Below are 135,426 nucleotides of genomic sequence, written 5' to 3'. Positions count from 1 at the left end.
AATATTTGAATAATTGGAGGTAAATAAAACAGTGAAATTGAAAATGTTTGGCGGGTAATGGAAGGAGCCAAAAGTATTTAGCCTTAACATATTGATTTACTTTTTCATATTTTAATGCTTTCAAAAAACAACTTACAGAAATATCATAAACTAGTATGGATACCCGTGCCAAGCACGGGCTAGAATTCCCTTGTAATTAAAATATTGGATGAAGATGTAGTATTATTCTCATTTATATAGTTGTTTTATGTCCAATAGATTGATCCACACTAATGTTGGCTCCCTCTATAAGGTCCAACGATGGTATAATAATCTAATTCAATTTTACGGAGGAAGCATGTGTGGTTCCGGGTGTTACAGATGTAGAGAGTCTCAAACATGAGTGAGAGACATTAGTGTTTTAAGAGTCAACTAAAGTTCTACATTGGATGCAAGAGTAAATATTGAGAAACATATGAGTGGTATGAGTCATATACCTAATTCATTAATATTTAGGTTAAGGTGTGGTGTCAAACTCACTCGTGTGGAATCTCTTTATCTAATGAGATAATCAAACTCAATGTAGTATTCTTTGAAAGTCTAAACATTGTTATGAACCGTTCTTTTTTTAATTTTTGGATGTCATTCTCTTTCATATGAAATTTTTCATTCAAAGTCTATTATTTCAAATTTATTCACTTTTGGACTTTGGTGGCAAATGAAAATGGTAAAATGCTGATGCATTATGCTAAGTAGACAAAAATATATGCTTATTAGACAATTTAAAATTATTTAACTAATCTAATTTGTTGGTAAACTAATTACCCAAAGGAAAAAACTTAGGTACAATTCCTTAGATTTAACTGAATTTACCATGATTTCCTTAAATCCATAATTTATGAAAGTTTGTTATATAAAAAAAAAAGGTGCATTTTTAGTTAAGAACCATACCAAAAGCACCTAAAGAATTGTACCTAAGTTTTGTCCATACCGAAAAATCTCCAACTCCTTCAACAAACCCATAAAATAACCGACAACTCACGTTATTCCCTATACACCCACAATAAAACGCATAATATTTTTATTTTTTTAAGAAAACAAAACACATAATATTTATTGTCTTTCTCCTATCTTCTCATGTTTAAATTCCTTTTTCAATTCCATATTTTTTTTCCTTTTAATTTTATTTCTTTCTTCTTATGGAAGAAAAGAACTTAAAACTCACTCCATGAAACCACCACCAACCAAACTGTTTAATCGTGCCTTAATTTGACCTGATTTAAATATGTCTTGTAATTACGGATGTGGATAGTTGCGCACTTGATTAAGAGATGTTAATCTGTCGAGTGTGGGTTAAAAAGTTCTATATATATTGAATGGAAGAGTAGACATTGAACAACATATAAGTGTGATGACTCAAATACCTGATACCTAAAGATTTTAGACGAAGATATGATATCAATCTCACTTGTGTGGTTTCTCTTAATATAATGTTTGATCAAACTCAGTGTAGAATTCCATAGAAGAATGCATATGTATTATTCTGAGTTGATAAAAATATATACTTATTAGAAATTTTAAAACGATGTGACTTTTTTTTTAATTGAGTCTAATTTTTTGGTAAAATAATTAATATGATGATTCAACCCAGTGTAGGCTCACCCAAAAGTCCTAACATTATCCCAACATTATGGTAAATTGTTTTATTAGTTTTTTAATGTCATTTGTTTAATTTTTTATTTTAAATTTTGGTTATTGGATATCATTCACTTTCATATTAATTCTTTTATTCAGCCTTTATCATTTAAAATTCTTTCACTTTTGGTCTTTGGTGAGATTTGACAATGGAAAACTCTATATGAGTTTTGCTAATTTGACAAAATAAATGGTTATTAGAATTTTTTAAATAATGTGGCGCTTTATTTATTTAGTTTATTTTTTTGGTAAAATATTTACTCAAAAATCTCTAACTCCTTCGACAATCCCGTAAATTACCATATATTCAGTTTATTTTATATACTTTTACAGACAAAGCACAAACACTCCTTTTTTCCTTATCAGTTCTCTCATGTTCAAATTCTTTTTTTGTCTTTTTTTCTAATTTATTTTCTCTCTTCGCATGAAAGAAATGAACAAAAACCTCCCTCTATTAATTCATCACCAACCCATCTTTTTACCCTGTTATACATTCCTTAATCTCATTTGACTATGTTACCAGATTACATATGTACAGTCTCACATGTAAGCGAGAAATGTCAATAAGTCATATGTGAGTTAAAATTTCACATTAGATGCAAGAGTAGATGGTGAGAAACATATAAGTTAAATGACCCATATGTCTAATGCGTCAACAATTTGGATGAAGATGTCGTGTCAATTCCACTTTTGTTGTTACTCCTAGGATAATGCGATTATCCAACCTAGTTTAAACGCCCCCCCCCCCCCCCCCCCCCCCCCCCATGATAAAAAATTTATTTATTTTGGTACAAAAATTTATTTTTTTTATGTCATTCGTTTTTATGCTATTTTTTATCCCACCTCCATTATTTTAAATTCCTTCATTTTTGGTCTTTGATGAGATCTAACAATGTCAAAATATAGATGTATTATGATGAGTTAACAAAATACATGTTTCTTAGACATTTTAAGTGAAGACATGGTATCAATATCACTTGTGTGATTACTTTTACCCTAATATAATGGTCCAACCCAATGTACACTCCTTCCCGAAGTGTCAATATTATGATGGATTATTTTGTTAGTGTTTGGATGTCATTTGTTTAATTTTTTAATCTAAAATTTATTTTTTGACTGTCATTCACTTTGATGCTATGTTTTCTATTCAATCTCTATCATTTCAAATTCTTGCATATTTTGTTCTCCTTCAAACCATAGATTTGATAAAATCTTATATTTCTCTTCAATTTGAGTTACATGGCATCCTTGAAGTTGTGAAAAATATATCTCATCCTTCTTGTAAACGAAGCTAGTAACACAATTCAACAATGTAATATCAATCTTCACCAAAAGGAAACAATAGTGGATTTAAATGAAACATATGTGTCATAAATTCGTTCGAACTCCTTACACAAATTCTTAAGAATAATGGTTTTCAATAAGCCAAAACTTAATGTAAATTTTGAAACCATTTTTTTTCCTAGCTATAATTATTAAAATATTGAAATAAATTATTGGGTTAAATATGTTTTTGGTCCCTATAAAATTGGGACCTTTTAAGTTTACTCCTTACTTAATTTTAATTGTTATCTTAGTCCCTAATTTTTTTTCCTGCACTCAGTATTAGTCTCTCCTCAATTCAAATTTGTTTAATTTATGGTTAAACTCTTGAGTTTTTGAACAATTTTTTTGCAGACGTGTTAAGAAAATTAGTAAAAGTTCCTCTGCAAAAAATTGTTGCAAAATTTGATTTTTACGTCCAGATTTTATTAATTTTATCTTTAACTTTTGTCGTTTTAAAAAAATTCATATTTAATTCGTTTCATGTTAAAAAATTCTAAATTTTAGTCAATGAATCTTTCATAGTGTTCTAAACTTGTCTCAAACAAATCGTTCAAGAATTTAAGAGTTTAAGGATAATTAAACAAACTTTGTTGTAACAGTGACTAAAATTAGAAGTAATTTTTTTTGTAGGGACTAAAAAACCTATTAAAATTAGGTAAAGACTAAACTTAAAAGTTTACAATTTTATAGGGACCAGAAACATATTTAACCCTAAATTATTTTAATAACAAAGCAAAAACTAATGATGAAAAGACATAATAAAGGTAACGAATTAATCTACATACATTGCCTTGCCAAATGAATCACAAGTGAAAACTCTTTTTATGAGATGGAGTAGTATTTAATGCTCATTAGAAAGAAGAGGTGTCATGTGTACTTTAGAAATTTTAAACCGGTTAGAATTTCCCTAATTTTAAACCGATTATTGTAAGACAATAAACATATTACATCCAATCGTAAATAAGAGAACTTAATGTTATAAAGGAGATTCAAAATCACATTTTTAGCAAGGAAACCCCATTTAAAATTGATATACTAATATAAATAGATATTAAAATGGTGAAGATATTTTCAATTTTCTTAAATATATTTTGGACATATTTTAATATATATTTAAATATAGATGACAAAATTATTTAGTGAACCGCATTTTTAATCATTTTTCTTTCAACCGCTATTTATCGTGAAACTTTTCTCGGGAATGCATCACAAAGTGTCTTACCATTTGAATATCTATTTAATTTATTTTCAATCTTAATATCACATTTTTGATATTAATTTATATTAATATTAATATTAATATATCATTTTAACAAAACATGATATGAAAATGGTGAAGATATTTATCGTAGTATAAATAGATATTAAAATTGATATATTAATATAAATTGATATTTTCAAATTAAAAATGAGTATCCCTACCCATAAAAAAAAATGAGTATCCATTATTAGCAAAATAAAGATCACGGTTAGTTTTTTTTTTATAAGCCAAGAGCAAAGTGACATAGAAAAGAATAGTGTCCAACTTAGTTGGTACCCTACTCTAATCTATTGCCAATTACTCATATATATTATTAAAAAAAGGAAAAATTACAAAATAAAACTGGGGGGACATAAGACCTGACCCAGTCGACAACCTTAATGGGCAAAATAAAACAAAAAAAAAATCCACAAAGTGGATTCAACCCTAAACAGTTGTAACAATTAAGCACGGGTCTAAAGTTTGACAAGTGAATCGATCGTCAACACAAAATCGAATCACTTGCCATCAACTCCCTGCAACAACGACAGAGAGTTTGACGACTCTTTCGAGTCCAAACAGTCCCATGTGAAAAATGCTTGAAAGTGGGGGGTGAGTTCGACCGCCAACACGGTAATTAACGAATCCACGCGCACCAACTAAATTGCAGATTAAAAGCAAACAAACTATCGCGCACCAGTGCACAAATTTGTGATGTTTGCAAGCACGGAACATAGACTTTGAGGGTGGTGAGGTAACCTGACCGCCAACACGGATAACAAGTTTACTCACCGGCAATCCACTGCAACAAAAACAACGAGCATTCATGGCTATTTCGAGCCTAACAGTGCATTGTCAAATTAATATTGACTCGGATAAGACGGCGACAGTGTTGTGAATCCGTTGAGAAACAGAACCACCAACTAAACACAATCCATGACTACACCTTCGAAGGGTCTGAGAGAACAACGTGGAGGCAGAGATATGAGATCTGATGTATCCTACCCGAAAGGGCCTGAGAGAACGGCCGTGAACAAAAAGAACACCGTTGCAGCCATCGACGGCGACGGCAACCATAGAACAGCAGAACGACGAGATCTGCTTCGGAACAGCAAGCATGTCGTGACAGAGGACGCCAACGACTGCTTGTGACGATGGTGGCGTCACGGCAAAAGAGGAGCCGATCGCACCACCGTGAGAGTTAGGCTACATCTCGACGGAAAGTATGGGTACTGAAGGAGAAGTGGAAAGAAACGGTGGTGGTTTGTGGAAGGTCGGCGAGGATTGGGAGAGGAAGAGAAAACGGCAAAAGAACAATTTAGAGAAAACGGAAAGTATCACGGTTAGTTAAAGAAATCAATAAAAATAGAGAAATAGTACAATGAATTCATAATGTTGCCAAATTAATATGATGGCGATTTCATAGTCAAGATTGTACAATAAGTTTAAATTAAGTTTTAACTAATATAATTGCCAAATTAATATATAAGTTTCGACAAATATTACACTAATTTTTTTTGGTAAGCGTGGAAATCTTAACGTAAAAAAAAGGAAACGTTCTATTAAACCTAAAAAGCACAACACCAGTCTAAATAGGTGATGATGGATAAAGAGAGATGCTTGAAAAATCACATTCTGATCAAAATAAAATAAAAATGTCAAAAAATTTAAAACAATATGCAAGGTCGTTCTTCTCGTTGAAAGTTTGACCATATATTCACAATGCATTTGTGATGCATTCGCGAGAAAAGGTGTCACGATAAATAGCGCGGCTGAAAGACAAATGATTAAAAACGTGGTTCACTAAATAATTTTGCCCTCTATATTTTTTACAGGTGCATATCAATGTTTTACTACTCTCTTCTACAAAAAAAAAACAAGAAGAAGCAATAATCGCTTAATTTATTTTTTACATATTACTGATTCATTTTATGGTGTAGGTTTTTCCATAAAAAGCGATCGGACTAAGCAGCCATATAGTTAAAGAACATGTAAAAATACAGACTCTATATTTGCTAAACTATGTTCCTGGTTATCTACTCATAGAACTTCTTGTCAAAGAGCTACAATGAAAACCATTAAAACAAATTCAACAACCTCGTAATCTTTTCTTAATCTCTTATTTAATATCAACATTCAAATAGAAAATTACATAGAATTGTTATTTTGATTTCATTCCATATATCAGGATACAAAAACACACATGGAAAAATCATTATAATTTGTAACTTAGCATTAAGAATTAACCTATATATAGATCAAAATGTAGGAGTAAAAACATATGACCATCTTTGTAATAAAAAAAAAAAAACTTGTAAAATTGTGAATCCTAGCAAAACTTTTGATGATCGTCTTCACACAACGTATTGTGCTCCTTTTGTGGCCGTGTCTCTAAAAAAATTAGAGTGGTTGTTATCGTGACATGAACAACTCCTTAAGTCCATCAGTCTTTATTCCAGGTTTACAAAATGAAGTGGGTATCTCTTCTCCGGCTTTTTAAACTTCTTTTCCACACCTGAAGATTAAAAATTAAATTGAACATTTCAAACTCACTACATAGCTAAAGAGAAACATACATCTGGATCCAAATAGAAATGCACAACAATTATATAACCTTAAACTCCCAATAAAATAGCATTAACATACACCGTTGAGATACCAAAATGCTCGACAATTTTTTTTCTTTCAAAGGTGATAATAATACAGAAAAAGATGCATCCACGAATAAAAAATTGCTGTTGTGTGTGCATCTGCTAATGCTGAGAGATGAATGATGAATTATTGTGCAAGATGAGTATATAGTGGTATGTATATATAGCACCCTAAACACTAAAAATGAAGAACATGATTCATGTGTGATTCATGGAATCTGTGATATGCAATTTCAGCCCTCTTAATTTCTTTTGTTTAGTGCACCAAAGAATCAGGCGTCACCCCTCTTTTATTATGAAAAATGAAGAAAAAAAATGAGTGAATGGATATGCCTTTTCAAACACCTGTGATCTTTTTATTCAATGACATTCCAAATTAGAATCGTATTTGTGTTTTGCATATTGATTACTCTATAAATACACGAAATAATTTTCCTTTCACTCCAAACACCTGTAAAATCAACTTTGATAATAATACACGGTTTTATTTTATAATCCAAGCAGTCCATATTGATAAGCAAATAAACATGCCACCCGTAGCAAATGTTTACTATGAAGATGAAGATAAATAAGAGATACAAAATAAAAGGATTTTTAATTTGTACCCAAAAAAAAAAGATTTTTAATTAATGATATATAAGTCAAACATTATTGTACCGTTTCTGTATCCCTTACATACACACCTTTTTAAGAATTCAAAAATTAAAATCATTTCTTAATAAAAACAAAGATCCGGTACCTTTTTAAGAATTCACTAATTAAAACCCTTTCTTAATAAAATCAATGATAACGCAGTGATACTACCATAACATATGCCAAGATCAAAACAATTAATGACAATTAGCATAGAGAGAATGACACGTGTACTATTGAAAAAAATAGCGCAAATATATATAACTAGTTTGGACACCCGTGCCAAGCACGGGCTAGAATTTCGTTATACTCAAGATGGAAAATATTGTGATTTATCAAGTGTTTATTAAAAGCTCAACATTTGGATAAAATAGTGGAAGTGGAACCAAAATTAAGTGAAAAAACTCATATACTTATGCCTTAAAATTTTGGAAGATGATGTATTATCCTCATTTGTGTGGTTGCTATTTCTTTAACATGTTGATCCACAACAGTGTTGACCAACCCCCCCCCCCCCCCCCCCCCCCCCCCAGAAGGCCCAACGGTTGTATCATATCTCGGTTCAACATTGTAGGAGAGCGGGAGTGCTTCTTGGCAGTGGCGAAGCCACGTTTATCACTTGTGGGCTTGTGCCCCCACAAAGTTTTCCATAGCACCATGGTTTCATGCATATTACAATTTACATTACATATGTATACACTATTACAAATATTGTTTACTTAGTTATTTATTATATTTACTAAAAAAACCTTTATCAACCTTCCTACAGATGTTATGAAACATAGTAAACAAAATTGTCTGGCTCTTTATCTCTCAACATCTTCTTTTTATGTTTTCTTTAAAGATTAATATATGATAATAATGTAATTATATATTATGGAAAAACTATGGAAAAACTTAAGAGGTTTCGAATCAAAATAGATTATCAATATTTAAATTACAAAAACAAACTTTGTTTTTTGTTAGTCATTTTAATTTTTAAATGTGTCTTTAGATAGTTAACTTAATCTTTAAATATATTTTTTACTAATTAATTTGGTCTATACAATGAATAACAAAACAACCATTTTAAGATGTGTTCATAGTTTTGATAAATTTCAAATATTTAAGTGAAAATACAACACATTTAGAGACCAAAATGGCTACTCCAAATCAGTATCGACCTCTAAATTACTATTGTACATCGCGTCTAAATTGTTTAAAATGACCCTGCTACAAAATAGAATATTTTTTGTTAGTCATTTTAATTTTTAAATGTGCCTTTAGATAGTTGATTTAATCTTTAAATATATTTTTTACTAATTAATTTGGTCTATACAATGAATAACAAAACAACCATTTTAAGATGTGTTCATAGTTTTGATAAATTTCAAATATTTAAGTGAAAACACAACACATTTAGAGACCAAAATGGCTACTCCAAATCAGTATCGACCTCTAAATTAGTATTGTACATCGCGTCTAAATTGTTTAAAATGACCCTGCTACAAAGTAGAATCGAGTTTCCAAATTATTTAAAATGACCTTGCTACAAATTTATATGTGTACTGCCCCCACTATTCAAAATTTATGGCTCCGCCACTGCTTCTTGGTGGTCGATCATGAACAGGGAGAGTCCAACACTTAATGGAGAGATGCTAATGTGACAAGTGTGAGTTAAAATTTTAAATTGGATGCAAGAGTGGATGTTGAGCAAGATATAAGTGAGATGACTCATATACCTAATGTTTTAAGACTTTGAATAATGATGTGATGTCAATCTCATTTGTGTGGTTACTCTTAGCCTAATATGGCGATATAATCAAATGCACACTCCCACAGAAGTTCCAATATCATTATTTTCATTTGTTATCTTAAATTTTAGTTTTTAGATATCATTCATTTTCATGCAATATTATTTTATTCAACCTCTATTATTTCGAATTCTTTCATTGTTGATCTTTGATGGGATCAAAAAATGAAAAAATATAGATGTGTTCTACTAATTTGACGAAATATATGTTTATTATCCTTAAAAAAAATACATTATTGAGCAACATATAAGTGAGATTACCAATGCACTTAATGTATTAATGTTTTGGGTGAAGATGTGGTGTCAATCTTACTTGTGAGGTTTCTCTTAGCCAAGTGTGATGATCCATTTACTTAATTTTTGGATGTCAAAGTTAATGTGTCAAATATGAGTCGAAGTTCTACAATAAAAAGAAGAGTGATAACATATAAGTGATAAAAGTTATAAGTTGATGGAAGATTGGGTGTTATGTTGAGTTAATAAAATATATGTTTATTATTTTAAATTGATGTGACATTTTTTTAATGAGCCTAATATTTTGGTAGCTGACTACCTAGTAATCACCAATAAATCCATAAAATTATGAGCAACTCACGTTTATTTTTGTCATGTTCAAAATCCTTTCTCATCTTGTTTCTTTTCCTAATTTACTTTTCTCTCTTCTCGTGAGAGAAAGAAACAAAAACATCCATCTATGAAACCTAATAATATTAACATCATCGGCGACCAATTGTAAAAAATAAAAATTGAATAGGCTCTTGAAAAAGAAGAGGATTGTAAGTACAACTTTATAATTAATTGATTTGTATGATTTCATAGGATTCAGATTGTGCGACTTTAGCGAGGGAAATATATGGGGTGACTTTAGTATTTTTTATTGTGTTTTGTGAGAGAGAAAGATAAAAAGACATAATAGTAGTAAAGATGTGTGTGTGTGTGTGTGTGTGAGAGAGAGAGAGAGAGAGAGAGAGAGAGAGAGAGAGAGAGAGAGTCATGGTGACTATCCGTCCACAAAGTCACTCAATCTCAACCCAATTTAATAACTCATGGTGACTTATGGTAACTTATCTCTGTATCATTCAAAAATTTGGATCAATTACATATATTATTTTTATAAGGAATTTAAACAATTGGATTTGAGATCCACAATTTAGCCATTTTCGAGATTTTCTTGGCTAAAAGTTTGTTCTTCAACTTTGATATATCATACCTAATTCATCAATGATATATTATAATGATTTTAAAAAAAGGAAGTCAGAGAAGTAGAGGAATAAATGCGAGAAAAAGCATATTTCTAATATGTTCATTGGATTTAGATCGACAAACTTTCTTTGTTTGGTGTCCATTAAAAATAATATAATATTAATATACCAAACTAAAAAAATATTAATTATATATAATTATAGATTTTTTTACAATGTTCATTTTTATGTAAAAAAAAATGTAATTGTGAATATCCGTACAAATACTCGACTGACGGATAGTCGTGCACATATGGAGATAAAACATATATCATTACTATCCAATGGAGGCCCTAATGACGTTTAGGGATCGCACATGAGCCCATTTATTTAGAGGCAACAACTTTTTTCTTTGTAATTAATTTTTATATATATATATATATATATATATATATATATATATATATATATATAAGAAATTTTAGGGAACCATCTTCTCTTACCCTTGAGCTTAAGGTCGTGCTTAATTTTCATTTTTAAATAAGTTTGTCTCACTTTCTTCTAATGCTCTAATATGATTTCTTTAAAATATTGAACCCTCTCTTATGTTTTTGTAATATGATATTTAATTATTTTCTTAATGCATATCTCACTTATAGAATATATAGTATTAAGTATTTATGCTACTTTGCATCTACTTATATAAACTTTTCTTAATTGAAATTGTTAGAGTAAGAGACCCAAAATATGATGGGTAGCCCTATTTGTCTCCATGGATAAAATATGAGTATTTGTGCTCATGGATATTTGTTGACATTCCCTAACTTTTTGATAGATGTGTGATTTAAAACTAATACAATGTACCCCAGATCTTCATGAGAAAACAAAAGTACCACAAAGTAGTTTAATGATAAGAGTGTGTCTAATATGAATCTCTCAAAGATGGTCAAAAGGTGGACCTTTACCATTTTTTGTAAAAAACTAAATTTTAAATAATAAAAAATGAACAACAAAAATGATATTTGTATTGAAATTTACCAAACATATGATGGTCCACTTTTGAATCGAGTTCATATTAGGCACCCCGTAATGATAATATTTTTTTTTAAAAAGGATAATTTTATTAATATAATATTATTGGCATATGTTTTTACAATTCTTTAGATTGAAAATAATTAAATCGTAGAAAAGTTTATGTTCTTTTGATGAACAACTCTTTTTTGATGAACCTCTAAAAAAAGTTTTTTTTCTGTTTATAATAGTGACTGGAGAGTGTATTTATTAGTTCTGATTTTATTTGATTTGCTTTGTTGACATTGATTTTTAAATTTTATTTGAATGGTAATTCAGCAGATAATTGATTATATTAATCTTGATTACAGGTAAATTAAAGAGATGATCCGGGTTATTAAAATGTTTTAAAAGAGTTGAATATCTTAAAAATGGCCTATTAATACCTTAATATAAGTTACGTGTTTATAAAATAACGTAATGAATTTCTTCTTTTTCTTCTAAATTGACTTGTGTAAGTTGTGTTGACGTGAGAAAGAAATTGAATGAGTAAACATTAAATGATAATTAGACCATAACAATGTCGCAGTTACTTTAGAATATAAACTTTTTTTGAGAAAATTTAGAATAGAAACTTATAGTAGAAGATGATTGATTTGTTTATATTTTTTTGGCGGTGTTGGGGATACGAACCCCCAAACCTTACATATATTATACATTGTTCTTATCAATTGCGCTAAACTCACGGAACATTGATTTGTTTATATTGTAGATCTGATAAAATAACTTGTATTAAACACTAATAACAAAAGTGCTATTTATGGAAACCTGTTAAATTAAACATCAGAATCAAGAACAATGAATCTCTTGTCCCAGAAAATAGAAGATATGAGAACAATTTGCTATATGTATTAATTTCAAAGAAACAACCAAATAAAGAACAATGTTACGTTATAAAAAAAAAATTGATCAATCAATGAAAATAAGAACAATGCTTTATTTGAAGCACAAAAGTACCCAGAAGGAGCAAACAAAAGTAGAACACAGGTAGTGGACGAAGGGAAGCACTGAAAACTCCTTCATATATAGTAACATTCCTCTTTTACTTGATTTTGGCCTTCAGTTGAAAAATCAAAATTATAATAGTATTAAATGTCATTTATGACTAAATCAATAATACAAAAATTGAAAAATTAAAATTTAAAATTAATATTAAATTTCATTTAAAAATTCCCCTTATGCTTAAGTTATAATTTTTTTTTTATATAAGAGAGATGAACATTTTAAGGAGAAATCAGTTTTACATAATTTTGGTATTGAAAATATGATGTAATGGTAATTTTATTATAATTGATTATTGATTATAATTGATACGTTACTTCACAAAATTGATTGCAAAGATGTTTTTTCTTTTTTTGGTTACAGCAAAAATGTTCTTCCAATATTTCTTTTTACAAATTTTTCAAAGATAGAGGAAATATTCAAATCATTAAAAATGTAAAAAAAAATGAGGTAATCAAGCTGCTTGAAGAAAATTATGAAAGAAGGTTTCATTTAGGAGGATTGATAAAATATTCAATTTATAAAATATTCAAATTAAAGAAGCATTAACTGCATATTAGACTACACCATCGGGTCACTAATATAAGCAAAAATTCATTTTTTAGATACATTTAATTAATGATGTATGTGGTCTTTATTATATGTCACATACATCATTAATTGAATGTATTTAAAAAGTGGATTTTTGCTTATATCAGTGACCGGAGGGTGTATATCAGTATCACATATACTTTTAAAAAGTGGATTTTTGCTTATATCAGTGACCGGAGGTTTCATTTATTTATATTGCTAGAATTAAAGATTGATGGATACGAAAAGCAATATTTAAGGAAGAGTTTTGAATTGCACCAATGAATATCGAAAATGGTGTAGACCCAAAATTTATGAAGACCCGGTGTAATTACATTAATCAGAAAAAAAAGTCAATTATCAATTTTTTAGAATTGAAATAAAATAAAATAATAATATGGTCCTAATAATTAACATATTCATCATCATAAAGGAAAACCCTTTTTTAACATGCTAACTTGTGACCTTAAAGCACATGTTAAGGAACTCGGAAGTAGAATTATTATCTCAAAGCCATACATTCACTTTGAGACATATCATTTATATCCATGGTTCATGTTTAGTTTTGATTGTCTCGAGTCATACCATTTTGCAGTTATTATGAATTCAAATTCAAATCTGAATAATAATGTATAGAATTATAAAATATTCAATTTATTCACTTTAATTTGACAGATTTCTGGTTTGTATAAATTATGAGTGTTCTTAATATACGACGTGTTTAGTAAAACGGGTTCTAGTTAATAAGTCGTTCAAGCGAGGTCACCGGTATATACCTTTATACTTTCTCCATCCTTTTTTATAAGCATCTCTAATTTTTTTTTCACATATATTATGTAATGAATCTTGCATTACTTATTAAAAAATACGCGGAATGTTTTATAAAAATAAAAACGCACATAGTTTATTGCAAATGAATAATTATATTTATGGTCAAAAAAGATTATTCAAGTAGGACTTATAATTAAAGAGGGATGAAGTATCACCCAGACATTGAATCATATGATATCTAAACTAAAATTCATTTAATATGTTTAAATACATATGAATATAAATGGATTATATGTTAAAATAAGATGCTTATCATTTAAATTAGTTTGTCATATATTATACATATCATTAAATGTCTTAACGAAAAAAAATGAAAAATGAAAATTAATATTATTAAAATGATTGCAAAATACTTGTCAATCACCTTATAATTACGACTGATCCAGGTTGAAATTAATAAGAAAAAAAACTTGTGAGACTTATAGGATTGAGTTCGTATTTGAGCTGTTACATACAACCCGAGATTTGCATCACCACCAACGTTTCTCACAGAATACATTTTTCCCTAAATGAGATTTGCATCATATTATACTCTTAATACACAATATGTTTAGATCAAATTCAGTTTGTGTTGCCTTAAACATCAAAATCAACTTATATTTGTTTGACAGTTCTCAAACATGGTAGCGCTGTTAATGCTGGATTCGACCTTGTAAATCAAAGTTTGGCAAAATTGTTAATCAAAGTTAAGCAAACAATAGCAAGAATTATACAACCCTAATACAACAATTAAAAAATGATTAAAAGAAGTCTACAAATTCATTGATTAGAATTAAAACGAAATCAATAATTTTTAAAAATGATTAATATGAAGTAAGAATGACAGATTGTGTTGTACCAACAAAAAAAAAATAAATAAGAATGAGAGATTGTCACTTTGAACATCACAAATAAATCAAAACCTAACAATAGGAATGATCAATCACCTTGATTCTCTCACATGATTAATTTTAGAAATTAAACCTTTTTATGAAATGGGAGCAAGAAAAACAATAAAAGAATAAGAAAACAAAAAAACAATTTAAAAAACCAAGAAAATATTGGTTTAGTGTTGTCTCTCAAATATTTGTGTTATATTTCGAAAGTGGTGTGAAAAGTATGAGTCTCAAGAGGATTATTTATAGCCAAAGAAATCAAATAATCATACATAATAAACTCTGATTGGTAGAAAATTAAAACAAATGAATAATGATATGATTTGATTGGTTGAAATAAAAAACAATGATGTTAATATAAAATGACCGAGCAAACTAATGGGGATGATTATAGGCTAGTTAACAATATTGATTATCATTTAAATCTAAGAATGATATATAACTATTTCTGTCCAAAAAAAAAAACTATTTATAGGAATTTACAAATTAGGTGACCGAAATAAATGGAATTTTGAATCATTTTGTTTTGTTCAGGCAAAAGTTTATGGACCAATTTTTTAAATGATTGTTTAATTTTTTTTTAAAGATATTTTTCTTTTTATTAAACCTCAGATCCGGTTCTTAGGATAATAAAAGGACCAATTTTTCTTTTTAAGTAAAACCTAACAAAAAAAAACTATTTTAGAAAGACATACTTGCATTGAATATTGATCAATATATGGTGTATTCAATCAAAAAATTAGAATTTTAGCATATTACATTTTGGTGTGTATATGAAATAAAAAATTAAATGCACAATTCAACATTTGCTTACCACGTGTACTATCAAAATAAAATAAGGGAAATGTTTATAATAGAGATAGTGTACATAATCATTATAAACTATTCCATTTTTTTTTTGAAGGAATAAACTATTCCATTTATTCACTTTAATTTAATGAAACGAACAATATAAAAATGCCACTTGTACTTTTTCTTACATTGAAAAATTTGTTGGTAAATCAACTCCCCATAGGTTTTTTCATGATCACATTCAAAAGGTGAACGAAGAAAGTTACAAATACAAAGATATTCTCGTTATGAAATTATATAATTCATTTTAATCTCATTTTATTCTCTTATATCATTTGATAGTTTGAAGGGATAGAATTTCCTCTGCTAATTTTGACAGTACACAATACACTGCAATTGTTAATAAACATGTAACTTTGTCGACAAAGAAAAAATAGCATGTAAATTGTGTTTCGGAAGAAAAGTGCATAATTTTTTAAATGTTAAACCACCGGAGTCAAAATTATGACATATGATGCTGATTTTGTTTATAGAATATTAAGGGATATTGTTGCAATTTCTTCTTGTTACCTTTTTTTTTTTTTGAGCAACTTCTTCTTCTTGTTACCTAACACCACCAACATTGTTAAGAATTTTAGCCACAGAAAAGATGGCACCAGAATACAAAAGAAAAAAATAACAACAACAAACGTGAAAAAAAAAGAACATAGAAAGAAGAAAATGAAACTTATGACTAAATGACTAAATAAAAACAAATAAAAGAGACATGGAATTGGGATAAAAGAGTGAAGAAAGTATAACTTTCAATTGCAATGGTGTGAGGAATTGCTTGCAAATGACCGCATTTTATAATGAGAGCATGAAGATTGAAATTTACATAATTAAATAGTATTTAATCTAATTGAGAAATTAAAGGAGAAAATACTACTGGATGTACATCGTGATTTGTTTTTGCCACAATTAGGTGATATGTAATTTGTAATAGTGTAATAATAGTAAAGGGGACATCATTCTAAATCAATTCCAAAAAGTTAGCAATTTTTTTTTTTTTGCCAAACAAAAAGTTAGCAATTTAAAAATCAATAGAAAAAAGTGTGATTTTTTTCCTAGTCAAACCATGCATGTGATTCAAATCATAGTTTTAGTAAAAAAAAACATTTTTTTTTTGAAGGAAGTAAAAAAAAAACATAAATAAGATGCAGTAAACATTTAATTTGACACAAATAAATAAAACGATACAATCTGATTAACTTATTATATAAAGATGACACATGTTACACCATAATTGGTTTACATATTAAAATGTGACGATGCCATGCTTCAAAAACTCGATATAGATATCACAAAAAAAAAAGACTCGATATGGAAACCTTTTTTAATTGTTTTTTTTTGTTACAAAACCTTTTTTAATTGTGTGACTATTAATTATGAACGTTTCATCACAATAAATGACATTTTGTTTTTGAAATAGCAATAAAATACATTTTCCTTTCATAAACTTAACATAGTTGACATTTCCTTTCATAGAATCACATATTTTTTATCTCAAAAAATAAACATCTCAAAAAAAAGTATCACATCTTTTTTATATCATTTTTAAACACGGTCTCCCGATTTTTTTTCTTTTTTTTCCACTAAAAAATAAGGTAATAACTTTTTAAACATGGTCTCCCGAATTTTTTTTTCCCACTAAAAAAATAAGCTAATGACTCTAAATAAGTCTTATATAATATGAGCATTTCATATTATATATCTTTATTAGTTTTTTTTTTCCTGTAACGAAAAAATAATTTTTTATTTTAAGTTGATTTTCGGTCCATAGAATTTTTACTTGATTATTCACAATAAGAACACAATATTTATTAAAACAAAATAATGACGGAGTACATTACCATTTGGTTGGCAAATTTCTAGTTTCAATCACGGTTTCAAAATAAGTATCTTCCTATCAACCAATTTTCAGTTACCAAAATTCATGTCATTTTGTTGTGTAAATAAAAAAAAAAATTAAATGCACCTTAGAATTCTAGCATATTACATCTTGTTGTGTAAATCAAATAAAACATTAAATGCACCTTAGAATATAAGCATGCCATGTGTACTATCGAAAAAAAATAAGGTAAATATATATAATAGAGATAGAGATGATTTGACCAAGTTTTTTTTTTGTTTGAAAATTGAATTGGCCAAGTTGATGGCCGATAAACAATTTACATATGGTTCCTTCAAAAAAGAAAATTACAAACGGTCCATCTTTAAATCAAATCCCTAAAAAGGGGTTATTCAGTGCGCGAAGTGTATCAACTACTCACTTCTCATGTTACTCTTATTGTTGACATTACCCAGGATCTCATCTGACATAAGCATGTACCTCTGAAGGTATCCATTTTAGCTTGACGTTTGTTGCGAGACAGGTTGCCGACAAAGGAAAATTTATTGAACTGTGGCATCTTATCGGCTGAGGCGAACATGTGTGTGGCGGGTTGTGGCATTGCCGAGTCTGCAACATATCTATTTCTTCATTGTGACATTTTCGGATCTTTGTGGCAGCAGGCCAGGTTCTGGATTGGTGTCTCAGGCGCAGAACCACTCAATATCCGGGATCATTTCTTTTAGTTTACTCATTGTCTAGGTGGTTCGAAGGCGAGACGCTCTTTTCTTCAACTTTTATGGCTTCTTACCGTTTGACTAGTTTGGAACGAACGTAATAACAGGTTCTTCAATAATGTCCCAACTCCCATTATAGCTCTTGTGGAAAAAAGTGAAGCATAATTCTTACCGGTGGTTGAAGGCGAATAACGCCTCTTTTGTTTATGGTTCTTAGAGATGGTGGTCGGACCCTTTGTTATGCTTGGGTTTCGGCTGACCGTGTTTTTGTACATATTTTGACTGACTGGTTGTATTTGGAGTGGCCTTTTTAATACACCTTGTGCTAAAGAGGTTCCATTGTCGTAGTAATATATTCCATTTTTTATTCTTAAAAAAAAACCCTAAACAATATATAAAAGAAAAAGAAGCACACTACAAAGAGAGAGGGGAACAAAAACTAAAACCGTCAATAGTTAACAAAACGGAAACGAGGAAGCTCTTGTCTATTGCACACATATAATCTTATTGTAGCATTTTCAATTGCAATCATGGTGCCCAAGAGTTTTGCCAATGGAGCAGTAGAAATATCAAGGTTAACTACAAAGCAACTCCATCAATATTGCACTTAATTCCAAATGTTTAAATCCAAAAGGACAAGTGTAGAATATATATATATATATATATATATATATATATATATATATATATATATATATATATATATATATATATATATATATATATGCGCTAGTTTGAGCTTCCTTTAGACACAAGTTACATATAGATGTTTAAATCCAAAAGGACAAGTGTAGAATATATATATATATATATATATATATATATATATATATATATATATATATATATATATATATATATATATATATATATATGTGCTAGTTTGAGCTTCCTTTAGACACAAGTTACATATAGATGGTAGATAACAACCTGTTTCACTAAGGTGTTCATCGGTAGACAATTTGTCATGCATTGATTTCAAAGCAAGAATAGATTTTGAAGGTGAGATATCCTTGTGCCAAATGAGTTTTGTCCTGTTAAGATTTTAATACAAAGGGGGAGTAACATTTTGCTTTAATAAACCAATACTTACAAACAATATATGTACTCCCTTTCATTCCTTAAAAAAAAAAGTACTCCAATTCAAAAAATAAAATAAAATTACATGTACTAGAGCCTATTTTAACAGGAATGATAAATTAACATCCAAGCTTACAACCACACCGTCTATTCATACAGTCAACATATACCAATTCATTTTTTAATAATTTTTTATTGCCTTTGGGATTTGTGCCATCCTGGTCTGCCTTCCCAACAGCTCTACGGTGTAAGTAAAGTTGTCACTCTTTGATCGTCAAAATATCAATGCTCCTATTTTAATGATTTAAAACTCTTCTTTTCTCTTTGTTGACCAAAAAAAGAAACTAGACCCAAGTCACAACTCTGGTACTAGCAGCTTACACCGAAAGGGTCTTAACTATTTAAGACCCGGTATCTATTAGGTACTTCATAGGTATCCCCAATGGGGTTCAATGGGGAGAATCTTTTTCAAGGTCTTATAAGATCCGGAGTCTTACGTAAGACCCCCACTCTCTTAATATTAAAAAATTAAAATATAATGATATAAAATTATTGATAGTTGATTAGTGGATCCTATTTAAGAATTTTATGTGAGATCTGGGTTGGAGTGATTGAGTGCCTATTAACTACTACTATTAAAAAATTATAAATAAATGATGTGTACACGTGGGACCCATATTAAAACCCAAAAATGGATATCCCCATTATTAACTACTACTATTAAAAAATTATAAATAAATGATATGTACACGTGGGACCCATTTTAAAACCCAAAAATGGATATCTCCATGCTCTAGTTAGCTATAGCATATGTTACTGATGGAAAAAAAATTGAGATGACGATAAGACTTGATGTAACTTTTCTTCAAAGAACGATTTGATTTGATGTGATGTGATGCTATGTAACACAGCGGTGTATTTACTGCGCTGTAGCTGTGTGTCCACATCAACACATTAATTCTAAGAAAAAAAGTATTCCCTCTGTTAATAGAATGACATTACTCCCTCAGTCCCATATTAATAGACTTAGTTGACCATGTCACGTATGCTAATGTACAATTTTTAATTTAAATATTTTTAATAATTTATTAGAAAAAATTATGAAAATTTGATATTTTAAAAATATTCATCGTGACGAATCCAACAAGATCTTAGATACTATATTTTGTATTTATGTATTACAGTAATAGAAAAATGAGGTCAAAGCATATTATATAAATAGTATAATTTTTAAAATTAGGTCATTTAAAATGGGACGGAGGGAGTAATGTTTAACATGTGTCTTAGGGGTACAAGTTAGCATGACCCTATATTTTTATATGTTGGGATATCGAGAGAAGTGTATTGAAAGAACTCAAGACAAATTTTATCTAATGTTAATTAACTGAATCACCTCTCTCGTTACCTTCATCCATAAGAAATATAATTTTAAGTGGTTCATTGAGAAACAATGTTATTGATGCATCTCTACTTAGTTTTTACAACATTGTCTCACTTTTTTACCCTTCATCTTTTTCTAGGATACGTATATGTGAAGTATCTCAGAAGTATCATTGTGTATCCGTGGAGTATCATATAAGTATCCGATAAAATATTTTTTTTTAAAATTAAAATAATTAATTGCGATACTTTGTTGGTACGTATCCGCGAGTATATATGGAGTATCGGTATCTGATACGTATTTGATATGTAAACGTCGCCGTTTTGAAGTATTCGGACTTCATTGCTTGTGACCTATGTAAAGTTACTAAAATTATGTTATCTATAAATTAATTTAGATTCTACAAAATGATTTTCGAGAAGAGATCAATGATTTAATAAACTTAGTTTAAATGCGTAGAATTAAACGTGCAATTTTTGCTCATAATGTTTCATAAAAAAAATTAGTAAATCGTAAGATAGAAAGAAAATATTATTATTTTATTGATACTTTAAAATAACTTATAATTTGAGATTTTTCCCCCAAAGTGACATATACTTTTAAACGCATATAGTAGTATGTCCACGTGAGTTTAACTCAGTTGGTAGGAACAATACATAATATATGTAAGGTCGGGGTTCGAACCCCAGACTGAAAAAAAAAACGCATATAGTATGAGATAAAATCATATAGGAAGTCGATGCTAATTTGTTTAGAGAAATAAACTCCATTTTCTTGGCAAGTCTCTTCTCTTTTTCTTTCATCATAATGAATACTAGTTTTGAGTCATTTTTTTAACTTAGAATCATTCATGTGTATTTTTTATATTTTTTAATCTAAATAAGTGGTTTCTACGTAGAGTAAGTTTTTGTTTTTACATATATCAACTTTTTCTTTTGTATTGTTTTTTTTTCGTGATTTCGTTGATTTGGCATGACGTTGTTTATTTCATATCTTAATGCGGTGTTCATTTGATTTCTTGCATGACTGCGGTGTTTGTCTGTATCAGATTCTCATATCAATGTTGATTAATTACCGATTTAACTAATGACCATGGTTATTACAATTAGCTTGAATTTGTCACATGGTTATTACGATCAGTTTGAATTTGTCACATTACTGATAAACTTTTTATTGTTTTACGTTATTAAGTTAGATGTGGTGTGCTTGTTCACCAGTTCATCCTTGTCATTTTTAATGACATTGAATTTATGTTGTATTTGATGTACTCTACCATTTTAAATGAATGAATATTGTTATTGTAGTAAAAAAAAAAACCATAAAAACAAGAAATTTGGCATATACCTATTAGAGTTTCTAGTGAATAAGGATGGTCAGAAAAATGATATGTATAGATAATATATACGCACATACATATGATAAATTGTTGGTATAAGTATCATATACCTTTGAATATCCATTGATCGACAAAAAACTTACGACCTAACCTACGTCAAGTCAAGACTGGTCAAACTATTTTTTAAATATAAAAGGATAAGACTTTTTAAGAAGTCTACAACAACAACAACAACCACCAAGTCTTATCTCACTAAGTAGGGTCGGCTACATGGATCAAATTACGTCATAGTGTTCTATTATAAATCAAATTTGGATCGAACTGATTGACCTCTAAATCCTTTTTAATGATTTCTCTAATAGTTTTCCTAGGTCTTCATCTACCTCTTTTAACTTAACTCTCCTCTATTTGATCTACTCTTCCTCTACCTCTTTATAAGAAGTCTATTTTACTAAAATGGTTGGACCATATTAGGAAAAAAAAAAAAAACTTTCAGACTAGAGTTTAAATTATGAATAATACTTTTTTATTAAGAAGATTAGCATTGTTATATTAAATTTATTTAAATGTGTTATTATAAACTAGAGTTTAAATATGATATCATATATAGTATTTTTTTTACAAAATATCACATAAAGTCAAATTATTTAAAATGTCATGTTAAATATCAAAATGAAGTTCAATCTCATTAGTTTATTTAAACCTATATCACATTATAAATATATTCTTATAAAATAGACTAACAGTCATATCAAACTTTCGATGATCTACTCTTCCTCTAACTTTTTATAAGAAGTCTATTTTACTAAAATGGTTGGACCACATTAGGAAAAAAAAACCTTTCAGACTAGAGTTTAAATTATGAATAATACATTTTTATTAAGATTAGCATTGTTATATTAAATTTATTTAAATGTGTTATTATAAACTAGAGTTTAAATACGATATCATATATAGTATTTTTTTACAAAATATCACATATAGTCAAATTATTTAAAATGTCATGTTAAATATCAAAATGAAGTTCAATCTCATTAGTTTATTACTTTGTTAGTTTATTTAAACCTATATCACATTATAAATATATTCTTATAAAATAGACTAACAAGTCATATCAAACTTTCGAATGTGACTCAAACAAAAAAAAAGAAGCCTGATTACATGCCAGACTTACCTCGAAGCCTATTCCCTATAAACATTATTTGAAAATAAAAACTAGGTAATCAAATTTCAATCAGATTTGGGGAAGCTTCTTGAAGGAACAAAAAAAAAGAAGCCTGATTACATGCCAGACTTACCTCGAAGCCTATTCCCTATAAACATTATTTGAAAATAAAAACTAGGTAATCAAATTTCAATCAGATTTGGGGAAGCTTCTTGAAGGATATATCAAGAGAGTTTTAACACTATCATCAGGTTCATTTTCTGTTGGGTGTGCTTATTTTTTCTTAAAGCAGCAGTAAATTCCTTAGGGTACATAGTATCATAGTAATTTTCAATTAGATGTTTAACATAGAATAAGAAACAGAGAGTCACGTTAAAGACAATTACGCTACCTCAACAATAGTAGTGTATAAGTTAGCAGGTTTACATTACCCCATTTCTTACATTAGCTTATTTCAGCCCAAAAACTAAAAACCTTTATGTGCTTTTAGCTCAAGAATGCGATAGTCGATCTCCTTATGAAGCAGACCCGCAGATTCTAGGCTGTTGTCCGAAATGCATTGTAGAACAGTCCCCAGACTAGCAATTTCTTGATCTCTGGCCTGATCCTGAGTTCAAGTACACAGTAACAACTTATTTATAACTAAGATGCAAGGGTATGTGTGAAAATGGAATGGAACGTTTGATAAAATAGAATTTCAATAATAAAAACAGAAGAACCTTGATTTCAACGGAGTTGGTTTTCTTGCAACTGCTCTCACAAATCAGTTTGGCATTCTGGACGTGTTCTCGCAACATATCAACTAATTGATCCTTGTCAGTCAAGTTATATGCACAACTGAATTGAACAGCTTCAACAATTTGCTTCCTCATGATAAGACGCTTAACAAAATCTGCAAGATGCAAGAAATTTCACTTCATTAAAACTTACTACAGCAGACATGAAAATTAAAAAACTAAGCAGAATGAACTGAATATTTCCGAGATGTCAATTTTCTCTTAACAAATGTGAAATCTGTTGCGAAACAAAATGAAGCCAATTACGTATCAGTTCAATTTCACACCAACAACTAGTACCTTGATCTTTGTATCTTTGCACATATCTTTGAGAGTTTTTAAGAGTTGTCCGATTTCTTAAAAGGATTTATTTCACCCATTACCGTTAAATGATTCCTTTTTTGCCCCTTCAATGATAAAATGGAGGCATTTCGGCAACAAAAAAACATACTTTGAAATGTAAACTGTCTTTCTCTAAGTTGTTAGTCTTTATTTCTGACATGTTAAAAAAATATATATACGTGATTGGTTTCTACTAATTATTTTGATATGTATAAATGTGGTGAATTGTGATACATAAAACCAGAGAACAAAAAACGGCAAAAATATAGATTTTACACTTCACACGACAATCTTAATAATTACCTTTACTATATCATTTTCAAAATAATTTGAATTTAAAACATAAATTTCTCCAAACATCACCCACCGTAAGTAATAAACTGGGTAAATCACCTCATCCTGAGTGCAAATAGGAATGGTAGGGAAAGTAACAACAGACGCGAACTCATTTGATTTGATAGTCATGATAAAATATCTAAAGCTTATCTAAATTAACATACCAGAAACTCTGTTTGCAAAACCCAGGCATCCAAACAGCTCCACGGCAATTTTGTGCAGAGCAACAGGTGCAAAAAGATCCAGAACTTCATCTTCATCGAAAGAATCAAGCAATTTATAAATTGACAAAAGCAGCAGAAAAGCAAGAACCGCCAAAGAATTTTCAGTATTGTCTTTCATGTTTTCTTTTAAATCATATGCTAGCTTCAATGCTTTTTCTCTCTCACAAGGTTCAATATCTGGTGAGATTCTCAGCAGTTGTTCCAGCAGATAGATTTGGTAATCAGTAATAATCACATTATCTCCCTTTTGACACCGTGGACTTATGGGGTTCAGTATCATTTCCAAAACAAGTTTTGATGGATCGGATGATTCTTGCAGATTAACTAAAACACCGTTGAAAAGTGACTCAACTCCATCAGTTTTCTTGCTTACGCCCAATTGCAAACTTATTCCACCAAAGGCACGTCTTGAATGATCATCCATGTAAGATGCAACTGCATATTTAGATAGCAGATATTTAAGCTCTTCATATTTATAGAAACATCAGTAAATGATAGTGACAATAAGACTTAAAAAAAAATAGTATGCAAGTTAACTGAATCAACAGAGAAAGTGTTAGATATTATTGATTAATAAACAAGACTAAAAATAGTTGCACCAATAGGACTATTAAGTGCCCCTCAATGTAATTAAAACTACATTAATATACTAAACTAATCTTTCGATAGCAGTAGCAAGATAATCCAAATTAGTTTGACAGTTTGTGGATGTGATACGAAAACTAGAAAAGCTTTTCAAATTGTCTAAACATACAACATTAACATGATTAAAAATATTAAAGAATTAAGTAGATCAGGTTATAAATAATATCATCATCATCATCATTAAGAGGAACAGTTGTAAAGAAATTTTTTCAATAAACAAGATGAATAAGAACATTTACCTGATTCTTTTTCCCCATCAATATATTTTTTCCTTGACACAGGATCCTTGACTTGTCCTTCAAACCGCTTTTCTTTTAAGTTGAGCTCCTTCACCTTTGCTTTGAACTTATTCTCTTCTGACTCAAGTTTATTCCATCGTTCTTCAAATTGCTTCTCTTTTGATTTAAAGTCCTCAACTTGGCTTTCGAAATGCTTCTTTTTTGATTCGAGTTCCTCCTCCATTGATTTTATGCCCTTCACTTGTTCTTCAAATTCCTTCTCTTTTGATTCAAACTCCTTTATTTTGCATATAAGTTGGTTATCTTTTGACTCTAACTCAACTTGGTTTTCAACTTGCTTCTTTTTAGATTGCAGCTCCTTCACTAGAATTTCAAATTCTCTCTCTTTTGATTCATGCTTCTTCACTCGGCCTTCAAAGTCATCCTCTTTAGATTCAAGCTCCTTCACTCGGCCATCAAAATGCTTCTCTTTAGACTCAAGTTCCTTAACCTGTCCTTTCAATTGCTTCTGTTTTGATTTGAACTCCTCCACTTGATTTTCAAAATGCTTCTTTTTAGATTCCAGTTCCTTCAGTTGGCCTTCGAATCCTCTCTCTTTTGATTTATGCTCCTTCACTCGGCCTTCAAGTTGCTTCTCTTTAGACTCAAATTTCTTCATTTGGCTTTCGAAATGCTTCCTTTTAGATTCCAGCTGCTTCGCTTGGCCTTCAAATTCCCTCTGGTTTGATTTAAACTTCTTCAATTGGCCTACAAGTTGGTTATCTTTAGACTGTAACTCCTTCACTTGGCTTTCAAACAGCTTCTTTTTAGATTCCAGCTCCTTCACTTGGCTATCAAGTTGCTTCTCTTTAGAGTCAAGTTCCTTAGCTTGTTCTATCAATGGCCTCAATTTTGATTTGAGCTCCTTCCTCATGCTTTCGAAATGCTCCCTTTTAGATTCCAGCTCCTTCACTCGGCCTTCAAATTCCTTCTCCTTTGATTCACGCTCCTTCAATCGACCTTCAAATTCCTCCTTCTTTGATTCAAACTCCTTCACTTGACCTTTAAATTCCTCCTCTTTTGATTGAAACTCCTTCACGAGTCCTTCAAATTGCCTCTCTTTTGACTTGAGCTGGTCCACTTGGCTTTCAAAATGCTTCCTTCCTGATTCAAAATCCTTCACTCGGCCTTCAAGTTCCTCCTCCTTTGATTCATGCTCCTTCAATCGACCTTCAAATTCCTCCTTCTTTGATTCAAACTCCTTCACTTGATCTTTAAATTCCTCCTCTTGTGATTGAAACTCCTTCACCAGTCCTTCAAATTGCCTCTCTTTTGACTTGAGCTGGTCCACTTGGCTTTCAAAATGCTTCCTTCCTGATTCAAAATCCTTCACTCGGCCTTCAAGTTCCTCCTCCTTTGATTCATGCTCCTTCAATCGACCTTCAAATTCCTCCTTCTTTGATTCAAACTCCTTCACTTGACCTTTAAATTCCTCCTCTTGTGATTGAAACTCCTTCACCAGTCCTTCAAATTGCCTCTCTTTTGACTTGAGCTGGTCCACTTGGCTCTCAAAATGCTTCCTTCCTGATTCAAAATCCTTCACTCGGCCTTCAAGTTCCTCCTCCTTTGATTCATGCTCCTTCAATCGACCTTCAAATTCCTCCTTCTTTGATTCAAACTCCTTCACTTGACCTTTAAATTCCTCCTCTTTTGATTGAAACTCCTTCACCTGTCCTTCAAATTGACTCTCTTTTGACTTGAGCTCGTCCACTTGGTTATCAAAATGCTTCCTTCCTGATTCAAAATCCTTCACTCGGCGTTCAAGTTCCTCCTCCTTTGATCCATGCTCCTTCAATCGACCTTCAAATTCCTCCTTCTTTGATTCAAACTCCTTCACTTGACCTTTAAATTCCTCTTCTTTTGATTGAAACTCTTTCACCCGTCCTTCAAATTGACTCTCTTTTGAATTGAGCTCGTCCACTTGGCTTTCAAAATGCTTCCTTCCTGATTCCAAATCCTTCATTTGGCCTTCAAATTCTCTCTCTTTTGATTCAAACTCCTTCACCTGTCTTTCGAAGTGGTTCCTTTTAGATTCCAGCTCCTTCACATGGACATCAAGTTGCTTCTCTTTAGAGTCAAGTTCCTCAACTTGTCCTTTCAACGAACTCATTCTTGATTTGAGCTCCTCCATCATGCTTTCGAAATGCTTCTTTTTAGATTCCACCCGGCCATCAAATTCCTTCTCCTTTGATTCAAACTCCTTCACCCGGCCTTCATGTTGCACCACTTTTGACTCTAGCTCTATTGCTCGTCCTTCAACTTGCTTCTCTTTTTTATCACGCTCATTCATACGACCTTCAAGTTCCTTCTCGTTTAATTCAAATTCATTCAAACGGACATCAAGCTGCTTCTCTCTTGACTCCAGCTTCTTTGCCCATTCTTCAAAGTGCTTCTCCTTTGACTGAAGCTCCTGCGCTCGTCCTTCACTCTGCTTCTCTTTTAACACTAGCTTCATTGCTCGTCCTTCAACTTGCTTCTCTTTTGTATCAAGCTCCTTCACCCAAGTTTTGAAATGCTCCTTTTCTGATTCAAGCTCATTCATACGACCTTCAAGTTCCTTCTCCTTTGATTCAAATTCTTTCGCACGGCCTTCAAGCTGCTTCTCTCTTGAATCCAGCTTTGTTACCCGTTCTTCACACTGCTTCTCTTTTGACTCAAGTTCCTTAAACCGATCATCAAATCGCTTCTGCTTTGACTCAAATTCCTTCATTTGAGCAATACTATTCTTCATGTCTGATATTATATTTATTGCCTTCTTCCTTTCAGATTCTAACTTTTCTGCTTGTTCACCAATTAATTTGTTAACTGCATCAAGCTCGTTCTCTTTGGCCTTACAGTCCAAAGCAAGTTCAGCAATTGTTTGGGAAAGAGCCTTGAGTTCCTGTTCCTTCCTTTCACGGTCCTTATCAATGTTATCAATGACTTGACGAAGTTCTATTTCTTTTGAAATGTTACCCTTGACTTGATTAAGTTCTATCTCTTTTGCCTTGAGCTCAAGCTTGCTCTCTTTAATCAAGTTTTCCATCAAATAGAGCTCCTCTTCTTTCACTACAAACTCCTTGATACAATCATCAATTTTTTCCTGCACTTTCTCGCGAGCTTCATCAATTCTTCTAACAACACTAACTTGCTTCTTCTTAATTTGAAGCTCTTTGAAGCACTCTTCAGTATCTCTCTTTATGGACTGTAATCTCTTCTCTTCAACTTTCTGCTTCCTTTTACATTCCGCAAATAATTGTTCTAACAACGTAAGGTCTTTCTTCAGCGAGGAAAATGATTTATCAGTCAATTTCTTCGACAATGAAATATCATGTCCATCTTTGTCGTGATCGTCGTAGGGCAACAACTTTGATTTCTTAATAGAAATATGCAATGAATTGTTGTCATCAAACTCAGAACCCCTCTTTCTAACAGCACTACTACTACTACATTTTTCGAAACTCGAAACCCGGGAAAACGTTGGTAACAAAGGAACAGTTTCCCTCCCATCATCAGAAGGCTCAAAATCCATGATTCAACTGTGAAAAGTGAAAAGCTTCAGCAATTAGATACGTGCAAAATCATGGGAAGAAAAACATGAAAAAAATAAATAAATAAAATAAAATAAACAAGAAGGTTCTTTAATTGAAAAAATTTCTAGGTCAAAATTAAAACAATAAACATAGCAATGCAAACAGGGGTAAATGTTTCAACTTTAATTAGTTCTAATCTAGCATTACATGGTATTGATTTGTTTTTGACAAAGGCATACAAATGCAAAACTAAATCTGACAGAAAAAAGAAAAAAAAAACATGAAAAAAATGTTAAGATACTTACCAAAACGTTGTTGATGCTTGATGTTGTGTTGTTACAGTAATGGTTGAGGTAAAAGCTGTGAGAAAAATGGAAGATGAAAGGTGAAGACTGAAGAGAGAAGAAGAAGTTTGTGTAAATTATTTTGCATTTGGAGAATGAAATGAGAAAGTAATGAGAAGAGAGGAAAGAAATGAATGGTGTGAGTTTTTGTTACTTGGTTTGGTCTTTGGGAGTCAAGGTGTGGGGTCCACACTTTTACTCTAAAATGGCAAATGACTTGTTCACTAAGTTGTTGAGGGACGGAGCATGGACCGTTTGCCATAAGACAAAATTATGTACTAGACTACAAGTATTACTCTATTACCAAAATTGAATAGCCAAAAGATAAGAGTAACTTTTGTCAAAAATATCAAATAATTTTTTCTTTTAAAAAAAGTTTAGATGAGTCTTTTTTTTTGAAGAAATCAAAATGAAATATATTAACAACGGCAGTGTAACACTCCTAAGTACAAGGTGTACCTAAGGAGCCACCCCGGAAACAAACAGTCAAGCAGAGACCCAAACAATGTAAAGGGTCCGACCACCAATGATGGTAACCATACACAAACGTGGCATTATGAGCCTTTAGCCACCATAAAGAATGATATTTTGCCTTTTCTACTAGTTGCTCAATAGATGTTTCTATGCTATTAAAAACCCTGTTATTACGTTCCGTCCACAGAAGCCAAACACACAGCAACCAAATCAATTGAAGAAACGACCGACGAGCCTTCGAGTAACCTGAAGAATGAATAAACTGATAAAAATGGTCACGAATGTTTTGAGGATCTGCGCCACATATGCCTATCCAAGACCAGATACGCTGCCATAGAGCACTAAAGACCTCGCAATGCAAGAACAAATGTGATGCTGATTCTGCTAATCCACAACCCGTACTGCAAGTGTTGTCCGAAGCTTGAAGACAGCCGCGCCTCTGCAAATTCAATTTGGTGGGTAACCTATCCTTCAACAAGCGCCAAGCAACAATGGAAACCTTCGAAGGAACCTGCTTATGCCAAACCAGTTCATCTGTTTGTACAATTGTGTTGGAATCTGGTGTTGTCAGAATTTGATATGCCCCTCTCACAGTGTAACCATCAATAATGTTTGAATCCCACTGCCACCTGTCAAAAACATTCGACTGCAAAAGAACATTATCAAGTAAAGACCTACACTCCTCTACCATCTCCTCTTCCCATGCCCACAACCTTCTACGCCACTTCCACGCCTCCCCACCAACCTCCCAACCTAATCGATACATATCAGCCACCGTACTCGTTTTATTTGTCGATAAATCAAATAATCTAGCAAACCGTCTAAAGAAAGGAACATCTCCTAACCACCTATCAAACCAAAACAAAGTATTCGAACCATCCCCTACCACCCTCGACACCCTCCCTGCAAACCAACCCCCATCATCCTCTCCAACTCCATCCCTAATCCTCGCTACCTCCCTCCACCAAGAAGAGACACTCCGGCCCCCAACCTCCAACCTCCCTGCCTCCTCACCATATCTCGCCACCAACACCCTATACCAAAACCCGCCTCTATCCACCAACAATCTCCAACACCATTTTCCCATCAAAGCTAAATTAAATTCCCTCAACTGCCTCACCCCCAGACCTCCATACTCCTTATTTAAACACACAGAGCTCCAAGCGATCCAGGAAATTTTCCTGTTATCCTCACTCCCTCCCCAAAAAAATTTATTAAAAATAGATTCAATGAGAGAGATTATACCTGACGGAGCCTTGAAGAAGGAAAGAGCATAGACAGGAAGCGAAGTCAGGACAGACTTAAGGAGAACCAATCGACCCCCAAAGGATAGAAAACGGCTTTGCCACCCCGACAATCTAGATTTAATAGTAGACACCACCGGCTCCCAAAAAGCTAATTTTCTAGGATCACCTCCAATAGAAAGACCAAGATACAAGAACGGAATTTTGCCCACCTTACAATTTAGAATAGATGCAGCCTCTATCAACCATGAATCTCTAATATTAACACCAACCAACAAACTCTTGTGGAAATTCACTTTTAAACCCGACATCTCGGCAAACAAAGTCAACACCGCCCTCAAAGTTCTCACATTAGCCCAACTCTTTTCACCTAATAACAACGTATCATCGGCAAATTGCAAATGGGACACCACCACCGAATTTGAATCACCCACCGCGTACCTCTTAAACAAATTATTATCCACTGCCGATTTCAGCATTACATTCAAACCTTCAGCTGCTATCAAAAATAGAAAAGGGGATAATGGATCTCCTTGACGCAAACCCCGATGCAAAGGAAACTCATCAGTAGGACTTCCATTTACAAGAATTGATGCTGTTGCGGTGGTGATACATTCTTTAATCCATTTCCTCCACAACACTGGAAAAGCCATTTTTTGCATTACCGCATCCAAATACCCCCAATCCACAGAATCATACGCTTTTTCAAAATCAACTTTAAAAAGCATCAATTCCTTTTTAGACTTTTTCGCCTCATCGACCACCTCATTTGCTATTAAAATACCATCTAAAATCTGCCTGTCTTTCACAAAAGCTGTCTGTGTCTCAGAAATTACCCGACCAATAATCATTCGCAATCTATTAGCCAGTACTTTCGATAAAATTTTATACAGACTCCCAACCAAGGATATAGGACGAAAATCATTAATACTCTGAGGGCTGCCCACTTTCGGAATAAGAGCTATAAAAGTAGAATTGATACCTCTTGTCAGCTTACCATTTCGATGAAATTCTGAGAGGAATCGCATAATGTCACCCTTTAATAAATCCCAAAAGTCCTTAATGAAGCCAAGATTGACCCCATCTGGACCGGGACTTTTGAAACTGTCACAATCCCAAACAGCAGCCTTTACTTCACCTTCTGAAAACGGTTTTGTCAAACTACTTCCTTCTGCATAAGATAAATTTTTAAACAAAAGATTTTCCACTCCCGGTCTGATATTGGTAGTAGCCGCAAAATGTCGTTTAAAATGAGTATAAATTGCGCTTCTAACCGGCTGAACTCCTTCCACCATATTTCCATTAACCAAAAGCGAAACAATAGCATTCCTCCTCCGCCGACTTGCAAGGGCCGAGTGAAAATACTTGGAGTTAGCATCCCCATCTTTCAACCATAGAAGTCGTGACTGTTGCCAACAAATACTGGTGCTAACACGTGACAAAGAATGAATGTCATGAGTAAGACCCCTCATTTCCTCTAATTCTTCCACGGACAGCCCACTTTCCTCCCCTTTTTCATCTAACTCTGATAGCCTCATTTTTAAGCCATCAATTTTTCCGGGAATATTTCTAGCATGAAGTGAATGCCACTCCTGCAAAGCCGACTTCATCATTTTCAGCTTTTCTCGCAAAACATAACCGCCCCATCCCTCTATTTGAAAGGATTTCCATTTGTCTTCCACAAAAGATTTGTAACCAGGCATTTTCTGCCAACATTTTAACATTCTCAACGGCCTTGGACCCCAATTTTCTTCATCTACAGACAACTGAAGCGGACAATGATCTGACAAGCCCCGAAGAAGAGCCACCTGCAGACAATTAGGCCATTGCAGCCCCCATTCTTCTGACAACAAAAATCGATCCAACCTGCTCATCGATGTACCATCCCCTTTAAACCACGTAAAACGACGTCCACACAAAGGCAAGTCTAACAACCCATTATCATCAATAAAATTGCAAAAAAGTTGTATATCAAGTGACGACATACTTCCTCTAGTTGAGCGTCTTTCTTCCACACTACGGACTGCATTAAAATCACCACAAACGCACACCTTCTGACCACGAAGCAGCTGCAAACTTTAGATGAGTCTAAGTATTATTCCTAATTTTATTGTTTGTTGTAGTATTATGAATGGACTAAATTGAAACAAGTCTAGATGAATGTCCTAAAAGTATTGATTAAGAAGTAACTTTGTATAAAAAAAATGTTGTAATTATTTACACCATTAAAAATAACAATTTTTTTTTTATGATTTGTCAAAAAAAACTTGTTTTTTTTATGAGATCGATTTTTACTAACAAAGAAAGATGTAAAATACTTAATATTTATTCATTAATATTTATTCATTAATAAATAGTCTCGACGATTAATATTGTATATAACTTTTGATTTTCTTTTTGACAGAATAATGTTACGTTATTTTGTACCAAAAAAAAAATGTTACGTTATTTTTGTTTTTGAAAAGGGATAGAATGTTAGACAGAGTTTAACCCTTAATGTAAATAAATGGAAAATCTCATTTTGAACCTTGATTTATAAATATTACAATGTCCATCTCAACTGAGCTATGCTTACGAGAAGATTAATTGTCAAAGACTAATTGTTCTTTTTCCGATGGTAAGTAGAGACTAAATTGAACCAGATTATTTTTGCCAGTAACTAGAACTTGTTTTTATTTTTTAAAACTAGATTGAGTCTCCAAAATTTATATCAACTTTTCTCAACAAAAAATTTCAATTCAACACAAAATAAGATCATCACAAACCAATCCCCATTCCCTACAAATATAATAATTAGAGATGACCCCAAAATCATCCAAACTAGAATTGGTTGTGATTCTCACATTCAAATTAAACTTGTTCAAGGGTTAGAAATCCTCCTTTGTTTCAAAAGAAATAGATAGTTTCTTCACAAAAGTTGAGTGTATAAAGATCTACATTTTTTTTTTTTGAAGGATCACACATCCTCAGTATGAATTTACACACTGCTCAAAGCTGATGTTTATACTCTCTATAATACTCTCTATAACAGAACACCAATTTGATAACCGTAGTTATGAACTGGGGATTGTAAAATCAGAATATATAACACAAATGATGAAAAAAAAATACAAAATGATCACAAAACAGAGAACTATTTTGTCGGTAAACAAAATGATAAAATTAGCATTTCAATTTCAGTTACAAAAACACACCAAGTAAAAACCATCGGAGAGTTTTAAACCACATACACTGCAGATCGATGAAGCAGTCTTGATCAACAGAGATAATTTTGATAAATATTACACAAAGAAAGGATTTATACCTAGACCGAGATGGATTTCTTATTTGTTTCAAGCTGGCTCCCGTCTTTTATTTCAAACGAAATAGACAGTTTCGTCACAAAGATGTTTAAGTGGTAAAATAATTAAAGCAGAACCTCGGATTCTAGGTTGTATTCCGAAATACAATACAAAACCTAACTGCCTTTATGTCCTTTTAGCTCAAGAATGCGATAGTCAATCTCCTTTATAAGCAGAACCTCATTTTCTAGGTTGCATTCCGAAATACACAGCAGAGCAGTCCCCAAATTAGCAATTTCTTGATCTCTAGCCTTATCCTGAGTTCAAGTACATAGTAATAGCTTATTTATAACTGTCATACAAGGGTATGTGTGAAAATGAGTGTAATGTTTGATAAGATAGAACTTCAATAAGAAAAACAGCAGAACCTTGATTTCAATGGAGTTGGTTTTATTGCAACTGCTCTCACAAATCAGTTTGGCATTCTGGATGAATTCTCGCAAGAGATCAACTAGTTGATTGTTGTCAGCCACGTTGTATGCATAACTGAATCTAACAGCTCCAACAAATTGTTTTTTCCTAATAAGATTCTTAACAAAACCTGCAAGGTGCAAGAAAATTGTCACTTCATCAAAACTTACCAGAACGGACATAAAATAAGTTCTAAGTAACAAAAAAACTAAGCAGATTGGACTGACTGTTTCAAAATTTATCAAAACATTTGGATGATAGAAGAGATACATAAAAAGAGATAAATTTCAAGTTTATTACATTTTCCAATCATTAACACTAAGATGTCAATTTTCTCTTAACAAATGAGATAACCATTGAGGGAAACATTTCCTTTACTACCTTAGAGAGTTGTCTTTAGCAAAAATTAAACAAGAGTTGTCCTATTTGTTAAAAAAATTCATTCGAAACATTTACTTTACTATCTCAGAGACTAGCAACTTCAGGTTTTCATCATGAATAACCAAAACCACCTCATTCTGACTGTAGATAAGATTGGCAGGGAAAGTAACGGAAGATATTAACGCATTTGATAATCATATCATACGACATAACATACCAAAACATAAAAATAAAAGGAGATACTGATCACGGACCAAAGCATTTCTAAATTAACATACCAGAAACTTTATTTGCAAAACCAAGGGTCTCAAACAGCTCAATAGCTATCTTGTGCTGAGCAACAGATGCAAAAAGCTCTAAAACTTCTTCTTCACCAAAAGAAGTAACCAATCCATAAATTGACAAAAGCAGAAGAAAACCGAGAACCACCAAAGAATTTTCAGTACTTTCACTCATGTTAGATTTCAAATCAAATGCTAGCTTCAATGCTTCTTCTCTTACACAAGGATTAATATTAGGTGAGATTTTCATCAGTTGTTCTAGCAGATAAATATGATAATCAGCAATAATCACAGCATTGTCTCCCTTCTTACACAATGGAATAGTAGGGTTCTGTATCATATCCAAAACAAGTCTTGATGGATCTGATGAGTCTAGCAAATTAGCGAAAATATCATTGTAAAGTGACTCAACTTCATCAGTTTTCTCAGTTGTGTCCAACTGCAAACTTGTTTCGCCCGTGGTGTGACTTAATTGATAATCCATGAAAGATGCAACTGCATATTCAGATAGCAGATATTTAACCTCACTCCTATTTATAGAAGCGTCAGTAAATGATAATGACAATAGACAGGAATTTACAAAAAAAAATACTATGCATGAATGTAAGACATCTCCTAGATTGAAATATATGGCTGACAGAAGAAAGCATTATACTAACAATTACAATCAATGTCAACACAACACCTTAGCTGAATCACCGGAGACAATGTTAGATTTCATTGATAATAAACAAGACTAGAAATAGTTGCACTAATTGGACTATTAAGTTCCCCTCAATTTTGTCGAAGGATATTGAACCTAGACTATTTGAAATATACTTGAAAAATTAAAACTACATCAATATACTAATCTTTCATTAGCAGTATCATAATGTTATAATTAAACTTTAGCCATGAATAAAAACGTGAGTTTTTTTTTTTGCAGTAAAGAGATTCATAAAATGTTCAAGGGTGAAATATACCATACAAATTTGTTTGACAATGTGTGGGTGTGATATGAAAACTAGAAAAGTTTTTCAATATGACAAAGGCATAAAACATTAACATGATTAAAAATATTTTTAAAGAACTATGTAGATCGGGTTATAAAAATTGTCATCATCATTAAGAGGAACAGTTATATTGAAACTCTTTCAATAAACTAGATGAATAAGAACATTTACCCGATTGTGTCCCTTCAATATATTTTCTCCGTGACCCAAGCTCCATCGGTCGTAAATTGAGTTTTTTCAACTTTAACTTAGGATCCTTGACTTGTCCTCCAAACTGCTTCTCTTTTACCTTGAACTCCTTTACCTGTACTTTGAACTTATTCTCTTTTAACTCAAGATCTTTCCACCGTCCTTCAAATTGCTTCTCTTTTGATTTAAAGCTCTCAACTTGGCTTTCAAATTGCTTCTTTTTTAAATTGAGCTCCTCAACCCAACCTTTGAATTCCTCCTCCTTTGATTCAAGCTCCTCCACTTGACCATTAAACTCCTCCTCTTTTGACCGGAACTCCTTCTTTTGTTCTTCGAATTGCTTTTCTTTGGTTTCGAGATCCTTCAATTGTTGCTCGAACAGGTTTTTTTTAGATATGAGTTCATTCATCAGGTACTTCAGTTGGTCTTCAAATTCCTTCTCCTTTAATTCAAACTCCTTCTCCTGTCCTTCAAGTTGCTTCTCTCTTGATTCCAGCTCTTTTACTCGTCCTTCAAGGTGCTTCTCCCGTGACTCGAGCTCCTTCTCCAGTTCTTTATATTGCTTCTCTTTTGAAATGTTACTGTTGACTTGATTAAGTTCTATCTCTTTTGTCTTGAGCTCTAGCTTGCGCTCTCCAATCAAGTCGTCCATCAAATAGAGCTGCCCTTCCTTCACTACAAAATCCTTAATACATTCTTCAATTTTTCCCTGCATTTTCTCATGAGCCTCGTCAATGCTTCTAACAACACTAACTTGCTTCTTCTTATTTTGAAGCTCTTTGCAGCACTCTTCGGTATCTCTCTTGATGGACTGCAATCTTTTCTCTTCGACTTTCTGCTTCCTTTTGCAATCCCCAATATCTTTCTTTAAGGAATGCAATCTTTTCTCATTTACTTGCACCTTCCTTTTGCATTCCTCAAATAATTTCTCTAGCATAGCAAGGTCTTTCTTCAGCGAGGAAAATGATTTATCGGTTGATTTGCGTGGCCTTTTAATTAAATCCGACAAAAGAATATCATCTTCATCTCTGTCTTCATTGTGATCATGATATGGTGACACCTTTGATTTCTCAACAGAAATTAGCAAGGAATCGGTTTCATTCAATAGCCTCTTAACAGGCAGTGTAGTATTCCTCTTAAAGTAATCATCACATTTAGTAATACATGTTCTCAGACTCGAAATCGGTGAAAACCTTTGTGACAAAGGAATATCATCACCCCAAATTGTTAGCTTATCAAAATCCTCATTACCCATCATTCAACTGCAGAAACTGGAAATCCTGGGAAGAAAAAAAATGAACACAGGAGAAGGGAAGAGTAAGGATCACATATCCACTGATTAATAGATTTTCTTGGAATTAATGTTTAAATCCTTATCTTGATAAACAGCTTATGTAATAGAAAATTTTCAAAATTATGCCTCTGTTTGGATAAACAGCTTATGATGATAAGCTTAGCTTATAATGATAAGCTTACATAAGCTATTTCTATTGCAGAAAATGAAATGAAATTTGTTTTGTTAAGCTATCTTGGAGAAGTTGTGAAAATTTTCTAGGTCAAAATCAATCATAAAGGCATGAAAATAGAAATATAAATGTGAAAGAGAAAAAAGTTGAGATCGATGCTTACAATGCGTTGTTGATGCTTGGTGCTAGCTTGTTACGATAATGGTTGAGACAAAAATGGAAGAGAGAAAAAAGGAGTTTGTAGAATTTAATTTGCAGTGGGAGTGGGAGAGTGAGAAATGAAAACGGAAGAGCTTGAGTCAAAGTATGATCTCATGTGTCGGACTGGGGTTGTTCAGGGACTGAGCATGGGCCGTTAAAGATAACGACAGAACTAAGTACTTTTAGTATTATTACCAATAATTAGATTAAATTACGCAATAAAATAATTAAGACAGTTGCTAAGGATTCAAAATAAGAATTTATAAATTTTACGCAGAAGAAGTTCTTTTTTCAAGTTTTAATGTGTTGATGAATAACACTTTCTAAAAAAAAATTCTCATTTAACTTCTAAACGAATGTAATGTGTAAGGACACTTGTTAGCAATTACTCTTTTGTTCTGAGAATAATGCATTCGATATGTTGAAAGTTTAAAAAGTAATTTTTTTTACATAAAATTTATAAATGATTTTTATTTTTTAATCCTTAACAAATGTTTTTTGAACACTTGTTAGCAATACGCTAAAATAAATATAATCATTTTTTTTTTGTTATATGGTTAAGAAAGACAAAATGAATCAAACAAAATGTCATTTGAAGCACTAAAGTCTAAAATGAATCAAAAAATGTTGAGTCTATGTCCAAACCCCAAACATCGAATGAGCATGTAGCTAACACAACATTAGGTGAGTTTAGAGTATCTAATTCTTTGTTTGCCTTGTGTAATTGAAAAGCTAACTAAAGTATGTAAAGCAGCAGAGCCGATCCATTATCTTAAGAGGTTTAAAACAAATTTTATAACGAGGCCTTTTGGAATTAAAAATAAATAACACGATACTTATTAAAAGTATAATAAATCAAATTTTGGGAATCCAAGATTTGAACTTAGGGCCAAAAGATTTGAACTTAGGGCCAACTAAGCTAGATAAATTGATTATTGGTATGTCATATTATATATTTAGAGCTAACTTGACCTATTTTGAAGTCTTTTTTTAACCCAAAATCCTGAGACCTAAGGTCATTGTGTTGGATGGCTTAGCCCTTGGATCAACCCTGATATAAAGTTTTTCTCGAAAAATTTGTGGTACATAAAAAGTAAACAACTATTTCATTTTAATTATTTTTTTTTTCAAGTTAGAAATTGAACCACGGGACCACTTATGATCCAAAGTTCTTATCACTTGAATTCTAATATAAACAAGACAAAATTACACCCCTAATCCTTTAAGTTTGACTTTTTTAAATTGGTCATTCTTGTTACATTGTACTCTATTATTTTAACAAGTGTCCTTAAAATAAAGGGATAATTACACAAACCTCTCGTGAGGTCTATTAAAATGACACTGATATCGCCTCTAATTTTAAAACATACACTAACCTTCCTTAAATTTTCATAATATAGACTAATCGTTCCTTCTATGTTTACACCGTTAATCTTCCGTTAACCTTTTTTGTTTTTTTCATTGTTAATTTTATGACCCATCGTCAACCAGGGATCATTTAGAGAAAGTTTGTGTGCAGTTTTAAGGACGCTAAGATTTGGATCATTGCATAGTTTTCCATTATAAAAATTGTTCTCATGGAGGTATTTCTTGATTGATTATTGAATTGATCATTTAGAGCACCACTCCATGTTTTCTTATGAGCATCATTATTGTCTTGTTGCTCTAATTCAAGCCTCTCATAGTTCTTCTAAAGCGATTCGTACAAGTAATTAGAGCTGTTAAATGGGCCAGTCGAGCCCAGCCCGCCTCGGCCCGGTGGGCCAGCTCATATAAATGGGTCTGGGTGGGTCAGCCCACTTAATTCATGGGCTACTAAAATTGAGCCCAACCCAATTAGTAGTGGGCTACACGGCCCAATGGGCCAGCCCGACCCATATTTCAAATTGTATTATTTTGTTTTTTTCGGGAAAAAAATTGATGGATTGAACAATAAAGTTACATAACACTTGTTTTTTTAATAGAAACATATTACATAAATTATTATACATCAAATAAATCACATGTCTTCGTAAACTTAGTTAAATTATATATAAAACGTCTATTAAATCAACATCCACAAGGATAAATAGCACAAAAGAATCAATGCAAAAGTAGAGCATTTATCATAACTCACAAAGTGAACCTTGAAGACAACAAAATTCAATATTAAATAATAAAATAATCCAGTCTTACCTAATAAAACTATTTATAAACTATTTTTTTAAAAGTGAACCTTGCCGCTTGTTTGGATGTCTCATGTGTAATTTGCCTTCTTAACTTATGCCCAAAAAACATAAGTTAACATTTACCATAAAAAATATTCAATGTCTGATACGTTGTAGGCTGTAGTAAAGAGTATACTGACCATAGTCTATGGTATGCTCACCAGTCACCTTAGTAGTATCTTATATATGAATGACACAGTAGCATACAAGTTCTTTTACTTAAAAAAACATCTAAACAGATAGGATTTACTGTAGCCTTTAGTACGACCACACTCGCTAAGTTACCATAGTTGCTTTTCACCGTAGTTTGTGGTAAATGGTAATAAATCCGTAACCGTCTCAGTTTTACTCTACAATCTTCTTCAACAAGTCTCTTCATTGTTTTTTTTTTTTTTTTGCATTAAAAACGGAAATAAGATATTTTCTTTCTTACTAACAATTCTAATATCTGCCTATAAATAGAACTAGTTCTTACCCTAATCGAAAATCACAAAAGCATTTGAGCAAAAACAGAAAAAAGAGTAGAAAAATCATGAGTCGTGGAAACAACAGAGAGGTGAATCATCATCTTCTTCATTTTTCATCTTCAAATCTAATTTTACTTTCATTTTCTCTGCATGTTCATATATTTTTATTTTTTTTACTATTTTCGTTTGCATTTAGTCACGATCGTTTCTTTAGAGAAATGTTAGGGTTTTAGGATTTTTCTGTTTTTTCCGGCGGTCTCTGAATTTTCCGGTGATGATTTTCTGTTCGTCTTCTACCGCTTTGACTTTAGCGGAGCCTTCGCCGGCGGCGGTTTTATGCAGTCTCCGGCGGCGGTTCTGTTCCGCCATAACCGTTTTGCATTTAGTCATGATAGTTAGGGTTTCCGATTTTTGCGCTTTCCGGCGGTGATTCTTCAGCCGCATTTACTTTGGCGGTACGCCGGCAGCGATCATTTGCTTTTGCCATAACGGTTTGCATGTGTCATTTGGAAGTAACGGTGTGTGATACAGTTATTGATCGTGATGATCTCATCATTGATCCTAACAGTTCGATTTAAAAATGATTTGGTAAATTTGTGATCTAAACCGTACAATCTCAATTTTGATCGAGATTATTTTTGTCTACATATTTTTAAACGTTTGATGCAGTTAATGTTATACAATCGTGTATCGTGATTTGTGCCTCTCTTATTATTTATTCTGATTTGATGATTTGTTAATTTGTTTTGCTTAGTTGTAAAGTAATTCATCAGTTATCAATGACTAGGATCTGTTTGGCGACCCGCAAATTTGGATTATGTTTTATAAGCTTTTAAAAAAGTTTTGTTTTGTAATTTTCACGTTTTCATGAGCTTGTAGTTTATATATTTACAGGCTTATATCATTTTTTGATAACCTAATTCATATTTGATCTGTGTTATAAACTTTTAAAAAAGTTTTGTTTTGTAATTTTCACGTTTTGTTTAATGAGCTTATAGTTTATATTTACCGGCTTATATCATTTTTTTATAACCTAATTCAACTAGCTTATAACTTATCATTTTTTTTTTCTTTCAAAAAAAAAAAAACTTATCATTTTTAATTCTCAATTTTAACCTTGTAGCTTTAATTGAAAAAATTAAATATTAATTAGATATATCTTTTAATGGTTTATACTTATAATCAAGTTAAGCCGCAAATTTTATCAAACAATACACATGATTTTTTCAGTTATAAACTAACTTATTAGATGTCCACTATAAGTGCTTATTAGTTATTCATTATATTTTACCAAATAGAGCCTTCCATGTGTTATTGTTAACATATTAGTATATTACAGTAGTTCTTATTTTTTTCGGTAAAAAGAAGATTATGCTTATTGTGGTAAGGTAATGTTTACCTCTTTTTTTTTTTTATTACATCAAAATTTCCCTTCACAAATAAAAAACTTTTATGTCAAAATTTAGATGCTCTTTTAATATTGATAAGTATAAAATTTACACTAAAAAAAGTGGTGTGTAAGGCTAGCTCAAAAGAAAATTTCGTTATGACACTTTTACCCGAATCTGGGATCTCAAAGTTATGTGTCTAAGTTTTTGGTGGTGTAACTAGGATTATTAAATTTATTTGCTTTTAGAGAAATTGAGTTATACTTGTGAACTTTCAATTTAAGCTTAGTTTTAGTTTTTTGACTTAAGATGTGAATTTTCTTATATATGCTACTTTTTATGTATGTGTATGGGGTATAAAAAAATTATATAATGTAAAGATTGAAATTTGAAGAAATGCTATTTTGCCTCTAAAAAAATGCTATTTTTCCAAATGAGTGGACAACACTCTTATTATTATACTACACAGTAGCAGAGTATAGTTGTAAGAACAAACATAAATACTCTGTTTTTTATATGCACAATACACAGTATCTTATAGCTGTAGGCACAAACATAAATACTCTGTTTTTATTATTTATTATACACTACGTTTTTGTACATACACTACACACATAACTCCGTAATTATTGTACATACAACTACACACATAACTCCGTAATTTACACTTCAAATGTCATCTTAATGTATTGTTTTGGGCATTGGCTGTTAAAGTTCAGCAAAATTGATATCCTCTATCAGGCGTTGCCCGTCCTAAGGTTTATATCATGAAAACTCTATTTTATCTATGAAATGACATGAACAAAATCTTGCAGCGTTCTTGTATCCTAGAATTTGATGGAGCATCCAGTGGAAATCCTGGAAGGTCTGGTGCAGGAGCTGTTCTGCGTTCTGCTGATGGGAGTCGGGTGAATACTCTATCCATCAAATCATTTTTGCACTATACAATATGTCAAAGTCAAATGTAGCTAACCCTTTATGTCTCTTTGTAGGTCCATGGCGTCAGCCAAGGACTCGGCACTCAAACAAATAATTCTGCTGAATATAATGGTCTAATTTTGGGGCTGAATGAAGCTAGGAACCAAGGATATGAGCATGTTCATGTCCGAGGTGACTCTCAGCTTGTTTGCAAGCAGGTTAGTTCCCTTACGTCTATTATAACTCATCACTTAAATTCCTTGTTTGCAAGCAGGTTAGTTCCCTTACAGTGTATGCATTAACATATCTTTCGTCTATTAAAACTTATCACTTAAATTTCCATATGAATGAAATGAGTGATGATAAAATTAAAACATACTCCGATTGTTCACAAAATATTATTACAGGATGATTTGAAATTCTAATTGCTTATGTGTTTTCCTATGCGTCGACCTTGGTACCCAAAATATTACACGGTGATTTGAAATGTTGTAATTATTACTACATGGTTTCTGCATTAACAGCAATGCAAGGATTCATTTAATTCTTATCCTGCCTAATTGCTTGATATATAGTGTTCCTATAGTAATTGGTTTGATTTGTATTTTCTAAAGAATTTACCATCATATTTTTATTGGTTTTGCAACAGTTTGAGGGTTCCTGGAAAGTCAACAACCCAAATTTAAGGAACCTTTGTAATGAGGCTGTGGAGCTGAAGAGTAACTTCAAGTCAGTCAGTGTCGAACATGTTCCTAGGGTATACACTTTGTCTCATTTGGACTATTTTGTTTATCGACACAATGAAGAAAATGTTTGTCAAATTGTCACCTTGATTGTGTGTTTCTCTGGAAAACTTAAAAGGTTGAGGTTGAAAACGATTATTATACCAACATTTGAGAATCGTTTATGATCATACTTTTTCAAATGCCTTTTTAATTAGCATGCCTCTCTACATAAGTCACGCGATCCATATGCTTTAACAGGAAAAACTTGTATAATTTGAAATATGAAGTACTAGTTCTACTCTTGAATAAAAGATCACTAGCATCTGATTTGTGATTTTGACAAACTCATGTTTTTGTATTGTTGAAGGGTTCTAACTCTGCAGCTGATGCTCAAGCAAATCGCGGCAAAAATCTTGGAGGTTAGACTTCACAAGACTTTTGAGTTCTTATAGGTTTCAATTCTTTGATTTTCTAGTAGATGAAATAGCAATGACTTACAGCCAAAGCTGCTTTAGAAAAACATCTTTCACTTGTATTTGGTTGCAATGGATATACTTCCATTAAGAAATATTGTGTACAATTTTTTTTATATTTGTATTTGGAAGGGGAACACAAGTTTTAATGCATCCTATATTTTGTTTTGTTTTGTTTTTTTTTTTTTTTTTTGCAGCCGGCGAAGTTGAATATTACTACTGATCTGATCATGTGACCGCATGCCACTGTCAAAAACTATTGGCAACTATGTTAATTTTCCTGTTTAGGTTGTGCCTACTTGTTCAGCATTTAGGGGGATTTACATGTGACACTGCATGTCAAAAGTCAAATGTTGTTTACAATTTTGTCAATTTGAACATGCCATGATGTGTATATCTCACCATTGCTTAAGTGACTTAAAATGGTGTTGCTTTGATGTTTGGATTTTATGCTTGGACGCCATGTGAATGTTTCTGAATTTCTATCTTCTGTCTTCATCTGTCTTCATTTGGTTCTTTTTATCTTGTAATATATTGTGCTATGACATGGCCAACATGACTGGATGGTGTTAATGTCATGACCCCAAACAGAACCTTTTTTGAAATATTCCTTATTAGTTTGCTTAAAATTATTCCTTATTAGTTTGCTTAAAATTTAGCGTACTTGCAATAAGTAAGGATTAGAAAACTTGATTTGCAAATTGTCTACCAGTGTTGCTTGACAGCAAATTATAGTTGTGTATCAAATATCACGACGACTAAGATTCACGTCCTGTCCCAGGTCGAGTAAAGCATGCTCAATTTTTAGATATGTAAACCCGAAGATGAAAGGACTTCATTAAGCACTGACCCAATGGTGATGTGTCCAACACTCACATGTCAGAGACGTATTCAATCTGTAGTGTGGTCATACTAGCTCTTAATGGTTTAGGTTGTGGAGCAGCGGGGTTTCTGAGAATAGTGGACTTAAATAAGTTAGGACGTTACCAAATGAATATCACAATGAGAATCATATCATATTAGTCTCTTAAAAAGATGAAAGTTACCACAGAAGTCCCTTAAGCATGCTTTTCATTGGTCTAATTCTTCTTGGAGGGAATAATTTGGGGACTAATTTGAGTGATGAAATGCAAATTTAAGGACCTGTGTGTGATTCTCATTTTCTGATATTAATACGATCCACATTTTCAGCTTATAGTTGAGAGTTACTCAATAAATTAACTCTAATGTCCTACTATTAAGGTCCTATGGGATAGTTGAGAGTTACTCAATAAATTAACTCTAATGTCCTACTATTAAGGTCCTATGGGATGAGGCATCCATTGTTATTCTCACTAAATTAGTGTCTCACATCGATGTTCCTGTGTAGATGAGTAACATAAAAAATGGACATTTTTTGGGTTAATAGATAGTATGTTCTAACTGGTATCCTTAGTATGTTCTAACTTCTAACTGGTACCCTTCCTAAATGTGTTCCACCCTATACACTTGCACCTTGTTTGGACAACCAATTTAATTAATAGCTTCTAACATATGCATTTATCATAAAGATAAAATAGTTAAATTGTTTCATATTTAGTTCCCCCAAACGAGGAGGGTTTTATACTTTGAAGAAATATAAAACCCTTCCTCCCAATCAGCGGCGAAGCTAGAACAATTTTTACGAGGGGGTCAAATACAAAAAAAAAAAAAAAAATTGAGGCAAAGAAAAAATTTCTTTTTTAATATTTTATATATTAATTTTAAAGGTTAAATATGTTTAATCTCTATAAAATTAGGCTTTAAGGAGACAAATATATTCATAATTGAATATTTGCTAAATAGACTAACAATTTATTTTTCAACGCCAACAAATAAGCTATTTGTATTAAACTATCGTTCATTTTGTTTGACAATTGATAATTTTTATTGCTAAAAATATTTTCACTATAGTTGTTGTAGAAACCACAATGTCAAAATAAGACAAATGAGTTTATCAATCAAGTAATTATACTTTAATCTTCTAATTTATGCTAAGTTTTTGCAAAGGAATTTGTTTGGGGTAGCTAAAAATATATTATTGGGGTTGCCAACTACAATAATATATCTAGTTACTCAACATAAATAAAAATTTTGGGGTAGCCAAAGCTACCCCTTGGCTACACAAGGATTCGCCCCTGCTTCCAATGCCTTCTATTTCTTCCACTTACTCCTACCTTTTTTCTAAACCCTCCACTCCCTTCCCCTCCAAACTCGCAAACAAAGCCTAAGTAATAAACCCTAAAAAATGCTCCAACCAAAGAAGTCTGAATTCCTTCAGGTCACTTGGTTGTAAGATTATTCTTCAACTTTGAGGTACTCAGTTCCAGACTTTGGCACTGAGAAAGAAGTCTGAATCCCTTAAAAATAACTAAAAGCTAATATTTTGGTGTGGATCCATCCATGTTTGTGTTTCTCATCCTTCTAGTATCGATTAGTAAGTTATCATAGGCTTTTAGGATGAGAAACGGCTTTTAGGATGAGAAACTAAGTTACTCTAGCGTACCTTGATTGATATGAAGTTAACAAAAGATCGAACTGTAAAAATATGTTATCAACCATATTTCTGTTCAATCCTCAATTTACTTCAACGTGTTCGTTCAAAATAAAACAGAATCCTATTCCTTCCATTCATAATCTCCCAAACAAAAACAATTTCAAGCATGCAAATATGTGACACATGAAATACCTCTGTGAAAGTGCTCATAAGGCAATGGAATCAAAGTGATATTAAACAATTTCCCTCAAATATTTAACCATTGTAAATAACCTTTTTTAAGGCATGATGACATATCCTCAGTATGAATTTACAACAGTGTTCAAAGCTTACGTTTACATTCTCTATAACAGAAGTTCAATTTTACAACCGTAGTTATGACAGTTTCGTCACAAAGACATTCAAGTGTATAAAGATCACATTTTTAAATATTATATAGCTGAAGCTTTTATACATTCAAAACTTTAGTAACATGTACTCCAAATAACTAGTTTGTTATGACATTTCTACGTAATAACAAATTAAGCCTATAAAATTAAAAAAATAAAAACACCAGATAGAAAGCCAAGAAATAAAGGCAACCCTGTTAAATATATCTTGAGTTTTCATTCTTTCCAATCACACCCTTTATACGAATAAGAGAGAGAGAGAGAGAGAGTCCAAAAACTAATTGCCTTTATGTGCTTTTAGCTCAAGAATGCGATAGTCAATCTCTTTATGAAGCAGACCCGTAGATTCAAGGTTGTTGTCTGAAATGCATTGTAGAACAGTCCCAAGACTAGCAATTTCTCGATCTCTGGCCTTATCCTGAGTTCAAGTACACAGTAACAACTTATTTATAACTAGGATGCAAGGGTATGTGTTAAAATGGAATGGAATCTTTAATAAAATAGAATTTCAATAATAAAACAGAAGAACCTTGATTTCAATGGAGTTGGTTTTCTTGCAACTGCTCTCACAAATCAGTTTGACATTCTGGACGTGTTCTCGCAACATATCAACTAAATGATCCTTGTCATCCAAGTTATATGCACAGCTGAATTTAACAGCTGCAACAATTTGCTTCCTGTTGATAAGATGCTTAACAAAATCTGCAAGATGCAAGAAATTTCACTTCATCAAAACATACTAAAAAAGAATCAAAATTAAAAAAACTAAGCACATTGAACTGAACATTTCACAATTTGTCAAACAATTTAGAAAATAGAAGAGATACATAAAAAGAGAGAGATAAATTTCAAGTCTTTCATTTTCAAAGCATTAAAACCAAGATGTCACTTTTCTCTTGACAAGTGTGAGATCTGTAGGGGAAAAAATGAAGCCAACTACATATCAGTTCAATTTCATACTGTTTTCCAATTTCTTAAAAGGATTTATTTCACCCATTACCATTAAATGATTCCTATTTTTTTTACTCCAATAAAAAGTTGGAAGCATTTTGGCAACAAAAAAAAAACGCTTCGAAATGCCAACTGTCTTTCTTTAAGTTGTTATTCTTTATTACAGACATGTCAAGAAAAATATATAGGTGATTTGGTTTCTAGTAATTATATTGATATGTATAAATGTGATGAATTGTGATCCATCAAACCATAGGACAAAAACAGGGCAAAAACTTAGATTTTACACTTCACAACAATCTTAATATTTACTTTTTCGATGTCATTTTCAATATAATTTGAATTTAAAACACAAATTTCTCCAAACTATATCCACCATAAATGATAAACTGGGTAAAAATAGTAACTTAAGGTTTTTCATCATGAATAGGTATAACCACCTCATCCTGACCGCAAATAAGAATGATAGGGAATTTAACAACAGACACGAACGAATTTGATTTGATAATCATGAAAAAATATATAAAGCTTATCTAAATTATCATACCAGAAACTCTGTTTGCAAAACCCAAGCTTCCAAACAGCTCCACTGCAATTTTGTGCAGAGCAACAAATGCAAAAAGCTCCAAAACTTCATCTTCATCAAAAGAATCAAGCAATTTATAAATTGACAAAATCAGCAGAAAACCAAGAATCGCCAAAGAATTTTCAGTATTGTCATTCATGTTAGCTTTCAAATCAAATGCTAGCTTCAATGCTTCTTTTCTCACACAAGGTCCAATATCTGGTGAGATTCTCATCAGTTGTTCTAGCAGATAGATTTGGTAATCAACAATAATCACAACATTATCTCCCTTTTGACACCGTGGAATGATGGGGTTCAGTATCATTTCTAAAACAAGTTTTGATGGATCTGACGATTCTTGCAGATTAGCTAAAATACCGTTGAAAAGTGACTCAACTCCATCAGTTTTCTCGCTTGTGTCCAACTGCAAACTTATTCCACCAAAGGCACGACTTGATTGATCATCCATGTAAGATGCAACTGCATATTTAGATAGCAGATATTTAAGATCTTCATATTTATAGAAGCATGATAAATGATAATAACAGTAAGAATTTTAAAAAACAAAGCACCATAATATGCAAGAATGTAAGACATTGATGAGTTAAGGCTGCATTAATATTAAATACTGGAAAGAAGTGGATTTTGGCAAGGAAAGATGTCTGATGCTGGTGTTGAGTGTTGAAGATAATCTAGGGAAAGTCATGGAGCTTAGCATATATCATTATTCCAGTTCAAATTTTGTTCAGTGATAATCTAGTGGAATTAACTGGTTGTTGCTAAACAAGCTCTTCATTGGACCATTTTCTAGTACTAATCTACCTTGTTATACAAAACTATATAGCATTTTATCTAAAATCTTGTTTCACTACAATCTAGACATAAACAGAAGTCATAAAATTCACAACATACAACCGAAATATTTTAGAGAAGCTTTTTGTTCATTAACTCAAACGTACTTTCTATTGTTGGGTTAATGCAAACTTAACTCATCAAATTATGAAATATATGAATGCAAGAGAAAGCATTAGTATACTAATAGTTACAATCAATGTAAATAAGCACCTTAACTGAATCAACGTAGAAAATGTTACTGTTAGATTTCATTGATTAATAAACAAGACTAGAAATAATTGCACTAATAGGACTATTAAGCGCCCCTTAATGTTTGTCAGAATATTGAACCTACACTTTTTGCAATATACTTGAAAAATTAAAACTACTTTAATATACTAACCTTTCGATAGCAATGACATAATATTATAATAAAACCTTAGCAATGTATAAAATACACCAGAGTTTTCTTCACTTAAGAGATACATAAAATGTTCAAGGGTGACAAGATAATTGAAATTAGGTTGACAGTCTGTGGATGTGATATGAAAACTGGAAAATCTTTTCAAATTGACTAATACACAGAACATTAACATGATTAAAAATGTTTTTAAAGAATTAAGTAGATCAGGTTGTAAAAAATATCATCATCATTAAGAGGAATAGTCGTAATGAAATTCTTTCAATAAACAAGATGAATAAGCACATTTACCGGATTCTGTTTCCTCATCAATAAATTTTTTCCTTGACGCAGGATCCTTGACTAGTCCTTCAAACTGCTCTTCTTTTAAGTTGAGCTCCTTCACCTTTGCATTGAACTTATTCTCTTTTGACTCAAGTTCATTCCATCGTCCTTCTAATTGCTTCTCTTTTGATTTGAAGTCCACAACTTGACTTTCAAAATGCTTCTTTTTTGATTCGAGTTCTTCCTCCTTTGATTGAAACTCCTTCACCTGGCCTTCAAATTTCTCCTCTTTTGACTCAAGCTCCTTCGTTCGGTTTTCTAAATGCTTCTGATTTGTTAGCAAGTCCATCATTTGACATTCAAATTCTTTCTCTTTTGATTCAAACTCCTTTATTTTGCATGCAAGTTGGTTATCTTTTGACTCTAACTCCTTCACTTCGCATTCAAACAACTTCTTTTTAGATTCCAGCTCCTTCAGTTGGCTATCAAGTTGCTTCTCTTTAGAGTAAAATTCCTTAACTTGTCCTATCAATGGCCTTACTGTTAATTTTAACTCCTTCTTCATGCTTACTAAATGCTTCCGTTTAGATTCCAGCTCCTGCACCCGGCCTTCAAATTCCTTCTCCTTTGATTCATGCTCCTTCAATCGACCTTCAAATTCATCCTTCTTTGATTGGAACTCCTTAACATGTCCTTCAAATTGCCTTTCTTTTGATTTCAGCTCTTCAACCTGGCTTTCAAAAAGCTCCTTTGCTGATTCCAAATCCTTCATTTGGCCTTCAAATTCTTTCTCTTTTGATCCATGCTCCTTCCCCACGCCTTCATGTTGCTTCTCATTTGACTCAAGCTCCTTCATTTGGCTTTCAATGTTCTTCTTTTGAAATTCCAACTCCTTCACCTGACCTTCAAAAAATTTCTCTTTTAATTCAAGATCCTTCATCCGGTTTTCGAAATGCTCCTGTTTTGATACCGAGTCCATCATTTGGCATTCAAATTCCTTCTCTTTTGATTCAAACTTCTTTACCCGGTCTTCATGTTGCATCTCTTTTGACTCTAGCTCCATTTCTCGTCCTTCAACTTGCTTCTCTTTTGTATCAAGCTCCATCACCCAATTTTTGAAATGCTTCTTTTCTGATTGAAGTTCAGTCCTATGACCTTCAAGTTCCTTTGCCTTTGATTCAATTTCCTTCACACGGTCTTCAAGCTGCTTCTCTCTTGAATCCAGCTTCTGTCCCCGTTCTTCACATTGCTTCTCTTTTGACTCAAGTTCCTTAACCCGATCATCAAATCGCTTCTGCTTTGACTCAAATTCCTTCACTTGAGAAATACTATTCTTCATTTCTGATATTATATTTAGCGCCTTCTTCCTTCCAGATTCTAACTTTTCCGCTTGTTCAGCAATTAATTTGTTTACTGCATCAAGTTCTTTCTCTTTGGCCTTACATTCCAAAGTAAATTCAGCAATTTTTTGGGAAAGAGCCTTGAGTTCCTCTTCCTTCCTTTCACGGTCCTTATCAATGTTATCAATGACTTGATTAAGTTCCATCTCTTTTGCCTTGAGTTCTAGCTTGCGCTCTCCAATCAAGTTTTCCAACAAAAAGAGCTGCCCTTTCTTTACTACAAACTCCTTGATACAATCATCAATTTTTTCCTGCACTTCCTCGCGAGCTTCATCAATGCTTCTAACAACACTAACTTGCTTCTTCTTATTTTGAAGCTCTTTGCAGCACTCTTCGGTATCTCTCTTTATGGACTGCAATCTTTTCTCTTCAACTTTCTGCTTCCTTTTGCATTCCTTAAATAATTCTTCTAACAGTGTAAGCTCTCTCTTCAGCGAGGAAAATGATTTATCGGTTAATTTCTTCGACAATGAGATATTATCTCCATCTTTGTCATGATCATGATATGGCGACACCTTTGATTTCTTAACAGAAATATGCAATGGATTGTTGTCATCAAACTCAGAACCCCTCTTCTTAACAGCACCACTACTACTACTACATTTTTCCAAACTCGAAACCCGGGAAAACGTTTGTAACAAAGGAACAGGTTCCCTCCCATCATCAGAAGGCTCAAAATCCATGATTCAACTGTGGAAACTGAAAAAAGCCTCAGCAATTACAAACACTGTGTAAAATCCTGGGAAGAAAAACATGAAAAATAAATAAACAAGAAGAATCTTCAATTGAATTATTTTTAGGTCCAATCGAATGATTAAGTAATAATACATTAATTTTCTAAAAACAAACTCAAACAATAAACACAAACAACATAGCAATGTAAACATTTAGTATTAGCTCTAATCTAACATTGCATGGTATTTGATTTGTTCTTAAAAAAAAAACATAAAAATAAATAAATGTGAAAGAGAAATAAATAAAAACATGACAAAAAATGTGACAGAGATGCTTACAAAAACGTTGTTGATGCTTAATGTTGTCTTTTTACAGTAATGGTTGAGGTAAAATCTGAGAGAAAAATAGAAGATGAAAGGTTTAGAGAGAAGAAGACATTTCTAGATTTTTTTTTTGCATTTTGGAGAGTAAAGTGAGAAATAAAAATGAGAAAGTGTGATGAGAAGAGAGGGGGAAATGAATGGGTGTGACTGTGAGAGTTTGTTAATGGGATTGGGAGTGTGATCTTTTGTGTGGGGTCCACAAAACTGACTCCAAAATGGCATATGACTTGTTCACTAAGTTGTTGAGGGGATGAGCAAGAACCGTTTCACATAAGACAAAAATTACCAAAATTTAATAACAAAAACATTAATAGTAAGAAAAGATAAGAACTCCTTTCCTTTTGTCAAAACCATAAAATAATCTTGAGTAAAGTAAAGGTAGGTGAACATCTTGATGGAGTTTGTTGAGCAATATTTGATGATGCCCGTAGTTAAATTGGAAGGTTTAAATTTATCAAACCTTTAAAGAAACGAATTCTTGTGTAGATGTTTTAATATACCCTTAATATATTTGTCCTCGTGAGTTTAGTTTGACTGATTGGGACAATGCATAAAATATGCAAGGTCTGGGGTTCAAACCCCATCCACTAAAAAAAAAATGATGTTTTAATATATTTAACATGTGATGGTGGTTCGTATCTTTTAACAGAACATTATATTGGTGTGATACCACCTTGTATAATTAAGCCCTTGTGTGTTCTAAAAAAATATTACTCACTAGTAGAAATCAATGAAAAAAGAATTAGAGCCTAACTTTTTTTTTTTGAAGAAATCAAAATGAGATATATTAACAACGGTAGTGAAACACTCCTAGTACAAGGTGTACTTAAGGAGCCACCCCGGAAACCAAATATTCATACAAAGAAACAGAATGTGGATCAGTCGATCCCCAAACAAAATAGAGGATCCGACCACCACCTGTGAGTACCATACACAAACACAGTATTTTGAGCTTTTAACCACCAAAGAGAATGGAATTTTGCCTTGTCTAATAGCTGATCCATAGATGACTCAATGTTATTAAATAACCTGTTATTACGTTCGTTCCACACGAGCCAGACACAAAGCAACCAAATCAATTGAAGAAACGATCGTCGCGCCTTTGAGTAACCTATATAATGAATAAACTGATAAAAATGGTCACTAATATTCTGAGGATCTACTCCTGATATGCCGATCCAAGATCTGATATGATGCCAAAGAGAGCTAAAAACGTCACAATGAAGAAACAAATGAGATGCCGTCTCCACCATTCCGCAACCCGAAACACAAGTATTGGAAGTACCGTGTAAGGAACCACGCCTTAGCAAGTTAGTCTTAGTCGGTAACCTGTCCTTCAGCAGCCGCCATGCAACAATAGACACCTTCAGGGGAACCTTCTTATGCCATACCAGTTCGTCCGTTGCAACAATATTTGGAGAAACCGGATTTGTCAGACACTTATAAGCACCCTTCACTGTGTAACCATCATGGGTATCCGGATCCCACTGCCACCTGTCAAGGACATTAGACTGAACAGAAACATTAGCAAGTAAGAGCCTACACTCCTCTAACATCTCTTCCTCCCACGCCCACAATCTTCTACGCCAACACCATGACTCGCCACCTTCCCACCAGCCGGCCCTAAACATATCAGACACAGTGCTTAATTTGTTCGTCGCTAACTCAAAAAGACGAGCAAACCGGGTACAAAAAGGGACATCACCTAACCACCTATCAAACCAAAACAAAGTATCCGAGCCATCCCCTAACAATTTGGACACCCTACCTGCGAACCATCCCCCATCTTCCTCCCCCACCCCATCTCTAATCTTTGCTACCTCCCTCCACCAAGAAGAAACACTCCGGCCCCCGACCTCCAACCTCCCTGCCTCCTCACCATATCTCGCCACCAACACCCTATACCAAAACCCACCTCTATCTACCAACAACCTCCAGCACCATTTACCTAACAAAGCCAAATTAAATTCCCTCAACTGCCTCACCCCTAACCCTCCATACTCCTTTTGAACACAAACAGAGCTCCAAGCAATCCAGGAAATTTTCCTATGATCCTCACTCCCTCCCCAAAAAAAGTTTTTAAAAATAGATTCAATGAGAGAAATTATACCTGACGGAGCTTTGAAAAAGGAAAGAGCATAGACAGGAATCGATGACAGGACAGACTTAAGAAGAATCAACCGACCCCCGAAGGAAAGGAAACGACTTTGCCACCCCTGCAATCTAGCTTTTATAGTAGACACCACCGGTTCCCAAAACACTAATTTTCGAGGATCACCGCCAATAGAAAGACCAAGATACAGGAACGGAATTCTACCCACTTTACAATTCAAAATAGAAGCTGCCTCTGTCAACCAATACTCACCAATATTCACTCCCACCAACAAACTCTTGTGAAAATTCACTTTTAAGCCAGACATGTCTGCAAACAAATTCAACACCGCCCTCAATGCTCTAACATTTGCCCAACTTTTTTCACCTAGCAACAACGTATCATCCGCAAACTGTAAATGAGACACCACCACTGGATGAGACCCTCCAACCGCATACCCCTTGAACAAATTACTATCCACCGCCGTTTTCATCATTACATTCAGTCCTTCAGCTGCCAATAAAAAAAGAAAAGGAGATAGAGGATCCCCTTGACGCAGCCCCCTATGAATATTGAATTCCTCCGTAGGACTACCATTTACAAGGACTGAAGTCGTTGCCGTGCTTATGCATTCTTTGATCCATTTCCTCCATAGCACCGGGAACGCCATTTTTTGCATAACCGCGTCCAAGTACCCCCAGTCAACAGAATCATATGCTTTCTCGAAATCAACCTTAAAGAGCAACAATTCCTTTTTCAATTTCTTCGCCTCATCGACCACCTCATTTGCTATCAAAATACCATCAAGAATCTGCCTATCTTTCACAAAAGCCGACTGAGTCTCAGAAATCACTCCACCAATAACCATTCTCAATCTATTAGCTAGCACCTTAGACAAAATTTTATATAAGCTCCCAACCAAGGAAATAGGTCGAAAGTCATTCAGTCTCTGCGGGCAAGCAACTTTAGGAATAAGAGATATGAAAGTAGAATTTATACCTCTTGTCAACTTTCCATTCCGGTGAAACTCTGAGATGAAACGCATAACGTCGCCTTTTAATAAATCCCAAAAATCCTTGATGAAACCCAAATTAACTCCATCTGGTCCGGGACTTTTGTAACTATCACAGTCCCAAACGGCCGCTTTTACTTCACCCTCTGAGAAAGGTTTTATCAAACTATTCCCTTCCGCGTACGACAAATTTTTGAACACAAGGTTCCCGACCCGCGGCCTTAAAATACTAGAAGCTGCAAAATGATCTTTAAAATGATTATAAACTGCGCTTCGAATAGGCTGCACACCTTCAACCATCTGACCATTGACCGACAAAGATACAATGGAATTCCGTCTTCTTCTACTTGCAAGAACCGAATGGAAATACTTGGAGTTAGCATCTCCCTCCTTCAACCAATGTAACCGAGATTGTTGCCAACTGATACTAGAACTAACTCTTGACAAAGAATGAATATCATCAGTTAATCCCCTCATCTCCTCAATTTCTTCTAAAGATAAACCACCATCCTCCCCTTTTTCATCCAACTCAGATAGTCTAAGTTTTAAACCATCAATCTTGCTTGGAATATTTCTAACATGTCCGGAATGCCAATCTTTCAAAGCTAACTTGATTAGTTTTAATTTTTCACGAAGAACATACCCGCCCCAACCCTCAACATGAAAAGAATTCCATTCGTCTTGCACAAAATTTTTGTATCCCGGCATATCTTGCCAGCACTTTAACATTCTCAACGGACGCGGTCCCCAATTTTCTTCATCCACGGATAACTGTAACGGACAATGATCTGAAAGACCTCGAAGAAGAGCCACCTGAACACAATTAGGCCAATGCAAACCCCAATCCTCCGACAACAAGAAACGATCTATCCTGCTCATAGAAGTACCATCTCCTCTGTACCACGTATACCGACGCCCACACAAAGGCAAGTCAATAAGCCAATTTTCCTCAATAAAGTGACTAAAATGTTGCATATCCAAAGACATAACACTTCCCCTACTTGATTGTCTTTCCTCCACACTACGGACTGCATTAAAATCACCGCAGACACAAACCTTTTCACCCCTTAGCAATTGCAATCTCGCTGACAGAGAAACCCATAATTCCTGCTTTGCTCGTAAATCACAGGGAGCATAAATATTGAATAGATAAAACACTTCATTTGTCCGGATAAACCTGCCATGAATTTGGAGCATATGTTCGTTACTAACAGAAGACCAAACTTCCACCTCATCAGTATCCCACATCGTTAACAACCCTCCGGACGCCCCCACCGATGGTCTAAAAGAGAAAGCAACATTAGAATGACCCCACATCGAAATACACAAGGACTCCTCACAAACACCTAGTTTGGTTTCTTGAAGACAAAGAATAAACGGACTTTTTTCTGTAATTAACTTCCTAATTTCTTTTCTTTTTTCTGCACCACCCAACCCCCGCACATTCCAAGAAACAAGCTTCATTACAAATACCCACCCCGCACCCGGCTCCACCAGCACACCGCTCCCCTACACCACCCCATCCACCGACCTTCCCCCATCATTCACGGGCATCAAAACCGGACCAGCAGCACTTTTTCGAGTTCGAGCTAAGACACTAAACTTATTTTGAGAAGTATCAATAGTAGAGACGCCAAGGGCCTTACCAATAAATTGTATGTCATCCACCCTTGTTTCCTCACTTCCTTTGAGAACAACCAATTTTGCCAATCATTTACCGAAGCCGTAGAAGATGATTGCTTGTTTGAACTCACCATCTCTAATGACCTTGTAACACGCTCCCTTTGACGTCGTCGATTCCGTATCTTTTGTTTCAGCACCTTCATGATTTTGGACTCCCGCAACACTTTCATCACCTCTTCCCTATCCTTACTAGGTAGCCTTGCCACCTTTTTCAAAGTTAGCACTGGATGACGTAACACTCCTCCCACCTTCTTCTTGCTCGCATCTTTTTTCTTCCCTTCCCCGTTACTACTTTTCTTCTTGACCACTTTTTTCATTCGCTTATGTTTAGAGGAAATAAATCCTACGTCACCTTTTTGAATGTTTTGTAGCCACTCTACACTCCAAGGACCTGAACCCAGGACCTACCATCCTCCTTAGACGCTGAAGTTACCATGTTTCTCCTTTTCCTCGTCTGAACCGCTTCCACAATAGAAAAAGGAACCTGCCCAACTGATTCAGACACACTCTCTGGACTCCCTGCTGCATGCGCTACACATGTTGGTGGATCAGCCTGAACCGAATCAAGTGACGTGCCATTCTGTGCACAGTTCCCAACACAATTTTGAGCCACCCCATATTGCTGGATTGCGGCTGCATGACATTCTAGTTCACGTACTAAATGTTTTTCATGCACCTGAACTAACTTTTCCATATTTTTTCAATTTGAAGTGTGTAACCAAGAATCTTTTTTCGAACAAGATGTAACCAAGAATCTTATAATATAGTCAGTCTTTGATAAAAAAAAAAAACTAAATATTTAATTATTTTGAATCAAAATCATAGCTTAATCATGGACATTGACTTTTTATCCAGCTCAATTAGTGAATAGTGTAGAGATACATTGACATTGAATTTTTTTTTTTGAAGAAATACATTGACATTGACTTAGAATGTGTATGAGGGGTATATCATATGCGATCGATGTTTTTTTTTTTATTTATTTATTTTTTATGTTCAATAGGTATGAGATTATGAGATCGATTTTTACTAATAAAGATGTAAAATGTATCTTTCTTTAACTAGAAAAACTTACCACCAGATGTTCAAGATGTAAAATATAATCATTCATAAATAGTCACAAGATTAATATTATTACATATTTTTTAGAATAATGTTACGTCATTTTGTCCTCGTGAACATATCTCAGTTGGCAGAACAATTTATTGTTATATACAGAGGTCAGAGTTCGAATTTCAGACACACCACTTATTTACCTTAAAAAGCGAATTCTATTCCGCAGGTTACTTGATAAAAAAAATGTTACGTTATTTTAGTTTTTGGTAATGAATAATGTTATTTATTAGATGAGTCAAATTCATAACGTAATGGCCACAATTTAGCTCACAAGAAAACTAATTGTCAGATAAGTTGCCATTTTTTCCGATGGTAAGTAGGGACTAAATTGAACCAGTGTATTTTTCCCAATAACTGAAACTTATTTTTGTTTTTTATCAATCCAAACAAAAACCAAATAAATCGGTTAATTTAAAAAATGACCAATTGCTGAATACTTAAGTAAGTTGGTATGAACAACATCAATGTGACTATATTCAAAATATAATTGGAGTACAACGTCAATATGATTATATTTGGGAAAAACACTAGTGACTAATTATGTAAGGATCAAAGACATCGTCAATGTGGACTACGTTTTAGAAAAGATTTCTAACAGAAGGGAAGAAATAATTTTCAGAAAACCCTCCAAAATACTCAAAGCAGTCTGAATTCCTTAAAAAAAGATCTATTATCTATACACACCAAAAACACAATATGTTGGTGTATAATCCATCCATGTTTGTGTTTCTTGTCTTTCAAGTCTCGATTGATAAGTTACCATAGGCTTTTTTCATGAGAAACTAAGTTGTTCCCTGTTGCGTTTGTCTCGAGAAGAAGGCTCTGCATTAGTATTTGATCCCAGTGCAACAAATTTGTTCCGGTCTTCTCTACTTTCGTCGAATGTGTTCGAGATGGCGTTTCGCTCCCCTTTCCTTGCTTATACTAACACTCTGTCATCGTTCTTTCTTCGTTTTGGATCCTGGTGGAATATTCGTTATGTTTTCTTCAACTGTAACATCAAAATCAAACACCAAAATCAAGAATAATCACGTTTTGGGAAAGCTATTTTGATTTTAGGTGCGGAGTTCAGAGTTATGTTTCTGGGTATCATCGTGTTTCAGAATCGCGTTTCCAAGCTTTGCTTTGCAGAAGCGCGTTTGGAGAAGCATTTTCCAACAATCACGTTTTTTGAAAAGTTGGTTTCGATTAAGCTGTTTTAGAGCACTTCTGAAGAGGCTGTTTCAAGAAGTTATGTGGTTTGTGATTCAACGTTTGGAAAAGCTACTTTTTGGGGAAAAGATGTTATGCATAAGCTGCTCTTGGTTCTACATAAGCCGATTTGTTACATGATGCAAAGTGTTTACGAAAAGCTGTTTCAATCGAAGAAGCATGTTTCAGAACTACAAAATTCCATAAGAACTTCATCAGAATTCCACCAGAACTTGTTACACGGGTCTAGCCTCAGAATTCCATCAGAACTTAATATGTAAACAAAAGATCGAACTTTAAAAATGTACTGTTATCAACCATATTTATATTCAATCCTCAATTTTAATTTACTTCAATGTGTTCGTTCAAAATAAAACATAATCCTATTCCTTCCCAACCCAAATTTCAAGCATGCATATATGTCACACGTTAACATTTTTGTTCTAAAAACAGACTTGTTGACATTAAACAGTGGAATCAAAGTGATATTAAACAATTTCCCTCAAATTTTTAACCATTGAAAATAACCTCTTTCAAGGCATGATGACATGCCTCAGAACGAATTTACAATGCTGCTCAAAGCTTATGTTTACATTCTTTATAACAGATCTCCAATTTTACAACTGTAGTTATGACAGCTTTGTCACAAAGACGTTCAAGTGTATAAAGATCACATCTAAAAAATGGTTATATAGTTAAACCTTTTATACATTCAAAACTTTAGTAAAATGTGACATGTACTCCAAATAACTGGTTTGTATATGAAAACATTTCCACATAATAACAAATTTAAGCCTATAAAAGTAAAAAAATAAAAACACCATAAAGAAAGCCAAGAAATAAAGGTAACCCTGTTAAATGTATCATGAGTTTTCATTCTTTCCAATTAACAACTTTTACACAGAATTAGAGAGAGAGTCGCGTCAAAGTCAATTAAATCAAATTAAGTTAGCACATTTCCATTACCACATTTGTTTACATTAGCTTGTTCCAGTCCAAAAACTAATAGCCTTTATGTGCTTTTAGCTCAAGAATACGATATTCAATCTCCTTATGAAGCAGACCCGTAGATTCAAGGTTGCTGTCAGAAATGCATTGCAGAACAGTCCCAATACTAGCAATTTCTTCATCTCTGGCCTTATCCTGAGTTCAAGTACATAGTAACAGTTTATTTATAACTATCATGCAAGGGTATTGTGAATATGGAATGGAAGGTTTGATTAAATAAAATTTCAATAAGAAAAACAGAAGAACCTTGATTTCAATGGAGTTTGATTTCTTGCAACTGCTCTCACAAATTAGTTTGGCATTTTTGACGTATTCTCGCAACATATCAACTAAATGATCCTTGTCATCCAAGTCATATGCAAAACTGAATTTAACAGCTGCAACAGTTTGCTTCCTCTTGATAAGATGCTTAACAAAATCTGCAAGATGCAAGAAATTTCACTTCATCAAAACGTACTAGAACAGACATCAAAGTTAAAAAAAATTATAAAAACTAAGCAGGTTGAACTGAACATTTCATAATTTGTCAAACCATTTAGAAAATAGAAGAGATACATAAAAGGGTAGCATGCTATGTCACCCAAGTGCTACCCTACATAAAAAGAGAGAGATAAATTTCAAGTCTATTTCATTTTCAAAGCATTAAAACCAAGATGTCAATTTTCTCGTAACAAATGTGAGATCTGTTGGGGAAACAAAATGAAGCCAATTACATATCAGTTCAATTTCATACTGTTTATGGATCGCAATTCACCACAAATTTCTCCAAACTACATCCACCATAAATGATAAACTGGGTAAAACCACCTCATCCTGACTGCAAATAGGAATGGCAGGGAATGTAACAACAGACCCGAACTCATTTGATTTGATAATCATGAAAAAATATCGAAAGCTTATCTAAATCAACATACCAGAAACTCTGTTTGCAAAACCCAGGCTTCCAAACAGCTCGACGGCAATTTTGTGCAGAGCAACAAATGCCAAAAGCTCGAAAACTTCATCTTTATCAAACGAATCAAGCAATTTATAAATTGACAAAAGCAGTAGAAAACCAAGAACCGCCAAAGAATTTTCAGTATTTTCTTTCATCTTGGCCTTCAAATCAAATGCTAGCTTCAATGCTTTTTTTCTCACACAAGGTTCAATAACTGGTGAGATTCTCATCAGTTGCTCTAATAGATAGATTTGGTAATCAGCAATAATCACAACATTATCTCCCTTTTGACAAAGTGGAGTGATGGGGTTCAGTATCATTTCCAAAACAAGTTTTGATGGATCTGATGATTCTTGCAGATTAACTAAAATACCATTGTAAAGAGATTGAACTCCGTCAGTTTTCTCGCTTGTGTTCAATTGCAAACTTGTTCCACCAAAGGCACGACTTGATTGATCATGCATGTAAGATGCAACTGCATATTTTGATAGAAACATCAGTAAATGATAGAGACAATAAGAATTTAAAAAAGAAAAAATATACATGCAAGAATGTAAGACATAGGACATTGATGAGTTACGGCTGCATTAATACTAAATATTGGAATGAACTAGATCTTGGCGAGAAAAGATGTTGGATGCTTGTGTTGAGTGTTACAGATAATCTAGGGAAAGTCATGGAACAAGCTCTGAAGTTGGATGCTGGTCGTTGATAAACAAGTTCTTCATCGGAAAATATTATATGACCAGCCTGCCATGTTATACAAAACTAGATAGCATTTTCTCTAAAATCCTTTTTCACTGCAATCTAGGCTTTATATCATCCACTTGTAAAACAATGACAAATTTTTCACACCTTTTTACGTGGTTGTGCAATATAAGTACTGCTTATATTTGCTTGTTACTTGAGACTTGAGAGTCTAGACAAAAACAGAAGCCATAAAACCGAAATATTTTAGAGAAGTTTTTTGTTCATTAACTCATAAATATACTTTCTACTGTTGGGTTAATGCAGACTTAGCCCATCAAATTATGAAATAGATGGATGATAGAGAAAGCATTATACTAACAGTTACAATCAATGTCAACAATAGCAACTTAACTGAATCAAGGTAGAAAGTGTTAGATTTCATTGATTAATAAGCAAGACTATTAATAGTTGCACTAATAGGACTATTAAGTGCCCCACAATGTTTGTCAGAATATTGAACACACAGTTTTTGCAATATACTTGAAAAATTCAAACTACATTAATATACTAATCTTTCATTAGCAGTACCATAATATTATAATAAAACCATAGCCATGGATAAAAAACACATGAGGTTTTTCACTTAAGAGATACATAAAATGTTCAAGGGTAAAAATATAATTCAGATTTGTTTGAAAGTCTGGGTGTGATATGAAATCTGGAGAATCTGGAAAAGCATTAACATGAGTAAAAACGTGTTTAAAGAATGAAGTAGATCAGGATATAAAAAATATCATCATCATTAAAAGGAACAGTTATAATAAAATTATTTCAATAATCTAGATGAAGAAGAACATTTACCGGATTCTTTTTTCTCGTCAATATATTTTTTCCTTGACTCAGGCTCCTTTGGTTGTCCATCAAATTTATTCAGCTTTGACTTAGGATCCTTGACTTGTCCTTCAAACTGCTTTTCTTTTAAGTTGAGCTCCTTCACCTTTACTTTGAACTTATACTCTTCCGACTCCAGTTCATTCAACCGTCCTTCAATTTGTTTCTGTTTTGATTTGAAGTCCTCAACCTGTCTTTCAAAATGCTTATTTTTAGATTCGAGTTCTTTCTCCTTCGATTTAACTTGTTCTTCAAATTTCTCCATTTTTGACTCAAGCTCCTTCATTTGGTTTTCAACATGCTTCTCTTTTAATAGCAAGTCCATCATTTGGCCTTCAAATTCCGTCTTTTCTGATTCAAACTCCTTCACTTGTCTTTCAAAGTGTCTGTTTTTAGATTCCAGCTCCTTCACTTGGACATCAAGTTGCTTCTCTTTAGAGTCAAGTTCTTGAAGTTGTCCTTTCAATGGCCTCAATTTTGATTTGAGCTCCTCCACCATGCTTTTAACATGCTTCTCTTCAGATTCCATCTCCTTCATACGGCCTTCAAATTTCTTCTCCTTTGACTCATGCTCCATCAATCGGCCCTCAAGTTGCTTCTCTTTTAACTGAAGCTCCTTCATTTGGCACTCAAAATCCTTCTCTTTTGATTCAAACACCTTCACCTGGTCTTTATGTTGCATCTCTTTTGTCTCTAGCTCCATTGCTCGTCCTTCAACTTGCCTTACTTTTGCATCATGCTCCTTCACCCAATATTTGAAATGCTTCTTTTTTGATTCAAGCTCATTCGTATGACCTTCAAGTACCTTCTCCTTTGATTCAAATTCTTTCACACGGACTTCAAACTGCCTCTCTCTTGACTCCAGCTTCTTTACCCGTTCCTCAAAGTGCTTCTCTTTTGACTCAAGCTCCTTCATTTGCCTTTCAATGCGTTTCTTTTTAAATTCCAACTCCTTCACCTGACCTTTGGAATTCTTCTCTTTTGACTCAAGCTCCTTCATTCGGTTTTTGAAATGCTTCTCTTTTGATTCAAACACCTTCACCTGGTCTTTATGTTGCATCTCTTTTGTCTCTAGCTCCATTGCCCGTCCTTCAACTTGCCTCTCTTTTGCATCAAGCTCCTCCACCCGATTTTTGAAATGTTGGTTTTCTGATTGAAGCTCATTCATATGACCTTCAAGTTCCTTCTCCTTTGATTCAAATTGTTTCACATGGACTTCAAGCTGCTTCTCTCTTGACTCTAGCTTCTTTACCCTTTCCTCAAAGTCCTTCTCCTTTGACTGAAGCTCCTCCACTCGTCCTTCACACTGCTTCTCTTTTGACTCGAGTTCCTTAACCCGACCTTTAATTTGCTTCTGCTTTGACTCAAATTCCTTCATTAAAGCACAGCTATTCTTCATTTCTGATCTTATATTTATCAACTTCTTCCTTGTTGACTCTAATTTTTCTGTTTCTTCACTAATTAATTTGTTCACTGCATCAAGATCTTCCTCTTTGGTCTTAAGTTCCAAAATACATTCAGTAACTTTTTGGGAAAGCGCCCTGAGTTCCTCTTCCTTCATTTCAACTTTTTCCTGCATTTTGTCGTGAATTTCATTAACACAGCTAACTAGCTGGTTCTTATCTTCAAGCTCTTTGCTGCACTCTTCAATATCTTTCTTGATGGACTGCAATCTCCCTTTTTCCACTTGCCTCTTCCTTTTGCACTTCTTAAACGACTTTTGTACCAATTGAAGTTCTTTCATCAGCGAGGAAAATGATTCATCAGCTGATTTGCTCGGCTTTTTAGTTGTACTTGTCGGCAGAATACCATCTCCATCTTTTCCCTGATCATCATACGGCGACGCCTTTGATTTCTTAACAGAAACATCCAAGGAACTGCTGTTATCAAACAGCCTCTTAACTGGCAGTGCATCAGTATCACATTTACTACTACATGTTCTCAAACTTGAATCAAAGTCTTGACAAGAAGCAGGTTCCTTCTTCACATCGTCATCACCACCACAAATTTTCGGCGTATAAGAAGCCTCAACATCCATCATTCAACAGTTGAAACTTGAAAGCTTCAGAAATTACAAACACCGCATTAAATCCGGGGAAGAAATATAAAAATAAAATAAACAAACAACCAGTTTCTTCAATTGAATAATTTATAGGTTAAACTGAATCATCAAATAATACATATCATTTCCAGAAGTAAAATCTTAATCAAACAAAAAATAGCTAGAAAATAGACATTTCAACTATTAATCACAACAATACTCATGTGAAAAAAATGTAAACTTTTTACAAAACACATATAGTAGCTCTAACATTGCATGATATTGATTTTGTTGAGAAAAAACATGAAATGATAAAAACCAAGATAATAGACATTTGAAATTTTAATCATCAAACAATACCCATGTAAAAAAATGTAAACTTTTTCAAGTTTGAACATATAAATACACATATAACAGTTTCAGAATGAAAATGAAACAATAAAGAACACAACAATGGCAAATGAAACAGGGGTTAACATTTCAACATATATTAGCTCAAAAAAAAAAAAAAAAACTGAAAACTTTTGAAGATTGAACATATAAGTATACTATACACATTTAGTAGCTCTAAAGTCTAATCTAACATTGCATGGTATTTGATTTGTTGTTAATAAAAGCATAAAAATATATAAATGTAAAAGGGTGATATACAAAAAATAATGTTAAAGATGCTTACAAAAACGTTGTTTGTTGTTCCTTGAAGTTGTCCTGTTAAGGTAATGGTTGAGGTAAAATCTGTGTGAAAAATGAAAGATGAAAGGTGAAGAGAGAAGAAGAAGAAGAAGAAATAGTTAGTAGAGTTTGTTTTGGAATATAGAGAGTAAAGTGAGAAAATGAAGGAAATGAAAAAGTTTACATTCACATTCACAGAACAATGGAAGGAATATGGTAAAGATGAAAGTTGAGGATTTAGGAGGCAAGGTGTGGTCTTGTGTCTGTGGGGTATCAGCAAGGACCGTTCAGGATAACGACAAAAACTACCATGGTACTATGTATGTACTAGCAAGAATAAAGTAGTATAACGTTTAGTTTAATTTGGTAAAAAAAAAAAATTAAATTAGTAGGTAAAAAACAAATTGAAATTATGTCTTAGAAGTGCAGGTCATATCATAAATGGTTGCGAGAGTAATTAGTGCTGTGAAATGGATTGATATGATGTATTCTGCATTTGATTAGATGGACCAACAGAAATAAATGAGTTAAAGATTTTGATTATGCACTTCAAAAATTGTTTTTAGGGTCTTGACAACGAGTGTCCTGGGGAACTCTTTAAGCATGTTAAATTAAGTAATTTTATTTTTTTAATATGTTAAAATTTTCAATTTCTAATACTTCCTCCGTTTCACGGTGAGTGTCAATTTAGCTAAAAAAATTTGTTTCAAAATGAATGTCACTTTACATTTTCAATACAACTTTAATTTTTTTCTCCCAACTTTACCGTCAATAAATACTCCAACACCTCAATGAATGTTTGTCTTTTTCTTGAGCATTTTAGTAAAGAGAAACTCTCAATACAACTTTAATTTTCAATACCCTCAATGAATGTTTGTCTTTTTTTTTTGAGCATTTTAGTAAAGAGAAACTCTTGGTTGGGCACAAACCCAACACCTCAATTTTGGGCACACACACAAAAGCAAGAAAAAATTAAAAGAAAGTAAAATTATAATATATCAATTGATGTGACTAAATACTTTTTATTTAATTTAAAGTAAAAATTAGTTTTATGTGAATATGTGCCCAACCAAGACTTTCTCGTAAAGAGAAAGTGATATATCTAATGATTATTTCATTTCAGTCTTTAATTTATATGCAATTGGCTAAAGCGACGTTCATTTTAAAACGGAGGGAGTACACTGATTACACAAACTTTCATAAAAATTTACTCTTTAACGAGTACCCGGGGCACTACAATACCAAAGACCTGGTTCATTGTTTCAGACTAAAAATTGTTTTTTATTTCAAGGACTAAATTGAGTCTCCAAATTTTTATTTAAGAACTAACCTGAATGAAACTTCACTCTCAAGAATTCTGCTCTTTACCCAAACAGTTCTGCTCATTCCCAAAGTAAAAGTTCAAAATGCCCCTACGCAACTTAAGTTGCGCTAGTGTATTCTGAGCTTATGTTAAGTTGTGGTGATACACTAGCGCAACTTAACATGAGCTCAGAATACACTAGCGCAACTTAACATGCGCTAGTGTATTTCTGTTCAGAATACACTAGCGCAACTTAACTTGAGCTCAGAATACACTAGCGCAACTTAAGTTGCGCAGCGCAACTTAACATGCGCTAGTGTATTTCTGTTTTATTACTCATAATACACCAGCGCAACTTAAGTTGCGTAGGGGCATTTTGGACTTTTACTTTGAGAATGAGCAGAACCGTCCGGGTAAAGAGCAGAATTCCACTCTCAATCTTAGTTTCCACTTCAAACTCAACTCAGCCCCAATCAATTTTATAAAATCAATTTAATTCAATACAAAATAAGACCACCACAAGCCATACAAGAAAACGTGTTTCAGAAATGCTTGGGCTTGTTTTGAATGTGTTTGTACTTCAGCTTCAACAAATTGTGTCTGAAACTTGACCATAACTTTCAATATCTTAGTTTCTATTTGTAATAACTTTTCTCAACCCAAATTACTTTTATTTTCCCTGATTGATTGATATAAATGTCATTCTAGAACTGTCGCTCCATTTTATTGACTATAAGTGATTGATATAAATGTATTAACTTTTATGAATTCTTTTATTTTACAAATGAGGATGCTGATACATCTTAAATTTTTTTAATCAGAATAATTTCATTATGCTCTATGCAGCTAAGAAAAGGAAAAGTAGAGTTGTGAACTCAGAATCCAGCTCACATGAGACTGATGCAACTCCTTCAGATCTTGTTTCAGATGATGAACATGGAGAGCAGCTTGTTAGGCCTCAAGAGAATGTTTTGAAGGAAAAAGAAAGCATGTTCTTCAAAGGAAGAAGGGATCAAATTGAAGCTGAGAGCAGCTTGTTACTGCTCAAGAGAATGGTTTGAAAGAGAAAACAGAATGTTCAATGATTGGAAATGAAAGATCAAATTAAAAATGGTGAATGCAATAGAAGAGCAACCATATTCAAAGATGTCTATTTTAACAATCAAGAGCATGTAGTCATGTGTACTTGTGTAGCATTAGTACTGTTACGTAAATGAAATTTGATGTCATTCTTTTCGGGGGATAAATAGTGATAATAGCATCGTTTAAAAACCGGACACAGTCAAACCAGAACTGGAGTGGTAACTGGTCCAGTCTAGCTGTTGAATTGGACATGTAATGAAACTGCCTTAAATCTGTCTAGAGTGAGTTAACCATTCTAAAACCAAAACCAAAATGTTGCGGAACATAAAATTAGAGGCATTCTTAAAGCAACTAAACCACATATTAGAGTGAGCTATTGATCATTACTTTGTAATCAATAATAGCAGGATGTAACCAAACATCATCAAGACGATTTCCAGCCACAGTGTCGGTAATAAATATACTATGAAACTCTAACTCAAACTGATCTTCCTTCACACTCCTTTAAATTTGGACAATTGAGAAGGGCAAAGATTGTATAAGATTCTTTTCCAACCTGAAATAGAAGAAATCATGGGTGTGTGTCAATCATCAATCTACAACAGCCCCAACAAAATTAGTACCAAAGAAAAGACATGAGAACCTCTATAGCACCGACATTTATGACCAAAGTTGCGTCCAGTGTTCAACAATGTGATTACATTCAATTAATAATTCATTTCCTTAAATATTATTAGTGTCGATGTGTTAGTATCATATCAAGGGTTTGTGTCTGTTTCGGTGCATCGAAGATGAGAACATAAAAAGGTATGACAGACAACGGCAGAATCCAAACAGCGAAATAACATACTTGAGTGTTTTTCGTGTTGCAGACCAAGATCATGTATTTTCATCAGTGGATATATAGTTATCACTTATCAGATATTTAACAAGCATAAATGTAAAAAATAGAACATTAACTTCATCGTTAAGTTTCATATTCATCTTTTGAATACTAACTCGGACAATTATTCTGAATTTATTCCAAACTTTAATGTCTCTTTGGACTATAAAATTTGAGTGTAAATACTTTAGTCCTATACAAAATCAGGGAAAATATTATATAAAAAAAAAAAAAAAAACCAAAAGCAATAACATATAGACAAACGAGTGGTCACCAAAGCACTATGTCATAGATCCGTATTTGAAATTTTCATTTATCTGCTGAAAAACCCTAAAGCCAAACAATTTTATACAGGAATATGAAGTTGCAAAAGAAGCATACGCTTCTAAATAGCCATGTAATATGGTCACTTTCTTTTGAAAAACAGAGAAGATCAATGCTCAAGTTACATGTGAATATGAACATGTTTTTACATAGCAAATTTAAGCCTCTGGAAAATTTAAAATACAAGAGAAAGAAAGATTATGAAGCCAAGAAATAACGATAATCCTGTTAATTTTTCATGATTTTTCATTCTTTACAATTAGATATTTTAAAGAGGAAGAAACAAAGAGAATCCTGCCAAAGTTTATATGTACCCCAACAATAGTAGTGGATAAGTTAGAAAGTTACCATTACCACATTTCATTACATTAGGTTTTTCAAGTATAACGACTAGTTGATCCTCTCAACCAAGTGATATGCACAGCTGAATCAAATTGCTTCCTCCTGATAAGATTCTCAACAAAATCTGTGAGATGCAAAACAATTTCACTTCATCAAAACAGACATTAAATAGGCTCTAGCTAACGCTGATTGGACTGAATATTCAAACTTTGTCAAACCATTTAAAAAATGGAAGAGACACATAAAAAAAGAGAGATCAATTTCAATTCTATTTCATTTTCCAAGCATCAACACCAAGATGTCAATTTTCTCTTGCCAATTACACGAGTTAAATTTCGTACCAACAGCTAATATCTCATAGCATCTTCGAATATATCCTGCATAGTTTTTACTTATCATCTAAAGGTATCTGGCTTTAGCAAATTTAAACAAGAGTTGTCTTATTTCTCAAAAGGATTCACTTCACCCATTTCTTTTACTTTTTCCAGAGACTAGCAACTTTAGATAAGAAAGGCAGGGAAAAAAAACAATAGATATAGATATCAAACAACCATAATATCATTTGAAATTAAAAGGAAAAAAAAACTAATCACATGAGGAAATAACAGAAGTATGAACCAGAATCTTATAACACCATTATACCAAGATAAATTCAAAAAGAAATTTACAGAAAAACTTGGGATACATTAGCTATATATTTTCCATTTTGGCTCCACTTGTGTTCAATTCAATGTACCGCTTAAGAATTCATAATCCATTATCAACCTCTACAAGGGCATTCCAGGAGCAATGAGACACATTAAATGGCTCCAAGTTCATCCAAATAACCAGATACCAACTTCAGAAAACAAATGTTAAACACTTGTATAAACCATATTTGAAACACGGTTCTAAGATTCAAAATTCTCAAAATAGAATATTAAATTTGAACCTATTCAAGAACATTCGTACATGCACACAAATATGTTGTATATAATTTTTTTCTCAAGCATTGATAGCCATCAACCAAAAACATCATAAGAATGCAAAAATGCAAGTGAGTTACACATGTAATCAACATTCTATCAATTCCTATAAGTTCACAGTTTGCACTGATTTCAAACAAGAATATAACATGCCCAATCATAGAGACAAAAAGAGGAGACCGATGACTGACCAAAGCATGTCTAAATTATCATACCAGAAACTTTATTTGCAAAACCCAGGGTCCGAAATAGTTTCACAGCTGTCTTGTGCTGAGCAACAAATGCAAAAAGCTCCAAGACTTCATCTTCATCGAAAGAAGTAAGCAATCCATAAATCGACAAAACCAGTAGAAAACCAAGAACCACCAAAGAATTTTCAGTATTTTCTTTTATTTTAGCTTTCAAATCATGTGCCAGTTTCAATGCTTCTTCTCTTACACAAGGTTTAATCTTCGGTGAGATTCTCAGCAGTTGTTCTAGCAGAAAGACGCAGCTACCATCAATAATCACAGCATGGTCTCCGTTCTTACACCGTGGAATAATTGGGTTCTGTATTATATCCAAAACAATTTTTGCTGGATCTGATGATTCTAGCAAATTATCTAGAATGTCACTTTTATCACTTGGGAGCAACTGCAAACATGTTCCATCAATGGTAGGGCTAAGTTCATCATCCATGTAAGATGTAGCTGCATATTTAGATATCAGATATTTAAGCTCCCTCATACATGTAGATCAGGTTATTAAAGATATCAACATCATTAAAAGAAACGGTTGAACAGAACTTTCTAATCTAGACGAATAAAAACATTTACCTGATTCTATTTCCTCATCAAAATATTTTATTAATGGTTCATATTGTTTCTCTGTCAAATCATGCTCCTTCGATTGTCCATCATGTTTATTTAGCTTTGACTCTGGATCCTTGGCTTCTTCTTCAACCTGCTTCTCTTTTAAGTTGAGCTCCTTCATGAACTTATTCTCTTTTGACTGGAGCTCTTTCCACCGTTCTTCTAATTGCTTCTCTTTTGATTTGAAGTCCTCAACATGGATTCAAATTGCTTCTTTTTTGATTTAAGCTCCTTAACCCGACCTTTGAATTCCTCCTTCTCTTTTTTAAACTTCATCACTAGACCGTTGAATTCCTTTTCCATTGATTCGAGCTCCATCAGTCGGCTCTCGAAATGCTTCTTTTCTGATTCCAGCTTCTTCACCCGGCCTTCAAATTCATCCTCTTTTGATTCAAACCCCTTCACTCGGCCATCAAGTTGTTTCTCTTTAGAGTCGAGTTCCTTAATCCGGCTTTCAAAATGCTTCTGTTTTGATACCAAATCATTCACCAGCTCCTTTGCTTGGCTTTCAAATTCCTTCTGTTTTGAAATGTTATTCATGACTTCACGAAGTTCCAACTCTTTTGTCTTGAGTTCTTGCTTGCGCTCTCCAATCAAGTCCTCCATCAAATAGAGCTGCCCTTCCTTTGCTACAAAATCCTTGACACATTCTTCAATTTTCCCCTGCATTTTCTTGCAAGCTTCGTTAATTCTTCCAACACAACTAATTTCCTTTTTCTTATTTTCAAGCTCTTTGGAGCGTTCCTCAATATTTCTCTTTACCGACTGCAGTCTCTTCTCTTCTACTTGCCTTTTCCTTTTGCATTCATCAATTGATTTTTCCACAACTGCAAGCTCTTTCTTCATCAAGGAAATTGATTTATCAGTTGACATTGCTGACACTTTAATTCTGGAGGAAATAGGAACATCATCATCGTCGTCGTCATTATCATCATACGATGACTGTAACACCCCGTTTTCCCAACATAAAAATTTCATTTAAAATCAGAGTATTTTGATCACAACGGAATGTCACATACTTCATTTAAATCATAAAATGGATAATAATAATAATCCTTCAAATTCAACATCATGAAAAATCTTAAACTATTGCAGCGGAAATTAGTTCAACGTTTAAAAGTCTTGGCACGCAGGCCTTATTGAAAAATCTCATAAATTAGTTCATAAAAGAGACACGTAAGGAATAGAAGTAAATGCAAGCCCCCATCCCGTTACGTATCAGAGCACCTAGACACCAACTGAGAGTCCACTCATGAACGCCTCTAATCTTTATTACCTGCACATTACCCACGGTCGAGGTAACATATACGCAGAAGGGGTGAGATTTCATAATCAATACATTAAGCATATAATCCAATAAAATGCATTTAACAACTTAAACATTAATAACATATCAACAATTAACAATTGGCATATTTTTCATTACATAACAAATACGATCATCAAATACCATTACTAATTTTCATCACAAATCATAATCAACTTAACACTCAACTTGACGACACAACTCATCCTTGACCATGCAACTCTATCAACTCAACAACAACCTAACAACACGACTCATCCTTGACCATGCAACTCTATCAACTCGACAACAACTCGACAACTTAGACATCATGAACTTCTTGATATGCAAATGCATGTGGTACCAATCAGCAACAAAATGAGCATAATAGGCTCTTCAACGTGTGAGCACAAAGGCTGCCGGGCCTAAAGCCCCCAACTTTAATGAGCACAAAGGCTGCCGGGCCTAAAGCCCCCAACTTTAATGAGCACAAAGGCTGCCGGGCCTAAAGCCCCCAACTTTAATGAGCACAAAGGCTGCCGGGCCTAAAGCCCCCAACTTTAATGAGCACAAAGGCTATCGGGCCTAAAGCCCCCAACTTTAATGAGTATGCAATGAACTCAACTCCCAACAACTTAGACAACGACGTGTACAACTCATATGACTCATAATGGACAACTTCTTAAATTCCAACAACATAGACCGACTCCTGCAACCTCAAGACACTAACAGTCGACAACAGAAAACAGCAACAACATACAACAATTAACAACGCTTGAATGTGTTATCATTCACGTAAAGAATTAATTACATCAATATAAATATCATAAAACATCATTATAGCATTCATGCAGCAACACTTCTAATTTCAGTCACCATAACAGACTTCTGGAGCTTATGAAAGCATCCTAAACAGCTCTCTAACTTACTTCTAAGGTCATCTCAAGACTACACGTGCGAAAGGATCGCATCGGGACAATTTTGGGCAACTAACAGCCTAACTCGCAGTGGCGAGTAACTTCACTCGCAATGGCGAGCAAAGTGTGCATTCTGGGTGCCTACGTATTTACTCGCAGTGGCGAGTTATTCTGCTCGCAGTTGCGAGCTCACAGGTCACTCGCAGTTGCGAGTTGTGTTGCTCGCAGTTGCGAGTTCTGGGTTCTAGCTCGCAGATGCGAGTGTTCTTGCTCGCAGGTGCGAGCGATGAATGTCAGTACGGCCAGAAACCTAAAAATCACAACTTTTCACCTATATTCACGATTCCTTAATCCAAATAGCATCTAATTATCATCTTAAGTCATATCTAAGGTCTGTACACTAATTTTGCATCAATCTAACATCTGTTCTTGATTCATTCATCAAAATTGATCCTAAACCTAATTCCCAATTCTCACCAAAACTTAACCTAATCATGCTAAATTCATCCTATAGAATTATACCCTTAATAATATTGAAAATTAGTCTCACCCTTACCTTGTAATTGCAGAATCGATAGCCTCTCCCTCTGGTTCTCCTCTTCTGACTTTTCTCCCTTTTCTCCAAAAGCGTTTCACGTAAAAACGTTTCCCACTTATGTCTGTATTATTTATTTACTCTTATTACTCATCTCACCTATAAACTTACTCCTTCCACCTCACAGCCCAACTTCTAATATTTTTATTTTATTTCTAATATCTTATTTTATTTAATAATAAAATAAGTCACACCAACATAACAACTTCACAACATCATATACTCCACATAATTTCTTCATAAATCGTATAACTTACTCAAATCATAAATCACATAAATTACTCAAATTATAAATCATATAAGCATATATTTATAAATATATTCTAAACTTCATTGAATTAATTAAATAGTTAAGACGGGCGTTACAATGACACCTTGGATTTCTTACCCGAACCGCACAAGGAATTGCTGCTATCAAATAGCATCCTCTTAATAGGCAGTGTAGGACAATCCTTTTTCTTAACATGACCATCATATTTATTATTACTGCTTGTTCCCAGATTCGAAAGTTGAGGAAACCTTGCTGACAAAGGAACATCGTCATCTTCAGATTCAGATTCAAAGTCTTCAAGAGAAGCTGAATGCGATGTTTTTATCTTGCACGATGCAATCCGTTTAAATTTGAAGCGTCCTTCATCATCACCTGCACAAAATTTTAACTTGTTATTAAAAGCTTCAAAATCCATCATTCAACTACAGAAACTGGAAAGCCTAAGCAAGAACACCTCAAAATCCTGAGATTAGAAAACATAAACTTCAACTTTTATTTGAAATTTTTTTTTGGACAGTCATTAAACAAGACACTATACATTTCCAGAAGTAAAATCTTAACCAGACCCGGCCATGAGGGGGTGCAAACAGCTCAACAGAGCTGGGCCTCCCTCAGTCATGGGCCTCAATTTTTTTTTAATATCCACTAATACTACTGCCCTCCAATTTCTTTTAATACCCCCAGCCATTTTCTATCCTCTTGTTTTAGCCTTTTAGGCCTATTAGAATTAGGTCCTCTTGCTTTTGGTGTTAGGTGGGGGCTCCTCATGTATACGGTAGTCATTTTCACCTTTGGGTGTACCGCATATATACGCATATATACGACACCTTATATTTATCTTTTAAAAAATATAAATAGAACATTGCTCTTTTAAAAAAAATACGTTTTGATTTTATCACTGGCCTCTTTTCATTCCCAGAGCCGAGCCTCCAGATTCTTAGGGACGGCCCTGATCTTAACCAAACCATAAATAGCTAGAAAATAGACATTTCAACTTCTAATCACACAACAATATCAATCTAAAAAAGTTAAACTATTTCAAGTTTCAACATATAAATACACATTCAGTAACATTGCATGATATTTAATTTATATACAAATAGCATGAAAATATAGAAAAGAATGAAGAAAACGTGAAGCTTACAATAATGCATTCTGTTATCTTCTTCTTCCGGTGAACTAGAGAAAGATAGAGTAACTCAAGAGGAGAAAAATGGAAGAATGAGTCACAGACACGGAGAATTTAGAAGGTTGTTGTTTTTGTTGCCTACGAGGTTGGTTGTGTTGGGTGCGTGGGTCCACAAAACAGAATCCTAAAGGACAAAGGGACAGATACATTTGATCTTTTAACTTTTCATATTCTACTAGTCGAGATACCCGTGCTACAGCACGGGTAGCGCGGCTTCGCCGCGCTGTATGGCCGCGGCTCCGCCGCGTGTCGCATCTCGGTTGCGTTTGGCATAGTGATTTTTTTTTTGTCCATGGTGAAAATATGTAAAGTATTTAAAACATAATAATGTATATATTGATCGGTAGTAATGAAAAATTGTAAAATAATTAAATTTTAATATGAACAAATAAATATTAAATTTTAGTATTGACGATATTAAAAAAACTAATAAATAAAAATAATCATAGTTTTTATTTACTAATATGTTTTAGTGTGAAAATACTAATAAGCATCCCGTGAAAAACATTAATTAATGTATTATATAATATTGTTATCGTAAAATATATTTCATATATAAGCATATGCTAACATATTCCCGTAAAAAAAAAAAAATACAGTGAGATATATTTTTGTTAACTAACACTCATATATATTTTATCAATATATATATATAGTTCTCATTATATTCAAAAAAGAACTAATTTATATTTCTACAAAATAATTTTTTATATAAAAAATTCATTAAAATATTTTTGATTACTAACTTTAATTTATTGATAAGTGATAAGTATGGATCCCGTATAAAACAGTGATGAGTATGGATCCAGTATAAAACAAATGTACATTTATTTAATTAATATATATCATACGATCACATATATTTTATTTTATTTTATTAGTATATAGTTAGCACTATTCATAAATATACACATATATTTTTGTAAAAAAAAATATACATATACAGTCCATACAATTACATATATTTTATTTATATATAGTTCACATTAAATTTAATAAATGAACATAAAATTATATATGCTTGTAAAAATATATATCCTTGCATATATTTGTATTGATATATCTCAAAAAAATATATTAATATTTAATAGGAAAACATATTACATACAAAGATAAATCAAGTTCCTTAAAAAAAAAAATAAGTTATATGACATTTTTTAAGGTGTTAGTTTGTTACGTGAAGTACTATCAAAAAATCGATAAGTGATAAAAAATAATCCCAAATATTTTTTATATGCAAAAATGCGTTAAAATATTTTCAAATACTAATTTTAATTTATTGGTAAATGATAAACCTGGGTCCCGTGTAAAAAACTATACTTATATTTATTTAATTAATGTATATCATACACTCACATATATTTCATTAATATATATGAAATTTCTGAAGGTGTTAGTTTGTTACATGAAGTATTATCAAAAAATCGATAAGTAATAAAAAAAATCTCAAATCTTTTTTATATGTAGAAATTTGTTAAGATATTTTCAAATACTAATTTTAATTTATCGATAAGTGATAGACATGGGTCCCGTGTAAAAAACTATACTTGTATTTATTTAATTAATATATACTGTACACCGAAATATATTTCATTAATATATATATATATATATGAAATTTTTGAAGGTGTTAGTTTGTTACATGAAGTATTATCAAAAAATCGATAAGTAATAAAGAAAAATCTCAAATCTTTTTCATATGTCGAAATCCGTTAAAATATTTTGAAATACTAATTTTAATTTATAGATAAGTGATAAACCTGGGTCCCGTGTAAAAAACTATACTTATTTTATTTAATTAATATATATCGTACACCCACATATATTTCATTAATATATATATATATATATATATATATAAACATGATGTGATAGAGTTAGGGGACCTTGGAGTGTTCTCTATTCAAAGTCTCAGGTTCGGTTCTCCCCGATGTCAATTTTGGTGGGCTAATTTGACTTCTTATATATATATATATATATATATATATATATATATATATATATATATAGTTTATATTGTCATAATCTCTTAAACAAAACATTTCCTTAAATATATTTGTGTTGGTATATCTTAAAACACAATTATTACCGATTAAAAATTTTGTAAACTTTAATTTTTACCGATTATTATGATTAATAATATGATTTTGACTTTTTTAAGAGAAACAATAAAATCATATATAATTTTAATATATATCAAACATGTAATTTAATTGTAAAAAGTATTATTTTTTGAAAGATTAATTTTAAAGTTCTTTGTTAATAGTATATGAAGCTTTTTTGCATAAAAGAAATAGAAAAAAGTTGGAACAAACAAAATTTTATGTAAACATATATGTAATTGGGCTTTTAAAAAAATGTAATTGGGCTCAATGGGTCGACCCATAACCCACCTCTTAGACAAAACCCTAAAAGCAATCCTTCCTCTTCTTTTCTCTTACAGCAGCCGCTAGCCTAGCCTAACACATTCACTCTCTCTGCGTTTTTTCACAACAACATTTTTCATCAAATAACCACCACCTTCTCTCTTCATTTCCGACAATCTCCGCCCACTATACATCAAAATTAAAGCTACAATTCTTTTTCTTTCATTATCCTCTACTAAAGCCACAAAAAATAATGAAAATCAGAGATTCTTTGCCGATAACCACCGATTGGAAATCGCTTCACTGGAGATCGTATTGGAGCTATTTCATCAGTTTCTGTTTACCTTAGCTTCATTGTAAAGATCTGGGGCACTGTTCTCTCTTATTCATTCAAGTCATACATGCAACAATAACAATGAAAAAAATATGTTAGATCTGATTGTATTGTGTTTTTTCCTCTTCTCCATTCTAGCAATCTATTGTGTTATTTCTATTCCTTTGACTTCAGCAATTTTTATGCATTTGATAAAAAAAATAGACTTTCTTCTTCTTCTGATGCATTTTTTTTTTCTTTCTCCTGTCTGTTCCTGCAAAATTCATTCAATATTTTTCTAATCATTTTGAGGAAAATCACTTTTTAATCATAAAAGTCATTAATTTTTTTTATTTATCAACAAATTTCAGAAAAATCACTTTTTATTCATCATTGATAAATAATAAGCAAGGTTATTTTTGGATGAATCTAAAGAAGAATATTTGACAATGACTTTCTCAGTATTTTCTTTTCAGTAATTTGTTTATCTCTTCATCTTTAGTAAAAAGTAAAAAGATCATTATATAAATTGAGGTTGAATGAAAAAAATAAAGTAAACATAACAGAAAATAAATAAATTGTTGCAAGATATGAACTTGTGATGAAGCTGATTTTTTTTTCTTATTATCTATACTGTATTTTTTTTTATCTGTTTATACCTTTTTGGATATGAAAAATCCGTAAAGTTACAGAAGAATATGAAATGATAGTGAAGCTAAAAAAACAAAGGATACCTTCTTGTAGAGTGATACCTTGTGATGCATATTTAGTGAATGATATTTTTTAATTTCTGGCTTCTTCCTGTGTCTTTTGATTTCGACCTATTATGCAGTAAAAAAAATTAGTGGTAAAAAATAAGAGAGAAACAAAAGATAGTTAGAGAAAGAGTTATGATACCAAACAACAACAAAGATATGCAAGAAAAGAAAAGTTGTTAGGAATAGATGAGAAAAGTTGTTAAAAATATATGAATAAGAGCAAAGATGAGAAGTAATAAAATGATTAAATGATAAAGTGGATAGAAAGATGATTATAATGAAAAAGAAAGGGAAATTTGGAGTGAATGAGATTTGAATTTGAAATTCAAATGGACAAAAGTTGTAAGGTTAAAAAGGACAAAAGTAGGAAAAACTTTTCACTTGTATGAAATGATGAATCTGCCCTTCAATGTAGAAGTTGGAATAGTATTGGTTCAGGGGTAGTCTAGTCCGATTTTGGTAAAAAAACCTCACATTGCATCTTGGAACTTGAATATCCAATATTACCCTTTGTAAAAAGTGAAAACAGTTATGAAAGTTTGTTGGAAATAAGGACAGTTAAATAATTTTGGTAGTATATTCTTTTTATATATACTAGTCGAGATACCCGTGCTATAGCACGGGTAGCGCGGCTTCGCCGCGCTGTATGGCCGCGGCTCCGCCGCGTGTTTCTTCTCGACTGCGCTTGCAATAGTGATTTTTTTTCCATGGTGAAAATATGTAAAGTATTTAAAGCATAATAAAGTATATATTGATCGATAGTAATGAAAAATTATAAAATAATTAAATTTTAATATGAACAGAAATATATTAAATTTTAGTATTGACGATATTAAAAAAACTAATAAATAAAAATAATCATAATTTTTATTTACTAATATGTTTTAGTGTGAAAAATACTAATAAGCATCCCGCGAAAAATCATAATTAATGTATTATATAATATTGTAATCGTAAAGCATATGCTAACATATTCTCGTAAAACAAATACAGTGAGATATATTTTTGTTAATATATAGTCCATAATATATATAGTTCTCATTAGATTTCAGAAATAAGAATATACTAATATATTCTCGTAAAACAAACATATACTCATATATATATTTTTATTAATATATAGTCCATACACCCACATATACTTTATTAATATACTTTATTAATAAAACTTAGGCAGTCGCGGTGTTTAAATAGATATATTGAAAAATACTAATTCTTTTTTTAAAGATTAAAAAAAACTAATTAAAACTGATCACTCGTTATAGTTACTAAAATGGGTCCCATGTTACAATTCCCCTAAAAAAAAAATTAATTTTAACCAATTAGTCACATGGGTCCCGTAAAAATATCTATTCTCACATGTATTTTCATTAAAGTAAAAAAAAAAACTCATATACATTTTTATTAATATAGTTCATACACTAACATATATTTTATTAATATATAGTTCCCATTTTTAAAAACAATGTATTTTTATGTTGATGATATTTAAAAACAATAATTTTAACCAATTCCCCTAAAAAAAATTAATTTTAACCAATTACTGACATGGGTCCCGTAAAAATATATATTCTCACATGTATTTTCATTAATATAGTTTATATACTCACAAATATTTTATTAGTTGACGATAAGTTTCACAAATAAATATATACTCACATATTATGGTAAAAAAAATACTCATATACATTTTTATGAATATATAGTTCATACACTATTTTATTAATATATAATTCTTATTTTTAAAAAATAATGTATTTTTATGTTGACGATATTTAAGAACAATAATTTTAGCCAATTTCCCTAAAAAAATTAATTTTAACCAATTATTTTCATTGTCCCATAAAAATACCTATTCTCACATGTATTTTCATTAATATAGTTCATACACTCACATATATTTTATTAGTTCACGTTAAGTTTCATAAATAAACATATACTGGCATATTCCTGTTAAAAAACTACTCATATACATTATTATTAATATATAGTTCACACTCACATATATGTTATTAATATATAGTTCTCATTTTTAAAAACAATGTATTTTGATGTTGATGATATTTAAAAACAATAATTTTAACCAACTCCCCTAAAAAAAAAAAATTCATGGGTCCCGTAAAAATACATATTCTCACATGTATTTTCATTAAATATAGTTTATATACTCATATATTTAATTAGTTCACGTTAAGTTTCATAGATACACATATACTCACATATTCCGCTAAAAAAATACTCATATACATTTTTATGAAAATATATTCATACACTCACTTATATTTTATTAATTGCTAGTTCTCCTTTTAAAAAAACAATGTATTTTTATGTTGACGATATTTAAAAACAATAATTTTAGCCAATTCCCCTAAAAATACCTATTTTCACATGTATTTTCATTAATATAGTTGATAATATATACTCACATATATTTTATTAGTTCACGTTAAGTTTCAGAAATAAACATATACTGACATATTTCCGTAAAAAAACTACTCATATACATTATTATTAATATATAGTTCACACTCACATATATGTTAGTAATTCCTTTAAAAAAAATATATGTTAGTAATATATAGTTCTCATTTTTTGTACCAAAAAAAATATAGTTCTCATTTTTAAAAACAATAATTTTAACCAATTCCCCTAAAAAACAAATTATTCTGATGGGTCCCGTAAAAATACCTATACTCACATGTATTTTAATTAATTTAGTTCATACACTCAGAACGCATTTTTTTTGAAGGCACTCACATATATTTTATTAGTTCACGTTAAGTTTCATAAATAAATCTTGTCAAAAAAAAGTTTCATAAATAAATATATATTGGATAAATATTCCCCAAAAAATACATACTTTCACATATTTTTATTAATATACAGTTCATTTGCATACAACTCACGTTGAATAAACATATATATAATGACATTTTCCCGTAAAAAACATATACTCGCATATATATCATTAATATATAGTTGACATTAAATTTCATTTCATCTTGTCAAAAAAAAAATTAAATTTCATTTCATAAATAAACATATAATGAGAATTTCCAGTGAAAAATATATATACTCATATATATTATATTAATATATATTACATTTTATAAATAAAGACATACTGACATATTGTATGTTCTTTTATAGAAAGAGCAGCAAGAACACTAATTTTGTCCCACAAACAAATCAATTTGTTATCAAATAAAAACAAAATCAATTATTTATGATTTATTTCCATCTTTGACTTTTCAACCCACACATGACATTAAATTTTGTCTTATTCACCATTTATTTTTCGGGAATCTCTCACCCATTCCATTCCATTCCATTATTACTTTTAATTCTATCTTATTCCCCAACTAACATTTTTATGTGTTTGTCTTATCTTATAGTGTGATTGATACCTATAAGAAAATTGTAATAAGAAAACAATATTATGAATATTAGTTTTTAACCTTTAGTGGCAGCAATATCACGTAATGAATGTAACAAAAAAATAAAACTCCCTCCCTCCCAATTTATCTGAGCCCTTGGCTCATTTCACACCGATTAAGAAAAATGTATAAATAAAGGAGAATGTGTAATATATTGTATTGGGAATAATAAAAGTAGTATTATTTTATGTTGTGTTTTGTGTTTTGTGTTTTGTGTTTTGACCTCAAAAAACGTTGTGTTTTGTGTTTTATAGTAGTAATTATTTTATCCATGTATATAAAATTAATATTTTGACACTTATTTCTTGACAACTTCATTTTTTGGGTCTTGTTAACTTGTGCCCTTAGGGCACATGTTAAGCAACCCAAAAATGGAAACATTTTCTTAAATTTTGTGCATTCAATTATTAAAAAGTGAAAAAGTTAAAGTCAAATGCATTAATTACAATAGAATATTTCTATTTTGAATCATTAACTTGTGCCTTGAGGGCACAAGTTAACATTTCCTTTATTTTTTTACATCTTATTCGTAAAAAAACAATGGAGAGATTAAAAAAAAATAGAGAGGATAACAACATCATGTGAGTATTAGAGAGAAAATTGTCAAAAAATGGTTGTCAAAATATCATCCTAATTAATACTACTTTTTTTTAAGGACTAATTAATATTACTTTCATCATTCTCAATTCAATATATTTCACTTTCCCCTTTATTTATACATTTTTCTTAATCTCTGTGAAAAACCAAACTTGACTCAGATATTCTAGAACGGAGGAAGTACTTACTTATTATTATTTCAATCATCATTTCAAAAAAGTTAATGTGAGTATTGATGAATTATTTTAGCAAGAAAGATTATTTTGACTAACAAAGTACACCATTAAATATAATTGTAAAAAATAAATACATTACTTATTAATTTTTTTAAAAAAAAAATTAGGAGCCACACACATTTCCTTTACCTTTTATTTGTCACGTGAAGCACTTGTTCACATTCCTTTTTTTTAGCTCTCTACTGCACTTACCTATATTTATCAATATATAGTTTATATTATATTTCGGAAATAAGAATATACTAATATATTACTGTAAAATAAATATATTCTCACAGATATATTTTTATTAATATATAGTTCATATATGTACATATATTTTTTTGAAGATATTAATAAAATTTAGGTAGTCGCGGTGTTTAAATAGAGATAAGAAAAAATACTAATTAAAATTGTAAACTCGTTGTAGTTACTGAAATGGGTCTAGTGTTACAATAAAAAAATATTATAGACCACAAATGTCATTTAATGAATGAATCTAAAATGTTAATTTTTACTCATAGTAGTAACCGGGTATATTGTTAAGCTTCCTTTTTGGCTTAAAAAAAACAAAAGTATACTGTTAAGCTTTAATGGAGTATATTATTTGTTTTATGTTCAAAAGCTTTACTTTTCATTATTTTGAAGCACGCTGCTACTGTAACCAAAAAAATAGCACGCTCTCTCTATATCTCTTTATCTCTTTGTTGTAACCAAAAAAAAACAACCATTAATTACTGGTTAATACCAGTACTACTATTCTTTCTCTCCAAAAATGTTTATCTACCATCTATCCTCTTGCACTACTCTTGTTTCTCCTGGTTCAATCTTCATCATCTTAGGCTATCAGGATTATTTTCTGCACGTTTTGTTTCTTTCAATAGAACAACAAAACCACCACAAAACCGTTTGGTTTCCACGCTGTATTTTATGTATCTGTGGTGGAGTTTATGAGTTTGGTTCTCAAACTTTATACATGCAAGAACAACATCACCTATACAAATGACTACAGGTATCAGATCTGATTTGGATTTGAGAATTTTTTTATATGTTTCACAAAGATCTGAAACTGTAGATCTATGACTAACAGTAGCCGCCGCAAGTCAACACACCATTTGTGCGTTTTTTACTTCTTCAACCCAACACTTCTCATCAAATAACCACCACCTTCTCTCTTCATTCCCTTTCATTATCCTCTACAAAAGGCACAAAAAATAATGGTAATTGGTGCATCCTTTTCGTCAACCACGAATCAGAAATCGCCTCATCAGAGATCATATTGGATCAGGTTCTGTTTATCTTATCTTCTTTGTAACGATCTGAAGCTCGATTCTCTATTCGCCGTTGATAACATACATGCAACAAAACAATGAGAAGATTAGGTTAGATCCAGTTCTTTTACGTTTTTTCCTCTTCTCCATTCATGTAATTGATTGTAAATTTTGGTATTTAATCCTTTAATTTTTTATTCAATAAAAAGACTCATCTGTTGTTTTTTTTCTCTCTCTAGTAAGTTTGTACAGAACTTTTTGTTTTTTCAACAGTAATATTTTTTTTTTGAATGACAACAGTAATATTCTTTAAAACTAATTTTTTTTTGAGTAATCTTTTAAACAAAATATTTTATGTGAAAAAAAATAAATGACAATTGAATTTTTACAAAAAATACATTTTTTTTCTTTTTATATATTTGTTGAAGAAAAACAATAAATAACAATAGATTTAATTTGTTTATAAGACAAGTAAGAAATTGTAAAAACTGATGGCGTTAACATTTCTTCATCCTGATCACTTTTCTTATTCCATGTAAAGATTCAACCAAAGAGAAAAAACAAAAACAAAAAATGAAGTGGAAGGAACTTTTGATGAAAATTGATTAGCGTAAAAAAAGTAACATATTTCATAATCAATGAAGGAATTTCATATGCTTACCCGTGAATTGACGATTTTGACTATTTTCTTTTTGTATTTTAAAAAGCAAATAAAAATTGATTAAGTGGAAAGAAAAAATGAAATTGTAACTGATACCTGTATTGATATTGTCTACACCTTGTGTCTTTCCTGGTAAAAAAAAACTCATTATTAGAAGTTGAAAAAAGAGACGGCACATGAAAGACTGTCAGTTTGTACCTTCTCTCTTCATTTTCTGCAAATATTGCATTAGCTTACCATGTATTTATTCTTGAAGATAAATTTACGAATATTTTTCTTGTGCATCCTTCTTCAAAAGGAAAAACATAATATGCAAATAATTCATATATATAAAGAAATAATGTCATACTAATATGAAAGAATGTTAGTCGTACCTTGATCATTGGATTAATTTTTATATTTTTTCTGCACAAAAAAATAATAGTAGAAGATGAGAGATGACAGAAATGAAAAGAAAATTAGAGAAAGCAGTAGATGAGAAGGTTAGAAGAGTGAAATGATTCTAAACTTTTTTTTAGAAAGAGAAGATAAAGGATGGATATAAAAAGAATGAATGAAGTTTGAAATTTGAAATTCAAATTCAAATTTTCAAAAGTTTGAATTAGATAAAAGTGGGAAAGTTGAGTTTAGTTGCAAAATATCAAGTATACCCTTTGTGTTATAGTTATAATTGAGTTTAGGAAAAGGGTATTAGAAGTCCGATATTGGTAAAAAGCTTAGGAGTCCTCCATTTGAAATTTTGTTACCATCTTACCCTTGAATGAAGTGAAAAAGCAGTGTAGTTAAAAATTTAGAAACAGGGACAGTTGTGAAATTTTGATAGTAATTTGTTTTTATATATATATAGTAGATAGATAGTAGATAGATAGATAGATCTATCTATCTACTTCTACTATATATATATATAAAAACAAATTACTACCAAAATTTCCTAACTGTCCCTGTTTCTAAATTTTTAACTACACTGTTTTTCCACTTTATTAAAGGGTAAGATGGTAACAAATTTTTAAGTGGGAGACTCCTATGCTTTTTACCATTATTGGACTTATAATACCCTTCTCCTCAACTCAATTACAACTATAACACAAAGGTTACACTTGATATTTTACAACTAAACTCAATTTTCCCACTTTTATCAAAATTTCAAATTTCAAATTTCAAATTTCAAATTTCATTCATTCACTTTATATTCCCTCTCTTACATTCTTTCTACAAAAACATACTTCATTTCTCTCATCTCTCCTTCTCATTTTCTCTGTCTCTTTCTCAATGTTATATCTATCTATTTCTTCTTCTTCTTCACATTTTAGGATGAAGAGAAGACGATGCTGAAAATAGTGAGCAGCTTACAAATAGTCAGCAAATTCTGTAACATCATCAAAATAACAAATTGTCATCAAGGTATACAAAATAAATTTATGTTCTTTTATTCTACTATGTCTACTTACAAATAATATATACTTCAAAATTGAAAATACAACAGAATCAAATAATATACACTATGGCATCAAGGTACCACTAACAATTTCTTTGCAGGAAAAATCTATTTCCAATGATCAACAAAGATCATTCACAAATTATGGCATCACTGTACCACTAACATTTTTTCTTTACTAACATTTTTTTATGACATTCTTTCTTTACTAACATTCTTTTATTTCTTATATAATGAATTATTAGTTTATTTTGCAGGAAACTTATTATTCTTTTAATCAAAATAAAAGTCTTTACTAAAAAAAAATTGAAGATAAAATATAAAAATATATAGAAATGTCTGGATAGGAAAAGTAACAATTAATAGTTTTCTAAATTGAATATCACCATGAAAGAAATTTTTATTACACCAATGGGTAACAAATTATAGATTGACCTCTTTTTTGGAAATTTTAATATCATTATTATGCGTAATAAAAAGTTATGGAAAACCTCTAAAAAAAATGTTATGGAAAAGAATATCACACTGCTAGGACTCATGGTATTGTACTTAATTTGATTTGATGAATTTTTTTATCAACATATTTTTTTTACAATTAATAATCGATATGTTTTTTTGTCAAAACTTAAAACAATTAATAGAAACAAAATTAATTTTTTTTACAAAGACTGCAGAAAAAAAAAACGAGAAAATAAAATAAATACAAACATGTGTTAATGAATTTTTTCATCTGTGTATACTATTTTCAACAAGAAAATAAAATAAATACAAATCTTTGTGTCTTCTGTGTATACTATTTTTTCATCTTCAATGAATTTGCATGAAAAGAAAACAAAGGAATATATTTTTATCATTGATCTAAAATAATCTTGCATTTTTTATAAAGAATAACAAAAATATCATTTATCTATTAAAAAAAACTTCTTCACTCCTAACAATAAAAGTTCTAAATTTTAATTAACAAAATAGTTTCTTTTTATATGATTATGGAAAAAAAGGAACTTTTACTTATCAAAGATCTAACAGAAGGATTACTAAAAGGCTACCATTGGTATCTATAAAAGCAAAAACAGATTCACTAATCAACAAAAAATATGCTTACATCTCTTGAAAATACAACAAAATCACATCTAACTTCATCTTTTGATTGTTGTTGTTGGTTTTGCTGCATGTATGATAGCAAGAGATGTAAACTTTGATTTACAATTGTTGTTGTTGCATGTTTAAAAGAAGTCTGCGATTTGGTGGGATGAAAAAGATCAAAAAGAGGGCTTACATGATGAAGTATCAGATCTGCTGCTAAAGAAAATGAATGAGACCAAAGTATCAGATCTACGGTGTCAACCATGAGGATTTCGAAAAAATAATCAGAAGAAGAAAGTAAATGATGATAACATTAGATTGGTAGTGTTGTAATGGACATCGAAAGTCATATGTTGGTGGAGGCGCGGCCACCGCAAATAGAAGGAGAAGGAGCGGCGGCTAGGGTTTGTTTAAGGGAAGAGAGAGCTTTCTCTGGTAAGTGAAGAAGAAGAGAGAGAAAAATAAAATGAAATGAAATGTTTGTAGATGTGGTGTGAGTTGAAGGAATAAAAAATAATAATAAATAAATAAATATGTGGGTGTGGAGTCTGCACGGCTGAGAGTAGTGTTAGCTAATTGTTTTTAAATTTTTTTGTCAACTTATTAATTGTCCTTAATAGAGAAAAGTTGGTGGTTGTAAATGATGGTTGGAAAATTGTCTGATGGTTTTCTTCATTATTCCAGTAATTTAATTAGCATTATTTAAGATATGTATGTGATTCAAATTTTAAACCACAGAGATCAATTTTTTAACTTCTCCCAAGTATAAGTTTCATTCTAAAGTTAATTAATTAAATAAAACAATATTGGATGAAATGAGTGTTTTGGAAGAAGCAAGAAGACAAGGAAAGAGAAATCCTTATAAGTGAATCACGTGATAAATAAGTCATTAACAAAGTAAATTTTTTCTACTTTGTGTTGTCTCTTTGTCCCCTTGCTGAAATAAATTACTTTATATTTAAATAAATTACTTTATACTATTTAAATAAATTATTTTTTGCTTGAAAATATAAAAATATTATATCTTCATTGTTCTTAGAATACAAAATATTAACTTTGAAGGCAACTGTGATTGTTTAGTGGCCAGAAATGTTAATTTTGGGGGTTAAGTCTGACAGGAGAATAGGAGAACGATGAAGACAAAGAGAGAAGGCCGATAGTGTGATGAGAGAGAATAAATATGTTTTAATTTGTAATTATATACATAATTAATTAATTAATGATGTATGTGGTCTATATTATGAACCATATACATCATTAATTGAATGAACTTAAAAAGTAAAATTTCCTTATTAAAATACGGATGGAGTACTTCAACTGTATCGGGGCAATATAAGTATGCAGGTAGGGTGTTTCAAGATAAGGACAAGTAAAGCTTTTGAATATAAAAACATACTCCCTCCGTTTCAAAATACATGTCCAAGTCAATCACTTCAGATATGCCAATGCACAATTTTGACAGTTAATATCTTTAATTATCCAAAGTAAAAAATTATAAAAATTTAATATTTTGAAAATATTTGTCGAGACAAATCAAACAACATCTTACATGCTAATATTTGTATTTATACATTAGTTAAAAAGTATGGTCAAAGTAAGTCAAGTGAATAGTGCACATTGCAAAAATTGGACATGTATTTTGAAACGGAGGGAGTAATATACTCCATTTTCCTCGATAATTATAAGATCCTTTGACAATTTTTTTTTCCCTTTGTATAAGACTCATTCGCTATTTCCAACTACATTAATTATTTCTTTACATACATGCCCCTATTTATTATACATATTTTTCTTCAATCCACAATAAATAACATGTTGAAAACATAAACTAACCCTCTTTCGTAAATGAAAAAATTGTAAAAACAGTAGTAATTACAAACATATTTATTACAAATATCCACTATCTTAATTTCCATTATTTTTTCAAAAGACCCTATAATTAAGGACTGATGTAGTACTTAGTATTTTATTGCCACTTTCCAAGACATATGCAGTATTATAAAATTATGGGGGTACTCCCTCCGTTTCAAAATATAAGCAAAATTCACTTTTTAGGTTCATTCATTTAAAGATGTATATGGTCCATATTATGAACCACATACATCATTAAATGAATGAACCTAAAAAGTGAATTTTGCTTATATTTTGAAACGGAGGGAGTAGCACTTAGTGTTTTATCCACTGAAACAGGATGTGGGGGCATGAAGAGGGTAAATAAAATTATATAGTAATATACTCCCTCCGTCCCTTAATGTAACCACCAATTTGATTTTATTTTTGTCCCTAAATATAACCCCCTTTTCAAATTACTAGATGCATTTATAACTTTTTTCCTAAACATACCCCTAATTAATACTATTAACTTGTCTTGAAATATGAATAGTCAAATTTAATACACATACAAACAAAGGACAATTTGATAATATTAATATACAAAACAGACACATTAATTACACTGACAACTTAGACTTCGAGAATATGGGAAGAATGGAAAAGAAAGAAAGTAAAGAAAAAAGAGCATTGCTTTTTCTTGGTTTGGCAACTAATAAATCAATTCATCCCAAACATATTTTTTTTGGTTACAATTCATCCCAAACATATAACGTGCTTCCCATTGCTATTGTGAAAATAATTAAATTTAATATAATTAATCGTATTTTTTCATGGTGTAAATTACCGTGTGTGTATCTATATATATATATATATATAGTTAGAAGACACTTTATGAAGATGTCTTTTAACGAGTTATTCTATGAGCATTTGTTAAAATACACCAAATAATATTTTATGAAGGTATCTTTTGGCAAAGTTATAACAAAAAAGTGGACATCACACTTTGAAGTGTGGATTGCTAAAATACACATTCATAGGTGACTTATATCAAAACTATAACTATAACTATGAAATGTATTTTACGATATTTAATATATTCATAAAATAATCTATGAAATGTATTTTACGATAACAATATTAAATAATGCATTAATTATGATTTTTTACATGATGTTTATTAATATTTTTCACACTGAAACATATTAGTAAATAAAAACTATGATTATTTTTATTTATTAGGTTTTTAATATCGTCAATACTAAAATTCAATTATTTTATAATTATTTATTACTACCGATCAATATATACATTATTAATTGACATAATTTACATATTTTCACTATTGAAAAAAAAACACTATACCAAACACAGCCGAGACACGACACGCGGCGGAGCCGCGGCCACATATTGATAAATATATGCGAGTGTATGAAATATATATTAATAAAAATATATCTCATTATACGGGAATATGTTAGTACATGTTTATTTGTGAAATGTATTTTCATTTTTTTTAATATCGTCAATACTAAAACAAACACAAAAATTATAATATAATATGATTAATCATACTTCAATTTTTTCCATTTTTTTAAATGTATCAATAAAAAACCCGTTGGAGTGTACAATTGTAACACGGGACCCATTTTAGTAACTATAACGAGTTATCAGTTTTAATTTGTATTTTTAATCTTTCAAAAAAAAATTATATTTTTTTAATATCTCTATTAAAACATCGCGACTGCCTAAGTTTTAATTTTTTTTTGAAAGAACCGCCTAAGTTTTACTAATATATTAATAAAGTATATGTTGGTGTATGGACTATATATTAATAAAAATATATATGAGTATATGTTTGTTTTACGGTAATATATTAGTATATTCTTATTTATGAAATCTAATGTGAAATATATATAATGATAAAATATATATGAGTGTATTGACTATATATTAACAAAAATATATCTCACTGTATTTTTTTTACGGGAATATGTTACCATATGCTTATTTATGAAATATATTTTACGATAACAATATTATATAATACATTAGTTATGATTTTTCACGGGATGATTATTAGTATTTTTCACACTAAAACATATTAGTAAATAAAAACTATGATTATTTTTATTTATTAGTTTTTTTAATATCGTCAATACTAAAATTTAATATATATTTGTTTATATTAAAATTTAATTATTTTTTAATTTTTCATTACTACCGATCAATATATACATTATTATGCTTTAAATATTTTACATATTTTCACTATGGACAAAAATAAATACTATACCAAACACAGCCGAGACGCGACACGCGGCGGAGCCGCGGCCATACAGCGCGGCGAAGCCGCGCTACCCGTGCTATAGCACGGGTATCTCGACTAGTAGTAGAAGTGAGTCATCACCTTATAATCCACCTATTTTTAATATAAAATTTATATTTTCTTTCTATTTTTACTTTTTAACACGTTGAAAAAGCACTTGTTATTATACCCAAAAAATACTTAATATAACCGCCTATCATTATTATAAAGACCACATACATCATTTAATAAATAAATCTAAAATGTTGATTTTTGCTTATAATATTGATCGGACGGTGTGCATGTGTGTGTTTTTTTTATTATCAAAAATATTACTTAATACTCAATTCGTTTCAAAACGAGTGTCGTTTAAGGATTTTACACACAAATCAAGAAATGTAATAATTGTCAAAAGACATTTATTTACTATTAGTGTAATATTTTAGAAGTAGTGTACACTCAATTAATTAGAAGGTACAATTGAAAGTAAAATAACAATTCTACATTGAAAAGTGCAAGTAACATTCATTTTGAAACAATTTCTTTTGACTAAAACGATACTTGTTTTAATTTTTTTTTTGATAAAACGACACTCATTTTGAAATGGAGGGACTGCTATATTGTGGAATTGTGATCATTTCTGCAGTTTTATATTGTTTTTATAGTTTTAGCCTAAATGACATAATAAATGTAAAGAATTCTTTATTAAATTAAAGACTAGATATATTTTAGTAGCTACAAATATATTATTAACAAAAAAAAAGTAGCTACAAATATATAAGTTTTTGTTTTTGGTCCTTTTCTTTTCGTATTTAGTTCATGAAAATATAAATTTTTATTTTTAGTTGTTGTTTGTTTTAGTTCTATAAAAGTTTATAATGATGGAATTAATCCTATTAAGAAAACTTTAACATAGTAGTTTGTAATATAGTTTTTTGTGTTATCTTTGAAATAGTTTTATAGAAAGATGCAAAAACAATTTTCATTGGTAGTTGATTATAGAAAAAATGAAAACGAGAGCAAATTAAATGGACTTTGCATTTAATTTTCCTTTGGAAAAGATAATTTTTTGAAAAACATAATTAAATATAATAAAAGTTGGTCTTTTTTGCTTATAATTTGTGACAAAGAAAATGAGTTTTTTTCGCTTATAATTTAGGACGGAGTCAGTATTTGTAAATATCTTATTTTTAGTTGTGAAAACACATTAACTATCTGCTTAACGTAGTTAACCATATTGACAATTTCCTTGTTCAAAAAAAAAAAAAAACCATATTGACAATTTTTAGACAAAACTTAAAAAATTCTGGTTGCACCTTATGATGACCAAAATACCCTTAAAATGAATTAAATTTTCAATTTTAAATTAAAGATGAGAGGGAAAATGAATGTGTAATCTAAGTTCTCTCAAAGGAGGAGGCGTAATTTTCTCTAACAAATACTTCCTCCGTCCCAAATTGTAAGGAAAAAAAACCTTATTAAGAAAACTAAAACATAAGAATTTGGAGTATAGTTTCGTGTGTTTTCTTTGGAATAAATTTTATGAAAAGATGTAAAAACAGTTTTTCGTTGGCTATTGGTTACGGAGAAAATGGAAGAGAGAGAAAATTAAATGTAATTTGCATTTAATTTCATGAGAATAAACAAAAGTTTTTCTTGAAAAAGATGGTCTTTTAAAAAAAACAAGATTAAATAGGATAAAATTTTATCGTTTTTGCTTACGTTTTGGGACAAAGTGAGTTTTTTTTGCTTATATTTCAGTACGGAGAGAGTATTGCACAAGAGAGGAGGGGAGTGTATATTTTGACCTAAGAGATGAGGGTAGTGTAAGTATGGAAGGAAAGTGTGATTTACTCTTACTTTTATTTTGTAGTATGTGGTCCGTTAAGAAAACTCATTTGGTCTACATTTTTCTCTATTTAAATAGAAGAGTCATCATATTGTAATCACATCATCGAAATACATTTGAACCTTTTTCATCACGATATCAGAGACTATCCAAGATTCGTTGGTCACGTTCCATATGTTCGGTCTCGAGTCTGAGATGATGTGTTAAATAGTCTCACAATAAATGAGATATGATAATACAATGTGTTTATAAGTAAGACCATTCATCAACTTACAATCCGGTTTTGTAAAGTTGAGTTTAGAGGTGGCAAAATGGATGGACCAAATAATCAATTAGTCCATTAAAATCCACTAATTTTTTTTATAGAAAAAATCCATCCAATCCATTAAGAATAAAATCCATTTGATCCATCTATTATTAGATTGTAATCATGTTTTCCTTTGAAAAATTTGCAGGACATTCATCAATCAAAGAATACATTGCATTTTCAGAAGTAAAATCAAACAGTAAATACCTTGAAAATAGACATGTAGCAGCTCTAACATTGCATGATATTGTATAAGTGTAAACTTTGAATCACAAAACAATGTTATTGTGTAACTGTAAACTTTTGAAGTTTCAACATATAACTGCACACACAATTTAGTAGCCCTAACATTTCATAATATTGATTTTATAGACACAAGGCATGAAAATATAAATGTGAGAAAAATAAAAAGTAAAAAGAATGAAGAAAACAAGTGGAGCTTACAATGTATGCTTGATGTTAACTTCTTGTAGTGAACACAAAGAAAGAGTAACTCAGAATTTAGAAAGAGGAAATGGAAAAAGGGACTTTAGAATTTTGTTAGGATTTTGAGAATGAAATGGGAAATCAAAAAATGAAATGTAAGAATCCATTAAGACAGTTGTTGCCTGTGAGGGTGGTTGTATGTAGGAGTGGGGTCCACAAAACAGACTCCAAAAAGGACAAAACCAGTACTATTGGCAAAAGAATAAAGATTGGAAAATATGAAAGATCTAAGTTATTTAAACAATTATTTGTGTGATAACTTTTGAGAAAACCATATATTTACAAAGGAAAGTAGATGTTGATATAGAAACTAAAACCATAGAGAAAAAAAGTTAAAAAATAACGTAAGTATTAAAGATAAAGTTGTTACAAAAATTATAATAAAATAGTTGTACAAATATCATTTCTCAATATTAAAAGGGTAGGAGGTCTCTAACGATGTTGTAGACTTATGGCTAGGGGTGTTCACAACTTGGGTTGAGTCAGTTTTGTAAAAATCCATTATTCGACACAAATAAGCTTAATTGGTTTGGGTTGTGTTGTGTTATGACTCAAAAATTGAAGATTTGGAAAAGTGAAGAAACGTGACACGATTTGGCAACCGTGTCACGATTTCTGAGGGCCGAATGCATGTTTGTCTTGGAGGGAAAACGTGACACGATTTTGGGAAAACGTGACACGATTTTCGGCTTGCTGGGCACGTTTTCAGGATAAGGTTGGTCGTACCTTGGGTCGTACGCACCAAACGTGTCACGATTTGGGAAATCGTGACACGATTTTGACAGATCTGAAACACGTTTTAAGCATTCTTTGACCCATTTTGTTGGGTAAGCTTGGTGAATCTCATGGAAACCAAAGGAGGGAACTTTTAGGGTTTTAGATACTAAAGGTTGAGGGTCTTTGGGTGAGGTTCAAAGCTTCAAGATGTGAATCTTGGAGAACCAAAAGAGGGGGCTCTTGGGAAAAGGGTTGGTGCCTTTTGGGGAAGATTCATGGGGTTGGGAAACACATGAGTGAAGAGTCTTTAGTAAGCAACATGGGTGAGTCTTGTGAAACCAAAAAGAGAAGATCCTTAGTGAAATCAAAGGCTAAGGGTTGGTTCTCTTTTGGGGGTTAGATTCTAGTGTTGGGAAACAATTGTAAACACCTTGGGAGAGTGAAAATTCATGAGTGTCTTGTTCATTGGTGAGATTGGGAAAATGGGTAGAAATTAGGGTTGTTCTTGTGAGCTTGTTGAAGCTAATTTCTTGTAACTCATTTGTATCTCTTTGTAAGAACTCATTGATAGTGGATTGGAGAGATCAATCTCTCCCCCAGAGTAGGTCAAGTTGGACCGAACTGGGTGAACATTTCTTGGTGTTGTTATCTTTTCTTTACTCTCTTTATCTTGTTTATTCCTTGGTTGGATTGTGGTTTTGCTATGCACTTGGTTTATAGACTAGGTTTATATTGTTGTTGTTGCTTGTGGTTAATTTTGGTTGTTGGTTGTCATTGATACTTGCTCCACACATCATAGTTTGTATTGGTGTGAAATTTGAGTCCGAAATTCACAACAGGTTGGGTAAAAATCCGTAGTTTTTTTCTTTTCTTTTTTCTGAATCCGAATCAACTCAACCTGATGATAAACGGGTTAGTTTGAACTGGATCAACGAATCCATTAGACATTATTTGATAATAGATTCTCAAAAAATACATCTAATTAAATATCATTCTATATCATTAAAATTCAAAATTTAAACCAAATTTTACAATTTAAAATTCTTGAAACACCTCAAGATTAGCACATCAAAATATTAAATTAGATTATCAAAAATAAAAAATTTAACAACTTTTTTAAAGAGGTTGGATTCACAAGTTCGCAGGGTTGAAATCTATGAAGCCCGGATACTCCAAAACGGAGACGTACCCGTACCAGATACGTATCGGATACCGATACTCCACAGATACTCGCGGATATGTATCCACGAAGTATCGGAATTGATTATTTTAATTTTTAATAAATATTTTATCGGATACTTATGGGATACTCCACAGATACACAAGGATACTTATAAGATACTTCACAGACACGTATCCTAAAAAAAGATGAAGAGTAAAAAAGTAAGACAATGTTGAAAAATTCATTATAGATGTATATGACTCAATTTTAGATATGCATCAATAGAATTGTTTCTCGATGAAACACTTAAAATTATACTTCTTGTGGATGAACGTATCGAGAGATGTGATTCAGTTAATCAACATTAAATAAAATTTGTGTTGAGTTCTTTTAATGATGTTTCTTTCAATATCCCAACATATGAAAATGTAATATGGTTTATAAAAAAACTTTCAAAAAAAATTATTTTGATCACATGTATTATTTTTAAAAAATTATAACTTTTATAATAATACAATAATGAAGAATAATCAATGTTAATTTTCTTCAAGTATTTTACATACATATAAGTTTTATTATAAATTTTTGTTAACGTATCCTAACCGTATCGTATCCTAAATTTAAAAAAATTCACGTATCTGCGTACCCGTATCGTATCGTACCCGCACCCGTATCGGGGCTTCATAGGTTGAAATCATAATTCCGTCACTCAAACCAAACCACTTTGGATTGGACCCAACCTTTAGCGGGTTCGAGTAAAACGTGGATTAGGTTGGTTTGGATTATCGGATTGAATGGATCACCCGGACCCATGAACACCCTTTGTGGCACCTGGATCGCTTATGAAAATGCGTTGCGTCAAGTGTATGAAGCTAATTACATGAACACTGAACAAAAGTGTGTCATGGCATGGAGACCATATAGTCAGTTTCTACATGAAAACGTTTCTACATATCAAAGATAGAGTCTGTCAATTTATCATGAGTTTCCATTCTTTCCAATCAGACATTCATGGAGTAATAAACTAAAAGAATCCTGTTATTCATTTACAAGGAAACTTGTTAGCCGGTTTTCGCTACCACATATCTACACATTAGGTTGTTGCGTATTTGCAGTATGGCACTCACTGGTTCCAGTATAAATACTATTTTCCCTTCTGTCTCTTTAGCTCATTAATGTCACCGTGAATCTTGTTAAGTTGATCCTCAGATTCTAGCTTGTTATCACCTATACATTGTAGAACAGCTCTGAGACTAGCAATCTCTTGATCTCATAGCTTTATCCTGTGTTCATATTCAAAGTTTATAAATATAATGAAATGGTATGAAGATGGAATGTTTCGTAAAATTGAATAAGAAAAAAAAAACCTTAATTTCAATGGACTTGGCTTCCTTGCAACTGCTCTCAAAGATTAAATTTAGATTCTGCACATGTTCTTGAAAGATATCAAGTAGCTGAGTATTGTTGCTGAAGTTATATGCACAACTGAACCTAACAGCTTCATCATATTGCTGTCTCTTGATAAGACTCTGTACAAAATCTGCTAGGTGCAAGAAAATCTCACATCACCAAAACTAACCAAAACAGCTATAAAATAAGTTCTAGTTAACAAAAAGCTTAGCAGATTGGACTGAATAGTTCAAAAGTTGTCAAACCATTTGAAAATAGAAGAAATACATATAAAAAGAGATAAATTTGAAGTCTACTTCAATTTCGAAGCATTAGCCAAGTGCATGAAGCTAGTTGCAGATAAGTAGAGTTTCCTACTTATCTGATAGCAGATAAAAAACAGCATGAATAGCCATAACCACCTCATTCTGTCTGATAGCAGATAAAAAACAGAATCTTATAACACTATTATACACAAATAAATTCAACGAGATTCACAGAACACTTATACATTAGCTATATTTTCCAATTTGGCTCCATTTGTGTTCAAATCGATGTACCACTTAGAATTCATTATCCATAATATTACACTACATGGACGTTCCAGGAGCAATGAGACATACTCAACGGTTCCATGTTCATCCAAAGAACCAGATACCAAATTAAGAAAACAGATGTGAAACACGGTTCTAAGAGTCCACATTCTCAAAATAGGATATAAAATTTGAACCTCATCAAGAACATTTGTATAATCACATAAATATGTTGTATATAATTTTTTCTCAAACATCAAGAGATAACACTAACAATATGGATTCAAGAGAAGATCCATAACCTCATAAGAGTTACACATGTAATCAACATTCTATCAATTTCTATAAGTTCACAGTTTACACTGATTTTTTCAACAAGAATAAAAAGCCAAAACAACACACAATAAATGATAAGATCCAAAAATGAAATAGGGTTTTAATAAACATATAATGTAAAATACCAAAACATAGAAACAAAAAGAGAGTTACCGGTGACTGACCAAACCATATCTAGATTAAAACATACCTGAAAGTTTATTTGCAAAACCCAGGGTCTGAAACAGTTCCACAGCTGTCTTGTGCTGAGCAACAAATGTGAAAAGCTCCAAGATTTCATCTTCATCGAAATAAGTAACCAATTCATAAACTGACAAAAGCAGTAGAAAACCGAGAACCACCAGAGAATTTTCAGTATTTTTCATGTTAGCTTTCAGATGAAGTGCTAGCTTCAATGCTTCCTTTCTTACACCAGGTTTAATCTTCGGTGAGATTCTCATCAATTGTTCTAGCAGAAAGACGCTGCTACCATCAATTACAGAATGGTCTCCCTCGTTACACCGTGGAATAATTGGGTTCTGTATTATATCCAAAACAACTTTTGCTGGATCTGATGATTCTTGCAGATTAACTAGAATGACAGTTTCATCACTTGGGAGCAACTGCAAACTTGTTCCATCAATGGTTGGACTTAATTGATCATCCGTGTTAGATGCAACTGCATATTTGGATAGCAGAGAATTAAGATCCCTCATACTTTTAGAAGCAACAGCAAATGCAGATGACAATAGGATTTTTTGAATGTATGGATGAGAGAAGAAATCATTATATTAACTGTTATAATCAAAGTCAATATAGAAGCTTAACTGAATCACCAAAGATAGTGTTAAATTGATTAATAATTATAAACAAGACTAGAAATAGTTGCACTTATATAATCCAAATTAGTTTGACAGTGTGTCCGTATGTGTGATATAAAAACTGGACAAAGCTTTTCAACTCGACTAAGAGTAAGATAAGATATACTGTATTTTTTTTTATAGTGTGTCTGTATGGGTGTGATATATATACTACATTTTTTTTTGGCAGGACAAAGAGTAAGATATACTACACTAGCATCATTAAAAATATCAGAATCATAAAAAGAAACAGCTGAAATGAAACTTCTATAAACTAGATGAATAAGAACTTTTACCCGATTCTTTTTCCTCATCAAAATAGTTTATTAATGATTCAAATTGTTTCTCTGTCAACTCAGACTCCTTCAATTGTCCATCAAATTTATCCAGCTTTGAACCAGGATCCTTGATTTGTCCTTCTTTTAACTTGAGCTCTTTGACCAGTACTTTGAACTTATTCTCTTTTGACTCGAGTTCTTTCCACCGTTCTTCAATTTGCTTCTCTTTTGATTTGTATTCCTCGACTTGGCGTTCAAGTTGCTTCTCTTTTGATTTGAAGTCCTCAACTTGGTTTTCGAATTGCTTCTTTTTTGATTTGAGCTCCTTAACTTGACCTTCGAACTCCTCATCCTTTGATTCAAAATCCTTCAAGTGTACTTTGAATTCCTCTTCTTTTGACTGCAACTCCTTCATTTGTTCTTCATATTGCTTTTCTTGTGTTTCGAGCTGCTTCTGTCGGCTCTCAAAATGCTTCTTTTCAGATTCGAGCTCCTTCGCCCGGCCTTCAAATTCATCCTCTTTTGACTTTAACTCCTTCAGTCGGCCATCAAGTTGCTTCTCTTTAGACTCAAGTTCTTTAACTTGTCCTTGAGTATGCCTTTCTTTTGATTTAAGCTCCTCCACTTGGCTTTCAAACTGCTTCATTTTAGATTCTAGATCCATCATTTTACCTTCAAATTCTCTCACTTTTGATTCATGCTCCATCACCCGGCCCTCATGTTGCTTCTCTTTTGTATGAAGCTCGCTCGCTTGGCTTTTCAAATGCTTTTGTTTAGATACCAGGTTATTCACCAGATCCTTCAGTCGGCCTTCAAATCCCTTCTTTTTTGATTCAAACTCCTTGACTCGACCTTCAAATTCCTTCTCTTTCAATTCATGCTCCTTCACTTTTGACTCAAGATCCATCATTCGGCTATCAAAATCCTTTTGATTCAATACCATTTCCTTCAATTGGCCTTCAAATTCCATCTCTTTTGATTTAAACTCCTTCATTTGGTCTACAAGTTGGTTTTCTTTTGACTCTAACGCCTTGACTTGGATTTCAAACAGCTTCTTTTTAGATTGCTGCTCCATCACTTGGCTTTCAAATTCTCTCTCTTTTGATTCATGCTCCTTCACCCGGCCTTCATGCTGCTTCTCTTTTGACTCAAGCTCCTTGATTCGGTTCTCAAACTGTTTCTTTTTAGATTCCAGCTCCTTCACTTGGCCATTCAGTTGCTTCTCTTTAGAGGCAAGTTCCTTAACTTGTCCTTTCAATGGCATCAATTTTTTATGGATCTCCTCCACCTCGCTTTTGAAATGCCTCTCTTTAGATTCCAGCTCATTCACTCGGCCTTCAAATTCTTTTTCTTCTGATTCATGCTCCTTCAATCGGCCTTCAAGCTGCCTCTCTTTCGACTCAAGCTCCTTAATATGGCTTTCGAAATGCTTCTGTTTTGATACTAAATCATTCACCAGCTCCTTCACTTGGCTTTCCAATTCCTTTTGTTTTGAAATGTTATCCATGACTTGACGAAGTTCCAACTCTTTTGTCTTTAGTTCTTTCTTGTGCTCTCCAATCAAGTCCTCCATCAAACCGAGCTGCCCTTCCTTTGCTACAAAATCCTTGACACATTCGTCAATTTTCCCCTGCATTTTCTTGCGAGCTTCGTTAATTCTTCCAACATCCCTAATTTCCTTTCTCTTATTTTCAAGATCTTCGCAGCACTCCTCAATATCTTTCTTTATGGACTGCAATCTCCTCTCTTCTACTTGTGTCTTGCTTCTGATATCCTCAAATGATTTTTCTACCAGCACAAGTTCTTCTTTGAGTGTGGAAAATGATTTATCAGTTGACATGTCATCATCATCATCAGCATCATCATCGTCATAATCATCATATGGTGTTGGAGACACCTTGGATTTCTTCATCGAACCACACAAGGAATTGTTGTCATCGAATACCCTCTTAACTGGCAGTGTAGTTGTATCCCTCTTCTTATGAAACCTTGCTGATAAAGCATCATCATCATCTTCACGAGAAGCTGATTGCGATGTATTTTTACCGAATGATGCTAGCCATTTAAAATTTAAGTGATCTTCATCATCATCACCAACACAAAACTTTGGCTTATCAGAAACCTCAACAACGTCCATCATTCAACTACAGAAACTGTAACCTCTCAGCAATTACAAAAACACCTCAAAATCCTGGGAAGAAAAAAATAAAAACTTCAACCTTAAGCTTTGAAATCTTTGAAAAATTTCCAGGACATTAAACAAATAATATATTATACTTCCAGAAGTAGAATCATAACCAAAGTACCAAACTATAAATACTCAAAACACAATACCCATGTAAAAAAATGTAAACTTTCCAAGTATACACATTTAATAGCTCTAACATTACATGATATAGATTTACTCTACAGATAGCATAAAAAATATATAAATGTTGAAGAAAAATAAAAATGAATGAAGAAAAAAGTTGAGATTTTTACCAAGTAGTTCCATTTGTGAAGATTGAAATTTGACAAGCTTTGTGTTATCTTCTTCTTCTTCAAAGATAGAGTGAGTAAACCCTAGAAGAGAAAAATGGAAGAAGGGTAGTTAGAAATTTGTTGGTATTTTGAAAGTGAAATGAATGAAAGAGATACAAAGAAGAGAAAAGCGAAGGTTGTTATTTTTGGTTGCAATGAGTTTGTTGTGTGGAGGTGTGGGGTCCACAAAAGATACTCCAAAATGGCAAATAATTTCCTCATAAGACAAAACAATGTGTGGCAGTGGGGGTGTAGAAATTAAATCATAGTAACATATAAACATCAATGATTATCATTATTTATTGATTAAAGTTGCCTTTAAATTATAATATAACTTCTTCATTTTGGTATTTCGTTTGTCTTAAAATACTTCTTTTTTGGTCTAGTAGAAAAAGATCAAAGTTATAATCTCAAAAATATCATTTAATATTAATAAATGATACCAAATTACCATTCTTTTAAATTTAAATAAGAAATAAAAACAAGTAAAATAACCATGAAAATGTTCTTACAGGAAATGAACCTACGACCTACCACTCTGATTTCTATTATAAGAGAAAGTTCACTTGTTAACTTCATTTAATAAATTATGTATTTAATCTATATTAAAAATTAAATACATAATTTATTGAATTAACTTAAAATTTTTTTTATAATAGAGACTGGAGTGGGCATTGTAGCAAGCAAATGAACTTTCCATATTTTTAATTTTAGACTGCATTGTGATATGTACAAATTGAAAAAATCTAAATTTATTTGGTTTGGTTTGGTTATGTGTTTTTTGGTTATGTTGATCAAAGTTGACGAATAAAGACGTTATATGTTGATGAAATTGACAAGTAAAGACAAATTGACAAATTTTTACTACTAAACAAAAAACAAAGTATTTTAAGACAACCGAAATACCATCAAAATGAAGAAGTTATAATTTAAAGGCAACTTTGATCAATGATGATAATCATTGTTTATATGTTACTATGATTTAATTTTTACTAGTATATATTGTTTTGTCTAAATTTATTTCGTTTGGTTATATTGATCAAATTGATAAATTGTTAATTGGTAATTTGATAGAACAATTGTCAGCCATTAAACTACTTGACAAAAAAAAAAAGTTATTTGTGAAGCGCCATATCTTTTTTAGGAGACTGATGATTTTTTACTCCAAAATTCGAATATTTACATTTGGTTAGATGGTTCACACATTTGTTCAACTCCCTACCAATAAGAAACGTTAAGCGTCCATACATCCTAACTTAAACGACAAAAATACCAAAATTGTTAGGCCGCACATTGTAACCGGGGTTTAAACCACAACTACTCCACTTATGTGTGAGTTTCCATTGACTATTGTCACTTCATTTATCTATCCAACAAAAAAAAAGGTCCAGCTTTTCCTAGAGGGTTTGATAATAATAATAATAATAATACCATAAAAAATATTATCAATAATATTGTATCTTCTTCCCCTCAAAAAATATATTGTATCTTCTATAGAAAAGAGAGAGGAGAATTCAGTTTATATACATGATGCTTAACCTACACAAAAAGGATCAACAAAAAAGGAATAGCATCTAAACAAACACTACAATATCTCAACAAAGAGGAATAGAGAGAATCCTGTTAATTGCATCTACAATCTTTGTTAATAGCATCCTGTTAATTTGAACAAACACTACAATATCCGGTCATGGAATAGCATCTAAACAGATTCATTTGAACATTGGATAATGGCCTGTGTCCAATATCAATACTATTTACCTTTATGGTTAAGCAGATCCACAGACATTAGATTGTATTCTGAAATGCAGACCATGTCTCAGACTGAAATTTTCTGTCTCAGGCCAGAATATAGACTGGCCTTATCCTAAGTTCACAATCAACTTATTTACAACTAACATTCAGGTGTATGAGTATTGAATGTTTCATAAACTAGAATTTAAATAAGAAAAATAATAAGAGCCTTGATTTCAACTGAGTTTGTTTTCATGGAACTGCTCTCAGAGTTCAGTTTTGCATTATGTGCGTGTTATCGCAAGAGAGCGAATAGTTTATTCTTGTAGGCCAAGTTATAATATGCACAAATGAATCTACCATCTTCAATATATTGCTACTTTCTTATATGATTCTGAACAAAATCTACAAACTGCAACAGAATTTCACTTTATCAAAACTAACCAGTTTCTGCCATAAAATCAGTTCTAGTTTAACTAAAACTGGGATTGGGCTGAATAATAACATCAAATACTAGGGGAAGAAAATAAAACACCTCAGACCACACAAAAAATAAAATTGTGACAAATAAAGACTAAATAGAGCCAAAATTTCGATTTTCTTCGAATAAATGAGAGATAACTCTTGGAGAACTTCCGCATCAAGCGTGTGAAGCTAATTACATAAACTTAGCGAACAAAACTGTGGCATGTACTCTAAAAAACTAGTTTGCATATGAAAACATTTCTGCATATCAAATTTAAGTCTTTGAGAAATAAAAAATGAACAATATACAATAGAAAGAAAGAATAGTGACCCCAAGATAGAGACAACCCTGTTAATTGCTCATGAGTTTTCATTCTTTCAGTAAAAACACTATTTGCCTCTCTGTAGCTCAAGAATACGGTTGTCAATCTTGTTAAGTAGATCCTTGAATTCTAGGTTGTTATCTATAATGCATTGTAGAACAGCTACGAGACTAGCAACTTCTTGTTCTCTGGCCTTCTCCTGAGTTCACATTCAAAGTATTTATAACTATCATGAAAGGGTATGAAAATTGGAATGTTTCATAAATAAAAATTGAATAAGAAAAAAATAATGAACCTTAATTTCAATGGAGTTAGTTTCCTTGCAAATACTCTCAGAAATTAGCTTTAGATTCTGCACATGTTCTTCAAAGAGACCAAATAGTTGATTATTGTCACTGAAGTTATACACACGACTGAATCTGACAGCTTCATCATATTCCTGTCTCTTGAAAAGATTCTCAACAAAATCTGCAAGGTGTAAGAAAATTTAACTTCACCAAACTGACCAAAACAGCTATAAAGTAAGCTCTAGTAAACGAAAAACGAAGTAGATTGGACTAAAGAGTTCAAACTTTGTCATACCGCTTAGAAAATAGAAGACATACATATAAATAGACATAAATTTGAAGTCTATTTCATTTTTCAAGCATTAACCAACATGTCAATTTTCTCTTAACAGATGAGAGAGAAATATTGGGAAAACAAAATGAAACTTTTGCATCAAGTGTATGTAGCCAGCATATCAGTTCAATTTCCTACCTAGAACTAGTATCTTAACCTTAATATATTTGTATTATAAATCATGCATAGTTTTTCCACATAATGTAAGTATTTGACTTTATCACATTTAAACAAGAATTGTCCTAACTTCTCGATGGGAAAACACAGATGGAAATATATTTTCAACTTATTATTTTCATGTGTATAAATGTGGTGATCCATAACACCATATGAAAGAAAAACAAGGCAAATTATAGATATCTTGCCAGATATTTTATCAGCAAAACCCATGGCCCCAAACAGCTCTACAGCGATGTTGTGCTGAGAAACAAGTCCAAATATCTTTAAAAGTTCATCTTGATCAAAAGAAGGAACCAATCCATAAATTGACAGAAGGAGTAGAAAACCAAGAACTGCCGCTGAATTTTCAGTGTTTTGACTTATGTGCTTTCAAATCAAGTGCTAGCTTCATTGCTTCTTCTCTTACATGAGGTCTAATACTAGGTGAGATTTTCCTCAGTTCTTTGAGCAGAAGAATGTGGCTATCATCAATAATTACTGCATATTTTCCTATCTTACACTTTTTAATAATGGGGTTCTGTATTATATCCAAAATAACTTTCGATGGATCTGATAATCCTTGCAGATTACCTAGAATGTCATCATCAGACAACTCAAGTTCATCAGTTAGCTCACATGGGAGCAACATCAAACTTCTTTCATCAATGGTGGGACTTAATTGATTACCTGTATACGATGTAACTGTGTAATCAGGTAGCATATATCTTAGCTTTCTCGTTATTTATTGAAGAAACGGTAAACTATGGTGAAATTTTTTATAAATAAACCACTAAAACGGAGAAAAAAAATTGTGTTTGAAAGCTTCTGAAAATGTTCTAGAAAGAAAAAAATATAATCCAAATTAGTAATGACAATGTGTGATATGAAAATTAATAAATATTTTCAACTTGACTAAGACCTACAACATTAAAATGATTAAAGATGTCTTTAACAAAATTAGGTAGATCAGGTAATTAAAAATGTCAACAATATTGAAAGAAATGGTTGAAATGAAATTGTTTCCAAAACTAAATGAAAAAGAACATTTACCCAATTCTGTTTCTTGATGGAATGGTTCTATTAAAGCATCATATTGTTTCTCTCTTAATTCAGACCGCTTCAGTTTTCCATCAAATTTACTTGGCTTTGACTCAAGACTCTTCATGCATCCCTCAAACTGCTTCTCTTTTGGCTTAAGATCCTTCTCATGTAATTTGAATTTCTTGTCATCTGACTCTGGCTCTTTCCCTCGTCCTGCAAATTGCTTTGCTTCTGAATTGAAATCATCCATTTGGCTTACAAAACGCTTCAGATCCTGCATTCGAGTTTTGAATTCCTCCTCTTTCGATTCATGTTCCTTTACTCGGTCTTCAAATTCCTTCTCTATTGATTGAATCTCCTTCACTTGGTCTTCAAGCAACTTTTGTTTTGACTGGAACTCCTTCAACCGTCCTTCGAATTTCTTCTTTTCTGATTCGAGCTCTTTCACACGAACACAAAGTTGGTTTTCTTTTGACTGAAGGCCCTTCACCTGGCCTTTGAATTGCTCCTCTTTTGAATGAAACTGCTTCATTCGGCCATTGAATTGCTCCTCTTTTAACTCTAGCATCTTCACTCGTCCTTCATATTGCCTCTCTTTTAATTCCAGCCCCTTCACCCGGCTACTGAAATGCTTCTTTTCAGATTCAAGCTGCTTCATTTGGCCATGATATTTCCGCACCTTCAATTTGAACTCCATCACTTGGTCTTCATGTTGCTTCTCTTTTAACTTCAGCTCATTTACACGTCCTTCAAAGAGCTTCTGCTCTGACTCAAGCTCCATTGCTCGTTCTCCACACCTTTTCTCTTTTAACTCAAGCTCCTTAACCTGCTCTTCAGTTTGCTTCTTCATTGACTCAAAGTCCTTTACTTGAGCATGTGGATCATTCTTTTTTGATTGGGTTACCTTGAGTAACTTCTTCCTTTCGGACTCTAATGTTTCTGCTTGTCTGTCAATTAGTTTTTTCATTGCATCGCACTCTTTCTCTCTGGTCTTAAGTTCCACAGTACATTGAGCAATTTTTTGAGAAAGATCCCTGAGTTCCTGTTTCTTCCCTTCATAGACATTATCAATGTTATCCATGAGTGGACGAAGTTTTGTTTCTTTTGTCCTTAGTTCTTCCTTCTGCAATCTCTTCTCTTCTTCTTGTTTTTTCTTTTTGCATTCGTTAAATGATTTTTCTACCAATGCAAATTCTTTCTTCAGCGAAGAATGTGACTTATCAGCAGATTTACCAACTGGCATTGCCAGGCTCCTCGACAAAGGAGTACCGTCTTTATCTTTACGTTGATTATCATAAGGTGACACCTTTGATTTCTTAACAGAAGTGTTCAAGGAACTTCTGTTGTCAAATAATGGTCTCTTTACTGGCAATGACAATGGAGCAGTATTATGCCTCTTCTTAATAGGAACATCACGGTTGGTAGTCCATGTTCCAGAATGCGACATCCGGGATAACCTCTGTGACAAAGAGACATCATCATCATCATAAGAAACTGGATCCATCACTTCTGAAGGCCGAGTAATTTTCTCTGACGATGATGTGTGCCGCTTAAAAGTGAAACGGCCATCATCACCACCACCAACAGCACAGTACTTTGACTTATCAGAACCCTTAAAAATCATTTTTCAACAGTAGCCTTCACACCACAGAAAAGCCTGTGAAAAAAAACCAAAAAACAATAAATAAGCTTCCTTTAAGAAACTTCTACAGTACCCTTCCAAAAGCAAATTTCAAACGATAAACACCAAGACAATATAAATTTAAAAATCTAATCAGAAAAACAAAGGTAAGTGAAAACAGTATCCACCATTCTAACAAGTAACAACATATATACATTGCCAACAAATAAAAGAAAACAACAATAAACATAAACACCTAGTAGTAACAAATAACAATGTTGATAAGTTTATTTGGTGGTTTCAAATTGAACATTGTTGAAACAAGCAAAACCCTTAAAATCAATTTCTCAACTATGGCATTCACTCAGACAGACCACATAAAAATGAAACCTTGTTAAGGAAATTTCAAGAAAAATAAAACATAAACACAGTGATACTATTGTATTGACACAAAGCATAAACACAGTTCAAAATGATAAACACCAAGGAAATAGACATGTAGTAATCACAAAACAAGGGTAAAAAAAAAAAAATCAAACATAAACACAGTGATCCTATTGTATTGACGCAAAGCATAAAATGGTTTTGAAACCCTCTCACTAACAAAAATAAAACAAACATTTACTACTACGATTAACAAAATATATAGAGGAAAAAGATAAGAAATGTGGTTCTTTTAGCTAGAATACATGATGATGATGTTGAAAAGAAGAAGCTTTGTTTAGGAAATTTCAAAAAACAAACCCAAATCATAAACACATAGTGACCATGTTGTTTTGTTGTTACAAAAATATACATAGTTGAAACAAACCATTAACCATTAACAAAATCATAAACACCTAGTAACAATAATGTTGGTGGTTACAAAAATGAACATGAACATAGTTGAAACAAACATTAAACATTAACAAAATTTATTAAAAAAAAGAAAAGAAATGTGGTTCTTACTTACAGTTAGAAAATATGATGATGATGAAAAAGAAATGCAACAGAAAGGGGAAGGTGAAAAGGAAAGAAGTTGGTTCTGCTGAGTGTGGGTGGTCAAAGAGAAGAAATGGCGTAGTGGCACTGTGGGAGGAAGGAAGGGAGAGGCAGTGTTTTTGTGGGACCAACAAAAACCATACTTCAATTGGCAAAAACTTGCCTTCCTATTCCTTGTTTTTTATACTAAAAAGTAAATATATTCAATCCTATCCTCTTTTATTGTACTTTTTTTTTTTTACAAACATTTGTTTCATTTTTTAAATTTTAAAATTACATTAATTGTGTTCGTTATTGTATGAATGAGAATTTGGGTTTGAATTAATAGAGAAAATATTCATTATTAATTTTTTGTTAAAATAATATTTAGTATTAAGTTTAAATACTTATTTGGTCCGTTAATTTAAAATCAATCAAGTTGACCCATTAACTAATATAAGTTAGCGTAGTTTGGTCATTTATGTTAAATTAATGGTAAATAATGTTAGCTCTTACATTACACATGTGGCATATGAGGTGTATTTTGAAAGTACAGTTTAATCCATTAACTTGTGTTTTTTTTTTTTTACAAAAACAAAAGGATATTCATTCATTCAAATTGATAGAATACATCAGAGACAATAACATGATCAACATCGCTAAAAACATAGAGGGTGAATCTGCGAACAAACTCACAGCACCCAAGTTAATAGCATACAACGGCAAGATGCCTACAAATAATATGGTAAAATCTAAATCACCAGAATACCCATGCTTCTGGATCTCCAACGTTGATGCCCAAATCATTGATTGAATTTGTGATTGTCTGAAGCTGATCTTTCAATATGAACCAAACGAACACCGCACAACAAAAGATGCGAAATCAAACAACGCCACACAAAACGACGAACAACACAACGTCGCACTAAGACGACGAAATCACGAAAAAACACGAAAGAAAAACCTGATATGTGGAAATCACTTGTTTAGATTGAAAGAAAGGGAAAAAAGATGCAAATGGGGTGATTCTAGGTCAAAAATTGACCTAAAATCACCCCTCCTCCATGAGTGAAAGAGGAAGAAAACTTAAAGAGAATGTGGAGTTTCTTTCACTAAAAAACTAGGGACCAGAAAAAAATTGAATCAACAACTTATCAACAACTTTGTGGTTGAGTGAAAAGAGTGGTGAGTTGTGTTTGTGTTTTTTTCTTTTTGAAACACCATTAACTTGTGTTGAAAGTTCAATTTAGTCCCCTTAATTTATGTATAAAGTTGAGTTTGATCCCTAAAATAACTAGAAACGATAATAATATTACACCTAGCTAAGCATCACATCAAATCTATGTAGGCTACTAATTTGACTTTACATGTGATCTTTACCATATTTTGTATCATTTGGTTGGTTTGGTTACGAAAAAATAATGTACTATACCTCAATTTTGTTCCCTTTCTTTATCTTCATGTGTAATTTTAATTTGAGTGACAAAATAGTAATAAACAACACAACAATAATTCTCCCCTAAAAGACAAGATTTTGGTTTGTGGGTTTGAAACAAAAAACAAGAAGAAATGTTTAGGTTTGGCTCAGCTATGCTTTTGCTGACCAAAGCTTCAAGTGGTAAAAGGCTCTTTGCTTACAGAAAATCTGATCTGATTATTATCAAACATATACATTGTCAACCAAAGCCAAGTATCAAATCGAGGTTAGCCTTTAATAGAGAGAGATAATCCTGTTAATTCATTTGCATATAATTAATTATATAAAATATGAAAATCATTTATAAAATATCTAAATTGAAAAGGAAAACTTGTGTGAGCAAGGTGTGTCAAATCAAAGAAAAAAATTTGGGGTGTGCCTTTCTAAGTTGTCTGACAGTACGAGTATTGTGCAGGTGTCCGACCACCACGTGTGTCCGACACAGCGATGGGCCTATTTCCAAGAGTGTCGGTAGTTCATAGTAAAGAGAGATATATTAAATTTGAAGTCTATTTCATTTTCCAAGCTAGGATACAAAAATTTGGGCCTATTTCCACGCGTACTAGCCAAGATACAAAATTTCTCTTAACAAATGAGACAGAAATGTTGGAAGAAACACAATGAAACATTTGCATCAAATGATGATGCAAATTACATATCAGTCAATTTTTTACCAAACAGCTAAAATTAATCTTAGTATATTTGTATATATCATGATGTAACCTACTCTTCAAATTTAAAGTGAGAAGAAAATAAGTATAATAGCTGGTGTCTGAAACAACATTTCTCAAGTAGCATACCAGAAGCTATCTGCAAAACCAAGAGTTCAAACAGCTCTACTGCTATCTTGTGCTGAGAAGCAAATCCAAAAAACCTTCAAAACGTCGTCTTCATCAAAAGAAGGGGCCAATCCATAAATTGAAAGGAGTAGAAAACCCAGAATCGCCACCAAATTTTCAGTATCTTCATGTTAGATTTCAATTTAAGAGCTAGCTTCGTTGCTTCATCTCTTACATGAGGTTCAATATGTAGTGAGATTCTGATCAGTTATTCGAGCAGAATAACTACAGCATTGTCTCCCTTCCTGCAATGTGGAAAAGAAAAGAACCTTGATTTCATTAGAGTTGGTTTTCTTGCATTCTGCATGTGTTCTAGCAAGAGATCAAATGGTTGATTATATTCTTGTAGGGCAAGTTATTATATGCACAAATGAATCAAACAACTTCAATATGCTGCAGCTACCAGATAAGATTTTAAACAAAATTTGCAAGGTGTCAACTAAAACTAAGATTGAGCTAAATAATTACTCAAAAATACTACACGAAGAAAATTAAACACTTCAAACCATTTTAAAAAATAGAACAGTGTATACATAAAGACTAAAGAGAGATATACAAATTCGAAGTCCATTTCATTTTCCAAGCATTAGCCAAGATTTTAATTTTCTCTGAATAAATGAGAGATAACTCTTGGACAACTTTTGTATCAAGGGTATGAAGCTAACTATATAAAATGCGAACAAAAGTGTGGCATGTACTCTAAAGAGCTAGTTTGTATATGAAAACATTTATGCATATCACGTTTAAGCCTTTGAGAAATTAAAAACAAACAATATACAATAGAAAGAAAGAATAGTAAGCCAAAGATATAGATGACCCTGTTAATTGATCTTGAATTTTATTCTTTCCAATTAAACATTTTAGACATATAGTAAGAAACAACAACAATCTTGTTTATTCATTTACAAGAGAACGTGTTAGCACATTTCCACTACCAGACCACATATCTTTACATATTAGGTTGTTGCATATTGGATGATGACACTCACCGGTTCCGGTAAAAACACTATTTGCCTCTCTGTCTCCTTAGCTCAAGAATACGAGCGTGAATCTTGTTAAGTAAATCCTTGAATTTTAGGTTGCTATCTATAATGCACTGTATAACAGCTACGAGACTAGCAACTTCCTGACCTCTGGCCTTGTCCTGAGAAAACGTTCAAAGTATTTATAACTATCACGAAGGTCTATTAGTATGGAATGTTTCATAAAATATAAATTAAATAAGAAAAAAATAAGAACCTTAATTTCAATAGAGTTGGTTTCCTTGCAATTACTCTCGGAAATTAGTTTTAGATTCTGCACATGTTCTTCAAAGAGATCAACTAATTGATTATTGTTGCTGAAGCTATATGCACGGCTGAATCTAACAGCTTCATCATATTGCTGTCTCTCGATAAGATTCTCAACAAAAACTGCAAGGTTTAAGAAAACTTCAGTTCATCAAACCGACTAATGAAATTTCAGTTCATCAAACTGACAAAAACAGCTATAAAATAAGTTCTAGTAAACGAAAAAAATGAACTAGGTTGGACTAAATAGTTCAAAATTTGTCAAACCGTTCGGAAAATAGAAGAGATGCATATAAAAAGGCAAATTTGAAGTCTATTTCATTTCCATGCATTAACCACTATGTCAATTAACTCTTAACAAATGAGTTGATATCTTTCTTTAGCATTACCATAATATTGTAAATAAACCACATGCTCATGGCGGCGAAAACAAAAAATTTGTTGTGATTAAGAGCTTACAAAAATGTTCAAGTTAGCAAAAAATGTAAGCCAAATTAAAGATGTTTTATATAAAAATAGGTAGATCGGATAATTGAAAACATCTACACCACTAAAAAACAGTTTAAATGAAATTGTTTCAAAAACTAAATGAAAAAGAACATTTACCCAAATATGCTTCCTCATCGGATGGTTCAATTAAAGCATCATATTGTTTCTCTCTTAAATCAAGATCCTTCACACATCCATCATACTGCTTCTCTTTTGGCTCGATCTCCTTCGCATGTACTTTGAACTGTTTGTGTTTTGACTCAAGCTCTGGCCCTCGTTCTTCATTTTGTTTCTCTTTTAATTTAAAATCCTCCGTTTGGCTTACGAAACGCATGAGCTTCTGCATTCGGGCTTTGAATTCCTCTTCTTTTGACAAGTGATCCTTCAACCGCCCTTCAAATTGCTTCTTTTCTAATTCGAGCTCCTTCACTATGCTTTGGAATTTCTCCTTTTCTGAATCAAACTCCATTAATCGGCATTTGAGTTCCTCCTCGTTTAACTCAATCTCCTTCGCTCTTCCCTCTAATCGCATCTCTTTTAGTTTCAGCTCCTTCATTCGGCTATCGACATGCTTCTTTTCAGAATCAAGTTCCTTCATCTGGCAAAGAAATTTCTCCACCTTTGATTTGAACTCCTTCACTTGGCCTTCAAGATGCTTCTCTTTTAACTTGAGCTTGTTTACACTGCCTTTAAAGAGCTTCTCCTTTGACTCGAGCTCCACCATTCGTTCTCTGTAGCTTTTCTCTTTTAACTTAATCTCCTTAACCTGCTCTTCAAATTGCTTATTTGTTGACTCATAGTCCATCATTTGAGCACGTTGATCATTCTTACTTAATTGCATTACCCTCAGAAACTTCATCCTTTCTGACTCTAATCTTTCTGCCTGTTCATCAATTTGCTTTTTCATTGCTTCAATCAGTTTCTCTTTGGTCTTAAGTTCCAAAATACATTCAGTAGTTCTGTGGGAAAAAGCCTTGAGTTCCCACCCCTTCCCTTTATGGACCTTATCAATGTTATCCATGATTTGACAAAGTTCTGTCTCTTTTGTCTTCAGTTCTTTCTTGCGCTCTCCAATCATGTCGTCCATCAAAGAGAGTTGTGCTTGCTTTACAAGAAAATCCTTGAGAAATTCTTCTGTTTTTCCCTGCATTTTCTTGTGAGATTCGTAAATTCTTTCAACATAACTCGTTTCCTTTTTCATCCTTTCAAGATCTTTGGAGCACCCCTCAATATCTCTCTGTATGGAGTGCAATCTATCCTCTTCTACTTGCCTCTTCTTTTTGCATTCTTCAAATGATTTTTCTACAAATGCAAGTTCTTCCGTCAGCGAGGAAAATGTTTTTTCAGCAGATTTGCTTGGCATTGCAATTTTCCTCAACAAAGGAGTATCATTTTTTCTTGTATCTTTAACTTGATTATCATATGGTGTGACCTTTGATTTTTTAACAGAACTTTGCAAGGAGTTGTTGTTATCAAATGGTCTCTTAACCGGCTTTGTAATAGTATTACATTTACTACTCGATGCTCCCAAATTCGACATCCGGGATAACCTTTCTGACAAAGGGAGATCATCGTCATAATCAGCGTCATCATAGGAAACCGCGTTCCTCACATTTGAATGCCAAGTATTTTTCTCAGATGATGTATAGCGTTTTAAAGTTAAGCGCCCGTTATCACCGCCAACACCATCAAAATTTGACTTATCAGAACTCTTAACAGACATTCTTGAACACCACATAAAACCCTGGGAAGAAAAAACAAAGACAAAACCAAAATCAAGAAGCTTTCTTTAAAAATTCCTAGATCAATAATCAAAGTGATACTACATAATTACCAAGGTTCTAAAAAAAAGACTGTTTCCATGAAAATTGCCGCAACAAAAAGGTATAGGTAGTGTTCAATTAACCTGGAAGGGTATGTTCTATTAACCCGAAATCAAAACACTTATAGAAAAATCAATAAGAATATGCATTGCCAACAAATAAAAGAAAGACTTAAATATAAAAATGTCCCTGCAATATGAAGCATTTTAGGTAAGAATATTTATTTGATTTTAAAGGGAAATCAAAACACTTGGTATTAGCAAGGACCATTTACATATGACTAAAAGAAAGCAACATGAAACATGAACAGCATTATAATGTTTTTCTGACACATATCATACAATGTTGAGTTATACTAATGATAAGGTTGTTTCATAGTTTCAAAAATGATGAAATAACTAACAATTAATAATAAACAATTACCATTAACAAAATGTCTAAAATAAAAAATAAAAAAGATTAAAAAAGAAACATGGTTCTTACAATGATGATGATGATGGTCCTCTTGTCTCGGAGGAAGGAGAAATGACCGTTTGCTCAAAGAGAAATTTTAGAGACAGTTTTTGAGAGAAGAGTGTGATTGTGAGTGGGAGCTAGCGGTTTATTTCTTATATAACATTCCATTATATTCACTTTAATTGTTGTTCTTTATTTAATAAATAATATTCCATAATTTCCTTTTTTTATTGTTGTTTTTTTAATAATAATTTGGTTCTATTTTTCCTTTCATATCAAATTAAGCTATTTTTATGAATTGACTTTATTTTTTTTGTGAATGTATGAATATACAGTCAACATACCTTTCAAAAAAATAGTCAATTATCTTCAAAAGGAAATAGTCAATGCAAAAAATATTACACCTTCAATCAATCATTTGTAGACATCAATTCTCTATTTGACTTTTCTATGATAACTTTGTCAACGGTAATTTATTTATGGTCAATTGTTCATATGTAGTCAATATTAAATTTTCACACAGTTTTGTCAAAAAAAAAAAAATTCACACAGTCGATTGTTCATACTTAGTCAACCTGACCAAAAAAAGAAATAAAAAACTTAGTCAAATAATTCATTCACTAAAAATATATGCAAATGAATTCAAAAGGTAAAATATTCTTGGTCTAAATACATTTGACTTTTTAAATCATTTTGTTACGTACCAAGAGTTTTTTATTATTTTTTTTAGAGGTAGAGTTTGTTTGTTATTAATTACAAAAAAAATTACTTATACTTCTAAATATAATTATTATGAAAATTTAATCAAAATTAGTCGGAGCTACTTCAAATTCATTTGTTTTTTTTAAACAATTTCAAATTCATTCGTTATTATGAATTATTGTCAAGAATCAAGATGGACACTAACGTGCCTCTCTTTTTGCTTTTATATTATGTTTAATTGTATGTTTATTTTATCGTACTTAATTATAATTTTTTTGAATACACCATAATTAAATAAAGATTTAACTTTGTACCAAAAAAAGATTTAACTTATATTATTACTATTATAATGTGATTTAATTAATTTTTTTAATTAAAAATTTAAATAATATTATACAAAAGATAAAGTTGTAATTTATACCTATCTATCAAGGGGATACATGTTTTTTCGTGGCTTTTTGACTTTCAACTATGTCCTTCATTTAAATTATTGTATTAATAATTTTATCTCTTATATTTTATTATTTGAGTTATTAATTAAAAAATATTAAATTTCTTTAAAATAAGAACAACGCTGCGACATTAGAGTTTAAATTATTTATTAAAAAATAGTTAAATATCATGTTGTCTCATCAAACATTAGACTCGGACATGATATGATTAGCATATCTTGTCTATTACCATAACCACCAAGCGGCCTCTAAGAACCACTCTTCATTATCTTCAATCAATTAACATTGATTTAGTCACATCAATTAGCACTTGCATAAAACCAAAACAAACATTTCTGTTTTTTTTGCAAGTAGCCTATTGATTAGAAATTTTACCATTAGTCCCGTGAGCATAGCTCAGTTGGTAGGACAATGCATTATTATATGCAGGGGCTGGGGTTCGAACCCCGGACACCCTATTTATTCACCTTATAAGGTGAATTCTAGCCACTAGGCTACTTGACCAAAAAAAAAATCGACCATTAAATGTAAATTGATGAGGTGTCTAATTCGAACTTTGACCCCTGCATATTACAATGCATCGTTCCTATCAATTGAGTAGATCAAAAGAACAAAACAAACATAATATAGTTACATCAGCTAACATGATTTAATTTTATTTCTTCAAAAAAATCATTTAATTTTACCGTCTTTTAATTTTCCTTTTTTTATTTTATTTAAGGTTGTTTATATATAAACAAAAAAAGGACATTTTGTCAGCCACTGCTACCGTACACATGCACACTCATCAGAAGAGGTTACTCACATGCTATGCTTGATATATGATGCTGACCAATGCTTGAAATGGAAAAACCATCTTTACTTATAGCAAACTTTCTCTGATTATTGATTATTATCATACTAGACTTCTACGCGTGCTCCGCACGGGTCATTCACACGTTAAATATTAACCACAAATTGAAAGATATATCATAGAAATAAAACACTTGATAAATACAAACTACATTGAATTTCAAATTAAAATTGTCTCGTGTATACACTACCACAATGATATGATGTCATACATTGCGAAATACTTCATGATATACCATATTTGAAGTCACATTAGTGTTTTTACCATCTTCATCGGTTATAATCTCTTGAAGTAACTCTTGCATGCAGAAGTTCAATTCTCTTGCATGTAGAAGTTCAATTGAAGGGAGTCAATGCTAAAAGGGCATTAAATACACATGGGCATGCTTAGAATGATACCCCGTAATTTTCTAACCTCAACATTTGTCATTAATATAAGACATAGTGTATATTTGAACTGCTCAATGCACTATTAGTCACAAAAATATGATGGCCCTTTGAGTGTTGCTCGAAATCTTTGTTACAGTGATAACAAAAAACTTAATTGTAAGCTACATAAATGAATATATAGAAACTTGTCTGTGTTCAGCCATTAGAGGTTCGATGATGCGTTGAGAGAATTCTTTATAGCTGAATGTAAACTGCAAACAAAGGAGGGTGCCATTGCACATGTATATATAGAGTGGAATGGAGAGTTTGAATCATAGATATGTGTGTACATAATGATAGAATAGAATATTTTGTTATAATTGGCTATAATTAGTTTCATGTAATTATGTTGTATAATGATTAGATAGTTGACTAAACGTTACACAATACTTTTATATATTCTATTCAAACTACCCAATCAACATCCTTTATGTGATATAATAGAATATTTTGTCATAATTGTCTATAATTAGTTTTCTGTAACTATGTTGTATAATGATTGTATATATTCTATTCAAACTACCAAATCAACATCCTTTATGTGATAGAATAGAATATTTTGTCATAATTAGCTATAATTAGTTTCCTATAATTATGTTGTATAATGATTAGATAGTTAACTAAACGTTATCAAAGGTCATGATAAATGCTTGAGGGTTTAGTGGTTAGTTGGAAGATATGATCGCATTAAATGCTGGCAAAGGAGGGAAAACTTGGAGTGTTTAGGGCTAACTGCCAGCTTGGCAAGTTTAACTTTTATAATAAAGGATTATACATTAGGATGGATAATATACATAGTCAAACAATGAAACAAAACAAATTAACCAAAACATGAAAGAAGCAGATTTTGGGAGAAAACAAATAATTGTCAAAGCAATTGATACACATGTGAAAAATTACTAAATACAATAAAGCATGATTATTTAAAAGTTAATTTTATACTCTAAATTATAAAATCAATAGCAACATATTTAAATTTAATTATCATTGACATTTAAATTATAAAGAAATGATTTAATTTTTCTTAAATGGTGGTTCAAAATTAATATATATCTTAAAAATATTTATTTATGTTAAAATAGATTAAAGTGTAGTGCATATTTAATTATTAAGGGAGGGGATTGTAATTTAAGCATCATATAAGGGAGGGGAGTATAAATTTTACTTTTCAAGGGAGGGGAGTGTATATTTTAATATAAGAGGGGAGGGGAGTGTAATTCAAGCATCTTTGAGGGGAGGGGAGTGTAATTTACTCAAAAATTATATGTAATGGTTGAAAATAAAATGCTATCATAGGATTGTGAAAGATTGATTTTGCATCAATTAATCTTCCAAATAATGCTATCAATTAATCTTTCTTACCATGTGTTCACCAAACACATAATAGAATATTATGTGACTATCTTTACCTATCCTTACTCCGTTCATTATCATATTATGTCTCTATCTTATCTTTCGCACTAATCAGACTCTTATAAACTTAAATAAAACTCTTGGTTAATTTTTTTCTCCTGAATATTTTCGATATGTTATCCGCGGTATTTATTATTTTGTCTCAAACATCATTGTGGTTAAATTGAGCTCAATTATATTGAGTAATATATAAAAGGTCAAGGGTTTTCTCTCTTCGTACACTCGAGTATAAAATAACCCGTATAAGATTTAACTTTAGAAAATATTGCCTCACATCACTAAAAATGTTATTCCGATACCTTTTGCAATTTTATGATCAAAGGATGTGTCACACCAAAACTGTTAATTGCTGATTTATATTAATCATTTGTGTGACACATACTTTGATCATAAAATTGCAAAAGGTATCATTGTAGTTCTTAATGATTTAAGCTCACTAACTGGTTAAAATCATTAATATAAATGAATGTGTTACTTGTTTTAGTCTGTGTGTCCCTCCAAACGAATTCATTTAAATTACGAGTAATATTTGATGATTTTGATGGTGAATATGGGTGCATCAGTTTAAAAAAAAATAGATTTTGTGTTAAAAGAATCTAGAGATTTTTTTTTAAAGATTTAAAAAAAAAATTGAAGTTATTTTTGACTTGTACATGTGTTGCCTCCTTGTTTTTGAAAAAAATAGATTTTGAGAAAAGCTAATCCTAATAGCTTTTCATTTTATGGTCAAAATAGATTTTTTTTGATAAAATGATTTTTTTAAAAATCCTAAACAAACACTTGGGTGTGTTTGTTTCAAGGATTAAATTTACCATCCTGGGAATAACATTCCTTGGAACATTGTTCCTAGGAATCTTAACCCCATTAAAGTGCTTGGTAATTAATTTAGTTTCCTAGGAATATTTTTAAATATATTTAATTTATAATTTAAAACATAAAAATAAAAGAGTTAAAATAGTGTGTGAGTGGGAAGTTATGGTTGGTTACCTCTTATTCCCAAGGGAATAAAAGATTCCCATACTTTAACATGGGAACAACAAGTGGAAAAGTCATGTGTAAATTTTATTCCTAGGAATAAAATGTACCCAAGCATAATTTATGAAAACTTGAAACAAACATGGGAACCAAGAATTCCCAATGTCACATTCCAGGGAATAAATTTGTAATCCATGAAACAAATACCCATAGAAATGAAAAAAGTGATATTTTAAAGGGAAAAATAGATTTTTTTTTTTGAAAAAAAACTGAAACAAACAGGTTATATATTTTGACCCAAATATGAAGTAGAACACCCGTGTAGTTTACGATGAGTTGCATGTAGATTCAACAAAACTTTCGAACACATAAGTTTGCATTACGAATTATGTTCTTTACCCAACACATTTTGCTCATTTCCAACTGAAATTCCAAAAATACCCCTGCGTGAGTTAACTCACACTAGTGTTAAATCTGCATGACTTAACTCACTCAGAGATTTACACGGAGATTTACACTAGCGTGAGTTAACTCACGCAGAGATTTACACTAACGTGAGTTAACTCACGCAGAAGCATTATAGTCATTTCAGTTGGGAATGAGCAATTTTGGTTGGGTAAAGAGCAGAATTCTTACATTATTCACAACATTGCACACCAAACACTTCACTAGATCCTTGTGGTACTCCCTTGGTCCCTTAATACAATAAGACTCATTTAACTAGTACTAATCTACTAAACTAAATATAAAAATAATAGTCCGTAGAAATTACACTTTTGCCCTTAATAAGGGCATTTTCGTAAATTAGTAAATGGAGCTGCCTACCTATATATGTGTTTTTTTTTTTGTTGATGAAGAAAAGGAAAAAAAAACAAGAAGGAAAATAGAACACGGGACAGAGAAGAAAAAAGAAAAAAAACAGAACGAGAGAAGGGAGGGAGAGGAGAAGAAGGAAAAGAAGCCGATGGAGGAAGAAGGGAAATTGGAGAAGAAGGCAAGCTTCAATTTTAAGGTGAGTTTCCCTTTTCCTTTCCCTCATGCATGTTGAAATTTGATGAATTTAGGGTTAGGTTTTCATTTGGGGGAAAAGGGAATTTTAGGGTTTTTCATGAATCTAATGCCATGCATGTCTCAGATTGAATGAGTTTTGTGTGTTTTCTGTTTTATTTTTGTTTTTGCTTTTGTGGTTTGGTGATTCTGGGTTTTTTTGGTTGTTGATTCTGTTTTTGGTGTGATTATGTTTTTGTTTGTGATGTTTCTATACAAGTAACTTGTGAAAAAATTGATTCTTTTGAGATGAAATCACACTTGGTATAAATTGCACATAAGGTGTTTGTGAAATTGACTAAAATTGGTGATGCATGAATTGTTTACTTGATGACTTAAAAATTGATGGCATATTTGTAGTCTCAGTGATATATGAATCTGTTCAATATGGATCCTCTCATATGTTACTATCTAAAATGCCATAAAAAATAATTATGAACAAGTTTTAATCTGTTGCAGAAAAGGTTAATGAACTTGCTACATGCCATGGTGAAATCAAGGTCGTAAGGGCAATTGAAGCTAAGAAAGATAAGGCCATAGAAGAGGTATTAATGGTAATTACTAAGCCACCATACTTACAAGGCAATTTTCTGAGGTTTTTTGTGTTTGTATGATGTTGAGTGATTGTTTTTGTATTTTGCATGTGTTGTGACATGTTTTTGGGTATGTTTGGTGGTTTTTTTTTTATGCATGTATGTTGATTTTTTTATTTGGTGTTTGTTTTATAGGAAAATATATGTTTAGTTTGATTATGGTATGGTCTGTTCATTTTGAGTATTATGATTTATAGTTTTTTGGTATGCATGTTTTGGAAATTTTGTTTGGTGTTGAAGGGATTGTAAAAAAAAATTATTGCTGAAAATGTGTGTCTGGATTTTGAAAATACTTTTATGGGTTTTCAATTGGTGAAAATGAAAGTTATAGTCTGTTTGATATGAGTAATTGAAGACTCTTGTGGTTGATATGATTGAATTGTTCTTATTTGGTGAATAATTTACCTGTTAACATCTATTTAGAATATAGTCTGTTTGGTCTCATCATTTTTCTTGAGGATTTGTAGATTATGTCTCAATTTCATGTTTAACTTTGAGAGGATTTTGATATAATTTGGTTTGATACATTTAGCTTGGTGTTTTTGATGGTTACAGTTGGTAGCACAAGATTCTAGAGAAAATAGGTTTGCTCTGTCATTTGATGTGCTAAAAAATATTGACTTTTGGCAATAATATTAGATATTTTGAGATTTAGTACTTGATTTTTATCTGGATTGCAGCATTGAACACTATTAAATCTACATATGATGCTTTATTCTCTTATGATGTTCTTGAATTTATGATAGCAGAGATGTATGATAGCAGTAATGTTGGAAAGATAGCAACTGAAGCATGTGCATTTAAATTATGACATTAGAGTCTATTTAGAATATAGTCTGTCTGGTCTCATCATTTTTCTTGGTCTCAATTTCAAAACCTCTAGAACGATCCATCTGAAACAGGTTTAGATTAGTCCCAATGCAAAGAATTTTTTTTACAGAAAAGAGCATTCTGGTAATGTGACAATGATATATCGAATACGCATAAAACAACTTATAACCTTGATATTCCTCCCTGTCTTCCTTATTTTTACGCCAAAGCTCATAAGCAGCACATATAACTTCATGAGTACCAATCATGGAAAGATACATAAATATGAACTTTTATTTGTTGAAGTTGTTTATATATAGGTGTATTGAATCAGCATAAGAGAATAAAGCATCATATTGTATCTTACACTTAAAATATTTTTCTTGCTTCTTTATCACTCCTTAAGAAAAGGAATTTAATATATTAGTAAATTTGAAAGAATTCTCACAAGCTAAATGATCCTTATATGCATCTGTCTGCCATATTGTACTCTTTCATTTGTCAGATTTGATGAAATTAAAATTTTGTAGCTTAAATTTTGAATTGGGTGTTCTTATTGAGGTTCAGTTGTTTGTTAGATTTGATGAAAGTAAAAATGGGTTTATGAAATGCACTATTGATAACAGTTCAATGTAAACTGAAAAAGATTTGAGTAGGCAGATTATACAAACTAAATTTTGTTGACAAGTAGTTGTAGATAGTGATCCTATGATAGAGGTGGTTTGGATTTCTGACTATGCTATTGGGTAAGAGTTCATTTTCCAGAGATTTTAAATGCTCAGTTTATCTGTGATTGTAAATTTGTGGTAAGGCCAATTGTTCGTGAGGTCATTCTCAAAGGTTAGGTTTTTCTGTGAAATTGGATATCTGACTTCAGTTACTTTCATCTTGGCAGGGAGAACAAGCTTTATTGGAGCTGATAATCTGTGTTTCAAGGATTTTGTATGTTCTCTTTCTTCACTCTCTTGCTACACTCACATACCTTTGGATCACTTGCAAGGATATGATAGAAGCATATTTATGCACCTCATGGCTTAAATATTACATATAATATTAATATGTATGATTATAATGTAAAATAAGTGGTTCAATGCTTTTAGAAGTTTAGTTTTTGCCTAATCTTTCTAATGGAGAATTGTTTTTAAAGTATTTTTGAAAAACTAGCAATTGGTAGCACAATTCAAGTTCTGAAATTTCTAGAGTTGTGCAACCATGTAACCAGTTGCTTGCCTTAAAACCTTTTCCCCAATATCAATTCCAACACAGCAATCAGGGAAATAATTCTCAATGCAATGGTTATGGCCATCTAGAAGCGATTGCAAGAGCAAAGATCTTGAAATTTATTGTGTGATCTGGTGTTATCACGAAAGTTTTGCAATTTGCAATACACTTTTGCTTCTGCTCATTTTCAACTTTCAGCTTTTTGTCGTGGAATTGAAACTTTAGCATAAAATGTTTTTTGCTACAGGTTCTACATGGTGCATCTGGTATGTACAGAAATTTGAATTCATTGGCCATGCAACTTACAAAAAGAAAATGTGTCGTTGCGTGCTGAACAAAAGGATGGATCAGTGGTGGAGAGTAGAACACAGGTTGGTGAACTTGATGGAGGGAAGGCACGTTCGAAGAAACAAGGGAGGAAGAGGGATGTTGTGGATTTGAGGACCCTTTTGGTTCTGTGTGCACAAGCTGTGTCTGCTAATGACAATAGGACTGCTAATGAATTGTTGAAGCAGAATAGGAAGCATTCTTGTCCTTCAGGTGATGCATCACAGAGAATGGCTCATTACTTTGCGAATGCGATTGAAGCGCGCATGGTTGGTGCTGGTACCAGTACACAAATATTATATATGAGCCAAAAGATGTTTAATGCTGCTGATTTCTTGAAAGCTTACCAAGTTTTTATCTCTGCTTGCCCTTTCAAAAAATTTGCACATTTCTTTGCAAATATTAGCTTTCATTTTTGTGTGTTTAGATTCATTCGAATCAATTTTATTGCTATCAAAGACCAAAATTGCCATGTTTTTTAAAGATGTATGTTTGGATTGGCTGTGAGTGTTTAGATTTGTTTGTAGGAATTCTGACTTTTATAATTGTGTTTGTTCATGAAGGTTGGTGAAGATGATCCTATGATACATCAACTTAGCTTCCATATTTCAATATTTTTTTTATTTATGGCTGAAATATATGTTGTTTTGTAAATAGGAAACTTCTATTTGATTAGGTAGATTTGCTCATTTTTCCCTTAATTTTCTCATCTCTAACTTTTGTTTATTGTGGTACACAGATTCAAGTCAACAGAAGTGACTATGACAATGTAATTGGAGCTTTGCCATATCTGAAAGTAAGCAGAAAAGCTATGTAAATGTTGTGTTTGCAAATCTGAATTATGAATCTTGCATGGTCCTGTCTAAGGATTTGTAAGTCTCCAATATGCTTTTACACCATTTGAAAGTTGTTTTATTTTACAAATGAATTGAGGTGGTTTTTGCCACTTGAAGGTGGTCTCAAGGACAAGGTAAAGCATAGAACACATATAATTGTGTTTGGAATTTTGAACTTCATTGATGGTTGAAGTAGGTATTTATTGAATAAATGGTATGTATATTATCTTGCATATGGACTGTTATAAGTATGTATGTATCTTAGTCACAAATTATTGAGAAATAATGTTGGTTTATGTTATAATAATGAGTGAATAGGATAAAAATTAATTTTTGATTCATTTCATTCTTTTAGTTCCTGATGATTATATTTAGGTTTGTTGTTCCTTAGTGTATGTGAAGACTCACAATTTTTTTCCTTACCCATGGTCAGATTGGTGATAACTTATTTTATGCAGCAGCAATTGCAATGCATTGTTGCAGCCAATGCAAAATATCTTCAATGATTTGTGTATGGAGGAATTTGTTACTTTGTTTCCTACCTGTTCTTCAACTATATGAATTTCAGAATTTGGCTTAATTATATACAAGATAAGTTCATTCCCACCATATTTTTGTTTGTTACATACTAGATGGCATTCACCTTTTAGGTAGTCAGCATGGTTAATATTTGAAACACATGTATAATTTATATAGTTAGTATCACTTTTAGGTCATTGCTTTAGGCATTTAACTTCTAATGCAAATCAGGACAAACTAATGGACTTATTGCTCGCTACCAGCCAACAAGCTTGCAGGACTGGAGCCTATTAATTTTATTACGTCTGCAACGCCGCACCTTGGTTGTAGAGGGCATAAGCAGCTAATTCTTTTGGACATGTAGTATATCATGTTTTCTTTTATTAAATTTTGTGTGAGTTGTCTGATGAAACTTTACTGCAAATAATGTAATTTCTGTCTCCTTTACTTTGGCTGATTACTCTGCTACAAGTGATGGTTATTGAGGGTAATTAAATAGGAGTTTGCAACATCATTGTGTAAAAAAATATGCATGTCATACTAATCTGTGTTGGTGAAAGCTTCATGACATGGTTTTGGAATTTCACATACTTTAGGTTCCTTTGTTATGTGGATTTCACTCTTTGGAGAAAACAGCATCTCGTCTTTCGCGGTTTCTTGGTAAAACAGGGAAGCATTTATTTTTATCTGATGGTAAGAATGAAAAACCTCCTCTTCTTCTCCAGATGGTTCGTGACTCCAAAGATATTAAATTCATGTAAGGTTTATTGTTCGTTTAGTTTGATTTTCGCAACTTCCTTATGGTTTAGAAACCAAATCATGAACAAACAACATACAACATATTATATCTCTTTCTCTATAGGTCTGCTTTACGGTCCTTCAAACTCCGCGTTGCCTATGCAAATATTCGTTACGACCGTATTCTTTTGTTTTAGTTCAGATACATTAACCTTTGCATATTCTATTACTATCACAATTAATTTCCACTGTCTGTAAGTTTAAATGAATAACTTGACTCCTAAACATAAGCAAAACTTGAAAATTGTTTTTCGACCACTTTTTATTATTACTTCTTTCACTAACTTTGTCACGTATTTAGCAATGACATATAAAAAATTGTATTTCACTTTTTCCCTTAGTTCCCTTAATTGGTGTTTGATGCAGATGTATAGCGACTATATGAAGAGTTATAGAGAGAATATGGCAAATTTCTTAGAATCTGAGCTACTGATAGACATTGAGGTAGGACTTGGCCCTGCTGGAGAACTTAGATATCTTTCTTTTTCAGAATGCCTAGACTGGGTATTTCTTGGTATTGGAGAATTTAATGTGAGTTTGTGTATTTTTTGTTGTAGAAATTTGTGCACAGTTCCACGTGTATGCATATATGTTCATGGTCATTTGTATCCTGCATATTGTTTCAGGGTGCTCATGATGCCGAGATTCTTACATTAAGCTTTACTCATGATGCTGAAAGGTGTAGTTATCAGTCTTATAAGCGTGTACGTGGCAGGTTGACCGAGGTATGATGGAACAATTTCATACGATGACTTGCCATTTTACTAAAATTTGTTATGTAATGTTTAATGTTGGAATATTTATATGAAAATTGGAAATGCAGGGGACAGGCTTCCAGTAGGTGCACCAGCCCTTATGATGTCACCATAAGCGGTGAGTCCAGGATTAGTGAGGCCAGATATCATGCATGAGAGGGACTCCAAATACAAAATTTCCTCAGAGATCCCTCGAGGATTGAGATTCCAGAGCCAGAATGGCTGACTATTTGAAGCAGGATGGCAAAGGCTTTGTCATTGACTTTGAAGAAACTGATGAAAAAGAGGGCTTCTTTTCCTTGAACATATATATAGATATAGCTATATATATGTAATCTTGAGTGAATAAATCATATTATTATATATGTTTATAGATTAATTAGGGGGACAAGCTTAATAGCAGCCTTACTGGTTCATATTTGACAATTTGTGTATGATAATTTAATCAAAATTGGTGACATTGTATAATCAAAATTGAAGAATCAAACCATAGAAATGAATCAATTAAACAATTACAAATCCATTCTCGACCAGGACTAATATACATTAAATCACTTTTCATGATGTTGAGATATACATGTTTCTCTCATACTCTTTTACTGTTAATGTTGTGTCCTAGATCTAGAAAATTAACTTCTAATAAGTCACTCCTAACTCATTTTTATGTGTTACGATTCACAAATAAGCTGGTGCATGTGCATCACAGTGCATTATAATTGCTCTTCTTTTTCTTCTATTTTTGTTGAGGTATTTTTACCTTCTTTCTCTTTCATTTTTATTCTCCTATTTTTTTGAGATATTTGTTCTACATCTTTGTGACATAACCAAATTTGTCTCTCTGTATTTTGTGATGTAGATTGATTGAATTGAGAAGTGGAAATGACTTTTTCATTTTTAACTCCAATTGTATTAAGACTTGCAAATCTTAACGCCTCACACAACAACAACTTAGACTCATGTTCGTTATGATCTGATAGCACTTTGTATTTTTTCTCTTCATAAGTTACTTCTTTTGGCAATCTGAATGTCTCACTACCTTTATTTGTTTCTCTTCATAGAGTTTGTCCTTTTGGCAGCTTATATTCTTTTGGCAATTGTGGCATAATAATTTGTCATGCCCATGGAAATTATGATTATAAATACATTGCAATTATCGGATTTGATATTGAGTGATATGATTCCTATTTATATGCAACCCCCTCAACTTTGCAGCATATGTGGAAAATAAGGGTTTAATGCTAATTGATTCAAGTTAATTCTATTTTATTATTTTGCATTATGTAGTATATATTTTGTGGATGATAGGTTTATTCTTGAAAGTTTTGATTAGTGAATCCATTAAAAAAAGAGTGCTCACTTGCATAAAAATTTCAATGTCTACTAAATCATCTGGGCATCCTACTATTATGAACATAAGATAAATAACAATTGCGAAGCACGCGACCTTCGTTCTCAAATTTACGAAGAATAGAAATGTTCCGTAATTTGTACATCTCTCCAAGCTGCAGAAATCTTCTTACTCATAATTGCTAAATATGCTTGCTTGATTTTCATATTTATAAACGACAAAAATCTCTAAAAAAAATTGCGGCTATCTCCCTTAATTTACTCATTTTTCCTTTAGAACAATCTCTTTACAAAATACGTTACTGAACCCCATACTTTAGACCATGCATCACAAATATTTGGATTATGCGACCTTCGTTGAAGCTGGAAGACAATATGATATAAATCAGGTAATAGGGTTTTCATTGGTATACGTTAAAGCTTTGGTAATAGGGTTTCATTGGTTTATAGATAGATATCAATTATTAATAGAAAAGTGTTTCTACTGCTGACTAAATATGTTTTCATATGTTTTCGTGATCAAGCCATTTTGGATATTTCATTTTGTAACCCGTAATGCATGAATACTCTAAATATTGTATTATGGTTTATAATTATCTATCATTTCGCGATTTATCATTCCGATATAATATTTTGTCAAAAAAGTAGCTGAACCCCGTGCGAAGCACGGCTTTGTAACTAGTAAATCATGAAAATGAAAAAATGGCTCATTAGTTAGTAGATTAAATTTGTTAAATGTTGCCAAAAAAAAAACGAAATTTGTTAATTATTTATACTTTTGAAATTATTGTGGCACATCATATCACCTTTCCACATCAATCATTTGTCTCATTAATTTGTATTGGAGTTCATTACATGGCATCTTTTTCCAATTCTTGCAGGAAAGATGGTGAAATAGCTAGGAGTAATTTGAAGATATAATAATTATACTTAAAAATATTTTATAAAAAAAAACACAAAACTATAATATGATTCTCCATCCTGATGAGGAATGGAGTAGTATTCTCCATCCTAATGAAAAAACGTGAATTTGCAACTAATATAATAGCAAGCTTGATTATCTTATATGCATGGTTGAATTTACACAAAACACATGCAACGTAACTATAGAAATTTGTTATGGCATTTAGAACTTTGATGATGAGGAACCGGGTCCCGTTTTGAGTCAAGAGCATGGTCCTGATATGAAATCGTCATTGTGATCAGTATTGAAGGACGTTTGCACGCATTGAAGCGCCGGACAATGGAGCATTAATTCATAGCAAAGTGTGAAATATACTAAATTGGAAGTGTTGCATGTAGTAGTATCAATTTTATAGCATTAATTCATGATCACTATATAAAAGACTAATGGTTTTCTCTGCACACTTGAAATCTGGGGAAGTACTAATAAGATTTAACTTCGAAAATTTGTGTTTTCTCATCACATAAGGAATAGCCATGTAGTTTAGAGGTCAATGCACTCTCACTCCCATGGGGGCTCCAATGGAGAAAATTTTGACACCAAATCCAACATAGAAAAGCTAATAGAGCGTAAAGGAGGGAGAATATAATGAATTCCACAGAAAATTGAGGCCAAATTCATTTTGACGGTTGTCAGTTTTACTATTTAAACAGACAGTTAATCATATGCAAGGAACAATTGAAAAATGACTATTAGTACCGCTTTAATTTCTCTGACACAAAATATACACTTGTAGAAGAACGTTTCTAGAAAGAACAGAGACCAACAAAATTGAGATAACCCTGTTTGAGAATCGTCTCGAGTTTTCATTCTTTCTTACAATAACAGACAAATTGCATAATAGATCAATAGAGATAGATTGTTGTTAATTCATTTGCACATTGAACATATGGAGGTTGGTCTTGCTTTCACAATCAACACGTTGATTTATAACTAACAAGCAGGTGCGTGAAGATGGAATAATTCATAAAATAGAATTAGCCAGTTTTCTTGGATGCAAGAGATTGCCAGTTTGGTCCTTGTTGGCATTATATAAGCACGAATGATCTAGCAGCTTCAATATTTTGTTTCTTCGTGATAAGTTTCTCGACAAAATCTGCATGGTACACTAAAGTTTCAATTCAACAAAACTAAACTAGTTATGTCATCAAGTCAGTTCTAATTAACCAAAACTAAGCAGCTTCATTATTTTGTTTCTTCATCTTCTTCTTCTTCTTCCTCTTCTACTTCTTCCACTTCCGCTTCTTCTTCTTCCACTTCCACTTCTTCCATTTCTTCGTCCACTTCCACTTCTTCTCCTTGTTTGCTTTCTATAGCCACCTTTGATTTCTTACACGAAATGTACAATTCCTTGTCATCATCAACAAAAGACCTCTTAGCTGACAATGCAATAGTATCTCTCTTCTGAACAGATTCATCAAAAGACCCCACTTCCACTTCTTCTTCCTCTTCCACTTCCTCTTCCTCTTCCTCTTCCACTTCTTCTCCTTGTTTGCTTTCTATAGCCACCTTTGATTTCTTACACGGAATGTACAATTCCTTGTCATCATCAACAAAAGACATCTTAGCTGACAATGCAGTAGTATCCCTCTTCTGAGTAGATTCATCAAAAGACCCCACTTCCACTTCTTCTTCCACTTCCACTTCTTCTTCTTCCACTTCGACTTCTACTTCTTCTTCTTCTTCTTCTTCTTCTTCTTCTTCTTCGTACAATTCCTTGTCATCATCAACAAAAGACATCTTATCTGACAATGCAGTAGTATCCCTTTTCTGAGTAGATTCATTAAAAGACCCCACTTCCACTTCTTCTTCCACTTCCTCTTCCGCTTCTTCTTCTACTTCTTCCACTTCCTCTTCTTCTCTCTTCTTCTTCTTCTTCTTCTTCTTCTTCTTCTTCTTCTTCTTCTTCTTCTTCTTCTTCTTCTTCTTCTTCTTCTTCTTCTTCTTCTTCTTCTTCTTCTTCTTCGTACAATTCCTTGTCATCATCAACAAAAGAAATCTTAGCTGACAATGCTGTAGTATCCCTCTTCTGAGTAGATTCATCAAAAGACCCCACTTCCACTTCCTCTTCTTCTTCTACTTCTTCTTCTTCTTCTTCTTCTTCTTCTTCTTCTTCTTCTTCTTCTTCTTCTTCTTCTTCGTACAATTCCTTGCCATCATCAACAAAAGACATCTTAGCTGACAATGCAGTAGTATCCCTCTTCTGAGTAGATTCATCAAAAGACCCCACTTCCGCTTCTTCTTCCACTTCCACTTCTTCTTCTTCCACTTCGAATTCTACTTCTTCTTCTTCTTCTTCTTCTTCTTCTTCTTCTTCTTCTTCTTCTTCTTCTTCTTCTTCTTCTTCTTCTTCTTCGTACAATTCCTTGTCATCATCAACAAAAGACATCTTATCTGACAATGCAGTAGTATCCCTTTTCTGAGTAGATTCATCAAAAGACCCCACTTCCACTTCTTCTTCCACTTCCTCTTCCTCTTCTTCTTCTACTTCTTCCACTTCCTCTTCTTCCTCTTCTTCTTCTTCTTCTTCTTCTTCTTCTTCTTCTTCTTCTTCTTCGTACAATTCCTTGTCATCATCAACAAAAGACATCTTAGCTGACAATGTTGTAGTATCCCTCTTCTGAGTAGATTCATCAAAAGACCCCACTTCCACTTCTTCTTCCACTTCCACTTCCTCTTCTTCTTCTACTTCTTCTTCTTCTTCTTCTTCTTCTTCTTCGTACAATTCCTTGTCATCATCAACAAAAGACATCTTATCTGACAATGCAGTAGTATCCTTCTTCTGGGTAGATTCATCAAAAAACCCCACTTCCACTTCTTCTTCCACTTCCTCTTCCTCTTCTTCTTCTACTTCTTCCACTTCCTCTTCTTCTTCTTCTTCTTCTTCTTCTTCTTCTTCTTCTTCTTCTTCTTCTTCTTCTTCGTACAATTCCTTGTCATCATCAACAAAAGACATCTTAGCTGACAATGCAGTAGTATCCCTCTTCTGAGTAGATTCATCAAAAGACCCCACTTCCACTTCTTCTTCTTCTTCTTCTTCTTCTTCTTCTTCTTCTTCCACGTCCACTTCCTCTTCTTCTTCTTCCACTTCTACTTCTACATCTTCCACTTCCAGTTCTTCCATTTCTTCTTCCACTTCCACTTCTTCTCCTTGTTGAAAATAAGGTTGGAAATATGAATGATAAAATAAAAATAAAAAACATGAAAAAGACATGGGAATTTTTGTTGGATTTGTAAGTGAATGAAGGATAGTTACCAGCGATTGAATTGAAACAGTGAATGATTGAGTTGTACCCAAAACACAAATGAGAAACACAAGAGGAAGAGGCGAAAATAAATAACGTTGTAATGTTTTTTTTTAAAAAGGAAACGTTTTAATGTTATTTTTTTTAAAAGGAAACGGTGTAATGTTTTTTTTTTAAAAAGGAAACGTTGTAATGTTGAATCGTTGTAATATTTTATTGATAAGTCATACCGGTTGACATTTAAGTAAATAAAGTAAAGTAAATAAATAGGAAAATGTTATTTATCTAGAAAAATACCATCAAGAATTTTTCAAGACACATGTGGCAAATTTTAATTGCATGATTTATTTGCCCACTTCCTATTTTTCAGCCACACCTCCTTGAATTGTGGCAAATAGTGCATTGTGATTGGTTACTCTTTATTCTTGAAGAATTCTTGATGTTTTTTTTCTAGAGATATAGCATTGCTCAAATAGATATTATATTGATAAGTCATACCTGTTGATATTTAAGTAATAAAGTAAAGTAATAAATATCTTCTCAAATTTAATTTACACGCTCATACGATTTGGAGTCTTGACGAGAAAACCCTAACTTGTTATGAGAAGGCTCATCAACAGCCATTATTGAACTGCATATAAAGCAATGAAACAGAAAAATCAGCACATGATCACTTCAAACAAAAAAAATTTTAAAAAATAAAAAATTTGTAGAATATTCTAGATCAATCATCATCAGGTAGTAATAGAATATCTTCTATTACTATCTCATATTTTATTGATGAGTCATACCTGTTGACATTTATGGAAACAAAGTAATGAATATCTTCTGAGATTTACACACCCAATTATATCTTTGAATGAAGGTATGTATTGATATTAATAGTTGGATAGACTTTATGGACTCTCCAATTTTATTTTTTTAACTATTTCATATCAATAGGAATCAAAATCGCTTGTACCAAAAAAAAAAAAAAGGAATCAAAATCGCAAAACACTTGTTAATCTTATCAAAAATTTTAAAAGTAGTGTTAAATATATGAGTTTAATATACAAATACCGGCAATTTAAAATAGTTTTATAATGTCATCCAAAGACATCTATATTATATAAATTTGAGACCTATTTTTCAAGTTTCAATATTGTAGTGACATGTGGCGCTCTTGAGAAACACTCTTAAAAAACCAAGCATTCTCATGCATTTGACATTTATGACAGTTATTTTTCTTATACTCCCTCCGTTTCAAAATGAGTGTCGCTTTAGGTGTTTACACACATATTAAGAAATGCAATGATTAAGATAAAGAGAATGATTATTTTACCAAATTATCCTTATTAACTATTGGTTAGTTTTAAAAGTAATACTTTGGAAGTAATGTGCAGAGTATTAATTGGAGGGTACAATTGAAAAGAAAAAGTTATTATTGCATTGGAAACTGAAAGCGACACTCATTTTGAAACAATTTTTTTGGGCTAAAGCGACACTCATTTTGAAACGGAGGGAGTAATACTTTTTTTTATTTGATCATGATGTATGCATTAAAACAAATATGGATTCAAATGAGTATCAAATAATCAATGTCATAATTGATATT

At 31.9% G+C, this 135,426-nt stretch overlaps 7 protein-coding genes, 4 long non-coding RNA genes and 3 pseudogenes across 45 annotated transcripts; 3 read left to right on the top strand and 11 right to left on the bottom strand.

The window, feature by feature from the left end:
- Positions 1 to 23,405: 23,405 nt before the first annotated feature.
- Positions 23,406 to 29,777, bottom strand: LOC146950658 (uncharacterized). The gene is made up of 5 exons (XM_085746614.1): positions 29,626 to 29,777; positions 25,770 to 29,326; positions 24,826 to 25,320; positions 23,927 to 24,099; positions 23,406 to 23,814 (listed from the first exon to the last, which is right to left on the bottom strand). Exons 2-5 carry the CDS (start codon positions 29,317 to 29,319, stop codon positions 23,674 to 23,676), a joined length of 4,359 nt encoding a protein of 1,452 aa, XP_085602740.1. The 5' UTR covers positions 29,320 to 29,326; positions 29,626 to 29,777; the 3' UTR covers positions 23,406 to 23,673.
- Positions 29,778 to 30,106: 329 nt separating this feature from the next.
- On the bottom strand, positions 30,107 to 33,367 carry LOC146950657 (uncharacterized). The gene is made up of 2 exons (XM_085748657.1): positions 31,418 to 33,367; positions 30,107 to 31,276 (listed from the first exon to the last, which is right to left on the bottom strand). Exons 1-2 carry the CDS (start codon positions 33,365 to 33,367, stop codon positions 30,107 to 30,109), a joined length of 3,120 nt encoding a protein of 1,039 aa, XP_085604783.1.
- Positions 33,368 to 34,524: 1,157 nt separating this feature from the next.
- Positions 34,525 to 76,641, bottom strand: LOC146950653 (uncharacterized; annotated as a pseudogene). Its single transcript, XR_015028084.1, has 7 exons — positions 76,516 to 76,641; positions 75,467 to 75,743; positions 74,359 to 74,362; positions 72,268 to 73,245; positions 71,668 to 72,141; positions 35,092 to 35,264; positions 34,525 to 34,980 (listed from the first exon to the last, which is right to left on the bottom strand). The product of XR_015028084.1 is annotated as an uncharacterized LOC146950653 (transcript).
- LOC146950656 (uncharacterized) lies at positions 41,258 to 45,307 on the top strand. The gene is made up of 6 exons (XM_085746613.1): positions 41,258 to 41,407; positions 43,522 to 43,614; positions 43,699 to 43,842; positions 44,274 to 44,381; positions 44,717 to 44,768; positions 45,020 to 45,307. The coding sequence occupies exons 1-6, from the start codon at positions 41,384 to 41,386 to the stop codon at positions 45,043 to 45,045; spliced, it is 447 nt and encodes a 148-aa protein (XP_085602739.1). The 5' UTR covers positions 41,258 to 41,383; the 3' UTR covers positions 45,046 to 45,307.
- Positions 47,637 to 53,378, bottom strand: LOC146950655 (uncharacterized). 2 transcript variants are annotated; one of them, XM_085746611.1, is made up of 5 exons: positions 53,175 to 53,378; positions 50,789 to 52,900; positions 49,225 to 49,722; positions 48,256 to 48,428; positions 47,637 to 48,144 (listed from the first exon to the last, which is right to left on the bottom strand). In XM_085746611.1, exons 2-5 carry the CDS (start codon positions 52,842 to 52,844, stop codon positions 48,004 to 48,006), a joined length of 2,868 nt encoding a protein of 955 aa, XP_085602737.1. In that variant the 5' UTR covers positions 52,845 to 52,900; positions 53,175 to 53,378; the 3' UTR covers positions 47,637 to 48,003. The 2 variants fall into 2 exon arrangements, with proteins under 2 accessions (XP_085602737.1, XP_085602738.1); XM_085746612.1 differs by having other exon boundaries at positions 50,789 to 52,860; positions 53,175 to 53,336.
- LOC146950654 (uncharacterized) lies at positions 61,154 to 66,846 on the bottom strand. Its single transcript, XM_085746610.1, has 5 exons — positions 66,557 to 66,846; positions 63,810 to 65,901; positions 62,236 to 62,733; positions 61,568 to 61,740; positions 61,154 to 61,456 (listed from the first exon to the last, which is right to left on the bottom strand). The coding sequence occupies exons 2-5, from the start codon at positions 65,878 to 65,880 to the stop codon at positions 61,316 to 61,318; spliced, it is 2,883 nt and encodes a 960-aa protein (XP_085602736.1). The 5' UTR covers positions 65,881 to 65,901; positions 66,557 to 66,846; the 3' UTR covers positions 61,154 to 61,315.
- Positions 76,642 to 78,864: 2,223 nt separating the features above from the next.
- LOC146950652 (uncharacterized) lies at positions 78,865 to 80,317 on the bottom strand. 2 transcript variants are annotated; one of them, XR_015027644.1, is made up of 2 exons: positions 79,992 to 80,317; positions 78,865 to 79,513 (listed from the first exon to the last, which is right to left on the bottom strand). It is a non-coding gene; the product is annotated as an uncharacterized LOC146950652 (long non-coding RNA). The 2 variants fall into 2 exon arrangements; XR_015027643.1 differs by having other exon boundaries at positions 79,974 to 80,308.
- Positions 80,318 to 84,907: 4,590 nt separating this feature from the next.
- Positions 84,908 to 86,695, bottom strand: LOC146950651 (uncharacterized). Of its 2 annotated transcripts, XR_015027642.1 has the most exons (3): positions 86,553 to 86,692; positions 86,275 to 86,467; positions 84,908 to 85,580 (listed from the first exon to the last, which is right to left on the bottom strand). It is a non-coding gene; the product is annotated as an uncharacterized LOC146950651 (long non-coding RNA). The 2 variants fall into 2 exon arrangements; XR_015027641.1 differs by having other exon boundaries at positions 86,275 to 86,695.
- Positions 86,696 to 87,333: 638 nt separating this feature from the next.
- LOC146950650 (uncharacterized) lies at positions 87,334 to 89,228 on the bottom strand. Its single transcript, XR_015027639.1, has 2 exons — positions 88,890 to 89,228; positions 87,334 to 87,544 (listed from the first exon to the last, which is right to left on the bottom strand). It is a non-coding gene; the product is annotated as an uncharacterized LOC146950650 (long non-coding RNA).
- LOC146950649 (uncharacterized) lies at positions 87,438 to 89,406 on the top strand. The gene is made up of 2 exons (XR_015027640.1): positions 87,438 to 87,579; positions 88,844 to 89,406. It is a non-coding gene; the product is annotated as an uncharacterized LOC146950649 (long non-coding RNA).
- An 8,837-nt stretch (positions 89,407 to 98,243) lies between these two features.
- LOC146950648 (uncharacterized) lies at positions 98,244 to 103,363 on the bottom strand (annotated as a pseudogene). Its single transcript, XR_015027655.1, has 5 exons — positions 103,212 to 103,363; positions 100,749 to 102,921; positions 99,804 to 100,271; positions 98,723 to 98,895; positions 98,244 to 98,638 (listed from the first exon to the last, which is right to left on the bottom strand). The product of XR_015027655.1 is annotated as an uncharacterized LOC146950648 (transcript).
- A 2,200-nt stretch (positions 103,364 to 105,563) lies between these two features.
- Positions 105,564 to 110,421, bottom strand: LOC146950647 (uncharacterized; annotated as a pseudogene). The gene is made up of 5 exons (XR_015027654.1): positions 110,167 to 110,421; positions 107,603 to 109,250; positions 106,759 to 107,239; positions 106,068 to 106,240; positions 105,564 to 105,971 (listed from the first exon to the last, which is right to left on the bottom strand). The product of XR_015027654.1 is annotated as an uncharacterized LOC146950647 (transcript).
- A 1,724-nt stretch (positions 110,422 to 112,145) lies between these two features.
- On the bottom strand, positions 112,146 to 116,006 carry LOC146950646 (uncharacterized). Its single transcript, XM_085746587.1, has 4 exons — positions 114,386 to 116,006; positions 113,730 to 113,902; positions 113,480 to 113,634; positions 112,146 to 112,735 (listed from the first exon to the last, which is right to left on the bottom strand). Exons 1-3 carry the CDS (start codon positions 116,004 to 116,006, stop codon positions 113,497 to 113,499), a joined length of 1,932 nt encoding a protein of 643 aa, XP_085602713.1. The 3' UTR covers positions 112,146 to 112,735; positions 113,480 to 113,496.
- A 6,216-nt stretch (positions 116,007 to 122,222) lies between these two features.
- LOC146950645 (beta-amylase 6-like) lies at positions 122,223 to 128,795 on the top strand. 29 transcript variants are annotated; one of them, XR_015027647.1, is made up of 10 exons: positions 122,224 to 122,382; positions 122,877 to 122,971; positions 124,716 to 124,762; positions 125,289 to 125,647; positions 126,108 to 126,164; positions 127,320 to 127,480; positions 127,586 to 127,641; positions 127,888 to 127,965; positions 128,148 to 128,246; positions 128,345 to 128,795. XR_015027647.1 is itself a non-coding variant. In XM_085746592.1 (10 exons), exons 7-10 carry the CDS (start codon positions 127,252 to 127,254, stop codon positions 128,360 to 128,362), a joined length of 672 nt encoding a protein of 223 aa, XP_085602718.1. In that variant the 5' UTR covers positions 122,224 to 122,382; positions 122,877 to 122,971; positions 124,716 to 124,762; positions 125,289 to 125,637; positions 126,108 to 126,240; positions 126,322 to 126,418; positions 126,638 to 127,251; the 3' UTR covers positions 128,363 to 128,795. The 29 variants fall into 29 exon arrangements, 20 of the variants coding, with proteins under 20 accessions (XP_085602718.1, XP_085602725.1, XP_085602726.1 ...); XR_015027646.1 differs by having other exon boundaries at positions 127,888 to 128,052; XM_085746592.1 differs by adding an exon at positions 126,322 to 126,418 and having other exon boundaries at positions 125,289 to 125,637; positions 126,108 to 126,240; positions 126,638 to 127,641; positions 127,888 to 128,052.
- Positions 128,796 to 135,426: the final 6,631 nt, after the last annotated feature.

The sequence above is a fragment of the Medicago sativa genome, chromosome 2 (genome assembly GCF_051527215.1).
Source record: "Medicago sativa cultivar Bolivia chromosome 2, Bolivia_mono, whole genome shotgun sequence".
NCBI classification, from domain to species: domain Eukaryota; kingdom Viridiplantae; phylum Streptophyta; class Magnoliopsida; order Fabales; family Fabaceae; genus Medicago; species Medicago sativa.
This window is presented reverse-complemented; position numbering and strand designations above follow the sequence as displayed.

Excerpts from the sequence above, each read along its gene's own strand:
- LOC146950658 (XM_085746614.1), bottom strand. The coding sequence starts at position 29,319 with ATGGATTTTGAGCCTTCTGATGATGGGAGGGAAACTGTTCCTTTGTTA. Across the intron at positions 25,321-25,769 it reads TGATGGGGAAAAAGAATCAG|TTGCATCTTACATGGATGAT; the intron begins GTAAATGTTCTT and ends CTAAATATGCAG. Across the intron at positions 23,815-23,926 it reads CCAACTCCGTTGAAATCAAG|GATCAGGCCAGAGATCAAGA; the intron begins GTTCTTCTGTTT and ends ACTTGAACTCAG.
- LOC146950657 (XM_085748657.1), bottom strand. The coding sequence starts at position 33,367 with ATGTCGTCACTTGATATACAACTTTTTTGCAATTTTATTGATGATAAT. Across the intron at positions 31,277-31,417 it reads CTGTCCTGACTTCGCTTCCT|GAGTATGGAGGTCTGGGGGT; the intron begins GTCTATGCTCTT and ends TGTTTAAATAAG.
- LOC146950656 (XM_085746613.1), top strand. The coding sequence starts at position 41,384 with ATGAGTCGTGGAAACAACAGAGAG. Across the intron at positions 43,615-43,698 it reads GTTCTGCTGATGGGAGTCGG|GTCCATGGCGTCAGCCAAGG; the intron begins GTGAATACTCTA and ends GTCTCTTTGTAG. Across the intron at positions 44,769-45,019 it reads TCGCGGCAAAAATCTTGGAG|CCGGCGAAGTTGAATATTAC; the intron begins GTTAGACTTCAC and ends TTTTTTTTGCAG.
- LOC146950655 (XM_085746611.1), bottom strand. The coding sequence starts at position 52,844 with ATGGATTTTGAGCCTTCTGATGATGGGAGGGAACCTGTTCCTTTGTTA. Across the intron at positions 49,723-50,788 it reads TGATGAGGAAACAGAATCCG|TTGCATCTTACATGGATGAT; the intron begins GTAAATGTGCTT and ends CTAAATATGCAG. Across the intron at positions 48,429-49,224 it reads TTTTGCAAACAGAGTTTCTG|ATTTTGTTAAGCATCTTATC; the intron begins GTATGATAATTT and ends TGCATCTTGCAG.
- LOC146950654 (XM_085746610.1), bottom strand. The coding sequence starts at position 65,880 with ATGATGGATGTTGAGGCTTCTTATACGCCGAAAATTTGTGGTGGTGAT. Across the intron at positions 61,741-62,235 it reads TTTTGCAAACAGAGTTTCTG|ATTTTGTTAAGCATCTTATC; the intron begins GTATGTTGATTT and ends TGCATCTTGCAG. Across the intron at positions 61,457-61,567 it reads CAAACTCCATTGAAATCAAG|GATAAGGCCAGAGATGAAGA; the intron begins GTTCTTCTGTTT and ends ACTTGAACTCAG.
- LOC146950646 (XM_085746587.1), bottom strand. The coding sequence starts at position 116,006 with ATGTGGTGTTCAAGAATGTCTGTTAAGAGTTCTGATAAGTCAAATTTT. Across the intron at positions 113,903-114,385 it reads CGATGAGGAAGCATATTTGG|TTTTTGTTGAGAATCTTATC; the intron begins GTAAATGTTCTT and ends TAAACCTTGCAG. Across the intron at positions 113,635-113,729 it reads CCAACTCTATTGAAATTAAG|GACAAGGCCAGAGGTCAGGA; the intron begins GTTCTTATTTTT and ends ACGTTTTCTCAG.
- LOC146950645 (XM_085746594.1), top strand. The coding sequence starts at position 127,252 with ATGCATGTCATACTAATCTGTGTTGGTGAAAGCTTCATGACATGGTTT. Across the intron at positions 127,642-127,887 it reads TGCAAATATTCGTTACGACC|ATGTATAGCGACTATATGAA; the intron begins GTATTCTTTTGT and ends TGTTTGATGCAG. Across the intron at positions 128,053-128,147 it reads TTGGTATTGGAGAATTTAAT|GGTGCTCATGATGCCGAGAT; the intron begins GTGAGTTTGTGT and ends ATATTGTTTCAG.